At 43.6% G+C, this 144,179-nt stretch overlaps 4 protein-coding genes and 1 pseudogene across 9 annotated transcripts; 3 read left to right on the top strand and 2 right to left on the bottom strand.

Moving 5' to 3' along the window:
- The first annotated feature begins 6,581 nt into the window (after nucleotides 1–6,581).
- Nucleotides 6,582–15,357, top strand: LOC115135981 (nuclear envelope pore membrane protein POM 121-like). Its single transcript, XM_029671264.2, has 13 exons — nucleotides 6,582–7,502; nucleotides 8,253–8,468; nucleotides 8,670–8,837; nucleotides 8,969–9,049; nucleotides 9,246–9,417; nucleotides 9,680–9,771; nucleotides 9,877–9,956; nucleotides 10,091–10,203; nucleotides 10,298–10,397; nucleotides 10,484–10,759; nucleotides 10,869–12,308; nucleotides 12,525–12,632; nucleotides 12,795–15,357. The coding sequence occupies exons 1-13, from the start codon at nucleotides 6,937–6,939 to the stop codon at nucleotides 12,893–12,895; spliced, it is 3,513 nt and encodes a 1,170-aa protein (XP_029527124.2). The 5' UTR covers nucleotides 6,582–6,936; the 3' UTR covers nucleotides 12,896–15,357.
- A 4,676-nt stretch (nucleotides 15,358–20,033) lies between these two features.
- On the bottom strand, nucleotides 20,034–22,714 carry LOC115135983 (28S rRNA (cytosine-C(5))-methyltransferase-like; annotated as a pseudogene).
- A 173-nt stretch (nucleotides 22,715–22,887) lies between these two features.
- LOC115135982 (transducin beta-like protein 2) lies at nucleotides 22,888–28,514 on the top strand. Its single transcript, XM_029671265.2, has 7 exons — nucleotides 22,888–23,326; nucleotides 24,405–24,520; nucleotides 26,487–26,671; nucleotides 27,063–27,214; nucleotides 27,377–27,503; nucleotides 27,594–27,746; nucleotides 27,876–28,514. The coding sequence occupies exons 1-7, from the start codon at nucleotides 23,197–23,199 to the stop codon at nucleotides 28,333–28,335; spliced, it is 1,323 nt and encodes a 440-aa protein (XP_029527125.2). The 5' UTR covers nucleotides 22,888–23,196; the 3' UTR covers nucleotides 28,336–28,514.
- A 2,054-nt stretch (nucleotides 28,515–30,568) lies between these two features.
- On the top strand, nucleotides 30,569–42,924 carry LOC115135979 (B-cell CLL/lymphoma 7 protein family member B-like). Of its 4 annotated transcripts, none has more exons than XM_065023734.1 (6): nucleotides 30,569–30,758; nucleotides 31,283–31,358; nucleotides 31,426–31,528; nucleotides 33,402–33,566; nucleotides 33,737–33,819; nucleotides 37,032–40,902. In XM_065023734.1, exons 1-6 carry the CDS (start codon nucleotides 30,667–30,669, stop codon nucleotides 37,119–37,121), a joined length of 609 nt encoding a protein of 202 aa, XP_064879806.1. In that variant the 5' UTR covers nucleotides 30,569–30,666; the 3' UTR covers nucleotides 37,122–40,902. The 4 variants fall into 4 exon arrangements, with proteins under 4 accessions (XP_064879806.1, XP_029527122.2, XP_029527121.2 ...); XM_029671262.2 differs by lacking the exon at nucleotides 37,032–40,902 and adding an exon at nucleotides 42,840–42,924 and having other exon boundaries at nucleotides 30,570–30,758; nucleotides 33,737–33,814; XM_029671261.2 differs by having other exon boundaries at nucleotides 30,571–30,758; nucleotides 33,737–33,814.
- On the bottom strand, nucleotides 41,372–140,059 carry LOC115135978 (uncharacterized). 3 transcript variants are annotated; one of them, XM_029671260.2, is made up of 22 exons: nucleotides 139,761–140,057; nucleotides 131,324–131,414; nucleotides 119,814–120,355; nucleotides 69,895–73,270; nucleotides 69,732–69,776; nucleotides 65,860–65,975; nucleotides 61,327–61,486; nucleotides 60,810–60,949; nucleotides 59,288–59,414; nucleotides 59,014–59,049; nucleotides 58,633–58,754; nucleotides 57,764–57,893; nucleotides 56,763–56,908; nucleotides 54,231–54,357; nucleotides 54,001–54,033; nucleotides 53,769–53,878; nucleotides 53,428–53,554; nucleotides 52,118–52,245; nucleotides 51,732–51,855; nucleotides 42,852–43,010; nucleotides 42,469–42,628; nucleotides 41,372–42,107 (listed from the first exon to the last, which is right to left on the bottom strand). In XM_029671260.2, exons 1-22 carry the CDS (start codon nucleotides 139,874–139,876, stop codon nucleotides 42,007–42,009), a joined length of 6,216 nt encoding a protein of 2,071 aa, XP_029527120.2. In that variant the 5' UTR covers nucleotides 139,877–140,057; the 3' UTR covers nucleotides 41,372–42,006. The 3 variants fall into 3 exon arrangements, with proteins under 3 accessions (XP_029527120.2, XP_029527119.2, XP_064879805.1); XM_029671259.2 differs by having other exon boundaries at nucleotides 54,001–54,036; nucleotides 139,761–140,056; XM_065023733.1 differs by lacking the exons at nucleotides 41,372–42,107; nucleotides 42,469–42,628; nucleotides 42,852–43,010; nucleotides 52,118–52,245 and having other exon boundaries at nucleotides 51,753–51,855; nucleotides 54,001–54,036; nucleotides 139,761–140,059.
- Nucleotides 140,060–144,179: the final 4,120 nt, after the last annotated feature.

The following is a 144,179-nucleotide window of genomic DNA, read 5'->3' as shown; positions in this document are numbered from 1 at the left end:
CCCGTGACTAAATGGAGATGAGCTTTGGGGAGAGGAAAGTGATGGGGAAGGGGGGGGGGCGTTACACACCTGCCCCTAAAAACCTGTATTAGGACAGCTGGTACTCCATTAACCCCTAAATCAACCCTCTTCCACACACACACACACACACTAAAATGAACAGAGAGAAAGAAAGATTAAAACATTTACTTCTTTGAAAATAATAGGCATGTCATGAACACTGCATACCGAGAGCTTGTTGAAATTCACCAAACTCTCCATATTTTCGACAAATTGTACCGGTGGTATTTTAAGATCCAACAACATTGGGAACGGGAAAGAGAGGGGATTTCAAAAGTACATTTTACACAAAGATGAGATTTTCAGTGAAGAATAAAATAAAAGGGTTGAGACTGACATCTGCTGGACATATGTGGAAGTGCAGCTTTAAGAACAAAGCCCCCACTATCCATGGAAGTTGGTCTGAATGACACATGCACTAAAGGCAACCATACATGGAACAAATAGCTTGACATGTTTTTAGGGTTGAATGGAAGACCATAAACAGTTGCATCACCCTGACTAGGAATCGTAGGAAATTCCTTTCCTTACGGAATGACTGGCGACTCTGGCATTGGCTTATTAAATAAAAGCACATTTTATTGGTCACATACAGATGTTATTCTGAGAAATGTGTCACATTGTCGAAGGCCAAACATGCTCTGTTTATAGCTTTGGGAGACAAACTGTGTCAACCGTATATATATTTTTTATTTAACCAGGAAGAGCTCATTGAGATTTTAAATCTTTTTCAAGAGCGTCCTGGCCAAGATAGGCAGCACCAAGTCATTGCACAATTACAGAAAGACAACATGAAAAACTACAGGCAATTTAGTAAAAGAAATGCAGAATTCACAGGAGTATAACAAAATCATAAAAGAGCAAATTAAAAACATTGACAGGTCAGGGAATCATCCTCAAAATCCTTCATCAATGATTTAAAAACACCAATCGGGTCAAGTTCTTCCAGTTTAAAAGCATGTTGTAAGGCGTTCCAAATTCAGTTTGGACATTTGGAACCTTGAGATCAGATTAAGATTGCCTAGTTAAATTAAGGTTACATTTTCTTTTACATTTAAAAGCTACATTGCCGTACCAAAATCTGTACAAAATGTTGAATTCCAGAAGGATTGTGTCATCTGACTTGGGCTGTAGCCTTAGCTAAAATAAGGCCAAATAAAGCTGAATCACTGAAATAATAGCCTTTGGCGAAGACGTGAAAGGAAATTCCTGTGCAGCTCTGATGTCCTTCCTGGCTGGCATCGCCGTTTCCTCTGAATACATTCCACAATCTGCCTGGCAGAAAGAGAAACACCATAACAGGGTTAATTGGCTTTGTCTGGTTGGCAAAACTCAGCACTTTTCAAACTTCTTTGCATTGTAAAGACTTCTGGATTTTTATGTGACCTCCAAAACAAAAACAATCCAGCATTTTTTACCCACTATCTGGAGCTATAAGTCAACTGTATTTTTGGGGATAAATAAATCATCATGGCAATATTTCTCTTCTCTCAGAACTGAGGTTAGCTTTAGTTAGATCAAATCAAATCAAATGTATTTATATAGCCCTTCGTACATCAGCTGATATCTCAAAGTACTGTACAGAAACCCAGCCTAAAACCCCAAACAGCAAGCAATGCAGGTGTAGAAGCACGGTGGCTAGGAAAAACTCCCTAGAAAGGCCAAAACCTAGGGAGAAACCTAGAGAGGAACCAGGCTATGTGGGGTGGCCAGTCCTCTTCTGGCTGTGCCGGGTGGAGATTATAACAGAACATGGCCAAGATGTTCAAATGTTCATAAATGACCAGCATGGTCAAATAATAATAATCACAGGCAGAACAGTTGAAACTGGAGCAGCAGCATGGCCAGGTGGACTGGGGACAGCAAGGAGTCATCATGTCAGGTAGTCCCGAGGCATGGTCCTAGGGCTCAGGTCCTCTAAGAGTGAGAAAGAAGGAGAGAAAGAGAGAATTAGAGAGAGCATACTTAAATTCACACAGGACACCGGATAGGACAGGAGAACTACTCCAGATATAAAAAACTGACCCTAGCCCCCCGACACATAAACTACTGCAGGATAAATACTGGAAGCTAAGACAGGAGGGGTCAGGAGACACTGTGGCCCCAGACACTTGAGTGTCTCTCTTGATCCTAGGTCCTGGCAGAGTTGTGCATACTCAGGACAACTGAGCTTTGAAGGAATCCCTGTCCTTAGGCTCATGTTAGATATGCTCATGAGGTTAGAGATTGCTTGGCTAAACTGAGGTGTACTGTTACACTGGCAAAATGCATATGTGCACATTGCAAGAAATAGGTTAGACCCGATGAGAGATATTTGAGAAAATTGCGTTTGTCTATGTATATTGCCCTCCACTGTCATGAACCTGTGAGAATGTGCATATTGATGTAGGTTGAAGTCAGTGGCTCTCATCATATACTTCAATTGTTTCTCATATACAGGTAAGGGACAGATTGACATTTACTGTGGAGGGTCATTAAAACAAATCACCCCTCTCCCCAATGTTACAAATATTTTCACATGACCCTCCCCATGTACTGTAAAATAAATTGAACACCCTCACCCCTCATAGAAATAACTCATAATAATGTTTACGACCACAAAGTACAATAACTGTAGTGACCCTGTGTTGATAAATGTGGATATCTACTTCACTTTTGTGGCACAGTAAATACCACGCAGGGCTATGGGCCAGAAGGTTGAGAGTTCATCGACCAACATAGAGGAGCTTACTCTCCCTGCTTGTTTCATTACTTCAGGATCAGAGCCGGTTGCAGACAATGATCAGCTAAGGGGAAACAGATTTTCAACATTTTAATGCTATATTTAAAATTATATGAAATATGTGCAACGAATTATCCACCAACAGATTTCTGTGCACCACACAACCAAAAAACAAAACATACTGAAGTTGGGCACTTCAATATCATGGTTTGTGATTTCAACACCAGAAAAAGAGACTACAGCATGCCAATCTTGACAAATCTTGCTTATCCAGTATCAAAGGCTTGATTTGACAATCTCTGAATGTCATTAAAGTTGTTGGTGTTTTGTAACATTCAAATTGCCCGCAGCACAGTTTAGATTGATTGATTTGATTTGTCCCCAAAAAATACATATATACAGACACAAATCATTTAAAAAGTGATCAGGATTGCACAATAAAGTCGTGGACTTAATTCCAATGTGGTCCCTACATTTGTTGCAGCATATGCTACGGTAATATAAGGTTTGAATGAGTGTCCAATTTACACATCTCCATCTGGCCTTCGGGGTCAGCTTATTTTTTTACATAGCTACATCTATAGGCTTTTATGTTTTTCTGTCATGCGTAATGTGTGGTAGCCTATATCATATTGTATTGGATAATGTCTCAATCAAATCAGCTTTTTTGGGCTTGGGCTCATAACATTTATTTAATGTAGGGCTCATTAAATTGACTTAATGTACTGTATGGCTCATCAGGCTCAGATAGCATCAGACTTGAATTTGCATGCCAATCAAAGCTAATAAAATCCAGACATAGGCTATTAATATGCTTTTTATGCTTTAGAATGACACTTCCGGTTTTGGGCAGGAAATACCGGATTACCTGGGAGAAAAGTTATTATTTTTGGGATGGAACATTTGTGAAATAGCGGGAAAATATTCAACCCTAGTCTGTAGCTTATTCATTAGATGTTTGTGGCTGCTGGTGAACCATGACGTGCTGACACTGAACTAGTGCACTTGCCAAGGTCTTTAGGGTGTATAGGTTTCCATCCAATTGGCGATGGATTTCCATGCGAATATTCTAAAATCTGCATAAAAACTACGTGACCGGGAATATTTTAATTTACTGGACATCCATATGCTTTCAGAGCCAACTTGGCACAGGCCAGCGACATCAATAAACGATCGATATTGGCCAAATGAACCACATTTACATGTCCTTAAAAACAGATCAGAACAAATTACAAAAGCACTATTCCTTGTGTTTGATGTGTAGCATATGCAAAACTTTATAGTCTATTTTTTTATTGTTTTTTTATGCTACTTTCCTAAAACAATAATTGTCCACTTCATGGTTCAGCTGTCGGAGATTTGAGCACTAAATGAATCAGGGCATTGCATTCATAGGCCTATAGGCTTAGGTATCCACTATATAAATTGCAAATGATAAATTAATATAAAAAAATAAAGCCTATACAAAGGCCAAGCATTATATTGTTATATTACAGGAGTAATTCTGGTAGGCCTGAAATATCCTTCCTCACCTCAAATTCAACTGTCAGAGTCAGTTGGAGCTCTGGTGCACACTGCCTTTATATCATAGGCTTGCAGTAGCTAAAGCTTATCAATACCCACACCTTCACAAATTAAACACTGGGATGATAGATGTGCAGAAGATGAGTGTGCAAGTAGTACTGGGGTGCAAAGGAGCAAAAATAATAATAATAATAACAATATGGTGATGAGGTAGTTGGATGGGCTGTGTACAGGTGCAGTGATATGTGAGCTGCTCTGACAGCTGGTGCTTAAAGCTAGTGAGGGAGATATGAGTCTCCAGCTTCAGTGATTTTTACAGTTCGTTCCAGTCATTGGCAGCAGAGAACTGGAAGGAAAGGCGGCCGAAGGAGGAATTGGCTTTGGGGGTGAACAGTGAAATATACCTGCTGGAGCGCATGCTGCGGGTGGGTGCTGCTATGGTGACCAGTGAGCTGAGATAAGGCGGGGCAGGTGTGAGTGCATCTGCATGCACAGTGAGGTGAAGCCTTTTGGAGGATGGCCTGGTGTCAAGAAGGGCAGCAAAGGAGCCACTTCTCTCCAGGAAAAACATCAGGGACAGACTGATATTCTGCAAAAGGTACAGGGATTGGACTTCTGAGGACTGGGGTAAAGTCATTTCTCTGATGAATCCCCTTTCCGATTATTTGGGGCATCCGGAAAAAAGCTTGTCCAGACGAGACAAGGTGAGCGCTACCATCAGTCCTGTGTCATGCCAACAGTAAAGCATCCTGAGACCATTCATGTGTGGGGTTGCTTCTCAGCCAAGGGAGTGGGCTCACTCACAATTTTGCCTAAGAACACAGCCATGAATAAAGAATGGTACCAACACATCCTCCGAGAGGTACTTCTCCCAACCATCCAGGAAGTTTGGTGACGAACAATGCCTTTTCCAGCATGACGGAGCACCTTGCCATAAGGCAAAAGTTATAACTAACTGGCTCGGGGAACAAAACATGAATATTTTGGGTCCATGGCCAGGAAACTCCCAGACCTTAATCCCATTGAGAACTTGTGGTCAATCCTCAAGAGGCAGGTGGACAAACAAAACCCCACAAATTCTGACAAACTCCAAGCATTGATTATGCAAGAATGGGCTAACATCAATCAGGATGTGGCCCAGAAGTTAATTGACAGCATGCCAGGGCAGATTGCAGAGGTCTTGAAAAAGAAAGGTCAACACTGCAAATATTGACTCTTTGCATCAACTACATTTAATTGTCAATAAAAGCCTTTGGCACTTATGAAATGCTTGTAATTATAATTCAGTATTCCATAGTAACATCTGACAAAAATACCTAAAGACACTGAAGAAGCAAACTTTGTGAAAATTAATATTTGTGTCATTCTCAAAACTTTTGGCCACGACTGTACAGGTGTCATTGTTCACATGGCGGGCTGTCTAGCTCCAACCTATCCTTTCTTTTGATTGGTGTTTACATCTCATTATTGTAATCCTTTTTTGAATATTCGATGAGGGTTGTTGACGTCAACTGCCTGTAGTCAATGAAGAGAGATGCTATGCTAACTAGCCTAATTTTCCCACCATTTATTTTTCCCCATAGGAAATTTTAGAAACACAAAATAAGGGCTGTGTTTTGTGTAGGTTTACCCTGGCATGATGTTTTGATAACCATGTAAATCTCTCTCGGACAAGGTGACTTTTATCAATATATTCAGCTCTATTTAGTCAGATTCGAAAATGCTAATTAGCGTCAAAGTAGACAACATGCAAGACTACACATCTCTGCAAGCTCTTGAATGTCATCTCTAACTGACCTTTGCTAACAGGTATTTTGTTAATTTAAAAGTTGCACAGGACAGTTCACAGAATTGTCCATTTAAATAAATGTAGCCAATTTATTCATTACTACATTTAGTTAACATTAGATCATTAATTCTTACATTTTCCTCGATTCGGGAGTCTTGTCTAGATCATCATTGCATTTGTAGTTCTTTATGATAGCCACATTAGCAGCTATTTAGAATTTCATTTTTAGGGGTAAATACAGTCGAATATATTGCCAAGTCAGCTTGTCGTAGAGAGATTTACATGGTTATCAAAACGTCACGCCAGGGTAAGCGTACAAGAAACACAGTCCTTATTTGAAGTGTTGTTGTTTTTACTATGGGAAAAATGAATGGTGGAAAAACGATTGGAACCATTTCATTGTTTGACCGCTAGGTTTTGTGGGTATTATGACTCATACTGTGGTACTCCATAAGCCATTCATTTTTTGTCCACACTCTCTCATTACCTCCAAAAACTCCTTGCTTGGTGGGAGAAACAACGTCACTTGCTGGAGGGAGACATATTTTCCGCCGAGTTCAGCCTCTCTCTTCCTCTCTGAGTTTATTCAGTAATCATCTGTATGATTGGCTAAGTAATCATGATTTTTAAATTCCGGCCGGTGAAAAACCCAAGTTAGAGCAATTTAATTCGTCTGATTCTTTTAGGATTCGTTTATTTATTTTCCCAATAAAGTAATGTCAACAGTAAAACATTGTTTTTGCACAGAATATGCACTGATTGGGGTTTGCGAATAAATTATGGAAAATGTTGACGCGCGGCATTATGGGATATCAAAGTCCTCCGGCGGCGCGGTGCCGCCATGTCTCCAAGAGAGAAGCGGTTCATAGCGTTTAGCTCTCTCGTGTTTTGTTCTATCGTAATATTCTGTCTAGTTGTGTATTATATTCCAACCTTCTTTTATATAGTTTTCATTCTTGGAGTTTGTTGCGTTGCCTGTATTTATTACAGCGGAGAATCACTCAACGCTAGGTTAGGCCCTCATCCACGCCATGGTCTGACTATTCCACCCGTGCTGCGACGCTGGTTGCCAGAGATTGCGAACGGATTACCCACAGCGGGGAGAGTCAGAAGTCGCACGGTCAAGGGTGATGTTAGGGAACCGCTAGTATTTACCGACCAAAGACGTTCCGAGAGCGCTATTTATCGGAAAGTCGCGGGACAAAGCGACTCATTTCTGTTCAGTCCTCGGGATATACTAATGGGAAGTTACATTGGGAAGGCAGAAAGTCCTCCCTCAGTTGTTGGGAGGCCGCGAGCCGGTGCGAATTCGCGTGTTAACCCAAACGCACGAGAACAACTGCGCGAAATATTGGCGCGACCCAACCACGCTGTTTATACTCCGAACAAAAGACTGTCATTTGGGAGGTGAGTACTGAAATAATGTTTAACTAGCTAACTGTAGCATTAAAGTTCTTAGGCAAGCTAACAATGACTAGGTAGTTAGCCTAGCATTGTCAGCTAACGTAGCTAGCTGGTTTGCAGCTGTCAGTAGCCAATGTGTTAACCGTAGTTAAATAAAATTCCGAAACAATTGCGCCCACGGATCATGTTGCACACGTGGTGCAATTGTCACACGATTTTAAACTATTCCAATGTTGCTACGGTTCGTGTCCTAGGTAGTCATCATTAAATAGGAAAACACGGCTTGTTTTTAAATGTATTGAGAAGACGTGCTGCTTCGCCGCAACACATACTCTCATTCCCTCCAATATTTGAAAATGTGGGAGTTGCTATCAGCTCCATTCTCTACAAGGAAATGTTAAGTCCCACCTCAGTTCGTGCTCGAGATATATATCGTTCTTCTTTGGATGACAGTATGACACGAGACAAGCGATAACAATGTTTTGAACATGCATTATAGGAAGTTTTACAGTAAGAATCTTTTCCACTGTAATGATTTCTGCATTTACAATAGCTTTCACTATCATTTTCAAAACATTGATAGCTATTAAAGTAGCTATTTAAACAAATGGTTGGTCAGCTCAGGCTCCTGACAGATAAAATGTCCCCTATTTTGTTTAAATTCCTGTTTGTGGAATATAAAATCAGTTTATAAATGATCTACGTCAGACAGTTTCCTGCAATGACCTAATCTTGTGGTCACATTGTGTACAGGGAGCCCCTTGGCATGATGGGCAGGTTCACCATAACTCCCCAACGCCACTACCCCCTCCAGCAGACCGGCACATCCTCTGTGGGCATCCTGCCACCTGCCCAGTGGGACAGCTTCAAAAAGAAGAACATTCTCATCCCTCGAAACTCCCCAGCAGTCCACAGTCCAGTCACAGTGAAGATTGCTAGGCCAGATCGCAACACCTCTCAATCCCCTTTGTAAGTCATATTGGCCCTGTCTTGCCGCATCTTCATTTTTCTATCAACATTTTTGTAGGTCTGTTGGTGATAATGCAAGCAACTTGTACTTCTGTGATCATTCTGTGGCACATTATTTGAGTGTCCATATGCAGTTTGAAAACATCCTTAGTAGTTGGGTGGCCCTTCTGACATTTGTTCTGCAATTGATGTTGTCTGCAGCTTTGATCATTTGAACTCCCCGGGAATCCTTGGTTCTCCAGACCTGGGGGCCCCTGCAGACCCTTGCTCCAGGGAGACTGTTCTGAGCGTGCTCAAAGAGAGCCGCAAGAGAGAGGTGGACAATGAAGATGACATGAGCTTCACTGCAGGGCAAAAGAGCAAAAGGAGGTATGTGACTACCACAGGATGCAATCCCTTTGTATACAACATACTGTTCTTCTCACACTTCAGTGTCTCTCTTGGTATTGTGTGGCTCTTGAAGACTGTTTATAACGTACACCTGCTTTTTGTTCACTTAGGCGTCATGACAGCAGTGGGAGTGCTCACTCGGCATTTGAGCCACTGCTGCCCAATGGGGCTCCTACACAGCCGGTGCCCAAGTAAGTGTGAGCGATGCCTGTACAAAAAGTTTTTCTCTGTAATTAAAGTTCTGATATTACATTTGAATGCGACTTTGCTTTCATTCAGTGTGTTATATAGATATTTTTAGTTATATCTAAATAATTAATTATTCAAATACTGTATCTCCTCTTCCAATGTCTCCTGAAATCCTGTTTCCACTCCCAACTCCTATAGGCCTGGTACGCTGAAGCGAGGACTGAACGCTATGACTGAGGAGTCAATGATGAAGAAGTCGCGCACCTCCTCCATCAGTTCTGTGAGCTGTGGCCTGACCCCCAGCGGCACCCTGGGCTCGGTCCGCAACTCCATCCGCAGCTCCCTCAGCTCCTCACAGGGCTTTGCTCAGGTACTTTTTATAATTTGGATGGACAGTACTCCTCTGGTTGGGTATTCCTCTTGTTGGGATCGACAGCCAGGAGTTCAGTTGACAGAGCTGACCTACACAGAGCAGTATTGTCAGAAAACCGGGGGGTGGCAACTGAGTCAGTTGCTCAACTGAATGCATTGAACTGAAATGTGTATTCCACATTTAACCTAACCCCTCTGAATCAGAGAGCTGTGTGTGATGCACTTTAACCTAACCCTCACTTTCACGTTTGTTTTTCAAGCGGAAAAAGGCCTCCACCCGCAGCCTCTCCCCTCTCTCCAGCCCTGGGTCATCCCGCTCCCTGACCCCAGAGAGAGCCTCTAAAAAGCCCAGGTATTCACCCTTCTAGACATTTCCAGGTTCACACCATGTCCTGTGATGAAATGAGAACTGCCATTGTTGCATGCATTTTATGACCTTGTTTTTACTGTCTGCCAGGGAAGAGGATGCTCGCTCCCCCAGCTCTGCATCCTCGACAAGGTCTAACAAGACGTTGATGGACCCAGCACCCACCACTGGTTAGAGCATGTTTATGATGTTATTCCAGATCAGGCTCGGGGCTTTTGGTGTTGTCCCAAAATAGACTTATGTTTCGATTTTAAGTAATTGAGCCGCCACATTAATGTTCAATGCACTATATTTCCTGTTACAGAAAAACTGACTCTAGCCCCAGAGGTCCATGTGGCGTCAGACTCTGCCGGTAGTGGGAAACGGAAACGCAAGATTCCGCTGGTGTCCAGTCGTAGAGGAGACCAAATCTCTCTAGTGAGAAATTCTGCGTAATAGAACATGTACTCAAATGGGACATGTAGCTAATCATCTGACAGATGGAGTCTTAACATTGATGTTGCCTTTGCAGCCTCCACCTCCTGAGCTGGGCTACACCATCACTGTGAAAGACCTGGATCAGGAGAAAAAAGCTGCTCTCAGCCAGATCAACACAGTCCTCGAAGAGTGTGGTGCGTATTCCCAGATCACAACTTTTATAAAACAGTTTGTCAACAACAACAAAGTATGGGATATTGATGTTGTGGTCATTTTTTAGTACCAGAGAAATCTGTGCCAGCTCCAGTAGTGACCACATCTTCTCAACCTCCTGTGTCAATTGACCCCACACCCACCCTGGCCACCCTGCTGGCCAGCCCTCTTTCCATATCGACATCTGCCAGTGTGGTGGCTCCTATCTCTGTGATCAACCTGGATCCTGTCCCCTCAAGCACAGCTGCACCTGTCACCACCACCCCCGCGGCCAACTCCCTCCTGGAGTCTCTTAAAATGATGAGGAACAACTCCCTCGCCAGTGCTGCTGCCACCACTGCAGGTCTGTTAATCACATATCAATCATTTAAAGTTGGAAGACACTTTTTGGTGGTCTTTGAGTGAAGATGTTACTCAAAAGCCTGTTTTTCTCTTCTTTTTCTCCTCTCCAGCTCCGGCTGTCTCCTTGGTGAAAGTATTGATGACTCCTGCACCACTGGTGACTTCTGCTCTGGAGGCAGAGACCAGCTTGACTGCTCCTCAGCCCACACCAGCCTCCTCCTTCCAGCCTGCCTCAACCTCCCTCTCCCAGCCTGCCAGCACCATGTCCTCTGCTTTCATCCAGGTGCTGGGCCAAGTCACCAAGGCCCCCAGCAGTGTCCCCAGCCTGGGTGGAGCTAGCTTGTTTGGCCTGGCCAACACACTGACAGCCCCTTTCTCCTCACTGGCCCCCACCGCCACCACAGAAACAACCAGCAGTAATAATCCCCTCCTGGCCTCTGTGTTCAAGCCCATCTTCGGGCCTGCGACCCCAGCCTCCCCAGCCACAGAGAGCACACCTGCTGTCCCAACCTTTAAGCCCATATTTGGAAGTGCCACAGCCACCAGTGCTTTTGGACAGCCAGCCGCTACCTCAGCCCCCTCCACAGCCAGCGCATCTGCTTCATTGCTCAGCGGGCTCACCAACAGCAGTACAGTGGCCCCTGCTGCCTCCCTGTTCACTGGGGTGTCCAGCAGCACCGCTCCTGCCCCAGTCCCCTCCGCAGTCCCAGCCGCCCCGCCATCTGTCAAGTCTCTGTTTGGAAACTGGAGTGCGCCGCCTGCAATGACCTCTGCCACGACCATTGCCCCTGCCACAGGAAGTACTTTCCAGTTCGGCTCCACCACAGCTCCTGCACCCACCCTCAGCTCCACTGCAGCCGCCACCACTAGCAACAACAGCTTTTCGTTTGGTGCCATGACCACCACCTCTGCTGCCACTCAACTCGCCCCCCTAGCCACCGCCCAGGGGGGATTTACCTTTGGCCAGGCTGCAGCCACCCAAAACTCTACCACCGCATCCTTCAGTGGCTTTGGCATGGCCACTGCAGTCACTACTACTGCTGCAGCACCTGCAATCCAGTCCACGTTCACGTTTGGGAAGTCATCATTCGACGCCTCCACAGCATCAGCGTTCCCTAGTGCGACTCAGGCCCCGGCTGCTGGTTCCGCAGCAGCTAATCCTTTCACGTTTGGGTCAGCTGGGGCCACCCCTGCCCCCTTCGCTTTTGGTGCAGCTGCCACTACGGCAGCTTCTACATTTGGGACCGCCACTAAGCTGGCATTTGGAGCCAGCTCTACAGGTTTTGCATTTGGCAACACTGTGGCTGTCCCAGCAGCCCCTGCCTTTGGCTCTGCCACTCAGACTGCCGGCACACTCCCAGCCTCTGCCCCAACCTTTTCGTTTGGTGGTGTGTCTGCACAGCAGGCCCCCGCTACCCCTGTCCAGCCAACCACCGGAGGATTCAACTTCGGCGCAGCAATTTCAGGCACTCAGTTTGGAACACCCAACCTCACAACACAGACACCAGGCTTCAACTTCGGGGCTGCTGTTAGTGACAAGCCAGCCTTCGGTCAGTAGATTATAATATAACACACTGTTACTGATTTTTGTTTTCATCCACAACAGATTTTTATTATTTAAAATAAATCAGATGTTGGTCAATGTTGCATTTTGGTGGCAGTGAAATTTTACCGTATTGGCCAATTTTAAAAGTCCAGTTCAATCCAAAACCAAAGTTTAATAGATGTATTTTATTCTAGTCTCTAATTGTTCATTTATTGTACAGGGACGTCTACCCCTACTTTTGGCCAGAGCACAGCTGCAGGTCCTATCGCCTTTGGAAGCCCAGGAACTCCAGTCCAAGGATTCAGTGCTTTGGCACCCTCATCATTCGGTAAGAAAATAACTAGAGCTTGATTCTGATTCTCTAGCGTTCTGCCTGAAGCGTGCAGCAAAAAGCATAAGCTGTGTTTCTTCCTAAATCTGAGAAGCTGTAATGGTTATAGTCAACAGCCAGGTGCATCTTTATGTTGACATGTTTTTTGTTGTTGACCAGGCTCTCCATCAACTCCCTCGTTCTCCATTGGTGCTGGCTCCAAAACATCAGGGGCACGCCAGAGGCTACAGGCCCGAAGGCAGCACCCCAGGAAGAAATAGCCTAGCCAAGGCAGGTAGCGCATGGCTTGGAAGCCCTTACCCATTCAGCACTGCTATCGATGACACCCATTACACCCTCCAGAGGAGCTGAACTGCTGCTATGGCTAACACAGCTTTCCATTGTAAGCCCAGTCAGACCAACAGGCCTCCCCCGCCCTGTTGTTCCCCTGGCCGGCCTGGGCTGGCCTGCTTTGTGGTACAAGGCTAGCAGAGGCGCACACGGCCCTCCTAGGATGCCTACTGCTCTGACAGTGTAGCCACTCTCCCAGGGAGGATCAGAAAGGGGGATAGGAGGCAGAATGAAACAATGTATTATACTTGAAAGACAAAAGACTATTGAAATCCATTTGACTTTAAGTGTAGCATATCCAATTCAAACAACCCCCCCCCCCCCCCCTGCTTTTTGGGTTTCCCTTACCAGACCTGTTTATGACCCGTTTTTGATTTGCTAATAGAGCAGGATTTGTTCAGATCCGACGCGCTTCTCACTCACTTTGTTTTTGTATAAAATTCTAAGTAGGACTGTGTTAACGCCTATACAAGGGCTGAACTGTTTTTTGGACGTATGCCCACGGTCAAAATAGGGTTGACGTCAGTATGATCTGCATGGACATATCCAGTTGTACATGGCAACCATAATGTATAGGAGATGTTGACAGTTTTTAGATAATGAATTGTGTTTATTTTACATGTAAAGTTTCAATTTGGATTCCTAAAGGCTGTTTCACTCGGTTAATGAAGACTTGTATGTGGCATCTTGGCACTTAAAAGGGCAAACTAATTAGGCCTACCTGTGTTTTGAATGAGTGCTTAGTGTAGTTGTCTCAGATATGCCCTTGTATTATTGTACAGTGTCACAGGCACTGGGAAGCATTCCTACAATGGAATTTGTTCTACTTGTTTGATCCTTAATGACAGAATAAGGTGAACAATAAAATCCTTTTGATATACTTAATTTATGTTTAACTGATCTGGGGATGGCATTATGATCATGTGGAGTCCCAGGGTAGTAGTCATTCGTGTGTCGATATTGTGTTTGTGTAAATGGGCTACCCTGGACTTGCGCTAAAAACCAAAGGTCTGACCTACAAAATATTCTCTCTTCTACCACCGCTTAAGTCCTTTTCTCTACTCCTGCTATCGCCATAGTGAAGATGGGAGGTGGGGACATTCAAGACCGATCGGGGAACTGTTTGAGAATGTTAACAAAACCTTCCTCCTTCCCTTGAAGTACCGTCTGTGGATAGTATTCCGTTGGATGGAAAAAAGCAAGTTACTGCAGCTTCCACGTATCCTAACCTAGTGAATTACTTCAAGGCAGAGGACGTAAGGATGCGTTTTGAATGTGGTCAGAGCAGTTGTGCTATGGGAGGGATGGGTATGGTGGTCCTGGCGAATATAGGAGATGCAGGGTTTTCGCCCAGCACTGGAACACCAGATTCAACTAGTCACAGTCTTGATTAAAGACCCTGTTTGATCAATTAAATACAGCGTTGTAAGTGTTCCCCACCAACATTGCACAGAACAATGTATGTCTTGAAAGCCAGCCCCCACCTTCACACATAAGATCTATCATAGAGTTCTGACTGGCCATGATAGAAACATCTGGGGACTGTACCACAATACCCCTGCATTTGTATACTACCAAGACAAAGCTGAGTGCATTTGTCAAATTAACTGAGCTTGGTGCTCACATGCTCCCCTCTTATGCATTGAAGATGGACATACTTGCGCCTTCAGCAGTCAAACCGCTTTCCCCTCCCTTGTAGGATTCCCTTCAAGTCTTTTCTGGTGTTTTTTTTTTGCTTGTTACTGTTTTTGCCTCTGTGAGCCTGGCTTGGAGGAAATAATGTGAATGGCGGCATATTGGTAGTGCCGGACATGGGTTTTATCTGCACATTCAATGGATGAGGTTAAGAGTTTTGTTTACTTTTTAACAATTTAATGATGAATGTGTTTGGGTGTGACTACAACTAGATTCACAAATGTGCACAGCAGGAGAGGTGTTCTTGTCATTAATGCTGGATTGAAACTCAGGACTAAAGGAACTGGAGGGGAATTGTCTTTCATGTCAAACTTAACCTCTTTGATGTGCGTAAAACATTTTACTAACGATGTAGGTTACAAAAATTACCTCGGGTGTTGAATCGGTTATTAATTGGTCCACCCCTCTTGAGACAGAACTAGGATTTTGAATACTAATTTTTAATCAGAACTTCTCCTGTTCGAGCCAGTTAGTGTTTGGAAGAGGTGTGTGTGTGTGGCATGATTTGACTAAATAGTGGCAATGAATGAACATTTTTTTTTAAACGCACAAACTTTATTTTTGTATTAAAGCAGGTTGCCTTTTAGAATTCCTTCAAGCTTGGCTCACTGGCGCAATTGGTCTATAGTTATTGAATTTAATTTGTTAATCTTTCCTCAACCGTATTGCAATGGTGGAATAAAAGCGTCTAAAAGTTTCCATTTGGAAGAGCGCCACTTTTTTATACACGAGCGTACTGGGTCTGCTAGTGTATGTGAATGCTGTTTGTCTGATCATTGTGTACAGTACAAGCCTCTGACACATGTGAATTGTCACTTTAGAGAGCGAGACTGGCTTCGCGTGTGGCTGAGTGTATAGAAAAATACTGACGTTAATGTTTTTTGTGCTGGGACACTCAAGTACCCTGTTCATTTTTAAAAGCATAATCTATTTCAATATGCAGCATTATTCCAGTATGCCATTTATGTATGATACCCATGTTTTGTGTTATACCTAATCCCTTTAACAATTGATAGCACCCCACCTCAGTTATTTGGATGTGAAGTGAGAAATGAACAGTCTGCCCAGTGGTCATTTTGACTGACAGCTTTTGAAAGAAGACTGATGCATGCTTTGCTCATTTACCAGGCTTGTTTTTATATCTTGTGAGAAAATGTTATTGTATCTTGAAATATGCTTATGACATGGTTGGGAAATGTGGTGATGGCATTAACTCAAACCACAAATGGCCTGGCCACCTTTTTGTTGAAGTGTTTGTTCCCATAAATAGGGCTTAATTATTGTCTTATTTTATTTATTTTTCCCTTTTTCTCCCCAATTTCGTGGTATCCAAATTTTTTTTTTTTAGTAGCTACTATCTTGCCTCATCGCTACAACTCCCGTATGGGCTCGGGAGAGACTAAGGTTGAAAGTCATGCGTCCTCCGATACACAACCCAACCAAGCTGCGCTGCTTCTTAACACAGCGCGCATCCAACCCGGAAGCCAGCCGCACCAATGTGTCGGAGGAAACACTGTACACCTGGCAACCTTGGTTATCGCGCACTGCGCTGGCGCTGCAGTACAGCGCCCTTAACCACTGCGCCACCCGGGAAGGCTGTCTTGTGTTATTGTTAGTTGAGATTTCCGGTATGCACAATTGAAAAGCACAAACATTGAATGTAGTATAATATTTTGTACTATGATTTGTAATTTTCTGTTCATAATTTGACTTTTTGTGCTTTACCCATTTTAGTACAACATTGATGTCCTTCAGTAGATCACCAAATCCGCATACACTTAAGTCATTTGTAAATTGAACATGGTCATTCAGCCTTGTGCAGAGCTGTGTAAATAAGTATAGGTGTTTTAATTTGACTTATTGTGGCCATACTTAACCGTATGGATCTAACCAAGGGCTCAGGCTATTCCATGTGTTTTATTTTTGTTGTCGAGGAGGCACCAAATGACTTATCTGAAATGTAGGCTTTTGATAATATGACAGTGTTTTTAGAGGGTTAGATGTCTTAACGGTTGCTTCGGACCTTTTTATCTCAATATAATTTCAGGGCAGGCCAAAATTCCATCACACCCAAACAGACTGAAAGTCCAGGTGGTCCTTTTGAAGATTCTGTGTTTAACCCATAAGTCCAAGACCTGTAAATAGAATTATTGAAGCAATTATTTTTGGCCTTACTGCTATAAGCCCATACAAACGCATTGAATGAGATTCACTACATAGAGCATAGACCCCCCCCCCAAAAAAAAGTTTAGTTCTGAAGTCCTTTATCTGAGCGATAAAGATCAGGGGAAAAAAACAAGTCGCATGTATTACAGTCCTTATTTTTGGTACTATACAGTCCATTTATACTTCAATTAATTTCCCCAACTAGTGTAGAGGGGACCTACAGGTGAGGCCTGTGGGAGTCCTAAAGAAAAACATGTTCATGAGTTTCACCTTTTCATAGAAGGGGTCATAGTAGTTTGTATGCCAAACCGTTCCAACGCTAGACAATTTTGTGAGAACCGTTTTTTAATTAGATTGATGTGGGGGCGTGGACATCAACCTTTGGGGGTTTAGTCACATGTACAGGGTTGCAGGCGTGAATGTAGGGTATAGTGAATCTTTTCACTGTAAATGTATTTATTGAACCTTTAACTAGGCAAGTCCAACATGCAGGACTAAGTGAAATAAAATTATGAAAATGGTAATAAAAAACTATAGAAAAAGCACTATATACATAACTCTGCCAGTGATGAATCAATAATGCATTTTGGGGTGGAGGCAGAGTAAAGATTCTAGGGGTGGGGTGGAATGTCAACTGGGAGAGCAGCATGTAGGGTAAATGGTGGTGGGAGGGGTCCATAGGGGGATCAGCAGGGGAAGCAGGTAGCTGGTGGTTATTCAGCTGCCTACTCCCCCTATGGACATTCCCACCCTCTTATAGCTCTTGCACTAAATAGACATTTTCGCAGTATTATTCCCATCTCAGCCTGGAAATATAAAACACAGGAAAGTCACGTTTTTGACTGAGTTTAAGTTATGATTGATGTGGCTATATCATCTACTGTATGGAGGGATGTTTGTGTGACAGTAACCACATTTTTATCTGAGTAAAGTCACATAGGCATATATTAAAAACATGACTGCTGTGATGTAAACACACTTTCAGTACAATTTACATAAATACTTAAGAAATATTGTAGGTTAAATTATAGCCTTAAGTTATTTTGCGCATTTTGATATTGCCTATAACATGCAACATTTCTGGTATTTGTATTATATTATACATTTTGAAAATGTAATATATTGTATATTTTGCTAATTCTGAACAAATAATACAACTTGTAATTTAGTAAAATATCATAAATGGATGATGGACATCCACAAATTAATACATACCATATGAAATGTAACACTGAATGTTCAGAATGCTCTGAGACCATGTTAGAACATGGCACGGCACAGCCAAGCTTCGATGTTGACTTGCGATAAGGCGAAATATGGCTTGTCCAAATAACAGCCACAGTTGACTACCAAGGCACCCTAAACCAGTGTCCCTTTGAAGGGTCCTTCTCATTCCACTTTAGCAACATTGTTTTTCTTACTCCTCTTTCCTCCTGTTATCTGTCTGTTCCTTAGTGGTGTTAGGCTCCTCATCCATATCCTCAGTCCCATCTTTTTCTTCCTCCTCGCTCCTCCTGATGTTTGTCTTTTCCTCAGTAGGGTTGGCTTTCTCAGCCACATCCTGAACCTCATCCTTATCTTCTGTGATCTTAGCCTCCTCAGCCTCATACTTGTCCTCACTGGCAGAAGGACTACTTGGACTCATCTCAGCAGCAACTGGATTGCTACACTAGTTAAGACGAGCATTAACAATGTTGCATTTTTGTTGGTGATTAAAACTTCATGCAGCAAACAGTATAATCTAGATGTTTTTTCTATTAATATCCTCTTTTAATTAATGAGTTTCATTGAATGTGATGTAATTCAAATGGGCTCTCGAGTGGCGCAGCGGTTTAAGGCACTGCATCTTAGGGCAAGAGGTGTCACTACTCGAGGTCGACCGATTATGATTTTAACGCCGATACCGATTATTGGAGGACAAAAAATACAGATACCGATTAATCGGCCGATTTAAAAAATAAAAATAAAAAAAACATTTTGTTGTAATAATGACAATTACAACAATACTGAATGAACACTTATTTTAACTTAATATAATACATAAAAATCCATTTAGCCTCGTAAATAATGAAACATGTTCAATTTGGTTTAAATAATGCAAAAAAAAAGTGTTGGAGGAGAAAGTAAAAGTGCAATATGTTCCATGTAAGAAAGCTAACGTTTAAGTTCCTTGCTCAGAACATGAGAACATATCAAAGCTGGTGGTTCCTTTTAACATGAGTCTTCAATATTCCCAGGTAAGAAGTTTTAGGTTGTAGTTATTTTATGAATTATACGACTATTTCTCTCTATACCCTTTGTATTTCATTTGACTATTGGATGTTCTTATAGGCACTTTAGTATTGCCAGTGTAACAGTATAGCTTCCGTACCTCTCCTCGCTCCTACCTGGGCTCGAACCAGGAACACAACGACAACAGCCACCCTCGAAGCAGCGTTACCCATGCAGAGCAAGGGGAACAACTACTCCAAGTCTCAGAGCGAGTGACATTTGAAACGCTATTAGCGCGCAACCTGCTAACTAGCTAGCCATTTCACATCGTTACACCAGCCTAATCTCGGGAGTTGATAGGCTTGAAGTCATAAACAGCTCAATGCTTGAAGCATTGCGAAGAGCTGCTGACAAAACGCACGAAAGTGCTGTTTGAATGAATGCTTATGAGCCTGCTGGTGCCTACCATTCCTCAGTCAGACTGCTCTATCAAATCATAGACTTAATTATAACATAATAACACACAGAAATACGAGCCTTAGGTCATTAATATGGTAGAATCCGGGAAACAATCATCTCGAAAACAAGACTATTATTCTTTCAGTGAAATACAGAACCGTTCCGTATTTTATCTAACGGGTGGCATCCATTAGTCTAAATATTCCTGTTACATTGCACAACCTTCAATGTTATGTCATAATTACGTAAAATTCTGGAAAATTAGTTTGCAATGAGCCAGGCGGCCCAAACTGTTGCATATACCCTGACTCTGCGTGCAATGAACGCAAGAGAAGTGACACAATTTCACCTGGTTAATATTGCCTGCTAACCTGGATTTATTTGAACTAAATATGCAGGTTTAAAAATATATACAGTGCCTTGCGAAAGTATTCGGCCCCCTTGAACTTTGCGACCTTTTGCCACATTTCAGGCTTCAAACAAAGATATAAAACTTTATTTTTTTGTGAAGAATCAACAACAAGTGGGACACAATCATGAAGTGGAACGATATTTATTGGATATTTCAAACTTTTTAAACAAATCAAAAACTGAAAAATTGGGCGTGTTACTTTTGACCCCCCTTTTGTTCTGGGACACATTCAATTTCTGTTAGTCACATGTCTGTGGAACTTGTTCAGTTTATGTCTCAGTTGTTGAATCCTGTTATGTTCATACAAATATTTACACATGTTAAGTTTGCTGAAAATAAACGCAGTTGACAGTGAGAGGACAATTCTTTTTTTGCTGAGTTTACATCAGAAAATGTATGGTTATTTCTGGTTGTTTATCAAAGTTAGCTGGCTAACTCATTGAATCTGCTTTGTAGTATACCCCTCAGAAAGACAGGTCATGTTGTTACCTGATCCGCTGCACGATGGGTCAAGTAGAATGTACTCCACATCTATACTCCGGCCCATCCGGGTCCACCTTTAGGATGTCCTGATTGGCCAGCTGCTGACATGTGAGTCTGGTACAGAGCAGGCGAGTGGACATTGTGGAGAGATGCTTGGCATCCAGGTCAAAGGCAAACCGTTTCCTTCAACACAGGCCAGAAAGGAGGTTTTGTTCAAAGGTGTGAGGTGAGACAAGTAACCCTTACAATGTGCTATGAAATCTGATCAAAAGAGCTATCATTTTGTAACCTTAACTTTTTTCAGGATTAACATCACAGGACATAAGTTTCTCTAACCCAGAATAAGTCTATTTCTGGACTATTAAACATGGTATTTAGTCCAGGAGTATGCTTAGTCTGGGAAATTGACCCTCCATATTTCAATCAAGCTTTACCCTTTGTTATTCATGATGGCGGCGAGGTGGTTGGTTTTGTTCCCCGGCGCTGTACAGGAGCCAGGACATGGCTGCCTGTAAGAGGGTTTACGAAGTACGCAGGGAGACAGCTGGCCTGTTGGGATATAAGGGAGACAGTAGTAGACATGCAAGTCCATGGGCCTTGTTTGAAATGCATCTTAGCTTCTTTCTTTTATCAGAATAGATCTTACAAGGTAACCTCATCCAATCATGTACAGATCAGTGATGACCTCAAGGAAGGAAGGAAAGGATGGAAGGACGCATTTAGAATCGATACCTTGTACCTTGTCTTGTAGAATGATGTGGCCAACCTTGTAGAGATTGTGGTCATGGAAGTCTGTCTTCAGAGACAACCAGCAGGTCTGAAAGTTGCAGGTCACCCATAAAGGATTTCCCCTTCAGATTCAGGTCATTGAGCCTGGACATCAGAAACACACATTTTGGTTTTAATTTGCCTAATGTCAACCTCGATCACTAGAATGAGTCCATGCTCAGTCAATATAATTAACAGGGAATGAAGAAACATCCAAGGCTTGTCACTGACTGACTTTGTAGGCCTGTCCCAGGAAGGCGAAAGACCTCTCTCTTTAGGTAATCGATGGCATCCTCCACCGTGGTCTTTAATATGTTCACACGCACATACCTTGGGAGCTGATAGCCTGAGGAAGTAATATTTAACATATTTCCAGTGAAGTATCCCAGACAGTGTGAATAATACAAAAAAGTTGACCAGCTGTACAGACTTCAGAAGCATGTTACTAAGCCAGTAATATTAGTGTACATACATTTCCTATCTAAGACTACTATGCCACTCCATATTTTTGCAGCTAAAATGACTTATTTTCTAAAATTTCTAACAAGAGTAATAAGGATCAATCAATCCAACCTTCAGGCTGCTGGGGACTGGAGGAGAGTAGGTCCTGGTTGCAGCTGACTTTCTGCTTGATCTTCATGCCGGTCAGGGCAGCCTGCAGTCTGGAGCAGTGCTTCATCATCAGAGCCTTCCAGGCCCCGCCACACTGCAGCCCCTTACCAACAACTAGGTCATACACCAGAACCTGTGTAATGGAGAGGACCAAACAAGAGGTAAGTGACCAGCCATGGTGTTGGGGCAGTGTTCTTCAATCTTTGTCCATGGGGATCTGATCCACAGGGTGTGCAGCTTTTGTTCTATCCATGTTCTAGCACGCCTGAATCAATTACAGTACATAATCAAGTGTGTTCGTCTGGGTCGAAACAAATGCCTGCATATTAAATATCAGGCTTGAAGAACTATATGTTGGAGGGACTGTGATTGGTAGTCCCATAGGGCAGCGCTCAATTGGTCACTGTAAAAAATAATTTGTTCTTAACTGACTTGCCTAGTTTTGAAAAAAGAAGCTTTTGTTCAAAAAGGCAGGATGGGGGTGAGAATTGTCCAATGTGTTTCACATTACCTGGTCCTTGGCAAGATTCCTTTTTTAAAAATCTTAGTTTGTTTGAGGAGCTTTGTGGACTCAATGATCTCTTGGAGGATAGATGAAAACTTCTGTGTCTCACATCAGGGCAAACAGATGCTTGATATTCTGGTGAGGTGAGAGCATTATTGTTAACAATATTAACACTGACAGTACTGCTGTAAAATTCATCTCTGCTGAAAATATCTTTAGCTTCTAGGCATGAACAGCAAGGTGTTGCCTGTGTTATTTGATATTTACTGGTTAGCTACGTGGTAAATGTTGACAGAGCAAGGCGTTAGCTAGCTAGCTACTGTACTCAGTACACTGTAGCAAATTACCTGAAATGTACTGTCGTAAACCAGTCTATAAAGCAGCCTGCTTCCTCTCCACTTTCTCGATAATCTCGGCAGCTTTCACGTACAAAGCCATTGTCAGAAAAATGGTTTAGAGTAATTTTTTTATATATTTACAGAGAATGTGTTATTATGTACAACTACATGAATATATCTCCACGACACCCACGTTTGTGCAAGTGGGCAATATGCTTTGCAGCCCAAAAAAAAATGGATGAAAAATGTAGGTATCGATTTACGTTAGAACTCAAAGTGCCTACGACCGTGCGACAGTTACATACTGTACTGTCTTTGACCGTGCTCTGCTACTGACTTCAGAAACTGAATGAAGACGAATGTTTATGCATTTGTAAAGCAAGTTAGAGTAGTCGTTTTTGCATGTCATACAGTTAATAACTACAACATTATTTATATTTAAATACACCGATATTGCTAGCTGAGCAAAGCTGCATGCACAGCAAGTAGCTAACGTTACCTAGGCTAGCTTCTCAGAGTTTGCTAGCTAGCTTTAGTTAGCTATAATTTTAGCCAGTGCTAACGTGGCACAACTGTGCAAAGATGGAGTTTGCTGCTCTTATTGCCTTGACCGTATTAATAGGAATGCTGATCATTTTGGTCGCAATCGCTGTGGGAAAGCAGAAAGGAGAAATAAGTGATCAACTAGAGCAGAAAGAAGAGGACTCGGTTGGTAAGTTGCCCCTCTTGCTTGTTTGCATGTCTTGTTGCTATGGATTGCTATTGTACTAACGTTAGCTAGCTGTCTCAAACAGGTGCAAGTTACACAATGTAATATAAGCCAGTGGCCCTTGATGACCGTTAGAATAGATATATTAATTTATAAGTATTGGCACCAGGTCAACATTTTCTACATGTCCCGAAGCCAGCCATAAACTTGTTGCTGGAAGAAAGATTGAATTAAATGGTGACCAATGCCATACAATTAGAATACTAGAAGGGACTTTAATCTTCTTATGATGGTATAAAGGGCAGTCCTTAGAGATCCTATTAAATTACTTTATTAAATTAATTAGAATTCTAATTCATACTTCTGTGGGTCAGGGAGTTGGTCAACCATGGTTTGCCAGTTCTGTGATAAGATATTGTGTAAAATAATGAATTTAAAGAATGTATCTGCACTGTTTGTTAGCTAACTAGGCAGCCAGTTTTAGAATTTTTCTCATTAACTGCCAATATGCCAACATTCCATTCAAACAATGCAGTCAATCATGCACCATAGACTGGCTGAAATCAGTTGATGATAAGACTTAGACAAGTTGTAAATGCAACAAATACCAATATTGTATCATATCACCCAAAGCTTTCCAAGGAAACAAAAATTTAGACATTTATGGTCTGTTTACATATATTTTAGAGGCTATTTGTACAGCACATTGGTATAAAACCCTTATAAACTGTATTTATAATTATTTGACTATTTTAGGTTGACAATCATTATATTACACAATTTATAATATCAAACACCTTTTATTTTCCTGCATTAGTAATATAAGGATTATGCCTCTACTACCATTAATTCCAATTACACCGGATTTCTCTTAGACCAACATGGCTGCTGTTTTTGCCCATCTAGCAATTTAATAGACCTAATCATTGTTTTGTTACAGAATTGTAAGATGTTGATTCAAAACATTTACCGCTTCCAGAGGAGAAAGCAACCAGAAGTTTGAACATTTTGATAATGGAAGTTACTAGAAAGTGTCATATTGAACGTCTTGTGTAACGAGATGCCAATTCATCCACTGCAGCAGAGGAAAGTGCAGTGAAGGCTTCCACTGCCAAGAAACAGAAACAACAGCGTCCTCGCAAGGAGAAAGCCCAGCAGCAAACCTTCAGCCATCCTCTCCTGGCATCCTCCTTGAAGGTGGGCCATGCTTCACATACTGTGAAACCCATATTACGCCTTATCAAAGATGATCTATTATATAGACAAGATAGTTGAGTGACCGCTCTAACAATGGAAATGCATGTTCTCGAAGATGGGAGGTGAGATCAGGTGGGACCATTCTAGCCAATGAGGGCAGATACATGTGTGAACAACAGTTTTATTTTTTTTAAGTTGCCAGAATGCCACATGTATCCACTTATATCAGTACATTTTGTAAAAGCCTAAACATTACAAAACCTCTCTTCGGTCAAATAAGCCTCACGTAATTCAACACTCTCTCATAGTCCTCCATACAAAATATCCCAACTTGGTCTGCTTATCTCACGCTTTCAGATTTTGGGCAGAGTAATCCTCTCGTTTCACCTTTTCCTCTCTGGACATATTTAGGCCTTTACTAGAGTGAATGATGTCATTGCCAAGGGTTGCTAAGAACCAACCCACAAGCCAGTTGTTTAATGCATGATAAGCTGCACCAACCAGGCACAAGTACTTGGGAGTATGGCTAGATGGTACACTGTCCTTCTCTCAGCACACAAAGCTTCAGGCTCTCTCAGCACACAAAGCTGCAGGCTGAAGTTAAATCTAGACTTGGTTTCCTCTATCGTAATCACTCCTCTTTCACCCCAGCTGCTAAACTAACCCTGATTCAGATGACCATCCTACCCATGCTAGATTATAAAGACTTAATTTATAGATCGGCAAGTAAGGGTGCTCTTGAGCGGCTAGATGTTCTTTACCATTCGGGCATCAGATTTACCACCAATGCTCCTTATAAGACATGTCACTGCACTCTATACTCTTCTGTAAACTGGTAATCTCTGTATACCCGTCGCAAGACCCACAGGTTGATGCTTAAAACCCTCTTAGCCCCCACCTATCTGAGATATCTACTGCAGCCCTCATCCTCCACATACAACACCCATTCTGCCAGTCACATTCTGTTAAAGGTCCCCAAAGCACACACATCCCTGGGTCACTCGTCTTTTCAGTTCGCTGCAGCTAGCAACTGGAACGAGCTGCAACAAACACTCAAACTGGACAGTTTTATCTCAATTTCTTCATTCAAAGACTCAATCATGGACACTCTAACTGACAGTTGTGGCTGCTTTTTTGTGATGTATTTTTGTCTCTACCTTCTTACCCTTTTGTGCTGTTGTCTGCGCCCAATAATGTTTGTACCATGTTTTGTGCAGCTGCCATGTTGTGTTGCTACCATGTTGTTGTTGTGTTGCTACCATGCTATGTTGTCATGTTGCTGCCATGCTATGTTGTCTTAGGTCTCTCTTTATGTAGTTTTTGTTTTTGTTCTATATTTTTTTATCCCAGCGCCCGTCCCCACAGAAGGCCTTTTGCCTTTTTATAGGCCGTCATAGTTAAGAACAAATTCTTATTTACAAACTTGCCAAGTTAAATAATGGTAAAATAAAAAAAATGATGTAATGACAGGGGTGTGTGACGAGGTTACAGAATTATCTGATGCTTGATCATCGATTGTGTTAAAACTGATCAGAGTTTAGGTTGCTGGTTTGAGTTGGGGCAATCATGGTGGTATCTATTAAAGCACAGAGATGGAGGTTGCAGTTTAAAAGGATGATGCCCACTCATTCACAATGGTTGGAGATGATTAACTGGAAAAACAAGGAAGGGGAATAATAACAGTAAATGTTCTCCAATCAAATGATAATATAAATCAAGAAATAAGAACACACTTATCATAAACGCATCCAAAAACACGAAAGGTATTGCAAAAGACACTTCTGCAAACTGTAAAGTCTGGTCTGCACATTGATTAGTGACAGGTGAGTGTTTAACCTGGTGGATTGGCTGAAGTCCTTCCTTTGCTGGAGGGGGATTGGACAGGTGGTTGGAGGAGAGGACTGGCAGTCAGTGTAGGGGAAATTCAACAACAGCTTGGCTGACTCGTCTCTGTCTTTCTCCCCAGAGTCACAGTGGCAATGTGACGTCCCTGGACTTCAGCAGCAACGGGAAGTACCTAGCTACTTGTGCTGATGACCGCACTGTCAGGATATGGAGTACCAAGGACTTCCTGGACAGAGACCATAAATGTCTGAGGGCCAACGTAGAGCTGGACCACGCCACGCTGGTCCGCTTCAGCCCTGACTCAAAGTACACACACACCCACGCATGTCCAGAACAAAGGGTATAGATACAGTACATTCGGAAAGTATTCAGACCCCTTGACTTTTTCCACATTTTGTTACGTTACAGCCTTATTATAAAAGGGATTAAATGTTTTTTTTCCCACATCAATATACACACAATACCCCATAATGACAAAGCAAAAATGGTTTTTTAGAAACGTTAGCGAATGTATTCAATAAAAAAATATTTACACAAGTATTCAGACCTTTTGCTATGAGACACCAAATTGAGCTCAGGTGCAACGTAACAAAATGTGGGAAAAGTCAAAGGGTCTGAATACTTTCCGAATGCACTGTAGATGGATAGAGAGCCTCTTGTCTTTCTATACCTATTTTCACTCTGTCTTGCTTTGCAGGGCCTTCATTACTTGGCTGGCTAACGGAGATACTATTCGCATCTTCAAGATGACCAAGAAGGATGATGGTAGCTTCACTTTCAAAGCTGCCCCTGAAGACTTCCCTCAGAAACACAAGACCAATGTCATCAACATCGGCATCGCAGAGACGGGTATGACTGCTAAATGTATTCAGACTGAATGACTAAAAGGCAGGAAGATGTGAATGTGTGATATGCTCATTTTTATGATTATTGACTGTTAGAAGTTATGAAAGAGACCCTTGTTCCAGTCTAAAATCTAATCCGTCTCCCTTTTGGTTTTCTGTGTTCCAGGCAAGTTCATCATGAGTGCCTCCACTGACACCAACATCCTCATCTGGGACCTGAAAGGAGAGGTACTGGCCTCTGTCATCACCAACCAGATGACCAACTCCTACGCTGCCATCTCACCATGTGGCAGGTCAGTACCCTAAACGAGTCTGTGCTGGTTTTATAGCTAATGTAATAGCACTCTCAGGTAGATCATTTCTGGATGGTTTTCTGTCTTGAGGTTTGTTGCCTCCTGTGGCTTCACTCCTGACGTGAAGGTGTGGGAGGTGTGCTTCGGGAAGGGTGGCGAGTTCAAAGAGGTGGCCCGCGCCTTCGACCTAAAGGGCCATTCAGCTGGAGTCCACTCCTTTGCGTTCTCTAACGACTCACGCAGGTAAGGCACGCAATGTGTGGTATCCTTTCAAAACATTGATGCTTGATTTGCATGGAGGACATTATGATAACATTCATAAGGAAGATTTCCCCCATTGAGGTATGTGGAACCGTCTTTCGTTTCCCCCAGAATGGCCACTGTGTCCAAGGATGGCACATGGCGACTGTGGGACACGGATGTGGAGTACAAGAAGCAACAGGACCCCTACCTACTGAAGTCAGTGCCTTGCCAGTCGTCGGAGGGAAGCCGTGTGGCCCTGTCGCCGGACGCTCGCGTGGTGGCCATCTCCAACAGCTGCAGCGTGGCCATGTACAGCACCTCCACGGGTCAGCTGGAGGAGGAGTTCCACGGAGTCCACAGCGAGGAGATCACTGATCTGAGGTTTGACATCAACAGCCGCTACCTGGTGTGCAGCGGGGACCGGGCGGTACGTGTGTTCCACAATGCGCCGGGCTACCGTGCGGCCATCCAGGACATGCAAGCCATGCTGAAGAAGGCCCAGAACGAGGGCATGAAACAAAGGCTAAAACAGCAGATACAGGAGGCGCAGAGCGCGCTGGACACTGTGCTCACAGCACCCAAGGATTAAAGAACTAAAGCCCCCCTCCCACCCTAGGCTTGGTGTGTAGACCCCTATTTCGATCTCTCTCTTCCTCCCCTTCTCTCACACACTGCCTCCACAGAATGGCATGCAATTTGACTCCTATCAGGGATGTGGCATTTGCATGCTGGTTTTAATAAATAAATCATGATCTGTTTCTATAGAAATATGGCTCTGTTTTGTTTTGTGAATGCTCTGCCTGCCTCGAAGTCAGGAATACTATGTTCTCTGTCTTCTTGGACCAGTAATCCTACTACTATAGAAGAGCTTGCTTTGCTTTGGCAACACAAACATTTGTTGTATAATAGGACCAGAATTCAGCTGGGGTGCCTCGTGTTTCTACAGTTCCTCTGTAGAAACATACTAAACTAACAATAATTTCCATGACATCCTATCCAGGTGAAAGCTATGATCCCAATGACATTGCATGTTAAATCCACTTCAATTAGTGTTGATGAAGGGGAGGAGATATGTTAAAGAAGGATCTTTAAGCCTTGAGACAATTGAGACATGGATTGTGTATGTGTGCCATTCAGAACGTGAATGGGCAAGACAAAAGATTGAAGTGCCTTTGAATGGGGTATGGTAGTAGGTACCAGGCGAACCAGTTTGAGTGTGTCAAGAACTGCAATCTTGCTGGGTTTTTCACGCTCAACAGTTTTTCATGTGTATAAAGAATGGTCCACCACCCAAAGTACATCCAGCCAGCTTGACAACTGTGGGAAGCATCCCTGTGGAATGCTTTCGACACCTTGTAGTCTATGCCCGATGAATTTAGGTTATTGAGGGCAAAAGGGGTGCAACTCAATATTAAGAAATTGTTCCTAATGTTTTGTACACTCGGTGTCTAGACTTGACAGTTCATGCAGCTTTTGTGTTCTGATGGAATACCGAACACATTGTAGCGGTCTAAGGCACTGCATCTCAAGGTTAGAGGTGTCACTACAGACCCTGGTTCGATTCCAGGCTGTATCACAACCTGCTGTGATTGGGAGTCCTAATAGGGCGGTGCACAATTGGCCCAGCGTCGTCCAGGTTAGGGTTTGGCCGGGGTAGGCAGTCATTGTAAATAAGAATTTGTTCTTAATTGACTTGCCTAGTTAAATTTAAAAAAATGTCTACTGTGCCCACATTGTGTCTGGATTCCCTTTTGCCTGCAACATATTCAAATGCCCGTATGCATTTGGCAAACGGTGGAAGCACCTAAATCTGATAACGCAACAACAACTTGATGGCAGTAACCAACTACTGGTGGTCAGGGTTTCTCTTCACTCTGGATGCAAGACGTCGCATACAGTGGACGACGTCTTCAGCAATTCGCCTACAGCTCTCCATAAAACGTATGTTTTGGGAGAGAGAGGCTAGGAAATATCACTGGTGAGGAAATACGTTCCTGGTTTTAATGATTTTAAAAAACGTTTTATTTTAATTTTTTATGGTTTTTATTTTTTTATTGCAGAAACACCAGTAATGTAAAATGGTATTAATGTACTGCTAGAATTCCTCATAGAAAACATGGAAGTATTTTTTTTATTAGTGAATGTACATTTATGAATATGAAAATGTTCCATTAGCACAATTAGATTCATGAGGTAAAATTGTTTTTCCTCTATCCTTATTATAGTTAAGGAAATCGAGCAGCAAATTCTCCCATAATAAACAAAGGTCATCAGGAATATAACAATTATAAAACTCATTTCTTTACATGTTGACAATGCCAAAATAAATGCAAAACTGTTTCTGGATGCTCAACACAAAAAGTACAGTTAATGTTAGTCTTTTTTGAGTTTCTTCAGGTAATGTTTCGCAGGGTAATACTTATGGATAATTTTGAAAGATACCTCTTTTGACCTTGTTAACTAGCAGGTATTTGTGTGGGGGAAAAAACTGACTTTTCAAACAGATATTATTGACAAATGTTTTCCTGTAAGTTGTGACAAGGAATAGACACAATATCCCTTTGAAATAAAATACTTCTGTTGTCCTGAGGGAGCAAGGAGAAACACATTTTTCCTATTGGAGAGACACTTAAATGTAGGTGTAGACGCATGACGAGATCGGAATTCCATGATAAGAACAAGAAAGCTGCATGAACTGTCAAGTCTAGGCACGGCCTTAGTGATGCCAGTGTAACTACAATGTAACAAGTGACCCCAGATGGTTTCTTCATGTAAACACATGCACATTTAGTGAGGGCGTTCTGTGAGAACAAGAAGTGAATGGGTCCCGAAAGCTCGCGAGATTCGGTGGGCAGGACGGAGAGCTAGCTAAAGCTAAACAGTCTGTCGGAGGCAAATAAAACTAAAACCAAGCACAAATATGTCTGGACGCTCGGTTCGCGCTGAGACACGAAGCCGCGCTAAAGATGACATGAAGAAGGTGATGGCGGCCATTGAGAGGGTCAGAAGATGGTAAGTACAACACTATTTATTTGTGTGAAAGATCATTAAAGATTGCCGATACAGAAAGTTCAGCGACATGGAGGCGTGGTTTGAGACAGAATGACAGTGAAAGACCGAGAGCACAGCCAATGATTATCACTGTGAAGCTTTCTCCCTCGAGACAAGTGGCTTTTCAACAAGAGGCGGGACCCAAAAGTACACTTGCGTAAAGCTAGTTAGCTAGCTTGCTTATAATTGGGGAATGGACAGACAGGCTAGCAAGCGAACTATGCAGTGACTGTCGTGTAGTAATCAGTAAGATACTAGCCAACCATAGCCAGTGAGGTATCCTCGCTTATTTGTAGCAGCTTCCACTAATAGCATTGCATTCATTGGTATAATTCCACCATATGGAAGGGATATGTAAACGGTTTGTGCAATCTGGGATCCTTGGGACGTCCCTACCCTTTACCATTTTCCATTTCAACCTCAATGGGTGCACTTGACCCTTGAACTATCTGAATGTGAAGGAGCACACTCATTGTTTTCTACAGGGAGAAGAAATGGGTCACTGTCGGAGACACATCTTTGAGGATATTCAAATGGGTACCAGTGGTGGATACAAAAGAAGTAAGTTATTTTCTTATTTATCAACCTAAGTAGCAATGTCAGTTTGTAATGCTTTCTCTTCTTGTAGGAGAAGAGTAAGGTGGTCCCGGCTGTAGCAGTCAGGGAGTTGAATAGCTTCTCCACAGATCTAGCCTCAGAAAACACACATTCAAGTCATCTGGATTTTCATGGTGAGGATGGAGGACTGTTTTGAGTGACATACAGTGCATTTGGAAAGTATTCCATCCCCTTCCCTTTTTCCACATTTGGTACGTTACAGCCGTATTCTAAAATTAGTTCAATTCTTTTCCCCTCCTCATCAATCTACACACAATACCCCACAATGACAAAGCAAAAACAGGTTTTTGGACATTTTTGCAAATTTCTTACAAATAACAACAGATACCTTATTGACTTAGGTATTCAGACCCTTTGCTATGAGACTCAAAATTGAACTCAAGTGCATCCTGTTTCTACTCAGGTAACCTAGTGGTTAGAGCGTTGGGCCAGTAACTGAAAGGTTGCTGGATCGAATCCCTAAGCGGACAAGGTAAACATCTGTTGTTCTACCCCTGAACAAGTCAGTTAACCCACTGTTCCCCGGGCGCCGTGGATGTCGATTTAATGCAGCACCCCACAGCTCTCTTGATTCAGATGGGTTGGGTTAAATGCGGAAGACACATTTCAGTTGAATGCATTCAGTTGTACAACTGACTAGGTATTCCCCTTTCCTTTCCTTGATTGGAGTTCACCTGTGTTAATTCAATTGAATGGACATGATTTGGATAGGCACACACCTGTGTATATAAGGTCCCACAGTTGACAGTGCTTGTCAGAGCAAAAACCAAGCCATGAGGTTGAATGAATTGTCCGTAGAGACAGGATTCTGTCGAAGCACAGATCTGGGGAATGGTATCAAAAAATGTCTGCAGCATTGAAGGTCCCAAAGAACACAGTGGCCTCCATCATTCTAAAATGGAAGAAGTTTGTAACCACCAAGACTCTTCCTAGAGCTGGCTGCCAGGCCAAACTGAGCAATCTGGGGAGAAGGGCCTTGGTCAGGGAGGTGATCAAGAACCCAATGGTCACTCTGACAGCTCCAGAGTTCCTCTGGAGATGGGAGAACCTTCCAGAAGGACAACCATCTCTGCAGCACTCCACCAATCAGGACTTTATGGTAGTGTGGCCAGAGGGAAGCCACTCCTCAGTAAAAGACTCATGACAGGCCACTTGGAGTTTGCCAAAAGGCACAAGATTCTCTAGTGTGATGAAACCAAGATTCAATTCTTTGGCCTAAATGCCAAGTGTCACGTCTGGAGGAAACCTGGCACCATCCCTAGGGTGAAGCATGGTGGTAGCAGCATGCTATAGGGATGTTTTTCAGTGGCAGGGACTGGGAGACTAGTCAGGGTTGAGCAGAAGATGAATGGAGCAAAGTACACAGAGATCCTTGATGATAACCTGCTACAGAGCGCTACCCTTCCAACTGGTTCACCTTCCAATAGGACAACGACCCTAAGCACACAGCCAAGACAATCCAGGAGTGGCTTTGGGACATGTCCTTGAGTGGCCCATCCAGAGCCCGGACTTGTACCCGATTGAAGATATCTGGAGAGACCTGAAAATAGCTGTGCAGTGACGCTCCACATCCAACCTGACAGAGCTTGAGAGGATCTGCAGAGAAGAATGGGAGAAACGCCCCAAATACAGGTGTGTTAAGCTTGTAGCATCAAACCCAAGAAGAATCGTGGCTGTAATCGCTGCCAAAGGAGTAACAGGTCTGAATACTTATGTAAATGTGATTATTATTATTATTTAAAAAATAAAAATGTAATCGATTTTTAATACATTTGCAAACATGTTTTTGCTTTGTCATTATGGGATATTGTGTGTAGATTCATGAGTATTTTTAAAATAATTAAAAAAAAATTTTTTTAGAATAAGGCTGTAATGTAACAAAATGTGAAAAAGTCAAGGGGTCTGAATACTTTCCGAATGCACTGTATGACCTCACCATAAGCTCTTTCCATTTCCTCATATTCCCTGTACTCTCTTCCTCCCCAGATGAGAACAGTAACCAGAGCTCTCTGTCTGATGCGTACCAGCCCAAAGTGGACAGCAGCAGTAACTCTAGCCCCCAGCCTAGTGAACCTCTGAGCCCCAAGAACCTGTGTGACTTCCGCACAGATGACTCACAGCCCCCGACTCTGGGCCAGGAGATCATGGAGGGTAAGACGGACAGACAGATGTACACACACACACTTACCTCTACACGGGAACATTAACTGAAGATCTTTTTCAATGATTCTGATGTCAACTAATAAGGTCAAATATATCTTCAGATTCTTTAAGAGGTTTTAAGTAAATGTTTATTTATTTGACTCTTCCTTTTTTTTCAGAGCCGTCATTGCCAAGTGAACTGGCTGACGAACCTCCGTTGCTAATTAAAGAGGACTTGTTGCCCCCTCACTACTCAGGTAAAGTGCATCTAACATCTCAATGATCATTCCACTTCGACACCACAGCTTTGTCACTCAACCGATTTACACTGAACAAAATTATAAATACAATTTCAAAGATTTTACTGCGTTACAGTTCATATAAGAAAATCAGTCATTTGAAATGAACTCTGCCCTAATCTATGGATTTCACATGACTGGGAATACATATATGCGTTTGTTGGTCACATATACCTTAACGATAGGGGCATTGATCAGAAAACCAGTCCGTATTTGTGGTGACCACCATTTGCCTCATGCAGCACAACACATCTCCTTCCCATAGAGTTGATCAGGCTGTTGATTGTGACCTGTGGAATGTTATCCCACTCTTCTTCAATGGCTGTGTAAAGTTGTTAGATATTGGTGGGAACTGGAACACGTCGATCCAGAGCATCCCAAACATGCTCAATGGGAGACATGTCTGGTGAGTATGCAGGCCATAGAAGAATTGGGACATTTTCAGCTTCCAGGAATTGTGTACAGATCCTTGCGACATGGGGCCGTGAATTATCGTGCTGAAACTTGAGGTGATGGCGGCGGATGATTGGCACGACAATGGGCCTCAGGATCGCGTCACGATATCTCTGTGCATTCAAATTGCCATTGATAAAATGCAGTTGTGTTTGTTGTCCGTAGCTTATGCCTGCTCATACCATAGCCCCATAGTGGCAGTGGGGTTATCTGTTCAATGTTGGCATCAGCAAACCGCTCGCCCACACAAAGCCATACACAGTGTCTGCCATCTGCCCGGTACAGTTGAAACAGGGATTAATCTGTGAAGAGCACACTTCTCCAGCATGCCAGTGGCCATCGAAGGTGAACATTTGCCCACTGAAGTCGGTTACGACGCCGAACCTCAGTCAAGTCAAGACCCTGGTGAGGAAAATGAGCACGCAGATGCTCTTCCCTGAGGTGGTTTCTGACAGTTTGTGCAGAATTTCTTTGGGTGTGCAAACACCGTTTCATCAGCTGTCCGGGTGGCTGGTCTCAGACCATCCAACAGGTGAAGAAGACTGATGTGGAGGTCCTGGGCTGGCATGGTTACATGTGGTCTGCGGTTGTAGGGCCTGTTGGATTTACTGACAAATTCTCTAAAATTACATTTGAGGCGGCTTATGGTAGAGAAATGAACATTAAATTCTTTGGTAACAGCTCTGGTGGACAGTCCTGCAGGCAGCATGCCAATTGCACGCTCCATCAAAACTTGAGACATCTGTGGCACATTTTAGAGGGGCCTTTTAAGGTGCACCTGTGCAATGATGATGCTGTTTAATCAGCTTCTTGATGTGCCCCACTTGTCAGGTGGATGGATTATCTCGGCAAATGAGAAATGCCCTCTAACAGGGGTGTAAATACATTTGTGCACATTTTGAGAGGAACAAGCTTATTGTGTGGATGGAACAGTTCTGGGATCTTTTATTTCAGCTCATGGGACCAACATTTTACATGTTGCGCTTTATATTTTTGTTCAATATACACTACCATTCAACAGTTTGGGGTCACTTAGAAATGTCCTTGTTTTTGAAAGAAAAGCAACTTTTTTTGTCCATTTAAAGTAACATCAAATTGATCAGAAATACAGTGTAGACATTGTTAATGTTGTAAATGACTTTTGGAGCCCGAAACGACTGATTTAAAAAAAAATGCAGATCCACAGGTCTACAGAGGCCCACTATCAGCAACCATCACTCCTGTCTTCCAATGGAACATTGTTTAGCTAATCCAAGTTTATCATTTTACAAGGCTAATTGATCGTTAGAAAACCATTTTGCAATTATGTTAGCACAGCTGAAAACTGTGCTTCTGATTAAAGAAGCAATAAAACGGGCCTTCTTTAGTTGAATATCTAGAGCATCAGCATTTGTGGGTTCAATTACAGGCTCAAAATGGCCAGAAACAAAGCACTTTCTTCTGAAACTCGTCAGTCTATTCTTGTTCTGAGAAATGAAGGCTATTCCAAGCGAGAAATTGCCAAGAAAAATTGCCATGAAGATCTCGTACAGCGATGTGTACTACTCAAATCAAATTTATTTATACAGCCCTTCGTACATCAGCTGATATCTCAAAGTGCTGTACAGAAACCCAGCCTAAAACCCCAAACAGCAAGCAATGCAGGTGTAGAAGCACGGTGGCTAGGAAAAACTCCCTAGAAAGGCCAAAACCTAGGAAGAAACCTAGAGAGGAACCAGGCAATGTGGGGTGGCCAGTCCTCTTCTGGCTGTGCCGGTTGGAGATTATAACAGAACATGGCCAAGATGTTCAAATGTTCATAAATGACCAGCATGGTCGAATAATAATAAGGCAGAACAGTTGAAACTGGAGCAGCAGCACGGCCAGGTGGACTGGGGACAGCAAGGAGTCATCATGTCAGGTAGTCCTGGGGCATGGTCCTAGGGCTCAGGTCCTCCGAGAGAGAGAAAGAAAGAGAGAAGGAGAGAATGTACTTGTCCTCTTGCTCAGTTGTGCACTGGGGCCTCCTACTCCTTTCTATTCTGGTTAGAGACAGTTTGTGCTGTTCTGTGATGGGAGTTGTACACAGTGTTGTATGAGATCTTCAGTTTCTTGGCAATTTTTAGCATGGAATAGCCTTCATTTCTCAGAACAATAATAGACTGACGAGTTTCAGAAGAAAGGTCTTTGTTTCTGGCCATTTTGAACCTGTAATCGAACCCACAAATGCTGATGCTCCAGATATTCAACTAGTCTAAAGAAGGTCAGTTTTATTGTTTCTTTAATCAGAACAATAGTTTTTAGCTTTGCTAACATAATTGCAAAAGAGTTTTCTAATGATCAATTAGCCTTTTAAAATGATAAACTTGGATTTGCTAACACAACGTGCCATTGGAAGACAGGAGTGATGGTTGCTGATAATGGGCCTATGTAGATATTCCATAAAAATAAATGAAATAAATCTGCCGTTTCCAGCTACAATAGTCATTTACAACATTAACAATGTCTACACTGTATTTCTAATCAATTTGATGTTATTTTTAATGGACAAAAAAGTTGCTTTTATTTCAAAAACAAGGACATCTCTAAGTGACCCCAAACCTTTGAACGGTAGTGCACTTACAAGACTATTTAAAACAGCACATCAAACTCCTAGTTTGTCCAACAATCTACTCATTATACATTATGCATAAAATTGATAAAACATGGATTCAAACAAACCTGGCTGTATTTCCCCACACAGGAGGAAGAGGAGTGTTCTGGAGCTCCACCACTGAAGAGGGTGTGTTCTGAGCAGAACTCTGTCCTGCAGAGCTCCTCAATGATGAGCTAACACACTGCACATAGCATCAGACTCAGACCCAATTCACTTCAGGCACTTTATTGAATCTCATTTTTTGATTTGGAAAAATTGTCTATCATTTTCAATGACAGACATTTCTGGTTCATAAATTGAACAAAACATTTCAAACAAATTGAACTCTCAACTAATTTGCAGATTTTAAAATAAAAAATGCTTTGAACCAGGCCCTGCTTAGCTTTTAGTCAGCGAGTTGCACGACTGCAAGTCTATCCTCCGATGACTGCAATGGATACATTTTAAGGACCAGACATATAGAAGGACCACCATACTTGTTATGATTTTATATTGAATCTCTTTCAAAGTGATTTCATTTTCCCCTTAAAGGACCCATGAATATGTAGTTTAGTTGACACTATTTAGTTTCAATGGATTAACAGCGGAATACAAAACCAAAGCACTCTACCACCACTCTCCCGAGGTAGTGCAGTCCGGTAGGTTACATGTATGCCCTTTTTGAAATGTTCTTTGATTTGGGAGATAACGTTTTCTGTCTACAAAATATAACTTTTCATGTAAACTATTTATTGCAAGGCAATGACAGAAATTGTATGAAGTAATAGTTGAATTAAGCTATGGTCAGTGTTGTAGGTTTTAAGTCTGATTGGCTCTATTTTGAATGCAGCTTCATATTGTGCCATTGACACTTGTTTACTCAATGCTAGCTGTCAGGATCTTTTGTCAGTTTTGACGATTTCTAAGTCGAGTGTTATATCCGTCCATCCAGGACACGCTGGTGTGCAAATCAAACGCACTAAGTTTAACATTGTAGAATGTTTCAAAAGTACAAGTACTGTATGTGATGTTTTTCAAGTTACTTAAATGATGCTACTAGGTCCTTATTTTTTTGTTATTTATCTCTTTAAGATGTTGTCTCAGTTATTTAAGAGTTCATTTGTAAAATGAACACAGATTGTTTGTCTAAAATCTGTCTTGAGTTATCGTTCTTAGTAACCCAAGGAAGCACTTGTCTTTCTCAGAGATGTTTTATGTCATATTTTAATTGAGTGAAATTAGGAAATTTAATTTATCAGGTTAGCATGTACACTGACTATTTTATGTTATTTTGGAATGATTGTAATACTTAATAGTAACCATTTATTTATAGTACCAGTCAAAAGTTTGGACACCTACCCATTCAAGGGTTTTTCTTAATTTGTACTATTTTCTACATTGTAGAATAATAGTGAAGACATCAAAATTATGAAATAACACATATGGAATCATGTAGTAACCAAAAAAAAAGTGTTAAACAAGTTTAAATATATTTTAGATTCTTCAAAGTAGCCACCCTTTGCCTTGATGACAGCCTTGCTCACTCATTGCATTCTCTCAACCAGCTTCATGAGGTAGTCACCTGGAATGCTTTTCCAACAGTCTTGAAGGAGTTCCTACAAATGCTGAGCACTTGTTGGTTGCTTTTCCTTCACTCTGCGGTCCAACTCATCCCAAACCTTCTCAATTGGGTTGAGGTCGGGTGATTGTGGAGGCCAGGTCATCTGATGCAGCACTCAATCACTCTCCTTCTTGGTAAAATAGACCTTACACAGCCTGGAGGTGTGTTTTGGGTCATTGTCCTGTTGAAAAACAAATGATAGTCCCACTAAGCGCAAACGAGATGGAATGGCGTATCACTACAGAATGCTATGGTAGCCATGCTGGTTAAGCGTGCTTTGAATTCTAAATAAATCGCAGTGTCCCCAACAAAGCAACCCCACACCATCACACCACCTCCGTGCTTCACGTTGGGAACCAGATTTCCACCGGTTTAATGTCCATTGCTCGTGTTTCTTGGCCCAAGCAAGTCTCTTATTCTTATTGGTGTCCTTTAGTAGTGGTTTCTTTGCAGCAGTTTGACCATGAAGGCCTGATTCACACAGTCTCCTCTGAACAGTTGAGATGTCTGTTACTTGAACTCTGTGAAGCATTTATTTGGGCTGCAATCTGAGGTGTAGTTAATTGCCAATTTCTGAGGCTGGTAACTAATGAACTTATCCTCTGCAGCAGAGGTAACTCTGGGTCTTCCTTTCCTGTTGCGGTCCTCATGAGAGCCAATTTCATCATAGCGGTTGATGGTTTTTGCGACTGCTTTGAACTTTGGAAGTTCTTGAAATTTTAGGAATTGGCTGACCTTTATTGCTTAAATTAATGATGGACTGTCATTTCTCTTTTGCTTATTTGAGCTGTTCTTTCCATTTAATATGGACTTAGCCTGATTTGGTAAAATACTATCTTCTGTATACCAACCCAACCTTGTCACAACACAACTGATTGGCTCAAATGCATTAAGAAGGAAAGAGATTCCACAAATGTACTTTTAAGAAGGCACACTTGTTAATTGAAAGGCATTCCAGGTGACTACCTCATGAAGCTGGTTGAGAGAATGCCAAGAGTGTGCAAAGCTGTCAAAGGCAAAGGGTGGCTACTTTAAAGAATCTAAAATAGAAAATGTTTTGATTTGTTTAACACTTTTTTTGGTTACTAAATGATTCCATATGTGTTATTTCATAGTTTGTCTTAACTATTATTCTACAATGTAGAAAACAGTAAAAAAATAAAGAAAAGGCCTGGAATGAGTAGGTGTGTCCAAACGTTTGACTGGTACTGTATATATGTGTGTATATATATATATATATATATATACACACACACACAACAAAAATATATTTATTTTTTTCTCTGACAATTGACAGCATTTACACTCAAGTTTGGCAAATAGATCAGTGTGTTGCGTTGTGGTTCGCCATTTATGAAAGAAATGCTGTAATATTTGGGACTAGGCGACAAAAGTTAACTCCCACAATATCGCTAGTTCTTACCAATTTGTAACAGTTATAATTTTCAGTCTTATTACTTCATTGTACTGTTAGTCTCTTGATAAGACATGATTATTTCAAGTGATGCCAGTATGTTGAATGGGCCACTAAAATTAAGGCATTTACAATCTGATGACTTCTGTATGCACATTTAAATGACCACCTTGCAGATTCATTTTGGATTTGAGGCCTATTCTGCTAATGGATTATTTTATTTTTTAAGAAGGATGTTTTGAGATGTTTGTAAGGAGTACTTTGTATTTTATTGTAATTTTCCAAGTACAAATTATTTTATAAAGGAGTATGGATTTGGAAATCTGCAGATTCTATTGTTTGAATATATTTTTGAATACACATATACCATGTGTTTTAGTGAAGTGTTTATATTTCTTAAGAAAAGTGTTGTACATCAGTTCTACATCGGGTGAACTAGGCCTTAAAGGGATCTTTCCAATAGATGGAGCTAGAGTGCACACAACCAATTCCATCAGTTGACAGTCTACCTTGCTCTGGTGTGCTTACATTTTTAAAATTTAAATATTACACACACAAGCATGTACGGGTAAATAAGTAATCGTGGCAAACCAGAACCAAATATTGCGTGAGCGCTATGTTTTCGTCCGTCACAAGAGATGTGTGACAAATGACAATTGAATCTATGTTTACAGATCGGATAGTACTGTAAGGACTCTATTAAATCTGTATCGTGGAAGTTTAGCGTTACATTTAAAGGTAATGTTCCCAGCGTTAGTGGAGACTGCATATGTCGGCTCAATCGGAAATTACCGTTACATTTCTAATGCTTCAGCGATACAGATTTAATAGAGCCCTAGATCTAATCATGTCATATATTTCATCAACTGGTGGCATTTCTCAAAATGGATTATGATACATGTGCCTGGCTGTACACAATTGATTAAATAAACACACTTAAGTTAGATGGCACATGGTTGGTCTGTGATACAGTATTCTTCCAGGACAGGACCTGCTATTGTTTCCCATGTGACGAGGACAATGAGGTGCACAGTAAGATCAGCCTAGCCAAATGTCTGTACTGTATTGTGACTACTGTGGAAGTTACTGTAGTCATCCAGGCCTATGGGAAAACCGCCTGACTACTGACTCACACTGGCAAATGATGAATCTCCATCAGAAACATAAAAAGCCTATGCGTGTGCACCATGAACTGAACTGGACATTTTTTAATCATTGACAGGTACAGCGTTCATTATATTTTCAGAAGATGAATTCCAAAGTAATGCATGAAGAATTAAAGCCATTAAATTATCTTAATCTTGCATTACTTTGGAGTAATCTGAAAATGTACTGAATGCTGTACCTGTCAATCCTTTTCTCCCAATCAGCTCAATTTCTCAGAACCTTTTGAATAACAACCCACAGCAAGTGAACAGATATGACATTGACCTTTAATATTAATCACAGATTTAAAAAGAAACATCTTTATTAATATACCATCAGCTTGCCTGAACTGTACACTGTCATCTTATCTTTATGGACATCCATTTTTGTATTTGAATACAGCTATTCCTGAATATCATACATATATATTAAGGTTCTGTGTTTACTTCAGTGAAATAACCAGATGCTCATTTAAAACACTCCCACTGAACACATTTGTAGCGGGCCAGTGACTAACCTTGGGCTAGCGGCAGTTAGTGGTGACATGACATCATGATGTTTTAAGGACGAGGGTAGCTTACAGCAACATTTCTTGACATCAGCAAAAAGAAAACGTTCCTCTAATTTGACATTTAATTCTTCCTCTGTGAGTTCTCAACTGTCTACAAATGAAGCGCCACACTGACATGTTCAAGTAGATAAAGACAATTGGATTCTGTATCAGCACTCCTGCAATGGTTTCTGGATCCTGAGATCAAACAGAAAAAGACAGGAAATGAACACGATGCTTCTTGCTCTGTCGTCATGGACAGGTGGGCCAGATGGCTGGGAGAAGTGCTCTGCCAGGATAGAAACAAACACTACATCTCTCATACTGTGCTGAGACACTTTGGCCGGACTTTTTATGAGTCTTTGAAATATTCTTCTATGTCCCAGAACTGTGTGGCCTGATCAGTGGCAAATTCATTGACGACCAGGTGGTCCCTCTTGAAACCCGTTCCACCTGAAAGACATTTCACAAATGGTTCCTTTTAGGCAATAATCTTTCTTCTACTGTGTCTTGGAGACAACTGTAAATAGGTTACAACCATGCTTTTTTCCCCTAATGTATTTGTATAACTGGAAATACAGCATTTCATGGTTCTGGGAATAACCAATTATATACCAATACAATTTCTAGCTCTTTTCTGAGATGGCTCTGTGAATATGGTTGTTATGATCTCAAAATAGATCCTCCACTAAGTATAGCATACGGTAGTTGAGTTCAGCAGCAGTACACAACAGAAACCTGCTCTCCACTATTACAGTAGGCTCCTCTGTGTTTATCAAAGACCATACATTATAGTGGATCTCTATGGTCTCACCTCTGAAGTCCAGTACTAGTTTGTGGTTGAGATGGGAAGAGATGGTTCCGTTGTGGTTCAGGCTCCATCTCTGGTGTGTGCGTCCATGCTCCGCCCACAGGGCCACTCTGGCCCCAACTGTTGCCTTCCCCCCGATCACTGAAAGACACGCCTTACTGGCCTACAGGCAACACACACCGTGTCAATATTACACACAGATACTGCATATCACACACACATACACACATTCTACAGTACACACACACACATGCACAGATACTTACCATAGCATAACATAGGGAAGAGGATTGCATATTTCCCAGAATATTCCCATTCTAGTTTTGCTTAAATGTTGAGACTTTACCTTTTTCTCTCCCCTAATGCACGCACAGGCACACACACACCTTGCAGCGGAGCAGCCCTCCAGTGAAGAGCCAGCGCTGGGTGTCCAGAGAGCAGGCCGGGGACAGGATCACTCCGGCTGGGGAGGAGTCGTCCTTGACACTCTCAGAGGTCAGCAGTGAGCCCAGAGCACGGCTCTTCACCTGTACATACAGCCTGGGCTGGAGGGAGACCACACAAAAAGCACACCGTACAGACTGAATGAGGATCAACAACTTTCACAGTATTTTATATAAACCCTAGGCAATGCTGCAGGGAAACTACATTGTTCACAAAAGGGAAAAACTAACTTATACCTTAAAATAACTGAAGTGGTTACCTAGCATTGGTTGTGTAGGTTTCGCCATTTGTATTGTACTCAAACTACACTGAACAAAAATATAAAAGTTTGTATAAGGAAATCAGTCATTTGAAAAATTCATTAGGCCCTAATCTATGGATTTCACATGACTGGGAATACAGATATGCATCTGCACGATATCTCTGTGCATTCAAATTGCCATTGATAAAATGCAATTATGTTTGTTGTCCGTATCTTATGCCTGCTCATACCATAACCCCTCCGCCACCATGCGGCACTCTGTTCACAACCTTGACATCAGCAAACCGCTCACCCACACAACGCCATACACGGTGTCTGTCATCTGCCCTGTACAGTTGAAACAGGGATTCATCTGTGAAGAGCACACTTCTCCAGCGAGCCAGTGGCCATCGAAGGTGAACATTTGCCCACTGATGTCGGTTGCGACGCCGAACTGCAGTCAGGTCAAGACCCTGGTGAGGACAATGAGCATGCAGATGCTCTTCCCTGAGACGGTTTCTAACAGTTTGTGTAGAAATTCTTCAGTTGTGCAAACCCACAAACTCATCAGCTGTCAGGGTGGCTGGTCTCAAATGATCCCGCAGGTGAAGCTAGATGTGGGGGTCCTGGGCTGGCATGGTTACACGTGGTCTGCGGTTGTGAGGCCGGAGAGGTGAGGACGTAATGCCAAATTCTCGAAAACAACATTGGAGGCAGCTTATGGTAGAGAAATTAACATTCAATTCTGGCAACACGTCTGGTGGACATTCCTGCATTCAGCATGCCTACTGCACGTGGCATTGTGTTGTGTGACAATACTGGTCTTTTATTGTCCCCAGCACAAGGTGCACCTGTGGAATGATCATGCTGTTGAATCAGCTTCTTGATATGCCACAGCTGTCAGGTGGATGGATTATCTTGGCAAAGGTGAAATGCTCACTAACAGGGATGTGAACAAATTTGTGTACAACATTTGATAGAAATAAGCTTTTTGTCCGCATGGAACATTTCTGGGATCTTTTATCTTTTATTTCACTTCATGAAAAATGGGACCAACACTTACACGTTGCGTTTATATTTTTGTTCAGTGTACTTACTTTTGCAACAAAGTAATAATAACAGGTGCTATCCTACTGGTAGTTCCTCTAAGGACTGTGTAATGTGAAAACCACCATGTAACACAAGAGAGACAGTCCAGTCTAGAACTCTACATACTGTAGAGCTAAACATCAGTAATATAGCACTGCCATCCATGTTACACCGCATAGATGCATGCATGCACACACACAGCTTCAATAATAATACTGTGCCAGTCACACAACCCACTAACACAGTTACACTACAACAGTGTTTCCCAACTCTAGTCCTCAAGTACCCCCAACAGTACAAAAACACACACAAATCGGAGGTTGTTTTATTTGGCCCCCAACTTGCTAGAATCAATATTGTAAATAACCTTGGTCATTTGTCCACCAATGTAAAGCTTATGGCCAGAAACCTTGGTGTCTTCTTTGACCCTGACCTAAACCTTTGTGTCTTCTTTGACCCTGACCTAAACCTTGGTGTCTTCTTTAACCCTGACCTAAACCTTGAGCTGCATGTAAAGAAGGTTGTCCAGTCCTGCTTTTATCATCTTAGAAATATAGCTAAAGCCAAGCATTTTATTTCATTCACTGATCTGGAGAAAGTTATACATGCTTTTATTTCCTCACATCTAGATTTCTGTAACTCTTTCTATACATGACTCAGTCAGAAATCACTCCATCATCTACAGTAAGATCAAAATGGCATGGGCTACTAGTCACTTTTAGAATAGATTTTAAAATTGTATTAATCACGTTTAAGGCAAGGCATGGTTTAGCCCATCCTATATTTCAGATTTTTTTATCTCCCTACGAGCCAGAACATAACCTGAGATCCTCTGGCAGGGCACTGTTGACCATTCCTAAGTCTAGGTATTTTATTAGGATCCCCATTAGCTGTTGCGAAAGCAGCAGCTACTCTTCCTGGGGTCCACACAAAACATGAAGCATGACGTAATACAGAACATTAGCAGACAAGAACAGCTCAAGGACAAAACTACATCAATTTTAAAATGGAACACGTGGCCTAGGTTGAAAACGTGGCCTAGGCCTAGGTTGAAAACTAAAGGAGACCGTGCATTTACCATTCGGTCCCTAGACTTTGGAATGGTCTGCCAGAGGAGATCAGGCTTGCAGATTCAGTGCCTCTTTTTAAATTCCTGCAGAAGATACAGCTTTATAAAGATGTTTTCAATGTATGATTTTAATTAGCTATCTTTTTTCATTCTCCTTCCTCCTGTCATTGTTTTTCTGTTAGTACTTTATTATTTTATGATGTGAAGTACTTTCTTAATTGTATTGAATAGCACTATACAAATAAAGTTATTATTATTATTACTTTTTTTTTTGTAGCCCCGGACAAGATCAACTGATTCAACTCACCAAGGGTTTGATGATTAGTTGACAAGTTGAATCAGGTGTGTTTGTCCCGGACTACAATCAGAATGTGTACTGTTGGAGGTACTCGAGGACTGGAGTTGGGAAACACTGCACCACCACCTCCCACATGCACAAACCCCAATGGAATGTGAACATATAGATCTAGGGGAGTGTTACTCACTATTTTTGTAAGGGGGCCACTTTAGGTTGAGCCAATCATTCAGAGGGCTGCATAGATCTGTAATTTGTTGTACTTTTTCTTCCAATATTATCAATTGAGAGCAAAATCAGAGCAATAGAGCACATGCAATTGATCTTATGTATAGCACATCACAAATATATACTGAATATACACTACCGGTCAAAAGATTAGCACAACTACTCATTCAAGGGTTTTTCTTTATTTTGAGTATTTTCTACATTGTAGAATAATAGTGAAGACATCAAAACTATGAAATAACACATATGGAATCATGTAGTAACCAAAAAAAGTGTTAAACAACTCAAAATATATTTTATATTTGAGATTCTTCAAATAGCCACCATTTGCCTTGATGACAGCTTTGCACATTCTTGGCATTCTCTCAACCAGCTTCATGAGGTAGTCACCTGGAATGCATTTCAATTAACGGGTGTGCCTTCTTAAAATACAATTTGTAGGGGGGTAAACAGAAGATAGCCCTATTTGGTAAAATACCAAGTCCATATTATGGACCAAGCTCAAATAAGCAAAGAGAAATGTCAGTCCATCATTACTTTAAGACATGAAGGTCAGTCAATACGGAAAATTTCAAGAAATTTGAAAGTTTCTTCAAGTGCAGTCACAAAAACCATCAAGTGTTGTGATGAAAGCACGTACCACTGCATTTAATCATGGCAACTGGGAATATGGCCGAATACAAACAGTCTAGATATTCCCTCCATAAGGCAATCAAATAAGCAAAGTGTCAGTATAAAGAATGTGGAGTCACAATTCAACGGCTCAAACACGAGACTTATGTGGCAGGGTCTACAGACAATCACGGATTTAAAAAAGAAAACCAACTCCATTGCAGACATCGAAGTCTTGCTTCCAGACAAATTAAACAACTTCTTTGCGAGCTTTGGGGACAATACAGTGCCACCAACGCGGCCGGCTACCAAAGACTGTGGGCTCTTCTTCTCCATGGCCGACGTGAGTAAAAGATGTAAACATGTTAACCCTAGCAAGAATGCCGGCCCAGACGGCATCCCTAGCCGCGTCCTCAGAGCATGCGCAGATCTGCTGGTTGGTGTGTTTACAGACATATTCAATCAATCCCTATCCCAGTCCTCTGTCCCCACATGCTTCAAGATGGCCACCACTGTTCCTGTTCCCAAGAAAGCCAAGGTAACTGAACTAAATGACTACGCCCCATAGCACTCACTTCTGTCATCATGAAGTGCTTTGAGAGACGAGTCAAGGATTATATCACCTCCACCCTACCTGTCACCCTAGACCCACTTCAATTTGCTTACCGCCCCAATAGGTCCACAGACGATGCAATCGCCATCACACTGCCCTATCCCATCTGGACAAGAGGAATACCTATGTAAGAATGCTGTTCATTGACTACAGCTCAGCATTTTTTAAATATTTGTTTTATTTCACCTTTATTAAACCAGGTAGGCTAGTTGAGAACAAGTTCTCATTTACAACTGCAGCCTAGCCAAGATAAAGCAAAGCAGTGCGACACATACAACAACACAGAGTTACACATGGAATAAACACACATACAGTCAATAATACAATAGAAAAAGTCTACATAGAGGCAATAAATAGGCCATAGTGGCAAAATAATTACAATATAGCAATTAAACACTGGACTGATAGATCACGCTCAGCAGAAGATAAGTGTGCAAGTAGAGTTACTGGGGTGCAAAGGAGCAAAATAAATAAAACAAATAACAGTATGGGGATGAGGTAGTTAGATGGGGTATTTACAGATGGGCTAAGTACAGGTGCAGTGATCTGTGAGCTGCTCTGACAGCTGGTGCTTAAAGTTAGTGAGGGAGATATGAGTCTCCAGCTTCAGTGATTTTTTTCAGTTTGTTCCAGTCATTGGCAGCAGAGAACTGGAAGGAAAGTAAGAATTGGTTTTGGGGGTGACCTGTGAAATATACCTGCTGGAGCGCGTGCTACGAGTGGGTGCTGCTATGGTGACCAGTGAGCTGAGATAAGGCGGTGCTTTACCTAGCAAAGACTTAGAGATGACCTGGACCCAGTGGGTTTGGCGACGAATATGTAATGAGGGCCAGCTGATGAGAGCATACAGGTCACGGTGGTGGGTGGTATATGGGGCTTTGGTGACAAAACGGATGGCACTGTGATAGACTGCATCCAATTTGCTGAGTAGAGTGTCGGAGGCTATTTTGGAAATGATATCGCCGAAGTCTAGGATCGGTAGGATAGTCAGTTTTTGGCAGCATGAGTGAAGGATGCTTTGTTGAGAAATAGGAAGCCGATTCTAGATTTAATTCTGGATTGGAGATGCTTAATGTGCATCTGTAAGGAGAGTTTACAGTATAACCAGACCTAGGTATTTGTAGTTGTCCACATATTCTAAGTCAGAACCGTCCAGAGTAGTGATGCTGGACGGGCGGGCAGGTGTGGGCAGCGATCGCTTGAAGAGCATGCATTTAGTTTTACTTGCATTTAAGAGCAGTTGGAGGCCACGGAAGGAGAGGTATATGGCATTGAAGCTTGCCTGGAGGGTTGTTAACACAGTGTCCAAGGAGGGGCCAGAAGTATACAGAATGGTGTCGTCTGCGTAGAGGTGGATCAGAGAATCACCAGCAGCAAGAGCGACATCATTGATGTATACAGAGAAAAGAGTCGGCCCGAGAATTGAACCCTGTGGCACCCCCATAGAGACTGCCAGAGGTCAGGACAACAGGCCCTCCGATTTGACACACTGAACTCTGTTTGAGAAGTAGTTGGTGAACCAGGCGAGGGAGTCATTTGAGAAACCAAGGCTGTTGAGTCTGCGGATAAGAATGTGGTGATTGACAGAGTCAAAAGCCTTGGCCAGGTCGATGAATACAGCTGCACAGTGTTGTTTCTTATCGATGGCAGTTATGATATCGTTTAGGACCTTGAGCGTGGCTGAGATGCACCCATGACCAGCTAGGAAACCAGACTGCATAGCGGAGAAGGTACGGTGGGATTCTAAATGTTCGGTGATCTGTTTGTTAACTTGGCTTTCGAAGACCTTAGAAAGGCAGGGTAGATATAGGTCTGTAGCAGTTTGGGTCTAGAGTGTCTCCTGAAGAGGGGGATGACCGCTGCAGCTTTTCAATCTTTGGGGATCTCAGACGATACGAAAGAGAGGTTGAATAGGCTAGTAATAGGGGTTGCAACAATTTCGGCAGATAATTTTAGAAAGAGAGGGTCCAGATTGTCTAGCCCGGCTGATTTATAGGGGTACAGATTTTGCAGCATTCAACACCAGAGTACCCTCAACTCATCATTAAGCTTGAGGCTCTGGGTCTTGACCCCGCCCTGTGCAACTGGGTCCTGGACTTCCTGACGGCCACCCCCAGGTGGTGAAGGTAGGAAACAACATCTCCACTCCGCTGATCCTCAACACTGGGGCAAGAGTGCGTTCTCAGCCCCCTCATGTGCTCCCTGTTCACCCATGACTGCGTGGCCATGCACGCCTCCAACTCAATCATCAACTTTGCAGACGACACAACAGTGGTAAGCTTCATTACCAACAAAGGCCAGACAGCCTACAGGGTGGAGGTGAGGGCCTTCGGAGTGTGGTGTCAGGAAAATAGCTTCTCACTCAATGTCAGCAAAACAAAAGAGATGATTGTGGACTTCAGGAAACAGCAAAGGGAGAAAATATGTTTTGATTTGTTGAACACATTTTTGGTTACTACATGATTCCATATGTGTTATTTCAAAGTTTTGATGTCTTCACTATAAATAGTAAAAAAGAAAAACCTTGAATGAGGAATCAGCAAAAAAACTTCGGAATGAGGAATCAGCAAAACAATATACGTCCTCTCACTGTCAACTGCGTTTATTTTCAGCAAACTTAACATGTGTAAATAATTGTATGAACATAACAAGATTCAACAACTGAGACATAAACTGAACAAGTTCCATAGACATGTGACTAACAGAAATTGAATAATGTGTCCCTGAACAAAGGGGGGGGGGTCAAAGTCAAAAGTAACAGTCAGTATCTGGTGTGGCCACCAGCTGTATTAAGTACTGCAGTGCATCTCCTCCTCATGGACTGCACCAGATTTGCCAGTTCTTGGCGTGAGATGTTACCCCACTCTTCCATCAAGGCACCTGCAAGTTCCCAGACATTTCCGGGGGGAATGGCCCTAGCCCTCATCCTCCGATCGCAGACGTGTTCAATGGGATTGAGATCCGGGCTCTTCGCTGGCCATAGCAGAACACTGACAGTCCTGTCTTGCAAGAAAACACGCACAGAACGAGCAGTATGGCTGGTGGGATTGTCATGTCAGGATGAGCCTGCAGGAAGGGTACCACATGAGGGAGGATGTCTTCCCTGTATTGCATAGCATTGAGATTGCCTGCAGTGACAACAAGCTCAGTCAGATGATGCTGTGACACTCCGACCCAGACCATGATGGACCCTCCACCTCCAAATCGATCCCAGTACAGAGTACAGGCCTCAGTGTAACGCTCATTCCTTCAATGATAAACACAAATCCGACCATCACCCCTGGTGAGACAAAACCGTGACTCGTCAGTGAAGAGCACTTTTTGCCAGTCCTGTCTGGTCCAGCGACGGTGGGTTTGTGCCCATAGGCGACGTTGTTGCCGGTGATGTCTGGTGAGGACCTGCCTTACAACAGGCCTACAAGCCCCCAGTCCAGCCTCGCTCAGCCTATTGCAGACAGTCTGAGCACTGATGGAGGGATTGTGCGTTCCTGGTGTAATTCGGGCAGTTGTTGTTGCCATCATGTACCTGACCTGCAGGTGTGATGTTCGGATGTACCGATTCTGTGCAGGTGTTGTTAAACGTGGTTTGCCACTGCGAGCACGATCAGCTGTCTGTCCTGTCTCCCTGTAGCACTGTCTTTGGCGACTCACAGTCCGGACATTGCAATTTATTTCCCTGGCCACATCTGCAATCCTCATGCCTCCTTGCAGCATGCCTAAGGCACATTCACGCATATGAGCAGGGACCCTGGGCATCTTTCTTTTGATGTTTTTCAGAGTCAGTAGAACGGTCTCTTTAGTGTCCTAAGTTTTCATAACTGTGACCTTTATTGCCTACCGTCTGTAAGCTGTTAGTGTCTTAACTACCGTTCCACAGGTGCATGTTCATTAATTGTTTATGGTTCATTGAACAAGCATGGGAAACAGTGTTTAAACCCTTTACAATGAAGATCTGTGAAGTTATTTGGATTTTTACGAATTACCTTGAAAGACAGGGTCCTGAAAAAGGGACGTTTCTTTTTTTGCTGAGTTTATATATATATATATATATATTTTTTTTTTTTTTTACAAATGTTAGCATTATTCTTCCACTTTGACATTAGGGTATTTTGTGTAGATCATTGACAAAAAAACACAATTAAATCAATTTTAATCCCACTTTGTAACAATAAAATGTGGGAAAATTAAAGGCGTTCAAATCTCATTGATGCCGTGCCACAGTAAAAAATACATCTGTTTGCATGATTAATGCCTAGGCAAATACATTTTCCTGTGTCCTATCTGGGTTTGGATTTCAAAACAGTTAACTCAAACTAAGTTAGCAGTGTTATTAAAAGTCTTATTGAAACATTCACTGAAGGTTTTAAGGAAGTTATGTTAATGGTTAATAAAACTTCCCAGGAAAACTTTCAGGGAACTACAGTAAAATGTTCTCAGAAAATCCCTGCAGCATAAAAATGCATGTTCCCAGAACAGGCAACATTTTCACTTCCATTCTCAGAACGTTTAAAAAACCTTCAGTTTTACAGGTCAGGAAACATATATCTTTATTCCCAGAACCAATGGGAAATGAAAAACATACGTTCCCACAACTTCCAAGGAACCAAATGTGCTAGATGGGAAATGACACTTAAGAGTGATTAGAGTGATTGTCAATTTTGTGTGTGTGTTTTACCTGTTTGAGGGGCTGTAAGGAGCCAATGGTGTCCCAGCCACTGTGCTCTCCCCACACAGGAAGCTCCCCTGGCTGCAGCAGCATCTGACAGCCCTTATAGTTACTGTATTCATACACCACCCACCTGCCAAAGACACACACATTCAGCTGAAACAGGGCCATATTCATTAGGGCGCAATGCAGAGAAACATCTTAAAATGGGAAACAAAAATTTGCTTTCTTATTGGACAAGTTCAGGTCGTACCTCCCTGTTTCACTTGTTTTCTTACTGAACATGACACATGTCTAAGGCCAAAGAAACCTAAGTTCCTTCTCTATGTAGAGTGTCTGGCAGTAATGTTAGCTGTTCAGTGACATAAGAGATGACAGGCTATCTCTCTACTCACAGTCCACTGTGGACCTGCAGAGACTGGGTGAAGAAGTCCTTCATGTGCTCTGTGGGTGTCACAACAACCATCTTGAGGCCCTCATAGGAACCCAGAGAAAACAGGCTGATGGACGGGTCGGAGAAACTCTACAGAGGTAACAGGAAGGGAAGGGAGCCATCTTAGATGAGAATGCCATTGGATTTACTTTATTTATATGTTCTGTCCTTTTTCAATAAGTGCCTGCATTGAACTTTATTAGGGCAAAATACACAATACATCCTTTATACCTATATTTGTAAAGCAGTCCACACCCTTTGGCTGGAGTCATACTAAGACTAGGACAAAAGTAGGACATTATGGGGAAAAGGTTGTCATTTGTGACACTCCAATGGTGGCTGAACGGAAACTACATTATTCTACACTACATTACCAAAAGTATATGGACACTGGCTTGTCGTACATCTCATTCCAAAATCATGGGAATTAATATGGAGTTACCCCCCCCCCCCTTTTTGCTGCTAGAACAGCCTCCAGTCTTCTGGGAATGCTTTCCACTAGATGTTGGAACATTGCTGCGGGGACTTGCTTCCATTTAGCCACAAGAGCATTAGTGAGGTCAAGCACTGATCCTGGGTGAGTAGGCCTGGCTCGCAGTCTGCTTTCCAATTCATCCCAAAGGTGTTCGATGGGGTTGAGGTCAGGGCTCTGTGCAGCCCAGTAAAGTTCTTCCACACTGATCTCAACAAACCATTTCTGTATGGACCTCGCTTTGTGCATGGGGCATTGTCATGCTGAAATAGGAAATAGCCTTCCCCAAACTGTTGCCTCAGAGTTGGAAGCACAGAATCATGTATGTCATTGTGTGCTGTTCTGTTAAGATTTCCCTTCACTGTAACTAAGGGGCCTAGCTCGAACCATGAAAAACAGCCCCAGACCATTATTTCTCCTCCACCTAACTTTACAGTGGGCACTATGTATTTGGGCAGGTAGCGTTCTCCTGGAAATGTGGCATCCTTTGACGGTGCTACTTTGAAAGTCACTGAGCTCTTCAGTAAGGCCATTCCACTGACAATGTTTGTCTATGGAGATTGCATGGCTATGTGCTCGATTTTATATACCTGTCAGCAATGGGTGTGGCTGAAATAGCAGAATCCACTAATTTGAAGGAGTGTTCACATACTTTTGTATATATAGTGTATTTATCACCATCTATTTACCATGGCATATAATACTGTTAAAACTGAATGTGTGCTCACATGTCTCATCTAGCTTGTTGTGCTACCTAAAGATAGCAGTAAATGGGCTGAGGTCAAGCCAGGTACACTCACATAGGGAATGGGCCTCAGTGATTTGACAGAAGTGGCCACACAGCCACAGGAAATGAGGTCGGGATAAAGGCCCTCTCCCAGGATGTACTGGTTTCCACAGCAACCCTCCTCATCAAAAAGCAGCCAGCTGGACGGGGCAAGAAGACCAGTGAGCGTGAGTAAGACAATAAGCATCATAGACATTGTTCAATGCCTCCCGTGACAACTACAATTAAAGATACATTGTGGCATACCTACAGTAGAATACTGACAATCCATAATTAGCAACCTGTAAGTAAAAAGGGGACATAACTCCACCTCTAGGATCAATACAGATCAAATAGTAGTCCTCCAGTACTCACCTTCCCCTGATGACTCTGAAGGACATGGGGGAGGCAGAGCCACAGTGCCCTGCCTCCCCCATGTACCCCTCACTCACTCCCCTGTAGTGGGGCTGGCTGTAGGCCCACAGCTGGAGACACAAAAGCACAACTTAGTACAAACTTCACGGCTGGGTATCAATTCTCAGATTGCCCCTTTCCCTAGTCTATTTTTAACAGGTGAAAATAATGTTGTGTAATGATATATACATACCATGAACTTTGGTTCTCTGAGGCCATAAAGGTCCTGCTGTAATAATAAAAGTGTTTTGACATATTTTCCCAAGTCATATTTTCCAACATCTACACCATATATTTTCAGAGAGCCACATAGAACTACAAAGAAGAGACATAGGAGGGATTTCATCTGCATGTCACGCCTTTTGTCACTCTTATGCCAGTCTTATGGTCTATTCCTCTAATAGGCTATGATATGGAGCTCACCAATCGTATGGGTCGGATAGACTTGGCTGCTCCATGGTTGCCACCCCAGTGCAGAGTGGCAGGATGTTTGCCTTTCTCCAGTATGCACTGCTCTCCACCGAAGCATTTCTCGCTGTACGCCACCCATCTGAAACAGACCAGCCCAGAGACCATCAGCACCAGAGAGGCACAGTGAATAGTGAATGACAAAGTCATGTGAAACTTTGTGAACTTTAGTTTGTTGGGATTAGGGTTTCAAAGGGAGGGTATATTATGGGAAACTACCAGAAGGTTGGTAACTTTCAAGTTTCTTTGGAATTTGAACTGATGACATCTAGTGGCCTCTTTGGGTACTTAAACCATCATTTTAGTGAATATCATTGGGATTAATATGAGGGTTTCTGCATGAAATATCCTTTATATATTTGTTTTAACTCTTATTTGACTATATCTTTGTTGTAAATGTTTTGGTGCCAAACTGGTGGCAGTGGTGAAAAAAAGTAAATAGTTGGAAGAGATGCAGAGTTAATTTCAAATTACACCTTTGTTGATTAGATACTTTTAAAATTCATTATCTTTAACCATATGGTCTATCCACTAGAAACTAATGGACAATATGGACAAATATTTTTAAAAATGAATACAAGTTATTCAAGATAAAATTACCAAAGTTTCCATAGATTACCTCTTAATTACTAAAATTACAGAAGTTTCTGGTAACTTAGGTAAATTAATGGTAGCTTTGCAATAATAGTTGGGATGCACCTCTATTAAGATGTTATTATGACTGGTCTTCTGCAAAGTTGTGATTTCCATTTAACCCGTTACACTCGTGGGAATTGTCCTATATGGAATTGGCCTATATTTCTTACAGAAGAAATATGAAAAGCATATGCATAAACATTGTAGCAATTGAAAGTGAACAGTTTGGAGATGATGGGAAAAATATTAGACCAAAGTTGAGGACACAACAGTTCACCTGACAAGACTAAATGCAAACATTACACTGCTGATTTATGTGCATTTTAGATTTACTGTAATTTTTGCAGCATTTGTTGATAACAAAATCTGAAAACACGCTGTATACATTCAGTAACATCACAAGAATATTTGTGGGAAATTTGGGGTAGGTGTAACATAAGACAAAAACAATACAAGGGTTTGAGTGAGAGGACTAACTGGTGTCTCCAAGTGAATACACACCTCTCCAAAGTGCGCACAGTTCCTACGAAACGTCAATGCACTTTTATGACAAAGAAGTCTTCAGCTATAAGGTGTTTTTGTGAGCTCTCCTAGCTGTGCTGTTGAGAAACTAAAACAAGCACACTTATAGTTGTTTTGTTTGGAACACAATCCTGCATCCCCGCCATCACACAATTACTATTGCTGTTAACGCAATCCAAAACGTCCCATTTTAAATCTCAATCTGGGTCAGGTGGGCATCATTTGAATTATTGTTCTATTGCCAACATGACTAGCTAAGTTATAAAATACGATCTTACAGTGTTAGGTTTCACAAGGCAAATCAGAGAAACAGATCATAATTTTGGTGTGCATAGAAAGGAGCCATGAATGCATTCAGGTGCATGTTCCGCTGCTAATTTTCCACACAATAAACAAACATAGGCTCATTCAGTTCAGAACAACCCAGGGTATGACGCTATGTCATCTTGTAGCTGTACATCAAACATAGGCTCATTCAGTTCAGAACAACCCAGGGTATGACGCTATGTCATCTTGTAGCTGTACATCAAACATAGTGATCATAAACTTTGACACTGTACACTGAGTGTACAAAAATTAAATAGACCGATCAGATGAATCCAGGCTATTACTATGATCCTGTATTGATGTCACTTGTTTAATCCACTTCAATCAGTGTAGATGAAGGATATTTAAGCCTTGAGACAATTGAGACATGGATTGTGTATGTGTGCCATTCAGTGGACGAATTTGAAAGACAAAATATTTAAGTGCCATTGAATGGGGTATGGTAGTAGGTGCCAGGTGCATCATTTTGAGTGTGTCAAGAATAGCAACGCTGCTGGGTTTTTCACGCTCAACAGTTTCCTTTGTGTATCAAGAATGGTCCACAACCCAAAGGACATCCAGCCAAATTGACACAACGGTGAGAAGCATTGGAGTCAACATGGGCCAGCATCCCTGTGGAACGCTTTCGAAGCCTTGTAGAGTCCATGCCCTGACAATATTAGGAAGGTGTTCCTAATGTTTTGTACACTCAGTTTTCTGATTTGGAAAAGTGAAGTACACATTTGGACTCACGGGTGTTGGGCTTCCTTTTATAACATCCAAGCTGTATTTATTATAATCCTCAACATCTCATCTTTCAAAATACATAGAGTCCTCTTCATTTACAGCATTTCGCTAACTCAGAAATGTGCAAAAGTTTCCCAATTAGCAGGAGGGTAGGGGGCAACTTCTTGTCGCATGCGGTGCTCAAGTTCAGAACGGCTGTCAGTCAAACCCCATACAGAACTGTGAAGCGCAGAGTTCCTGAATTGACCCCAACCTGGTCCTCTAATTGATACTCACACTCCACTCTTCACACAGAAGGTGGTGGTCTTTTCAGTGGCTCCATCCTTCTCCAGATCAGGGACGTCCAGATCCAAAATGTCCCTTCTCCCGGCTCCAGGAGACCCAGTTTCTTCCTGCAGTGAGACTGAAGGCTCTATGAAGTCCTAACAATGGAACCATGCAGAAGAGCTCACTGAGTAAGACTGCTTTATAAAATAGCTACAACAACTCTTACACTAATGTAGCCTAGTACAAAAACAGAGCTTACATGAAGAAATGTGGGCTGGTTAACTGTATAGAAACTAGCACCACTGTACAAACCACTTTTATCCAAATCCTATGAAGTTTCCCTTTCTCTTGTTCTTTCATGTTCAAGTAGCCTCAAACTGAAAAACTCTACAAGCTGCATTTACATAGCTGCTGCATTTAGCTCAGGTAGTTCATTCCGTAAGCACTATCTGTAGTGGGAGCTTTACAGAATGGCTGCTGGTGGCTGGTGATTACACAACAGTGTATAGTTGATCAAAAGAGTGGTGCTGCTAACAGCCAGAGGGCACTAGGGGTGGAGGAAACTGGAATGCTAATGAACCTGCGGTATGGTAGACAGTTAGCAATTAACTCTACCTGTTTAATCCTATTAGAAGCGTAGCCTATCCTAGCCAGGAGTTCGCTGTTAGAGCGTTTCTACTAGCTAATGCTTCTGACTGATATCGGGAGGCTAAAATAGACACTTAGACAGTGGTGAGGTGATGGAAAGGGAGTGGAATGGAGGTCTGCTGGGTGTCAACTGGGTCATACCGATGGTTAATATAAAACATTTGGCCTGGTTTCAAACAAAATGACTCTGCCATGCACACACACACACACACACACACAGACCCCAACACATTTCATTGACTTCCCTCATTCTTTCAAATCAAGAGTACGCTTTCAGGATTTGCACAGGTACACATACCCACATATGCCACATATACTGAATACATTGTAAATAACCATATTATTAAAATCCCGTTACTTACTGCTTGTAAGAAACGGAAAGAAAGCAGCAGAGGGTGATCGGCTCCACCCAGATCTGCACAGTCACTGTATTCTCCCTCCTCCAGTAAATACTGCCGTCCTGTGAAGTCCTCTCCAGTGTAGCCCACCCATCTGTCAAACACAGAGGTCACAGGTCAAACCACAGCTAAATACTCCTACCAACACAGCTTGAATAGGAGCCTGGGTGTCAATGATACGTTGGTGCTGATAACAGTGTCTGAGCGGTGGATATGCCACTTGAGTTAGTGCTAAGGAATGTTTGATTGATTTATTGTTTGGGTATTTTGTGGTGTTACAATTGAAATGTTATCAGATGTCATGCGTACCAACCCTCTCTGTAACCAAACACCACACCAAAGCATGCGTACACACACACACACACACACACACACACACACACACACACACACACACACACACACACACACTTTCCTGTTCTACTTGGCATATGTTTGCACAGGGAGGTGAGCTACATTTGCTCCATATGGCAATAGAGGGAGCATTCCTGAGGAATTACATGACCAGTAGATTGTGAAACTGTTTGCAGCAGAATGACAAACCTTGTAAAAAGCTCAGTACAGGCATTCCAGAGTAAGTATGCAGCTTGGCATGAATGCACTTCCTTTCTCCCTACCTCACTTTGTCCCTCACTCACTCACAAAAAACAAATGCATGTGAATTCCAAAACAAACCAAACCTTATTTTCTCCATACAAATTGGAATGGCATTTAACTAAGAGGGTCTAGAGATGTTCATTAATCTGAGTCTATGAGTGAGTCCTCATCTGTCTCCATCAGCTGTGGATGACAGGCAGGCGCAGACAGGAGGGAGGGCATTGACATGGACTCACACTCCACCAATGACCCGTAGCGACGACGCCCCCTTCAGCCCAGCCACAGCTCCCAGACTGTGGGTGTGGCCTCCCAGCTCTCTGCCCCGCCCCTGGAAGAGGGGCTGCTCAAACACCAACATCTAAAAAAAAACACACAAACAAAAAACTATATCTCATGCACTTTCTAAATTAATTTACTTTCATTATCATTAATCATCATTGTGCAAATTGAAGGGATTATTTAACTGTATGAGATCGGCTGTTTACATTTACATTACATTTAAGTCATTTAGCAGACGCTCTTATCCAGAGCGACTTACAAATTGGTGCGTTCACCTTATCCGTTTACTGCAGGGGATAGTGGTTTATGCTGTACTTTCAATATTGATAATGTCTTACCTTAGGATCCAGAGGTCTCCTCACTCTGAGCCCACTCTGTCAGAAAGATACAGAACATAAGAAACCAAACCTTGATGAAAATGAGGCCCAGACGTATATATTTCTGAGACTTTGAGACATAGGATTTCTTAAATGTAATGGGCTATGGGCCAATTTGGAAATCAATATAAACTCCTTTCCTGAGTGTACAGCATTGAAATGTAATTGGGCCCAAAACCGACCACAACCAAGCAGTGTCAGCCACCTCAGTGATGCCACCGTGGTGAACCCTTACCATTCTGAGGGGTCTCAGTGACCTCACAGTGGTGACCTGGGGATGACCAACGCCAGGTGTTGTGGAGCCGCCTGCTTCCATAACCGCATAGTTCCCATGGAAACCAGGGCTACAGTAGGCAAGCCAACTAAGGTGTAAAAACAAGACGAAGGCATTATCAATGAGAGGCCCAGGTAATCTAATCTCAATTGTTTGCTAAGCAGACTTTTGTGTTACAAGCATCGGGCGTCGCTGATATTGTTTTTAATTTACAGGTAAACATTGTCTATTCATGTGGCACCACATTTATGGAGGCTGCTCAGTTCATTGCTTTATGCATGAAATATATGCATGGTTGAATGCCTGATCAAACATAAATACTTCGTCCACAGTCATACTGTCAGTGTCACTAATCTCCACTACAATAGAAACCACTCATCTTCTCTGTGAGAAGAAAAATATTGTATTGAAAACCTGTAACTATGGAACAACAAAGGAAAATCCCTAACGGAAAAACATTGTTTTTCCACACAAAATTTAAGTCACAGTATAGATGGCCTGCTTGCTCTTTCTCTTTGCCAATGACACGAGTGTGTGTTCAGTCTGTTGCGTGTAGAATATCCTAGTTTATTCTTTGATGATAGGCAAGACAATGCAAGTCAATAAATTGTGAGATACAGCTTTTGATTGCAGACAGATGGGCCTAATGCACGGTTCTGACTGTCTGTGGCCCTCCCCTCGCTCTCCTTCCCTCACTAGCTCGCTATGAAAGACGCAAGTGTTTGTGTTTTCGAAAGTACAGAAACGAATCAGTCTCCTCCGTTCCAAAAATTCTGAATCTTATATGACTGTGGTAGAAAGAAATTCCTTGCCCGGCCCTAGTGGTCATACACATGTAATAGGTCCATTATTCTGCATTGTGAATTGAGGTGGAATTTTGTGATTTTTTTAATCGTTTTAACGGAAAACCGATTAAAAAAATGGCTGTTTAAATGTTAAGCAAAACTGTACATTTGTCGCTTCCCTAATTGCATCATACTTTGGCAGTGAAATTCCAATCCTAACTGTGGCTTTCTTCAACTATCAATATGGGTGTGTTAGTAAATAGATTTTACAGAGTCTGGTGACAAGGTCTTTATTGAAGAGTTACCACATTAACTACCTCACTACCTCCACCCTGAAGTGAGACATTATGAAACTTAATTTTAAGTGTTAATTATGTCACTTCTATTACCACCCATAAACATTCCTGTACCGAATGTGTGTGCTTTATAAACACACCTGAAAATAACAGTTTAAGCAGGAAACTAGAGAGCTGGAGCTCAATGACTTAGCTGAGAACAATCCACCCAAATTCTGTTGAAACAATATGGACGTTGGTTGGCAAGGACACATCTCCTCAATGAGCCCCCCCGTTGTTTTAGCATTGTAAGTGCTTCCTATTTCAGTCTATATAGCCTGTAGCTACTGAAGCGCCCCCTCAGACAATGGCATTGAGATCCTCTACAGTAACAGTTACCACTAACAGGATAGGCCTCCTCACCAGCCAGACTTGACAGTCAGGTTTGAGAGGTGGATAGGTCCACCATGTGTTCCCAAGCTGTCTGCTTCTGAGTTGAGACGGTCCGTGGCTCCTCCTGGCGCTCCAGCTGGAAGCAGATGGATTTCAGGAGTGCAGTCATCCTGAACGGTGAAAGAGACACAACAACATTCCCTCAATATGTGGAGAGATTCCACTACACACAGCTCTATCAATCCTTCTCTATCAGGCCCCATTATAATGACTAAGGCTGAGAAATGGGAAGATAGAGGGGCAAATTGAGAGAAAAGGGGGAGCAGAGAGAGGATAACAGAGAGACTGACAAAGTCAGAGAAGAATAGGGGAGAATGAGAGAGAGAGAGAGAGACACCCTGGCCCTCTGCCAAAGCTTCTCAGAGAGGGAGTGATAGTCAGCCCCGGTAGGTCTAAATAAATGAACCATAGTCTCCCAATAGAAATGTTGGAGGGAAATCACTAATGGCGCATGGCACTGTAATGTCATGGTGATAAATATGCCAACCTTCACTAGTCTTCTGATGGAGCCGATGGTGATTGTGGTGGGCTTGTCCTCTGTCCCCTGGCTGGCCTGCTGCTGACCTGGTTGGTGGCTCAGTACTGTCTCCCCTTCTTCCAGCAGCATCCCGGGGCCCAGGAACCCCGGCTCCAGGTATAACAGCCAGCTACGACACAAACACACTGTGTGAGCACCCACTTCCATCTCTCCATCGCTCTCATACACAGACTCTTTCTCTGTCTTTTTTTCTCTCCCACCCACTCAGCACAATAAGAGACGCCAGCCACCAACTGACTGCATAGAGTACACACAAACAGAGCAAGGGCATTGCCATGGAAACCAGGCCCCACCTTCCCTACTCCTTGGTGACAAAAAAATAAATAAATACAAATGTATAAAATTACCCCATACCAGTACACACACACACCCAACACATGAACTATAACAGTTGATGATTAAAGTTACACGTTGAAGAGAAGATTACAGCACTGTGCTGACAGTAATGTAAATCAATCTGGCTCTCACCAATGTTTTTTTATGTTTAAATATTAAACGCTGCTTTACTAATGCCCCTGACCTACAGGCCCACAGCACACAGTTGGGGGCTTCAATAATTCAATATCCCTGCTGAGACCTGGCCAGAATACTGCCTTTTATCTGAGGATAAACATGGCAACAGTCGACAAATATTGTAGATCCTGAAAATAACACAGCAGTGTGATATGTGCAGTGTAAACAACACTATTGTGTGTGTGTGTGTGTGTGTATGTGTGTGTGTGTGTGTGTGTGTGTGTGTGCCAATATTCCATAAATAATCTATGTGGATGGTCAGGAACTGCATCGAAGGGGCAAGAGTCTGTCTATGTTCACTCAGACAAACAGCCAGGGCTCTCCTAAATGGTTTAGTGCCTGGTTTTACCGATTATACATCCACCATGAGAGACACAGATCAATATCTCCTAATAGGATAGGCTGCTCGGGATGACGCCCAAGGAGGGAGGAAGCATCTCACGAGAAAGTCAAATCCCTCATAATTAGCATGTAAGAGAGTCTTTTTGTGGCTCACGGCATCAATGATGAGTTTGAACTGAATTTTTTTGAATGACCATCACTCTGGGTGTCCAGAATAGAGGTCGACCGATTAATCAGAATGGCCGATTAATTAGGGCTCATTTCAAGTTTTCATAACAATCGGAAATCTGTATTTTGGGCGCCGATTTTTCGTTTATTTAAAAAGAAAAAATTCATACCTTTATTTAACTAGGCAAGTCAGTTAAGAACACATTCTTATTTTCAATGACTGCCTAGGAACTGTGGGTTAACTGCCTTGTTCAGGGGCAGAACGACAGATTTTCACCTTGTCAGCTCAGGGGATCCAATCTTGCAACCGTACAGTTAACTAGTCCAACGCTCTAACCATTGCACTCCACGAGTAGCCTGCCTGTTACGCGAATGCAGTAGAAGCCAAGGTCAATTGCTAACTAGCATTAAACTTATCTTATAAAAATCAATTATAATCACTAGTTATAACTACAAATCCAGTTTAGCAGGCAATATTAACCAGGTGGAATTGTGTAATTTCTCTTGCGTTCATTGCACACAGAGTCAGGCAGGGTATATGCAACAGTTTGGGCCGCCTGGCTCATTGCGAACTAATTTACCAGAATTTTACGTAATTATGACATAACATTGAAGGTTGTGCAATGTAACAAGAATATTTAGACTTAGGGATGCCACCCGTTAGATAAAATACCGAACGGTTCCGTATTTCACTGAAATAATAAACGTTTTGTTTTCGAAATGATAGTTTCTGGATTCGACCATATTAATGACCAAAGGCTCGTATTTCTGTGTGTTATTATGTTATAATTAAGTCTGATTTGATAGAGCAGTCTGACTGAGCAGCAGCAGGCCCGTAATCATTCATTCAAACAGCACCTTCGTGCGTTTTGCCAGCAGCTCTTCGCAAGCACAGCGCTGTTTATGACTTCAAGCCTATCAGCCTAATGGCTGGTGTAACCAATGTGAAATGGCTAGCTAGTTAGCTGGGTGTGCGCTAATACTGTTTCAAACGTCACTCGCTTTTAGATTTGGAATAGTTATTCCCCTTGCGCTGCAAGGGCCGCGGCTTTTGTGGAGCGATGGGTAACGATGCTTCAAGTGTGGCTGTTGTCGATGTGTTCCTGGTTCGAGCCCAGGTAGGGGCAAGGAGGGGGACGGAAGCTATACTGTTACAATGGCAATACTATAGTGCCTATAAGAACATCCAATAGTCAAAGGTATATGAAATACAAATGGTATAGAGAGAAATAGTCCTATAAATACTATATCAACTATTACTTTCTTCTCCAACACTTTGTTTTTGCATTATTTCAACCAAATTGAACATGTTTCATTATTTATTTGAGGCTAAATTGATTTTATTGATGTATTATATTAAGATAAAATAAGTGTTCATTCATTATTGTTGTAATTGTCATTATTACAAATAAATAAATAGAAATCGGCCGATTCATTTGTATCGGCTTTTTTGGTCCTCCAATAATCGGTATCGGCGTTGAAAAATCATAATCGGTCGACCTCTAGTCCAGAAGTGGTTCTGTCAGACCACTGCCTAGGAGTTTGTCGAGTCATGTACTAGAAAATCTGTCAAACTTAAAAAGTAAACCTGTAAAGTAGCCCTTGTACTGCAAATCAAAACTAGCTTGGGGAACAATAGAGTTGCTAGAGTTATATTTGTTCCTCTGTGGACCGTAGAGGGAACAATAGGACCCAAGTCGGTCGGTTAACCTGAGAATTGGACGGAGGAGAATGCACACAAATACAACAATGCAGCTACAACGTGACTCACTTCCTTTCTCTTCTCCCATCTGGTCGACAGGGAGAGAGCTCCTACACAAATTGTTGGAAAGCTGCTTTGCTTTTCCCATTTTTTCCTTTGAAAGGCTGGTTTGGTGTAAATAATACAACAGGTCTAGGGCTCTGAACGGGGGGCTGAGCCAACGCACTAGTACACAAATGGAAGGTGGGTCCATCCATAAAGCATGAGATATTGCGTAAGGCACCAAACCTTCGCTAGCATTTCCGCGCAGAGTTGAGCAAGCCTGCCCTTGCTTAAGTCATTTGACAAAAAGCACACAGCGCCAGAACATGTTCGCAAGACTGAACGTTTCTCGTTCTGCATCCATTCAATATGAGAGCAGTGTTACAGCATAGCCACACAGCTACCAAGCTCTTCTGTACGTGAACCTGCTTTGCTCCTGGAAGAGAGGCACAAAGACTTACTGTCATGTGCATTAGTTAAACCCAGTGCAGCATTATATGAATATGAACAACTAAAATTATGTATAGTATATATTAAACCTTTTTTGTTTATCATGAAATATAGATAAAATAACCATATTTTTCGAACTGCAGTAGAAATATGATATGAAGCTGATAGTACATTGATGTATGAGAGATTCTTTAGGAATAGTATTGACTTCCATCTATCCATAGTTAGGCCCTCCAAACATGTAAGTATCTGCAATGCCCACTGCTCGTTCTCATGGTGCCAATGTAAGAACCGTAACAATGTTTTCAAATGCAGCTGTTAGTGTAAGATCTCTTGCTATGAGGAGTTCAATCAAAAGGGTCACTCAGATGGGAGCTGTGTGATGGGGTGGGTTTTATTTGGGGTTCATTTTCTAATTCATCTGTTTTTTGTTTTACTTGTAATGGTGGAATCAATTAGCGTAGCATCAATTGTTGCTTCATAGGTCTGTGCATATACTATGAATGTACCGTATGTTATTGATAAGGATGTAAAGATGATCATGTGATATGGACTTGCGCTGACAAAGTATTTGTCATTTGTCCAATGTTGTTTATTCTGCTGATTGATTGAATACATGATCATACTTATTTTGAGAATTTAAAATGCTCATAACAACCCCATTCACCTTTAAACCAACAACTACTGATGACGCCAAACTCAAATTTGGACAAGGCCTTGATTCCCAGTGATGACAGTGTTTGTGTGGTTTAGCTGACAGGCCTTTTTAATGGGAGCAACCAGCGATGAGTTACCCAATTACTGTCTGTCACTGCCAGCCCAGTAGATTAACCCCCCCAACACAGTTGGAAGGAACATTATGGGGTCTCAGAGGAATCAATTCCGATTCAAACAAGATGTTCTGTTCTGACATAAGTTAAAAGTCCTAAGCCTTATGTTCAGTGATAATAAGGCCCTTCTTCCATGAGAGTGCATGAGTAAGGCAGGAAGGCAAAGAGACATGGGTATAAATCCAAAGCATAGGATGACACTACAGAAAGGATGGCTCATTCTGACCCAAGTGGGCTATTTTACAGTTGACTTAATATAAGTTTGACAGATTTTCAACTACCTGCTTCAACAAACTCTAGGCCTTGGTCCGACAGAACCACTTCTGGAAGCCCAGAGTGTTGGTCATTCAAAAACTGATATACAACCTCATAAAGAGCATGTTTAAGGAGTAAGCAACCTTCAAATAAATTCATTAGCTCTAAAGATCCTCTTACCATCCTCCCAGGACTCGCACTGAGGCACCCTGCGGAAACACCATCCCAGAATCCTCCTGGTCTCTGTGGATCTCCCACATCTCCCCAGAGAACGTCACACCATCGTAGATGTTCATCTGGAGAAACAGAGTAAGTCATTAGAAAACATAGAGCAACATCTGGGCTAAATATATTGTCAAATGGATACAGTCTGACAGTCAACCTCAGCAAATTGTCTTTAAACTGAATTTGATTTATTGACTCAAAACAGGGGAACCATACAATAATTAAATATCAAGGTTTTTCAAAGTTAGATCATATTTGTGTGACAACTGAACTGTGGTGGTTGGGTGTTGTTTTCATAATGATATTATTACAGAACGCTGGGTGTAAATGAACACAGTCAAGTTTTAAAAGCCTGAGGGGAAGGGTTTCCAGCATGGAGCCGGGTGCTGAGCTACGTTGCAGCTGTGCAAAGAAGCACAAGATTGAACTTCACTCAGCTTAGAGGCTTCCCTGTTAGTTAACACTATCAATTTTTCCCTCTACTTTGGGAATTGGGATTGAATCAATGTAATATTAGCCACTTTCAATGCAACATACCGAAACAAAAACTATGCAAGACTTTGGGCCTCTTTACACTACACTACTTTGACGACAAAAACTAGTTCCAGGAGAGATACTTGTGTCGTGTAAAGATACGGATATAGATTCAAATCTCTCTTGAATAGATGTCTTCCACAATCAGGGGTTGGAACCAAAATGATTTTCCAATTGTTTAGTTCTGAACAGAAAAATAACTTTTTTTCTTCTGTTCCGTTGTTCCGATCAGCAAAATAATGTTCTGAACTGAAAAAGTTATGGTTTATATAGTTCCTTTCTGTTCCTTTTTACATTTAGTTTGACATTAAATGACTTCACCAATCAGTGTAGGATATAGCTGCTTGCTTTGGAGGCGGTCAAGCTATAGTTGTTTACATGCATTGGACAGACAAGTGTAGGGCGCGAGATGCAATTTAAATTTTGTCAGGTGGGGAAAGAGCGAGAGAAGGTGGAGGAGGCAGCTTGGCTCGAAGCGCTTGTTATGACATGCATTATCTGAATTAGGCTCACAGAATTATACCTACAGAGGAGCGGCTTCTATGATGGAACTTTGAATGTTTTTGAACTTGGCTTAACGTTGGACCAGAGCTTGCTAGATAGCTAACAAGTTTTTATGTGCAAAGCGGCACCAGAATATATATTTCATCATTGATTAATTAATACAACGTGATAACTCCAGTATCCTTAACTTGCACTGAAAAAGTTTATCCATTCCTCTCTAATAAAAAATCTCACTCCCTAATTTTTGAATCATGCTTGTAATGTTAGTAGGCTACAATATGGTAGCCTACACACACTGGCAAAGATTTTCAGCTGTCAGGCAGACACTGGAATAAGTTTCTAAGTGACAGAGTGAAGGCTTTGCATAGGCGCTTTGTTGCAATTTTTGTGGGACTGGGAAAAAATGCTGAAACTTAAAATAACATTATTAACCGGTTTCCATGCTTTTATGGATAATGGTTCTGTTCCCGAACTGTTCCAGGTTCTAATTCTGTTCCTCGAAAATGTTTGTTATTTTCTGGTTTTCGGTTCTGTTCCCTGAACCGGTTCCTACCCCTGGTTTGAATTGCTACAGTATATTTATTTTGTTTGTCTATATACTATGGTATTTACCGTATGATAATAGCTGCACTCATACATGAAGCAGGAATGTGGCTTTGGCCACATCACATCCATGGTCAGTGTGAACAGAAAAGTTGCTAATCTGATGGTGAAAAGTGATAGATCTCACTAGACATATTTTACTAATATCAATCAAACCTTAGTATTTAACCTTTATTCAACCAGGAAGGGCTCATTGAGATTTAAAATCTCATTTTCAAGAGCGTTCTAGCCAAGATAGGCAGCACCAAGTCATTACACAATTACAGACAGACAGCATGAAAAACTACAAGTAATCTAGTAAAAACCATAGAATTCACAAAAGTATTTAAAAAAAAATGTAAATAGCAAATTAAAAACATTGACAGGTCAGGGAATCAAAACTAACTATGCAAGAGATTTTGCAGAGCGCATCGGAGTCGGATTCTATTGCATTAAAGGCACAAATGGTCGCGAGTAGATGTGCTTGTTTTGAGATCAAAGCGAGAGCTGCATGTAGCCCTGTGTGCATATGTGTGCATATTTGTTCATATTTTTTGCTAGTTAGTTATTAGCGCAATCATAGCTAATTTCTGGTCAGCAATGGGGGAGTGGTTGCTTCCTACATGAGCACAAATGTGCACATTTCTAGCCATCTTTGAAAAATGTGTGAAGTAAAGAGCTTTTTTTTATGTATTTAAAAGGGGCAGTGCTGTATTTTGAGACAGCAGAGGGTAGCATACATTTTTGTCTTGATTCTCTGTTATAATAATAATGATATGAGAATAATAATGCATTTTATTTTGTAAAGTGGTTTCTTTCATCAAACACAATTACAACAACATTTTCAGTCACCTCATTGTCTTAAGGACAAGTGGAAAAAAAGACCAATTGAATGTAGGCCTACATTGAACACCACACATTGGTTGCTACTGTAGGCTGAATAATATAACTGCTATTTCCATGTTCAAATTTTATGGGATGTTTTTTAGACATAGTTTTTTAATGGTAGCCCACATAGGTAGGCTTAGATTATGATCAAATAGCCACAGTTGCCTACTTTGCCACTGTTAAAACTGGAATTTCAAGTGTGTACAGCCTCAGTGTTCACAGTAAACGGCCGCCGGAATTTGCACAGAATTTTCACAACGTCCAAGTTTGCGCTCAGAAAACCTGAACTTTGCTACAGTACCCCAAGAAATGTGTGGGAACATTGGTGTTGAGTGACTACGCCTGAGGCCCCGAGCACATTTCTGATGACAGAAAGGGAGAGAGGAAGGGGGGCCAAGGAGGAAGGAAAGAGTGTCGTTAGTCCCCTAACCAGCCCAAAAGATGCCCCAAGCAGTCATTATAGAACAAAGTCTCTTCTATAATTAACACTGTATTTTCATTTTTTTCACTCCTACCAGGCTACGAGTGTCTGCCTGCTTTCATACTGCTTTAATTCCCAGTCTTGATAGTTTTGCTGCTTTGCTCCCCTTGTTTCCTCCTCGATAACAAATACTTTTCCAACGCGGCTAACAGAACAGAAAACCGTGGTTGTGCGCGGCTGCAAAGCAATTCCATTAGTGATTGTGTGAAACAACAATGTAGACAAAACCTCGGGCACTCAGTGCTTTGTTCACTGCCTGTGTTGTGAGCCTATAAACTTCATCATATACTGTATGTAAAACCGTATACAAGTTGTTTGTTGGACAAAACCCATTCCTGATTTACATATACAGTGCTGACCACAGGAATATTAATATGATTGTGATCCATGTTCCTGACTCACTGTTGCATTCAGCTCTTAAGGCTACAGACTAGCACTGTAGGTGGTTTCCACTCGTCATTAGAGTGCTATAGAAGAGACCCGCACTCCTCTGCACAGATTCTGACAAACTACAGCCCTTGATAGCAGATGATAGCTTTCAACAACAATGAATAGCCCGTTGCATAATCACAATCTCATCTTCCTTTATGACAGGCTTTAGGAAGAGATTAAACGGAAAAGATGAGTTGCTGCACTACTTTCTGCAGCCTGAGGTATCATTAACTAATGAAAGAGAAATGTTCTGTCCAGCTCAAAGGCGGTCTGGCATCTCCAATCTATTCAGCAGCACAGCGATTAGGAGGCAGACTGCCTAAAACGTTGACAGTCATTAAGATGAGATCAGAAATTAGCACGACAGTGAGAAAGTAGAGGGCACATGTAATACATGTGATCTCACCAGTGTAGGCCTTGGGATGACCTTCCCATAACTCCAATTTCCCCCCTGAAATGACATCAACAGGGATCAAATATTAACATATATTAGTTCTAAATGTCAAGGTGCATAACCATTTCTTTATATAATATTATTGAATACAAATGTCAGATGCTGTTGAATTTACCATGTCAGTTGCTGTTGATGGACAGTTGTTATCACTGAGGCGCGGAATGAGTTTGGCATGATGTTTACTGTTGTCATCATCAGGCTCTAGCAACACTGGATGCACTGATTTCAAATACTGATACATTGGTGAATCTGCAGGTTTTTGGATTGTAATCCAAGGGGTGGAAATATTCTTCACGTCCTTCATTGGATCCCCATCTCGAGATCCCATAGTGAATAAATCAGCAGGAAGTGGGCCCTCCTGCTTGCTGCTTTGGTCTCCATCCATTCCCTGGCCATCCCCCTCCTTATCCTTCCCCTGACCCCTGTTGAAGAACTCCCATAGGGGGCGCCGTAGAGGAGGGGTGGAGGGCTCCTCTGAGTCTGTGTCTGTGTCGGAGTAACCGCTGGACTGCAGGCGCTCGCTGACCGACTGCAGCAGGGACAGGATGGACAAAGAGGAGGATGAGGCTAGCTGCTCCATCCCTACACCTCCGCTCAGACTCCTCAGCTCCTCTGTGGCCGGGGGCACCATGAGGCCCCTGTCCTCCTGCGACAGGCCCCCCTCTGCCTCGCTGCGAAGACTGTCCTCCTCCACGATGGGAGACAGGGAGAAGGGGTAGGCCTTGGCCCGCCGTACCGTGGGGCTCAGCATGGGGCCTGTGTCATTGACGAACACCGCATCCGTCTCCTCCTCCTCATCAATGATGGAGAAACCACTTGCCTCCATGTCATGGAAGGCAAGATGGGGGACAGGGAGGAGGGGGAGGAGAGGTTCCAGGCCTGGGGCTCTCCGGCTTCCTGTAGCATGGAGCCCAGCTAGCCTGCTGCCCAGGTCCTGGTGAAACCCTGCCATAACTGCTGCGGCTGAACCTGCACCACTGTGTCCCGGTGTTTCGTAGTCCTGACTCTGCTGCTGCAGAGAGATGTTGCATCGATACGCGCTCACTGAACTCAACTGTGGCCTGTCCTCATTACTGGAGTCAGTAGCTGAATTAGACACAAGGCCCTCTGAGGTGCTCAGGTCCTTGGGGAGTCTCCTTGAGAAAGAGGGGTCCATGCTGATGGTGCCTGTTGTTCTGCAGTGGGCCTCATCTTCTTCACCCCCAGAGTCAGAGCCCTCTGAGAACACAGAGGCTAAGTAAGTCTCAACCAGTACAAAGTTTTGATCCCCACTGACCGGGATGTCATTCAGCCCATTCAGCCCAACTTTCAATGATATTTCAGGGCCGCTCTCTTGGCCGTCATCACAAAGCATTATACAGGAATCAGGCTTCTGACTTATAGCATGTCTGACTTGAGAGGGTTCTAGTGAGTTTGGGGTGTGTTTTGGTCTGGCTGACATGAGGTTTGCCTCAGAATTGCCCTTAGCTTCATATTTGGAACTTTTCCTAAGCAGATCAGGCTCAGGAAATGCTGTTTGGGTTCTCAGGTAAGTATTGTCATTCAGAGTGCTTCTGAGCTTATTGGCACTTTCCGAGTTATTGGACACAGAAGCATGACCATATTGAGCATTACCGTCTTGTTTAGGACTATGTCTATTGCTTTCGATATCATCTTTGGCTACGTGGACTGCGACGTCTCCTACCTGTGTTTCTTTAACGCCTAGCACCTCGTTACAACCATTGTCCCCTGAAGTGCAGATCACTTGATCTTTGTTTTCATTAGTTATCCCTGAGACAGACTCATACTCAAGACCCGCTCTCATTATTTGAATAATATCTCCGTTATCACCATAGAGACCTGGTTTCTCGAAGGACACTCCACCGCCCAAGAGAGGAAACACATCTTTCTGGTGCTTATTACCACTGTATTCAGATTCAATAGGATCATTTGGCTGGGAATCCTCTTCCCCTCGCGGTTTCTCATTAGCATTAGCATCCATTAGCCGTTGACCTTTGACCAGTAGGTGAAGACCAGTGCCTTTGGTCCCCTCGGCACAGTGTTCTCCCTGCCTGTGGTCTGAGACACCGATGGTGGGGGCACTGCTCTCACAGGCCGGCCCAGGGCTGCTCCTGATGTCAGTGTCCGAGCCTGCGATAGACTCGTACCCTGAGGAGGGGGTGGACCTGGGGCCCTCCGATAGAGGGTTGGGGTTTAATGAGAGAGTCTGTTCTGCCGGGATGGCATCCCCCCTCTCTGAAGGCTCTACCTCCACCAGCTTATCCGTCTCGAAGGACCGATCCACGTCCTCCTCCTCCACTCTGCCTACGGGTAGGACCAGGTAATTCTCCTCACTGGCCTTCTGGAGCACTTCACCCTCCTCCAACTCAGAGGATTCGACTCTCTCCAGGGCCGCTAGAGCATTCTTCAAAATGTTATCCACCATCATTTTAGACTCCAAATGAAGGGCCTCCTCAAACAGATTGTCTGGAGGACCAACGTCCCCCTCCTCCTTCTCTGACTCAAAGCAGTGCAGTCCAGCACCAGGGCCTGTAGCCAGAGCATCCCCAGAATCTGAGTGCCTAGTTGCTGGAATGGGTCCCTGGCTTTCGGTTGTTGATAAAAGCGAGGCAGACGGTGAAATGGGATGCGGAGCCAGCTGGCCTCCATCACCATCGGAAACAGCGGCAGGCAGATGTGTGTGCTGTGCAGTCCCCACGGCGCCTGGCCACGCAGCAGCAAATGAAGGTGACCCAGTCTGAAAACAGTGTGCAGATACGGTTTCTATCTGCTCACTTAGCCCTGTGTCTCTGTCCCCATCTGTGTCCCTGTTCGTATCCTCGCTGGCCATCTCTGCATGAGTAATTTTATCCCGTGGGCTCAGCTCTCCACTGTGGGTCTCACTGACTGCTGTACTAGTCCTGGCATCAGCAGAGTCCTCTGTGGGTGCGGGAGGGAAGCATGTGACGGAACCAATCCCAGAGAGAGAATCCTTGGCCTGGCCTCCTACAGTAGCCAGGGTTGCCTCTCCAGATGAAGGGAAGGCACTTTGACTCACAGCCCTTTCTGCTGTCTGTGTTGTTAGTGGAATGTGACTAGACTCAGGTCCAGTTGGACACAAAACAGAGTCTGTTTCCGAAGTCCAAGCTCCTCTCTGATTGGTTTCTGAGGTTGTAGCTCCAATCTGATTTGTCGATACAGTCTGAATGTCACTTTGTTTTGAAATGGCGAGTTCTAAAGTGGAGTGTGTCACCGCACCCAAGATGCTGCCCTCTACACCTGAATTGGGGGATTCCACCTGCACCTGGTGCCTCCGCCTTATTCTGCGTTTGTCCCTCTGGCCACGGTATGTCCCGTATGTCACCACAGGCGGACAGGCCAGGGCCAGGCGCCGCTGATGCTCATCCACCGCCTCTTCAACTTCACTCAATGGCCTGCTGTCTGCCACTGCTTTACCCTCTCGGCATCCTCCCCTGTGGCCTTCCGCCTGAGTCTCCTCCAAGGCTCTGTTCCTAATACACAGAGAGACAAGGTGAATTAGAATACAGACAAGGACACACATATTCCCTCAGTGCTGCTTTGGGTGAGGAGAAGGGGGTTAGGTGATTCATACATACCCAACCGTTCAAAAGTTAGGGATCACTTAGAAATGTCCTTGTTTTTGAAACAAAAGCACATTTTAGTGTAGACATTGTTAATGTTGTAAATGACTATTTTAGCTGGAAACGGCTGATTATTTATGGAATATCTACATAGGCGTACAGAGGCCCATTATCAGCAACCATCACTCACTCAAGCTCAAAATGGCCAGAAACAAAGCACTTTCTTCTGAAACTCGTCAGTCTATTCTTGTTCTGAGAAATTAAGGCTATTCCATGCGAGAATTTGCCAAGAAACTGAAGGTCTCGTACAAGGCTGTGTACTACTCCCTCCACAGAACAGCGCAAACTGGCTCTAACCAGAATAGAAAGAGGAGTGGGAGGCCCCAGTGCACAACTGGGCAAGAGGACAAGTACATTAGAGTGTCTAGTTTGAGAAACAGACGCCTCACAAGTCCTCAACTGGCAGCTTCATTAAATAGTACCCGCAAAACACCAGTCTCAACGTCAACAGTGAAGAGGCGACTCCGGGATGCTGGCCTTCTAGGCAGAGTTGCAAAGAAAAAGACATACCTCAGACTGGCCAATAAAAAGAAAACATTAAGATGGGCAAAATAACACAGACACTGGACAGAGGAACTCTGCCTAGAAGGCCAGCATCCCGGTGTTATTCTTTAAAAAATCAGTTATTCTTAAAAAAAATATATCTCCAGCTTGACTGCTAAAAAAGCCTTTCGTATAACAACGACAATGTCTAAATGGATTCTCCAAGAGGACTATAAATACAGTACATCAGTGGAGGCTCCTCAGAGGAGTAAGGGGAGGACCATCCTCCTCAGTGAACTTCATAAAAAATAAAAGTTATCCTTTTTAGATAAAACTATACTAAATATATACACATTTGACCAAATAATTGATTAAAACACACTGTTTTGCAATGAAGGTGTCACAATCATCGTGGTAATCATACTCGGACCAAGGCGCAGCGTGCGTAGAGTTCCACATGTTTAATTTATGAAACTCACCAAAACAATACAGAAACAAACTAAACGTGAAGCTAATGGCGTGCTCACTGGCAACTAACCAGAAAACAAGATCCCACAAAACCCCAGTGGGAAAAGGCTGCCTAAATATGATCCCCAATCAGAGACAACGATAGACAGCTGCCTCTGATTGGGAACCATACCAGGCCAACATAGAAATACAAAAACTAGAGTACCCACCCTAGTCACACCCCGACCTAACCAAATTAGAGAATAAAAGGCTCTCTAAGATCAAAGCGTGACAGAAGGTCTCCAGTAGCCTCAACGGCACTCTGTAGGGTAGCACCATGGTGTAGCCGGAGGACAGCTAGCTTCCGTCCTCCTCTGGGTACATTGACTTCAATACAAAACCTAGTAGGCTCTTGGTTCTCACCCCCTTCCATATACTTTCACAGTAATTCTGACAACTTCCGGAGGACGTCCTCCAACCTATTAGAGCTCTTGCAGCATGACCCCACATGTTGTCCACCCAATCAAAGGATCAGAGAATGAATGTAGTACTGAAAGCATAAGCTACAGCTAGCTAGCACTGCAGTGGCATAACATGTGGTGATTAGTTGACTCAAAGAGAGAGAAAGACAATAGTTTATTTGTAAGTCGCTCTGGATAAGAGCGTCTGCTAAATGACTTAAATGTAAATGTAAATGTAGTTTAACAGTTTTCAACAAATTAATTTCTTTAAAAAATGAAGGAGAAGCAAGAGAGAGCGAGAGATTGTCATTTTCTTTTTTTTCTGGTTTCACTTACTTAGCTAGCAAATGCAGCTGGCTAGTTTAGCTACTCAAACACCTGGCTCAAACAGAGGGATTCTATGCTAGCTAGCTGGCTATGACTATCCAACACAACACTAGAACTGTTCCAAGTTTTTTTTTTTTTTTTTTTTCACCTTTATTTAACCAGGTAGGCTAGTTGAGAACAAGTTCTCATTTGCAACTGCGACCAGGCCAAGATAAAGCATAGCAGTGTGAACAGACAACACAGAGTTACACATGGAGTAAACAATTAACAAGTCAATAACACCGTAGAAAAAAATGGGCAGTCTATATACAATGTGTGCAAAAGGCATGAGGAGGTAGGCGAATAATACAATTTTGCAGATTAACACTGGAGTGATAAATGATCAGATGGTCATGTACAGGTAGAGATATTGGTGTGCAAAAGAGCAGAAAAGTAAATAAATAAAAAACAGTATAAAAACAATATGGGAATGAGGTAGGTGAAAATGGGTGGGCTATTTACCAATAGACTATGTACAGCTGCAGCGATCGGTTAGCTGCTCGGATAGCTGATGTTTGAAGTTGGTGAGGGAGATAAAAGTCTCCAACTTCAGCGATTTTTGCAGTTCGTTCCAGTCACAGGCAGCAGAGTACTGGAACGAAAGGCGGCCAAATGAGGTGTTGGCTTTAGGGATGATCAGTGAGATACACCTGCTGGAGCGAGTGCTACGGATGGGTGTTGCCATCGTGAACAGTGAACTGAGATAAGGCGGAGCTTTACCTAGCATGGACTTGTAGATGACCTGGAGCCAGTGGGTCTGGCGACGAATATGTAGCGAGGGCCAGCCGACTAGAGCATACAAGTCGCAGTGGTGGGTGGTATAAGGTGCTTTAGTGACAAAACGGATGGCACTGTGATAGACTGCATCCAGTTTGCTGAGTAGAGTGTTGGAAGCCATTTTGTAGATGACATCGCCGAAGTCGAGGATCGGTAGGATAGTCAGTTTTACTAGGGTAAGCTTGGTGGCGTGAGTGAAGGAGGCTTTGTTGCGGAATAGAAAGCCGACTCTTGATTTGATTTTCGATTGGAGATGTTTGATGTGAGTCTGGAAGGAGAGTTTGCAGTCTAGCCAGACACCTAGGTACTTATAGATGTCCACATATTCAAGGTCGGAACCATCCAGGGTGGTGATGCTAGTCGGGCATGCGGGTGCAGGCAGCGATCGGTTGAAAAGCATGCATTTGGTTTTACTCGCGTTTAAGAGCAGTTGGAGGCCACGGAAGGAGTGCTGTATGGCATTGAAGCTCGTTTGGAGGTTAGATAGCACAGTGTCCAATGACGGGCCGAAAGTATATAGAATGGTGTCGTCTGCGTAGAGGTGGATCAGGGAATCGCCCGCAGCAAGAGCAACATCATTGATATATACAGAGAAAAGAGTCGGCCCGAGAATTGAACCCTGTGGCACCCCTATAGAGACTGCCAGAGGACCGGACAGCATGCCCTCCGATTTGACACACTGAACTCTGTCTGCAAAGTAATTGGTGAACCAGGCAAGGCAGTCATCCGAAAAACCGAGGCTATTGAGTCTGCCGATAAGAATATGGTGATTGACAGAGTCGAAAGCCTTGGCGAGGTCGATGAAGACGGCTGCACAGTACTGTCTTTTATCGATGGCAGTTATGATATCGTTTAGTACCTTGAGTGTGGCTGAGGTGCACCCGTGACCGGCTCGGAAACCAGATTGCACAGCGGAGAAGGTACGGTGGGATTCGAGATGGTCAGTGACCTGTTTGTTGACTTGGCTTTCGAAGACCTTAGATAGGCAGGGCAGGATGGATATAGGTCTATAACAGTTTGGGTCCAGGGTGTCTCCCCTTTGAAGAGGGGGATGACTGCGGCAGCTTTCCAATCCTTGGGGATCTCAGACGATATGAAAGAGAAGTTGAACAGGCTGGTAATAGGGGTTGCGACAATGGCGGCAGATAGTTTCAGAAATAGAGGGTCCAGATTGTCAAGCCCAGCTGATTTGTACAGGTCCAGGTTTTGCAGCTCTTTCAGAACATCTGCTATCTGGATTTGGGTAAAGGAGAACCTGGAGAGGCTTGGGCGAGGAGCTGCGGGGGGGGGGGGTGGAGCTGTTGGCCGAGGTTGGAGTAGCCAGGCGGAAGGCATGGCCAGCCGTTGAGAAGTGCTTATTGAAGTTTTCGATAATCATGGATTTATCGGTGGAGACCGTGTTACCTAGCCTCAGTGCAGTGGGCAGCTGGGAGGAGGTGCTCTTGTTCTCCATGGACTTCACAGTGTCCCAGAACTTTTTGGAGTTGGAGCTACAGGATGCAAACTTCTGCCTGAAGTCAAGGTAAGCTTTTGGTTTTATTAATTTATTGCCACCGTGGCCCACCGGTGTAACTGCTTACTGACTAAACACTAACATTACTGTGTGATTGTAGCAGGTTTACTTACACATTAGTTATATTAGCTATGTTGACTAGGATGTTACTTTAGCTAATATGGGGACAACGATGTATGCTGTGTGTAGCGGTTATGACATGGTTTGGCTTGGAAAGTTTTTTTCACCTGGTCACATACAGCTGATGTGTTGTGCATTGAAGTCTACAAAGGAAGGGAAAAGGTGAGAGGAGGAGGGTGCATAGAGGCGAGAAGGAATACAACATGGTGTTTACGCGTGATCATGGGTGTATTCATTCCGCCGATTCTGTTGAAAAATGTTTCTTAACCAGTTGCTCCTACCCTCTACTTTTTTGAACATTTTGTTAAAAATCGCGCAACATTTCAGCGCCCTGCTACTCATGCCAGGAATATAGTACGTTCATATGGTTAGAATGTGTGGATAGGAAACCCTCGGACGTTTTTAAAACTGGTTAAATCACGACTGTGGCTATAACATAACGTGCGTTACATCGGAAAGCGCAGGAAAACCTGATCACAGAAAATGGAAATAAATATCCTTGCGCCACTTCCAGCAATTGTTCACAGTGAGCCGAATTAGATAAGACCGAGCATTCAACTCCCACAGCATCCCCATGTTGTCTAGAGTCTTGTGAATTGAATCATCTTTGATTCTTGGTTGAACCGAAACAGGGGCACCACTTACCTCCAGTCTCCGCCCAGATCATTCTGGAAGAGCTCTCTCGTGAAATTTTTTCCAAGACGACAGCTAATGATTTTTACATCGCCTACGGATGATTTTTATCGCTTATTAACGTTTACTAATACCTAAAGTAGCATTACAAACGTATTTCGAAGTGTTTTGTGAAAGTTTATCGTCTACTTTTTGAATTTAAAAAAATGACGTTACGTTGTGAAATCGCTGTTTTTTTTGTTTATCACACAGTCTACATATAACGATATCTTGGCTTTATATGGCCCGATTTAATCGAAATAAAGACCCAATAGTGTTTATGGGACATCTAGGAGTGCCAACAAAGAAGATGGTGAAAGGTAATGACTGTTTTCTATTTTATTGTGCGGTTTGTGTAACGCCGAAATGCTAATTATTTTGTTTACGTCCCCTGCTGTGCTTTTGTGTTGTAGTGTATTGGTGCATGCTATCAGATAATAGCTTCTCATGCTGTCGCCGAAAAGCATTTTAAAAATCTGACTTGTTGCCTGGATTCACAACGAGTGTAGCTTTAATTCGATACCCTGCATGTGTATTTTAATGAACTTTTGAGTTTTAACTAATACTATTAGCATTTAGCGTAGTGCATTTGCATTTCCAGAGCTCTAGTTGGGACGCAAGCGTCCCAAGTAGAAGCACGAGGTTAAACGGAAGCAAACGAAACCGGGATAAACATACCTGAATTTGTCCAATAGAAACTCTCGTTTGCAACTGTTGGACTAATGATTACACCCTAGATAAGCTAGATGCAGGCAAGAGTGTGGAAAGCGGTATTGAATGTGTCACTGTCTGTCACCTCAAATATTTCTCTCGACCAGTATGAACCTACGTTGTAAACTTTAATTCGTAGGCTAGGTTGTAACAACATTTACATTTACATTTAAGTCATTTAGCAGACGCTCTTATCCAGAGCGACATACAAATTGGTGCGTTCACCTTATGACATCCAGTGGAACAGCCACTTTACAATAGTGCATCTAAATCTTTTAAGGGGGGGTGAGAAGGATTACTTTATCCTATCCTAGGTATTCCTTAAAGAGGTGGGGTTTCAGGTGTCTCCGGAAGGTGGTGATTGACTCCGCTGTCCTGGCGTCGTGAGGGAGTTTGTTCCACCATTGGGGGGCCAGAGCAGCGAACAGTTTTGACTGGGCTGAGCGGGAACTGTACTTCCTCAGTGGTAGGGAGGCGAGCAGGCCAGAGGTGGATGAACGCAGTGCCCTTGTTTGGGTGTAGGGCCTGATCAGAGCCTGGAGGTACTGAGGTGCCGTTCCCCTCACAGCTCCGTAGGCAAGCACCATGGTCTTGTAGCGGATGCGAGCTTCAACTGGAAGCCAGTGGAGGGAGCGGAGGAGCGGGGTGACGTGAGAGAACTTGGGAAGGTTGAACACCAGACGGGCTGCGGCGTTCTGGATGAGTTGTAGGGGTTTAATGGCACAAGCAGGGAGCCCAGCCAACAGCGAGTTGCAGTAGTCCAGACGGGAGATGACAAGTGCCTGGATTAGGACCTGCGCCGCTTCCTGTGTGAGGCAGGGTTGTACTCTGCGGATGTTGTAGAGCATGAACCTACAGGAACGGGCCACCGCCTTGATGTTAGTTGAGAACGACAGGGTGTTGTCCAGGATCACGCCAAGGTTCTTAGCGCTCTGGGAGGAGGACACAATGGAGTTGTCAACCGTGATGGCGAGATCATGGAACGGGCAGTCCTTCCCCGGGAGGAAGAGCAGCTCCGTCTTGCCGAGGTTCAGCTTGAGGTGGTGATCCGTCATCCACACTGATATGTCTGCCAGACATGCAGAGATGCGATTCGCCACCTGGTCATCAGAAGGGGAAAGGAGAAGATTAATTGTGTGTCGTCTGCATAGCAATGATAGGAGAGACCATGTGAGGTTATGACAGAGCCAAGTGACTTGGTGTATAGCGAGAATAGGAGAGGGCCTAGAACAGAGCCCTGGGGACGCCAGTGGTGAGAGCGCGTGGTGAGGAGACAGATTCTCGCCACGCCACCTGGTAGGAGCGACCTGTCAGGTAGGACGCAGTCCAAGCGTGGGCCGCGCCGGAGATGCCCAACTCGGAGAGGGTGGAGAGGAGGATCTGATGGTTCACAGTATCGAAGGCAGCCGATAGGTCTAGAAGGATGAGAGCAGAGGAGAGAGAGTTAGCTTTAGCAGTGCGGAGCGCCTCCGTGATACAGAGAAGAGCAGTCTCAGTTGAATGACTAGTCTTGAAACCTGACTGATTTGGATCAAGAAGGTCATTCTGAGAGAGATAGCGGGAGAGCTGGCCAAGGACGGCACGTTCAAGAGTTTTGGAGAGAAAAGAAAGAAGGGATACTGGTCTGTAGTTGTTGACATCGGAGGGATCGAGTGTAGGTTTTTTCAGAAGGGGTGCAACTCTCGCTCTCTTGAAGACGGAAGGGACGTAGCCAGCGGTCAGGGATGAGTTGATGAGCGAGGAGAGGTAAGGGAGAAGGTCTCCGGAAATGGTCTGGAGAAGAGAGGAGGGGATAGGGTCAAGCGGGCAGGTAACAACATCATGGTGGGTACATGGAAAACTTGAGTATCATGTAGTAGCCTAAACCTATTGCGGACAAGGAACGAGACAGGAACAGCGTCAGAATACAAGAAAACAAAGAGAAAAAACAATCCATGCAGCAGTCGGGAACAGAGCAGGGAACTGACAAATATAGGGGAGGAAATAAACAAGTGATGAGTGAGTCCAGGTGAGTCCAATAACGCTGATGTGCGTGACGAGGGAAGGCAGGTGTGCGTAATGGATGATAGGAGTGCGTGATGCAAGGCAGCCTGGCACCCTCAAGTGCCAGGGGGGGAAGAGCGGGAGCAGATGTGACACAAATTGATGTCAAAGCACTAATCAGGGTCGAGAAGGGAAACCAGGCTGGCTCATTCCTGCAACTTAGCCATGCTCCCACGTCCTGCTCACCAGCCAAATGGCTGAAACCATTCCAACCAGTGATGCTGTTCCAGCCCTGCCAGCATCTCGGACGCACAGGGACAAATCATTACAAACATTTCCCCTACATGCTGTGCTGTGCTGTGCTGTGCTGTGTGTGTGTGTGTGTGTGTGTGTGTGTGTGTGTGTGTGTGTGTGTGTGTGTGTGTGTGTGTGTGTGTGTGTGAGAGAGAGAGAGAGAGACAGAGATAGAGAGACAGAGAGAGAGAGAGAGCTCTAAAATAAGTTACTAGTAAATGTCCTATGGTAAGGCTTTCAAAGACATTCTGAACCTTCACAAGTCAATTGCTCTTGTGTTTTTAGTTTTGAGGTAACAAAATCATTTACAGTGCCTTCAGAAATTATTCAAACCTCTTGACTTATTCCGCATTATGTTGTGTTACAGCCTGAATTTAAAATGAATTAAATAGATGTTCTTTCCTCAAACGTCAGCATCCACAACAGTTAAATGATAAAGTAGTTGGCAGAATAAGTGTGAAACCATCAGCCCTATCCAGCCCTATCCACCTGCCTGCATCCTCCCTCCCCACTCGGAAACGATGCCTCCCATTCTCGCTGACGATAATTATAATGCTATAACTTCTAATAGTAACTGTATCCACTGGTTAAATGGGAGAGAGTGAGCTTGTTGCCATCTTAGAGCTAAAAAATATTTTTCCGCAGTGCTGCCTGCCAGCAGTAATCTTCTCTGATTGATTAAGAGATTTAAGGGGCTATCATCGCTAAGTAACATAATTAGGGCTGTCCCTGACTAAAAAACATTTTGGTCAACCAAGAATCTTCCTTTCTTTGACCAATCAAAATGTTTAAATGTGTATTTTTTCATTTATTGACGCATCCTATTTATTTGAATCAAATCAACTATATGCAATGAGCTTGTCTGATGCTTTAAGCAAACTTTGTTATTAAATAATTAAGACACAAATGACTAGAGGGAGTCTGACCGCAATTGATCTGATTGTGCCGGGCCTGCCTCAGACTTCCTGCGCTGTGTTAAAAAAAAGACAGCGAGTGACTGTGTGACTAGCATCCATTGTTTCTCTCTCCTTACTGCTGCAACGAACACCACAGGACAACCACAGAACAACAGTGTGTATCAAGCTGTCCGTGTTGCTGAAGCTGCAACATAATTACAGTAATTTCTGACTGAAAAGTTATGTAACCGAAATCCCTAATTTGTTTACGAAAAACATCCCGTATTCTCTCAACCCTTGCTTTCTTTACGTGACACATGTATGCATGGCATGCACGTGACCAATAGGGCCTGACCTTTAGCATATCATAATAACATCAATAAACTGGATATAACAAACTCTGAACACAGTAACACATGTGACAGTAAAACAGATGCAGAGGACGTGACAAATAAACTTGAAACGGGGGAATGTTTACTGGTTGCTCAGGAGGTAAAGGGGAAGTCAGACGTGTGGAATACATTTGACTAGTGGAAAATACTGGAGATCAAGAAAAAGGTAAGGAGGAAGCACTGCATGCATATTATGTGTGCCAAACAGGTGATGTTAAATTACAATAGGTTATAATTTTTCTGACTGGTTGGAACAATGTAAAAACACAAAATAAATTCTATGCGCACAAGATTTTTTTCTAACGTTTTAAGCTTTTATTACAGCAAAGACTAAAAACAGTCGCATTCAATCGTGAAGGAATGAACGGTTTAGGCCTATTTATTGTTTATGCTAATTAGGCCTATTCAATGGTCGCTTTAAAAAAAAAAATGTATGTGATAACATGAACAAATAAATTATTGATTGATACAGTAGCCTATATAAGTATTGAAATACTGGCCTAAGTAAGTTACGGTATTAAGACTAAACAGGATGCGCTCTTAGGGCTACAGCTTGGTGGTGGTTATACAAGGGTGCTATACTATGCCTACTAATGATAATGACATTACTTTTTATTATAATGATGATCATAATAGTAATAGTAATAATAACAATAAGCAGGAGATCAAGGAAAACTGAGGTTTATTATGATTATTATTATTATAAACATAATTTTCCGGACAATTTGGAACAGTGTAAACACTAAATTAATTATAAATAATACCAGAGAGGCTGTTCTAACAAAAAAAGTGTAAAGCCTTTATAAGAGCATAGCAAAGATTAAAAACAGTCACATTTGTGAAATTGTTTATCTGACATGTGGTTGCGTGAGGCTTGGTGCTCACAGAATCAGTAGGCTATAAAACAAACTCAAACAGGCAACAGAAGCAGAATCTGTCTTATTTCTGCAGATATATACATTTTTTGTGATTTATAAAGCCAGGCACATTTAACAGTTAGGCTATTGATTATTGACCTAATTAATTTGGAGTTTCCGCTCTCCTCACTTTTCTAAAACAATTAATAAGGCAAGGGCTGTTTTCTCGTCTCTTAACTCTTCTGCTGCCTCCGCCGCATTGTTCTCAACACCAATATGCTGGTTAACCTTGCTATTATGCACATAGCAACATGGTCTAGGAAAAGGCGCCAATTCAACAGCGCACTGACGTGTTTCAGAACCGCCAAAAGCAACCACTATCCAACGCGGGAGAAAGCGCATTTGTTATAAAATAATATTATTTTTATTTGTGTTCCTACATAGTATAACCATATACAATTTCAGTAGCACGTCTTAGACTGATGGACTGTACCATCCCCACAGCCTCCACAATGGATCAGTCCACTCAGACAGGCGCAAATCAGACAGGTACGCCATGACTTTATTTTATTTGATAAAAAATGTTGCGTTTGCTCAACTAAAGAAATCTTGGTTGACCAACAGCCTATCGAGCAAACAATCAAGCAGTTTACTTCATTGGGTCACCCCTAAATATAACAGATGCAAAGCATTGAATATTTAAATGAATGCATTTCTAAATAAATGTTGGAACATTGCCCCAGAAGCATTTAACTGCAGAGCACTCCCACATCATATGAAGGAATGTGCCTACTGTACCTGATGTAGGGGACACAGTGAACAGTTTTGGCCAATTTCATCATAAAATGTTTCCTTGGTGTTAAATACAGTCTGTGAACAAACTTAAAATGTATAAATTGATGGTTCAGATTACGGGATGCCAAGGTCATATTTTTCCATATTCTGATCCAGTTAAAGGGTTGTTCAGATTCAATTAGATCTGTGGACCATACTTTTTTATTGGCTAGCTCAGAATATGATCTTTCCAAAACTTGTTTATATATTATAGAGATCAGTTATTCAGGAGCCCAGATCATTTATTTATAAGTCCATCATTGGATGGTTTGGTAGTTGGGTTTCCCAAGGGAATCCATAGGCCAGGATAGCTGATCTAAATTGTAAATATTATTGTGAAATATTGATTATGGGCATGCCATTTTGATTCCAAGTTACATTGTTTTAAAATTCTGTGCCATATAGAAATTGTGTGAACAATAATAGGACCAAAGCATAGTTTACAGTTTAAGGGATATATCAGTGAAGGCCACCTCTTCCTGGGCAATAGGAGATCATAGGAGATCATCATATTTCTCTCTATACTCAGCCAGGGTCAGAAGAACCATGTCTAAACCAATTTAGGATGGGGCGAAATGCTAGTGCCTGGAAATACAATTAATTAATTATTTAATTAATTTGGTATGGATAGTCCTCCTACGTATTTCCCTCTTTGTAAATTTGATAATTTTATCCGTGATCGTTTACCTTGCCATATACATTTAGAAACAGCACTATGAATTTGATCCCAATAGCCAGAAGGGGGCACCATGGAAAGCACTGAACTACAGAAACTTAGCTGTGGCAATATATTCATTTTGACAAATATTCTGCAGATTAAAGCAACTAGGACATTATTCCATCTACTGAAGTTGGATTGAATTGATTTGAGCGTTCTGTTAAAGTTTCTGGCAATGGTTTTATGTAAGTGTGTCTTCCATCACATGTACACTAATGAGATGCTATTGAGTCCACACTACTACACTGTCTGAGCCAAGGACTACATGCTTTCTGGTAAGTTTTGACTACAATACTGGGTGGGGTGAATATACAGTATTTTATATGACATACAGTACATGATTTTTAGTAGTAAATAGTATCCTACAGCATTTCTAACTTGTTAACAATTTAATTTTAAAACATGTATCTTACAAAATAGTTGTTTAATCTAACGGCTTAATTATTTATCTGCACATGGAATTGTATTTATTTTTGTATTTTTTTCTTCTAATCTTTACAGGAAAATGCCTCGGGCACTATCTGATGTGTGGAGACATTTCACTGCAGCTAATGTAGAAGGAAAAGCTGTGTACATTTGCAAATACTGTGCCAAATCATATGTGAAGAATGCAACAAAGATGCAGAATCATCTGGCCAAGTTCATACAGTTCCCTCAGTGCTCACAACAAGCAACCTCTGACAAAAGTCACTCTACTTATACTTCACAATGGGAAGTATAACTTGCGACAGTTTCTTTATTCCTGATAAAATAAAGTGCTATCCAATCTCGTAACTTAATGTGATGTATACGGTAATAGAGTAGACTTTTTTTTAATGTTCTAATTCAAGAATGATTGACAATAAATCATTCTAATCAAATTAAAATGTTGATGTAAAATAATGAGTTCATTACCTGAATGCATCTCTATAGCCTGTAGGTGTTAACAAAATATTCATACAAATATGATTAGGCCTCTCATAGACTAGGCCTTGTAGAAAGAGGGTCAATCAAGTTAGGTCTGTGTCACGCCCTGACCTTAGAGAGCCGTTTTATTTCTCTATTTGGTTAGGTCAGGGTGTAATGTGGGGTGGGCATTCTATGTTCTGTTTTTCTATGATTTTGTATTTCTATGTTGTGGCCGGGTATGGTTCTCAATCAGGGACAGCTGTCTATCGTTGTCTCTGATTGGGAACCATACTTAGGTAGCCCTTTCCTCCTTTCTTTGTGGGAAGATGTCTTTGTTTGTGGCACTATATCGTTAAGCATCATGGTTGTTTTTGTATTGTTTATTGTTTTTGTCGACATCATCCTAAATAAAAAGGAATATGTACGCTCACCATGCTGCACTTTGGTCCGCTTCTTACGACGCCGTGAAAGAACGTCCCACCACCAAAAAACCAAGCAGCGTGGGAAGGAGAACTGGACATGGGAGGAGATCCTTGCCGGAAGGGATCGCCTGCCGTGGAAGCAGGGGGAAGCATTGAGGAAGGCGGAGGCAGCGAGTAAAGGGGCCCAGCGTTACGAGGGAACACGGTTAGCAAGGAAGCCAGAGAGGCAGCCCCCCCAAAAAATGGGGGGGGGCACACGAGGAGATTGGCTGAGTCAGGTTGGAGACCTGAGCCAACTCCTTGTGCTTACCGTGGCGAGCGTCGTACTGGTCAGGCACCGTGTTATGTGGTGGAGCGCACGGTGTCTCCAGTGCACGTTCACAGCCCGGTGCGCTACATCCCAGCTACCCACATCTGCCGGGCTAGGGTGAGCATCCAGCCAGAAAGGGTTGTGCCAGCTCTAAGCTCGAGACCTCCAGTGCACCTCCACGGCCCAGTGTATCCGGTGCCTCTGCTAAGGACAATGCCTCCTGGTGAGTCCTGTGCCTGCGCCCAGAACTAAGCCTCCTGTATGCCTCCCCAGCCTGGTAAGTCCTGTGCCTGCTGCCAGAACCAGGCCTCCTGTATGTCTCCCCAGCCTGGTGAGCCCTGTGGCAGCTCCACGTACCAGACTGCCCATATGTCTTCTCACTCCAGTGATGATCCATGGCAAGAAGCCTCCAATGATGATCCATGGCAAGAAGCCTCCAGTGATGAGCCATGGCACGAAGCCTCCAGTGATGAGCCATGGCACGAAGCCTCCAGTGATGATCCATGGCACGAAGCCTCCAGTGATGATCCATGGCACGAAGCCTCCAGTGATGATCCATGGCACGAGGCCTCCAGTGATGAGCCATGGCATGAGGCCTCCAGTGATGATCCATGGCACGAAGCCTCCAGTGATGATCCATGGCACGAAGCCTCCAGTGAGGAGTCATGGCACGAAGCCTCCAACGACAGTCCCCAGTCCGGAGCCTCCAGCGACGGCCTCCAGTCCGGAGCCTCCAGTGACGATCCCCAGTCCGGGGCCCGCAACAAGGGTGCCCAGTCCTGGGTCGGCGGCGAGGGTCACCACACCAGAGGCGCCACCAAAGCGGGGTGAGCCAGAGGTGGAGCGGGGTCTACGTCCCGCACCAGAGCCACCACCGCGGATAGATGCCCACCCGGACCCTCCCCTATAGGTTCAGGTTTTGCGGCCGGAGTCCCTCCTTTCTTTGTGGGAAGTTGTCTTTGTTTGTGGCACTATAGCCTTAAGCTTCACGGTTGTTTTTGTATTGTTTATTGTTTTTGTCGACGTCATCCTAAATAAAAAGGAATATGTACGCTGACCACGCTGTGCTTTGGTCCGCTTCTTACGACGGCCGTGACAATCTGCCAAATTAATGTAGCATTGTAAAAAATACATAAATCCAGCCATAGAGTATAGCCTATCTTCACCAAAATAATTTTTAAAATTTATAACATGCATAATTAGAAGCACCAAGCAAGCGTGACTAAATTCGAGCCCAGTAACTTTGCTCACCGCATCCTCCTTCGATTGTCTCCTCTGGTTGTCACGAAAAGCCCCCACCTTGGGGTCAGTTGATCACATCATTGTTGAGCTGCTGATCTGCACGAAGTGAGTGTGTGCCACTGGCGATGTACATTGCTGGACATGCTAGCTGTTCTCGGCGGCGCATCATCATTTCAAACACATTCCATCTTGGTGTTATCGGTTGGCCTACTACTTCTGGTAGTACCAGTAAAATGTAAGTTATGAATCGCAAATCACCATAGAGCTGACACACTTTGATTTCATCAATCATTTTGACTTCAATTTGGTTGTCCAAAATACTATCAGCTTGCAATGCATCTTCGCTGATGAATGCCCTGATCTCTGACCAGTCAATTGGTTCAATGACATTGTTTCGTCTATTAAATCGCTTCTAATAGACCTGAAAATGATCCATTAACCATTAATTTAACTGACTGTTTGTTTATAAGGAGGGACGTCCCACGTTTAACCTGGACACATAAATAGTAGGAATTTGTGCTTGCTTCAGCCATGACGGCATGAGAGAGAAATGAAACATCTGCACATCACCTGCAGGTGCAAGCGTGTGTGTTTCACTGTCCAATCAGAGGCTCGAACATGATCTGAGCGTCTGATCTGAGGCTCTTTTGTCTCTTGCGCATCAACTTGGGACAGCCTCAAGGGAGAGTGGACAGTGCATTATAAACAAAGCGCTGCATATATTGCCCCAAAAAATAACACATCTTCAACAGTGAAGAGGCGACTCCGGGATGCTGGCCATCTAGGCAGAGTTGCAAAGAAAAATACATATCTCAGACTGGCCAATAAAAAGAAAAGATTAAGATGGGCAAAAGAACACAGACACTGGACAGAGGAACTCTGCCTAGAAGACCAGCATCCCGGAGTCGCCTCTTCACTGTTGATGTTGAGACTGGTGTTTTTCACATACTATTTAATGAAGCTGCCAGTTGAGGACTTGAGAGGTGTCTGTTTCTGGTAATGAGCCTCTGGAAGCCTATGTAGTTCATTCGCAAAAAATATGCCGTTTCCAGCTACAATAGTCAATTACAACATTAACAATGTCTACACTGTATTACTGATCAATTTGATGTTATTTCAATGGACAAAAAATTTGCATTTCTTAAATAAAAAAAAAGACATTTCTAAGTGACCTCAAAGTTTTGAACATTAGTGTATGTTTTCTCAGGTTATGGTCAATAATATCAAAGGCTGCACTGAAATAGCATTGTATTTGGTCAAACACAACAATTTGCGAAGAGCAGTTTGCCAACAACTTGGCAGAGGTTGAAGAATTTGAAAAATACTCATGTGCAAATATTGTACAATCCAGGTGTGCAAAGTCCTTCGAGACTTACCCAGATCGCTGCCAAAGGTGATTCTAACATGTATTGACTCAGGGGTGTGAATACTTACGTAAATTAGATATTACTGCATTTCATTGTCAATAAATTTCCACGTTCCTCACACACTAAGAACGTTCTAATGAAAAGGTTCCTATTCAGGCCCCAAAAGACAAGTTTTTTTAGAACGTTGTTTGATGCTTCTACTATGAAGCGGGGCTAAATGAGAAGGTCATGAATGAGTCACAGGTCTGCCAGCAGTCACGAGCTCAGTCACGCGCATTCACATGAGAGGTAGATCCCGTTCAATTGCTTTGCTACAGACAATGGAATTCTCTGGTTGGAACACTATTGAACATTTATGATAAAAACATCCTAAAGATTGATTCTATACATCGTTTGATAGGTTTCTACGACCAGTTATATAACTTTTTGGAATTTTCGTCCGACCTTTCCGCTGGAAGTTGCACGCGCGTTTCGATTTGTTTACCAAACTCCCAAACAAAAGGAGGTATATGGACATAAATTATGAACTGTAACGAACAAATCAAACATTTATTGTGGAACTGGGATTCCTGGGAGTACATTCTGATGAAGATCATCAATGGTATGTGAATATTTATAATGCTATTTCTGACTAATGTTGACTGCGCAACAGGTCGGATATTTATTTTGTCTGGTTCGGGCTCTGAGCTCCGTACTCAGATTATTGCATGGTATGCTTTTTCCGTAAAGTTTTTTTTATAAATCTGACACAGCGGTTGCATTAAGGAGAAGTTTATCTAAAGTTCCATGCATAACAGTTGTATTTTCATCAACATTTATAATGATTATTTCTGTAAATTGATGTGGCTCTCTGCAAAATCACTGCATGTTTTGGAACTACTGAACATAACACACCAATGTAAAATTACATTTTTGGATATAAATATGCACTTTATCGAACAAAACATACATCTATTGTGTAAAATGAAGTCCTATGAGTGTCATCTGTTGAAGATCACCAAAGGTTAGTGATTAATTTTATCTCTATTTGTGCTTTTCGTGACTCCTCTCTTTGGCTGGAAAAATGGCTGGGTTTTTCTGTGACTTGGTGGTGACCTAACATAATCGTGTGTGCAGCTTTCGCTGTAAAGCATTTTTGAAATCAGACACTGTGGCTGGATTAACCCTTTCATGCGTGAGTTCCAAATATCTCTAACGGTCGCCCCAGCGTGAGTTTTTTTATGCACGTGATGTTAGAATGTTCTCTCCATTCCAGAATGTGATTGATACGTAACAGTACATTTTATCCGCGCTGCCCTCAAACTAAAGCACGCAGCCTGTTTATATTTATAGGTTGTTTTAACTTCAATTTCAAATGATTTTCAAACAAGTTTTATTTTCTAAAAACAGTTTGAATTTAGGTGTGTTCCGCCTCCTCATACTTTCACATAAAAATAGTCATTTTTACTTTTGCGGATAATTACATTTTTGGGACATTTCTGACACGGACAAAATTCCCCAAGCACTTCCCAATTGTTTGTGCATTTGCTCATCTCCCATCAGAACAGGATCTGCACACGTGTTCACATTTTCTATTCCACATTTCTATTGTAGCGTACTGTATGTATGGAGCATAATATATTTGTGTATATTCTTTATCACCGCGGACGCGTGAGGTAACGTTACTCATTTTATAACCTTTATGGTGTTATAGTCAATCGTGCTTATGTAGCCACATTCTTCTATTAGCTCTGTAAAACAATGCTAAATGCGTCAGAGAAGTATTATCTTGTGTTGCATTTTGAAGCTACCATGGCCTTATGACTCTCAAGTGGTGCAGCGGTCAAAGGCACAGCACATCAGTACTAGAGGTGTCACTACAGACTCCCTGGTTCAAATCCAGGCTGCGTTTCCATCAAAGAAAGTGCCTTATTACGTTATAATAGTTATAATAATAGTTTCCGTATGCCGTTTCTGCTGTAGCTGTAGATCATAATATATTCCTTATAACTGCGGACACGTGAGGTAACGTTACACATTTTATAACCTTTATGGTGTTATTGTCAATCATGCTTACCTAGCTACATTATTCTATTAGCTCTGTAAAACAATGCTAGTTGCGTCAGAAAACTTTTAGCTTGTGTTGTATTTTGAAGCTACCCTGGCCTTATGACTCCCAAGTGGCGCAGCGGTCTATGGCACTACAGACACCCTGGTTCAAATCCAGGCTGTATCACAACTGGCTGTGATAGGGAGTCCCATAGTGCAGCGCACAATTGGCCCAGCGTTGTCCGAGTTTGGCCGGTGTAGGCCATCATTGTAAATAATAATTTGTTCTTAAATTACTTGCCTAGTTAAATAAATAAAAAATATGACCATGGTTTTGTTTATTTGGTCTATTCAGCATAGCTCTGTTCTGCCCTGCCTTGCCCCCTGTGGAGCTCAAAAGTTAGTTTCTTACTGTTATAACTCAAATCTGTGATTTTGTCAATGCAATAAACAATTTTTTTATAGCAGTGTTTATTATGTTACTTCTTTGTAGTATTGTTTTATTGCTATATCCTTATATTGTATTCTAATGAATAATTCCTCTTTATTCTGTACTTTCAGAAACCATAAACATTATTTGCCAATATCATAACTGGAGCTGGACATCTTTGGAGCTGAAGAATGAGGACAGCTTTTGTATGCTAACGTACACTCCTTAACAGTTGTACTGGATGAAAACACAGCAAGAAAACACATATGCCAATATGTAATATTCATCTATTTTATTGCAGTACTGGTAGTTGGTTCAACAACTTGTTTTACTAGAGGACAAAAAACTGAATATGCATAACCCAATGCATAGGTCCTTGTATGGCACAAAGACCCGACCAAATGCTGATGTCAGGCTGATAAGAACATTTCTTATTTTGTATAACGGGTCACTTAGGATGGCAGTAGCATTGTTGACAAAATGCAGGCATCGCAGCAGAACTAGGAAGCGATCTTGGGAAAAGAGGGAGGCAAAGAAGGGAGTTGCAAACATATGATCTGTGCTCCAGTATTCTCTTAGGGAGTTCTTCTTTACTATCCCCATGAGAAGGACTGTCACCAGGAAGGTATACATTTCACTAATTGTGGTTGTCACCCATTTAGCGAGTTTCCCCCTCACTCCTGGCTCTCTCTTCTCCTGTAGCTCTAAGGCATAGCGATTGGTCTTCTCAACTATCTCTCCCACCAGCTCCTCTGTCAGAAACAACTTGAAGCACTCTGCCTCAGTTGGAAATGGCAAGGGGCGTTGCACTCCAGACTGGGACTCATCAAAGCAAACAGCAGGGCCAGGTGGGGTGAAATGACTGGTGGCCTTCCAGCTACCACAGAACTCCTGTACTTCATCCACTGTCGGTCTGCCTCCATCACCACCAGCATCTTCAAAGGGACCTGGTACTTCCTCAGTTGACAAGGGAAATTCAGATTCAGGGTTCTCAATGGTAACAAGGTTGAGGGGCAGCTCCTCACTGTCACTGTCAGAATCTGATTCCTGACTTTCATATTCAGACTCATTGTCAGAATTTTTTTAAATCTCCAGAATTTCCACATTTGTGAGTTGTCTCCTTTTGAAAGACATTGTTAATGCTACAGCTTAGCTCACTAGCTACATACATAAACAACAACACTGAATGGCGCAGAGTGGGAGGTTACGTGGTTGACTGCCGGCACGCGCCACTTGTATCAATAAATCACTATCAGAAAATGTTTTGTGTGGTAATTATTTGTGTATTTACGATTTTATTCACATGTTTTCAATTCTAGGTGACAACTCATGCATTCTGATTCTTGCACAGATTGTAATGGGCACATATTATGTGTGTAAAATACTTTTTTGAAGGTTGTACTGATTATGATGAGCTAAGCTAATTCCAGCTGTGTAGCCATGTTTGTTGACATACAATGCACTCTGGGATTCACGTCTGTTTGACCAAAGATGTTATAACAAAATGAGGTGAGTAAGAGTTCACTAATTTTTTGAGGACTTCCGGAAATTAATGGTGGGATGTGAATGACGGTAGATGACACACCCCTTCAACACTACAAACAGACTAAACTCATCTCGTCTTCTCTTATTATCTTCGGTTTCTGTGAGGAAAAAATGCATGGCTGTGCTCTGAAACTAATCGTCGGATTACTTTCGATTTCTATAAAGTGTTTTACCTAGTTATTTCGATCAATGGTGAGCTCACCCGTGACGTGATTAATTATATATAGTAATTGCTATTAGCTAATTCATATTGTAGTTTACGTCAGCCGAGAGTTAGAAAATATGACTGCTTGTGTTGGGTCAATCTTTCCTCAGCGCTAGGACAAATGTAGCCTACATTTTTCCGGTTAGGATGATTGTGTTATGCTATATTTACTTCTGTGAATATCTGAACAATGCATCCAAAAATAAACTGCTGACATTCTGGACATAACTTTGTAAGGACTGTGTTTGTGTAAATAGTTTCTGAAAAAAGTGTGGCCAGCTTAAACGCTGATTGTTGCGTCATTCGAAACTGCCGTTCTAAACGAGCATTCTAAATGAATGTTCTATCACACCCGTGTGATGGTACGTGTGAAAGGGTTAACGAGAATTTTATCTTTACAATGGTGCCTAATACTTGTATGTTTGAGAAATTTTATTTATGAGATTTCTGTTGATTTGTATTTGGCTCCCTGCAATTTCATTGGCTGTTGGCAAGGGGTTCTGCTAGCGGAACCCCGTTCCCAGACAGATTAATGTCTGGTATGCTGTCTGCGGGCATGGTGTTGCATTTCCTTTGGCATTTGTGTGTGTGTGTTAGGCTTGGGCAGTATACCGTATATACAGTGGCGACCCGTCATTCAGGGCGGGGGGGGGGGGGGGGGGGGGCTTGCCTGTTTTGTATGTTATTTTGGCATTAATATGTGTTACATATCAGTTTGCAAACAATGTAAAAAAATATATATATATCATTGAATTAATAAAGCCGCATACAAACATGGTCTCTTTTTTTAATTCTTGTGTAAGGCAGCTCCAAAATGCAGGTGTTTCAGCCTAGCTCAGTGCTTTCTGTGGTGGGGCGAGCCAGCAAAAAATAGGAGCGTTGTGCCGTGACTGGCTGCTGACATTAGAAGTGCCCATCCAAAAAGGCTCAAGGTCATTGGCCACAGATAAAATGACATCAAATCACGTTATATAGTAGCTTGGATTTGACTGATCATGTCATATATAGTAGCTTTGATTTGACTGATCATGTCAACATCATACTTTCAAAATCTTAGCCTGCAGTCATCATCATGAATAAAGTCGACAATCTACTGGCAAATCCTTTTCAATCCTTGTCATATGAATAAATAAATAAATATATATATATATAAAAATAAATAATGAAGAGAAATTATATATAAAACATATCTCATCAGCCATTGGACATAAATATTACACAACAAGTTGGAAATCGCAAATTCAACAATGAGTTAGTCCAAAAATGTATTGTATGCTGCTGCATAAATTATGTAATATGCCAGGGAGATATGTATACTGTAGCTAAGAAAGTAATAACGTTACTAAGTGTGTTGTGTAGTAAGCTCTTAGTAGCCCATGTGCCTCATGCAAAAAATGTGGTCCTTTTTCCCCTCTTAATTTTAGAGAAATGTAATCATCGAATATTGTAAGAGCTTTCATTGTCAGCTTATATGCCCCTGTCATTTATCCTACGGTTCTGACTTGGTGTACAGGGAGAATACTCTAAGAACGGCCCATGTTCTAAATTCTGTCGCTGCACATTTAAAAAGTGCTGAACAAATAGTTCTATTGACAACGTCAGTCCCATTTCGCTCATTAATGCTAAAACCGCCACTGTGTATATACAGCATACTGGGGTATTTGGAAATAGCCGAGGGGTGGTTTTTCAATACCGTCAATACTTCTGAAATTATTTATTTGAAGTTTTTCAATAGATTTTAATATTTGTACTTATTTTTTAAGTACATACATTCAGTCAATGCAATGCGTTAGGAGATAAAGCAGATCACTTTCTTATTTCACCGGTCACATTGTTTTACATTATAAAGCTTACTTAGTTCCTCAGCACAGTTGAGCCAGTCATGTGTTTGTTTGTAAATAGCACAACAGGAGAAAGCGGGAGAAAGTGAGTGGAGCTGTGTATTGACAGGGGTCACATTTTATTTTGAAAGTCAACAGTGTAGTTTTGCTTCAATAGAGTGATCAGGGACATGCAAATATAGTTTTCCTTCACAGAAAATACATAAGTGCAACACATTCGTCATAAAATAGCTACATTTTCATCAGATGACAACAGAAGTGCAACGCTATTTGGCTGGCAGCCACGCAAGTAAATGAGTTTACAATGAAAAAGCAATTTTCCAAATGTCGACAAAATAAAATAATCTAGAATAATCTAGGGAAAGATTATTAGGTAAACCACCCCGTTGACAAAGATGTTTTGCTCCCACAGACAGTGAGTCACATGGCCATGACTTGCTATATAAAGCAGGCAGACAGGCATTGAGGCTGTTGGATTGAACATTAGAATGGGCAAAACGAGTGACCTAAGCAACTTCAAGCATGGTATGAACATCGGTGCCAGGTGCGCCAATTCCAGTATCTCAGAAACGTCTGGCCTCCTGGGCTTTTGATGCATGACAGTGTCTAGCTTTTACTGAGAATGGAGTGACGAACAAAAAAACTTCCAGTCAGCAACAGCAGTCTTGTGGGTAAAAACAGCCTGTTGATGAGAGGTCCAAGGAGAATGGCAAGAATCGTGCAAGCCTACAGGCGGACCACAAACAGGCAAATAACGGCACAGTACAACAGTGGTGTGCAGAACGGCATCTCGGAACATACAACTCATCTGTCCTTGTCACGGATGGGCTATTGCAGCAGACGACCATACTGGGTTCCACTCCTATCAGCTAAAAGGGCAGCAGGTAGCCTAGTGGTTAGAGTGTTGGGCCAGTAACCGAAAGCTCGCTGGTTTGAATACCAGTCTACAAGGTGAAACATTTGTCGATGTGCCCTTGTGCCCATAAATCAAATGGCCACTCATTTGTTTTTACATTGCTGCTACCCTGTTGATTATAGTCACTTCATGCACATTGACTCGGTACCGGTACCCCTTGTATTTAGCCTCATTATTGTTATTTTATTGTGTTACTTTTTATTATTTTTACTTTAGTTTATTTGGTAAATATTTTCTTAACTCTTTCTTGAACTGCACTGTTGGTTAAGGGCTTGTAAAGTAAGCATTTCACGGTAAGGTCTACACGTGTTGTATTCGGCGCATGTGACAAATAAAGTTTGATTTGATTTGAGCAAGGCACTTTACCCTAATTTGCTCTAGGGGCACTGTACTTCTATGGCTGACCCTGTTAAACAACACATTTCACTGCACCTAAACTCAGCAAAAAAAGAAACGACCTCTCACTGTCAGCTGCATTTATTTTCAGCAAACTTAACATGAAGATTTTATCTTCAACAAGAAAGACGCACAGGACATTCTCCAAACACCCGACAGGGCCAACATCTCCGTTATTTGCAAGAGGAAGAAACGCAGGTACAGGGGACACAGAGCGGGATGCCTCGTGAGGACCCGCAGAAGGCGAGTGGGAAAGCTGCCGTTACTGTCAATATTACTTGCCAACGTGCAATCATTGGACAATAAATTAGACGAGGTACGATCACGAATATCCTACCAACGGGACATCAAAAACTGTGATATCCTATGTTTCACGGAATCGTGGCTGAATGACGACATGGATATTCAGCTAGCGGGAAATACGCTGCACCGGCAAGATAGAACAGCACTCCGGTTAAATGAGGGGGCGGGGTGCAGTCTGTGCATATTTGTAAACAACAGCTGGTGCACGAAATCTGAGGAAGTCTCTAGATTTTGCTCGCCTGAAGTAGAGTATATTGTGATAAATTGCAGGCAACACTACTTGCCTAGAGAGTTTTCAGCTATACATTTTGTGGCTGTTTATTTACAACCACAGACAGATGCTGGCACTAAGACCACACTCAGTCAGCTGTATAAGGAAATCACTCACCCAGAGGCGGTGCTCCTAGTGGCCGGAGGCTTTAATGCAGGGAAACTTAAATCAGATCTACCAAATTTCTATCAACATGTTAAATGTGCAACCAGAGGGGAAAAAATTCTAGATCACCTCTACTCCACACACAGAGACCCGTACAAAGCTCTTCCTCGCCCTCCATTTGGTAAATCTGATCACAACTCTATCCTCCTGATTCCTGCTTACAAGCAAAAATTAAAGCAGGAAGCACCAGTGACTCGGTCTATAAAAAAGGGGACAGATAAAGCAGATGCTAAACTACAGGACTGTTTTGCTATCACAGACTGGAACATGTTCCGGGATTCTTCCGATAGCATTGAGGAGTACACCACATCAGTCACTGGCTTTATCAATAAGTGCATCGAGGAAGTCCCCCTCACAGTGACTGTACGTACATACTAGAGGTCGACCGATTATGATTTTTCAACGCCGATACCGATACCAATTATTGGAGGACCAAAAAAGCCGATACCGATTAATCGGCCGAGTTTTTTTATTTGTAATACTGACAATTACAACAATACTGAATTAACACTTATTTTAACTTAATATAAAACATTAATAAAATCAATTTAGCCTCAAATAAATAATGAAACATGTTCAATTTGGTTTAAATAATGCAAAAACAAAGTTTTGGAGAAGAAAGTAATATGTGCCATGTAAAAATGTGTGCCATGTAAAATATGTGCCATAAAAAAGCTAAGGTTTAAGTTCCTTGCTCAGAACATGAGAACATATGAGACTTCAATATTCCAAGGTAAGAGGTTTTAGGTTGTAGTTAATATAGTATTTATAGGACTATTTCTCTCTATACCATTTGTATTTCATATACCTTTGACTATTGGATGTTCTTATAGGCACTATAGTATTGCCAGTGTAACAGTTTAGCTTCCGTCCCCCTCCTCGCCCCTACCTGGGCTCGAACCAGGAACACATAGACAACAGCCACACTTGAAGCATCATTACCCATCGCTCCACAAAAGCTGCGGCCCTTGCAGCGCAAGGGGAATACCTACTCCAAATCTAAAAGCGAGTGACGTTTGAAACAGTATTAGCGCACACCCAGCTAACTAGCTAGCCATTTCACATTGGTTACACCAGCCATTAGGCTGATAGGCTTGAAGTCATAAACAGCGCTGTGCTTGCGAAGAGCTGCTGGCAAAACGCACGAAAGTGCTGTTTGAATGAATGATTACGGGTCTGCTGCTGCTCAGTCAGACTGCTCTATCAAATCAGACTTAATTATAACATAATAACACACAGAAATACGAGCCTTTGGTCATTAATATGGTCGAATCCGGAAACTATCATTTCGAAAACAAAACGTTTATTATTTCAGTGAAATACGGAACCGTTCGGTATTTTATCTAACGGGTGGCATCCCTAAGTCTAAATATGCTTGTTACATTGCACAACCTTCAATGTATGTCATAATTCCGTAAAATTCTGGCAAATTAGTTCGCAATGAGCCAGGCGGCCCAAACTGTTGCATATACTCTGACTCTGCGTGCAATGAACGCAAGAGAAAAAACACAATTTCATGCGTGCTCAGTCCCCTCCTGTACTCCCTGTTCACCCACGACTGCATGGCCAGGCACGACTCCAACACCATCATTAAGTTTGCAGACACAACAGTGGTAGGCCTGATCACAGAGAACGACGAGACAGCCTATAGGAGGAGGTCAGAGACCTGGCTGGGTGCTGCCAGAATAACAACCTATCCCTCAACGTAACCAAGACTAAGGAGATGATTGTGGACTACAGGAAAAGGAGGACTGAGTACGCCCCCATTCTGATCGACTGAGCTGTAGTGGAGCAGGTTGAGAGCTTCCTCTGTGTCCACATCAACAATAAACTAGAATGGTCCAAACACACCAAGACAATTGTGAAGAAGGCACGACAAAGCCTAATCCCCCTCAGGAAACTGAAAAGATTTGGCATGGGTCCTCAGATCCTCAAAAGGTTCTACAGCTGCACTGCCTGGTATGGCAATTGCTCGGCCCCCGACCGCAAGGCACTACAGAGGGTAGTGCGTACGGCCCAGTACATCACTGGGGCTAAGCTGCCTGCCATCCAGGACCTTTACACCAGGCAGTGTCAGAGGAAGGCCCTAAAAATTGTCAAAGATCCCAGTCATAGACTGTTCTCTCTACTACCGCATGGCAAGCGGTACCAGGGTTCCAAGTCTAGGACAAAAAGGCTTCTCAACAGCTTTTACCCCCAAGTCATAAGACTCCTGAACAGGTAATCAAATGGCTACCCGGACTATTTGCATTGTGTGCCCCACCAACCCCTCTTTTACGCTGCTGCTACTCTCTGTTTATCACATATGCAGTCACTTTAACTATACATTCATACCTTTTTGAAATATTGGTTAGAGCCTGTAAGTAAGCATTTCACTGTAAGGTCTACACCTGTTGTATTCGGCGCACGTGACAAATAAACTTTGATTTGATGTGTAAATATTTGTATGGACATAAGATTCAACAACTGAGACATAAACTGAACAAGTTCCACAGACGTGACTAACAGAAATTGAATAATGTGTCCCTGAACAAAGGGGGGGTTAAAATCAAAAGTAACAGTCAATGCAGTTGGTGTGGTACTAAGTACTGCAGTGGATTTCCTCCTCATGGACTCCACCAGATTTGCCAGTTCTTGCTGTGAGATGTTACCCCACTCTTCCATCAAGGCACCTGCAAGGTCCCAGACATTTTTTGGGGGAATGGCCCTAGCCCTCACCCTCTGATCCAACAGGTCCCAGACGTGCTCAATGGGATTGAGATCTGGGCTCTTCGCTGGCCATGGCAGAACACTGACATTGCTGTCTTTCAGGAAATCACGCACAGAACGAGCAGTATGGCTGGTGGTGTAACGCTCATTCCTTTGATGAAAAACGCAAATCCGACCATCACCCTTGGTGAAACAAAACCGCGACTCATCAGTGAAGAGCACTTTTTGCCAGTCCTGTCTGGTCCAGAGACGGTGGGTTTGTGCTCATAGGTGATGTTGCTGCCAGTGATGTCTGGTGAGGACCTGCCTTACAACAGGCCTACAAGCCCTCAGTCCAGCATCTCTCAGCCTATTATGGACAGTCTGAGTCCTGGTGTTATCACACGTGGTCTGCCACTGCGAGGACAATCAGCTGTCCGTTCTGTCTCCCTGTAGCGCTGTCTTATGCGTCTCACAGTACGGACATTGCAATTTATTGCCCTGGCCACATCTGCAGTCCTCATGCCTCCTTGCAGCATGCCTAAGGCACGTTCACGCAGCTGAGCAGGGACCCTGGCATCTTTCTTTTGGTGTTTTTCAGAGTCAGTAGAAAGGTCTCTTTAGTGTCCTAAGTTTTCATTACTCTAACCTTAATTGCCTTCCGTCTGTAAGTTGCTTGTGTCTTAACGACGGTTCCACAGGTGCATGTTCATTAATGAAGACCTGTGAAGTTATTTGGATTTTTACGAATTATCTTTGAAAGACAGTGTCCTGGAAAAGGGCTGTTTCATTTTCTGCTGAGTTTAAATGTGACAAAAAATGTATTGGCTGGTCCGACGAATCCCAGTTCCTTTTGCGTCAAGACTTGGCGTATGCAGCATGAGTCCCTGGCCCCATTCTAACTGGTATCAACGGTACAGACTGGTGGCGATGGGGTAATGATGTAGGGAATGTTTTCCTGGCACACATTAGGTCCCTTGATATCACTTGAGCAACGTTTCCATTCCCCAAAGAATGCAGGCTGTTCTGGAGGCAAAGGGGGATCCGACCCGGTAATATATGGGTGTACCCAATAAACTAACGCAAAAATGTTGTGACAAAGCCATCAGTAAAGTTGAAACTTCTATTTATTATATGGTACATAGCAATTTAATTGAAAAAAGTTATTTTTATGTGCACTACGTCATCACGCACAGCCTTATCCGCAACAAGTCAATTTGATGGAAACACATATTTGGTGGGAAAATGCACATATTGTTTTATGCAGATTTTTAAAACTATTCGCATGAAAATCTGTCACCAACTGGATGAAAACCTAGATAATCTGTCCCTCTCATATCTCATTCTATTTATAGCTCATTGTCATTGCATATGTGTGATGAGGAGAATCCACTGGTGTTTTATAACTACTGACCCAGACAGTGCTTGCAAATCCCTTATTTAAATCAGCCATTACCTTGTTGCAATCAGATGCTTCCCTCCCCTCCAATCCCTCTGTTACATTTCCAGTCCTACATCCCTGCAGGAGAAAAACTCTACATCAGCCATGTCATTTATTTTGATTTAATTTGGTTACCCAGCGTCAGCCACAGCTGTCTGAGTGGCTACTCCATTGTCCTGTAGTTAATTGCTGTGCTATGAATATAATTGTTGCTTGGCCTACTTCTTCACCCAGTGTGTGAAAAGCAGTTTCCCCTTCAATGACAATCCCACTGCTTTATCTCATCCCTCTCTCTCTCACTCACTCCTGTCCCCTACACATTTAACCAGGTAGGCTAGTTGAGAACAAGTTCTCATTTACAACTGCGACCTGGCCAAGATAAAGCAAAGCAGTGACACAAACAACAACACAGAGTAACACATGGAATAAACAAACATACAGTCAATAATACAATAGAAAAAGTCTATATACAGTGTGTGCAAATGAGGAAGGATAAGGGAGGTGAGGCAATAAATAGGCCATAGTGGCAAAATATTTACAATATAGCAATTAAACACTGGAGTGATAGATATGCAGAAGATGAGTGTGCAAGTAGAGATACTGGGGTGCAAAGGAGCAAAATAAATCAAATAAATAAAAGTATGAGGATGAGGTAGTTGGATGGGCTATGTACAGATGGAGGGATCTGTGAGCTGCTCTGACAGCTGGTGCTTAAAGTTAGTGAGGGAGATATGAGTCTCCAGTTTCAGTGATTTTTGCAGTTCGTTCCAGTCATTGGCAGCAGAGAACTGGAAGGAAAGGCGACCAAAGCAGGAATTGGCTTTGGGGGTGACCAGTGAAATATACCTGCTGGAGCGCATGCTACGAGTGGGTGCTGCTATGGTGACCAGTGAGCTGAGATAAGGCAGGGTTTTACCTAGCAAAGACTTATAGATGACCTGGAGCCAGTGGGTCTGGCGACGAATATGAAGCGAGGGCCAGCCAACGAGTGCATACAGGTGCAGTGGTGGGTAGTATATGGGGCTTTGGTGACAAAACAGATGGCACTGTGATAGACTGCATCCAGTTTGGGTCTAGCCAAATCGGCGCCGACTGAGATGGCCGCCTCGCTTCGCGTTCCTAGGAAACTATGCAGTTTTTTGTTTTTTTACGTGTTATTTCTTACATTAGTACCCCAGGTCATCTTAGGTTTCATTACATACAGTCGAGAAGAACTACTGAATATAAGATCAGCGTCAACTCACCATCAGTACGACCAAGAATATGTTTTCCGCGACGCGGATCCTGTGTTCTGCCTTACAAACAGGACAACGGAATGGATCGCATGCAGCGACCCAAGGAAACGACTCCGAAAAAGAGGGAAACGAGGCGGTGTTCTGGTCAGACTCCGAAAAAGGGCACATCGCGCACCACTCCCCAGCATTCTTCTTGCCAATGTCCAGTCTCTTGACAACAAGGTTGACGAAATCCGAGCAAGGGTAGCATTCCAGAGGGACATCAGAGACTGCAACGTTCTCTGCTTCACGGAAACATGGCTTACTGGGAAGACGCTATCCGATGAGGTGCAGCCAACGGGTTTCTCCACGCATCGCGCCGACAGAAACAAACATCTTTCTGGTAAGAAGAGTGGCGGGGGCGTATGCCTCATGACTAACGAGACATGGTGTGATGAAGGAAACATACAGGAACTCAAATCCTTCTGTTCACCTGATTTAGAATTCCTCACAATCAAATGTAGACCGCATTATCTTCCAAGAGAATTCTCTTCGATTATAATCACAGCCGTATATATCCCCCCCCAAGCAGACACATCGATGGCTCTGAACAAACTTTATTTAACTCTTTGCAAACTGGAAACCATTTATCCGGAGGCTGCATTCATTGTAGCTGGGGATTTTAACAAAGCTAATCTGAAAACAAGACTCCCTAAATTTTATCAGCATATCGATTGCGCAACCAGGGGTGGTAAAACCTTGGATCATTGTTACTCTAACTTCCGCGACGCATATAAGGCCCTGCCCCGCCCCCTTTCGGAAAAGCTGACCACGACTCCATTTTGCTGATCCCTGCCTACAGGCAGAAACTAAAACAAGAGGCTCCCACGCTGAGGTCTGTCCAACGCTGGTCAGACCAAGCTGACTCCACACTCCAAGACTGCTTCCATCACGTGGACTGGGACATGTTTCGTATTGCGTCAGATGAAAATATTGACGAATACGCTGATTCGGTGTGCGAGTTCATTAGAACGTGCGTCGAAGATGTCGTTCCCATAGCAACGATAAAAACATTCCCAAACCAGAAACCGTGGATTGATGGCAGCATTCGCGTGAAACTGAAAGCGCGAACCACTGCTTTTAATCAGGGCAAGGTGTCTGGTAACATGTCCGAATATAAACAATGCAGCTATTCCCTCCGCAAGGCTATTAAACAAGCTAAGCGTCAGTACAGAGACAAAGTGGAATCTCAATTCAATGGCTCAGACACAAGAGGCATGTGGCAGGGTCTACAGTCAATCACGGACTACAAGAAGAAACCCAGCCCAGTCACGGACCAGGATGTCTTGCTCCCAGGCAGACTAAATAACTTTTTTGCCCGCTTTGAGGACAACACAGTGCCACTGACACGGCCTGCAACGAAAACATGCGGTCTCTCCTTCACTGCAGCCGAGGTGAGTAAGACGTTTAAACGTGTTAACCCTCGCAAGGCTGCAGGCCCAGACGGCATCCCCAGCCGCGCCCTCAGAGAATGCGCAGACCAGCTGGCCGGTGTGTTTACGGACATATTCAATCAATCCCTATACCAGTCTGCTGTTCCCACATGCTTCAAGAGGGCCACCATTGTTCCTGTTCCCAAGAAAGCTAAGGTAACTGAGCTAAACGACTACCGCCCGTAGCACTCACTTCCGTCATCATGAAGTGCTTTGAGAGACTAGTCAAGGACCATATCACCTCCACCCTACCTGACACCCTAGACCCACCCCAATTTGCTTACCGCCCAAATAGGTCCACAGACGATGCAATCTCAACCACACTGCACACTGCCCTAACCCACCTGGACAAGAGGAATACCTATGTGAGAATGCTGTTCATCGACTACAGCTCGGCATTCAACACCATAGTACCCTCCAAGCTCGTCATCAAGCTCGAGACCCTGGGTCTCGACCCCGCCCTGTGCAACTGGGTACTGGACTTCCTGACAGGCCGCCCCCAGGTGGTGAGGGTAGGCAACAACATCTCCTCCCGCTGATCCTCAACACGGGGCCCCACAAGGGTGCGTTCTGAGCCCTCTCCTGTACTCCCTGTTCACCCACGACTGCGTGGCCACGCACGCCTCCAACTCAATCATCAAGTTTGCGGACGACACAACAGTGGTAGGCTTGATTACCAACAACGGCGAGACGGCCTACAGGGAGGAGGTGAGGGCCCTCGGAGTGTGGTGTCAGGAAAATAACCTCACACTCAACGTCAACAAAACTAAGGAGATGATTGTGGACTTCAGGAAACAGCAGAGGGAACACCCCTATCCACATCGATGGAACAGTAGTGGAGAGGGTAGCAAGTTTTAAGTTCCTCGGCATACACATCACAGACAAACTGAATTGGTCCACTCACACTGACAGCGTCGTGAAGAAGCGCAGCAGCGCCTCTTCAACCTCAGGAGGCTGAAGAAATTCGTCTTGTCACCAAAAGCACTCACAAACTTCTACAGATGCACAATCGAGAGCATCCTGGCGGGCTGTATCACCGCCTGGTACGGCAACTGCTCCGCCCTCAACCGTAAGGCTCTCCAGAGGGTAGTGAGGTCTGCACAACGCATCACCGGGGGCAAACTACCTGCCCTCCAGGACACCTACACCACCCGATGTTACAGGAAGGCCATAAAGATCATCAAGGACATCAACCACCCGAACCACTGCCTGTTCACCCCGCTATCATCCAGAAGGCGAGGTCAGTACAGGTGCATCAAAGCTGGGACCGAGAGACTGAAAAACAGCTTCTATCTCAAGGCCATCAGACTGTTAAACAGCCACCACTAACATTGAGTGGCTGCTGCCAACACACTGTCATTGACACTGACCCAACTCCAGCCACTTTAATAATGGGAATTTATGGGAAATGATGTAAATATATCACTAGCCACTTTAAACAATGCTACTTTATATAATGTTACTTACCCTACATTATTCATCTCATATGCATACGTATATACTGTACTCTACATCATCGACTGCATCCTTATGTAATACATGTATCACTAGCCACTTTAACTATGCCACTTTGTTTACTTTGTCTACATACTCATCTCATATGTATATACTGTACTCGATACCATCTACTGTATGCTGCTCTGTACCATCACTCATTCATATATCCTTATGTACATATTCCTTATCCCCTTACACTGGGTATAAGACAGTAGTTTTGGAATTGTTAGTTAGATTACTTGTTGGTTATCACTGCATTGTCGGAACTAGAAGCACAAGCATTTCGCTACACTCGCATTAACATCTGCTAACCATGTGTATGTGACAAATAAAATTTGATTTGATTTGATTTGTGTCTCCACCTTTGAAGAGGGGGATGATCGCGGCAGCTTTCCAATCTTTGGGGATCGCAGACGATATGAAAGAGAGGTTGAACAGGCTAGTAATAAGGGTTGCAACAATTTCGGCGGATAATTTTAGAAAGAGAGGTTCCAGATTTTGAAAGTCTTTCAGAACATCAGCTATCTGGATTTGGCTGAAGGAGAAATGGGGAGGCTTGGGCAAGTTGCTGTGGGATAGCCAGGTGAAAAGCATGGCCAGCCATAGAAAAATGCTTATCAAAATTCTCAATTATCGTGGATTTATCTGTGGTGACAGTGGGCAGCTGGGAGGAGGTGCTCTTATTCTCCATGGACTTTACAGTGTCCCAGAACTTTTTGAGTTTGTGCTACAGGATGCACATTTGTGTTTGAAAAAGCTAGCCTCTGCTTTCCTAACTGCCTGTGTATATTGGTTCCTAACTTCCCTGAAAAGTTGCATATTGTGGGGGCTATTTGATGCTAATGCAGTACGCCACAGGGTGTTTTTGTGCTGGTCAAGGGCAGTCAAGTCTGGGGTGAACCAAGGGCTATATCTGTTTCTGGTTCTACATTTTTTGAATGGGGCATGCTTATTTAAGATGGTGAGGAAAGCACTTTTAAAGAATAACCAGGCATCCTCTACTGACGGAATGAGGTCAATATCCTTACAGGATACCCGGGCCAGGACGATTAGGAAGGCCTGCTCGCTGAAGTGTTTTAGGGAGCGTTTGACAGTGATGAGGGGTGGTCGTTTGACCGCAGACCCATTACGGACGCAGGCAATAAGGCAGTGATCGCTGAGATCCTGGTTGAAGACAGCAGAGGTGTATTTGGAGGGCAGGTTGGTTAGGATGATATCTATGAGGTTGCCTGTGTTTACGGATTTGGGGTTGTACCTGGTAGGTTCATTAATCATTTGTGTGAGATTGAGGGCATCAAGCTTAGACTATAGGATGGCCGGGGTGTTAAGCATGTCCCAGTTAAGGGCACCTAACAGCACAAGCTCTGACGATAGATGGGGGGCAATCTGTCATGTTATGTCTTGTCCCTGTGCTTTCTCTTCTCTTCGTTTCCCCCTGCTGGTCGTATTAGGTTACTATCTCTCTCTCTCTCTATCGTTCCGTTCCTGCTCCCAGCTGTTCCCCATTCTCCTAACGACCTCGTTTACTCTCTCACACCTGTCTCCTCTTTTGCCCTCTGATTAAGTCTCTATTTCTCTCTCTGTTTCTGCTTCTGTCCTTGTCGGATTCTTGTTTGCTTTGCCCTTGTCCCGTCCTGTCGTAATCTGCCTCTTCATCAGATGCTGCGTGTGAGCAGGTGTCTCTGTCCTCTACGGCCCGCGCCTACCCAGAGGGACCTGCAGTCTGTTGCCGCTAGCCCTGCAATTCTCCTCTACTACTTGAAGGAGGACTCTCCTGCAAAGATAGAGGATTTATGTTTTCCCTGTTTGGACATCTCCTGTAAAGATTGAGGATTTATGTTTTCCCTGTTTGGACATTAAAAGACTGTTTCTGTTGAATCGCTGTTGGGTCCTCACTCACCTGCCATAACAGAAGAATCCGACCAAGAATGGACCCAGCGACTTCGGATCCTCTCTACTCAGCCGTCGAGATCCAGGGAGCGATGCTAGGCAGACACGAGCAGGAATTGTCTGCTGCTCGACATGCCGTTGAGACCCTGGCCGCCCAAGTCTCCGACCTCTCGAAACATATTCACAATCTCCGCCTCGATCCACCGGCTACTTCCAGGGCTACCGAGTCTCCGGAGCCCAGAATTAATAACCCACCGTGTTACTCTGGGGAGCCCACTGAATGCCGCTCGTTCCTCACCCAGTGTGATATTGTGTTCTCTCTCCAGCCCAACACGTACTCCAGGGGTACAGCTCGTATCGCCTACGTCATATCTCTCCTTACTGGACGGGCTCGTGAGTGGGGCACGGCAATCTGGGAGGCAAGGGCTGAGTGTACTAACCAGTATCAGAACTTTAAGGAGGAGATGATACGGGTTTTTGATCGTTCAGTTTTTGGGAAAGAAGCTTCCAGGGCCCTGTCTTCCCTATGTCAAGGGAATCGATCCATAACGGACTACTCTATAGAGTTTTGCACTCTTGCTGCCTCCAGTGACTGGAACGAGCCGGCGTTGCTCGCTCGTTTTCTGGAGGGTCTCCACACGGAGGTAAAGGATGAGATTCTCTCCCGGGAGGTTCCTTCCAGCGTGGATTCTTTGATTGAACTCGCTATTCGTATAGAACGACGGGTAGATCTTCGTCACCGAGCTCGTGGAAGAGAGCTCGCGTTATCCGTTTCCCCCCTCTCCGCATCACTACCATCTTCCTCCACTGGCTCAGGTGCTGAGCCCATGCAGCTGGGGGTATTCGCATCTCGACTAAGGAGAGGGAACGGAGAATCACCAACCGCCTCTGTCTCTATTGCGGTTCCGCTGGTCATTTTGTCATTTCATGTCCAGTAAAAGCCAGAGCTCATCAGTAAGCGGAGGGCTACTGGTGAGCGCTACTACTCAGGTCTCTCCTTCAAGATCCTGTACTACCTTGTCGGTCCATCTACGCTGGACCGGTTCGGCAGCTTCCTGCAGTGCCTTGATAGACTCTGGGGTGGAGGGCTGTTTTATGGATCGAAGCCTGGGCTCGGGAACATGACATTCCTCTCAAACAGTTAGGGAGCCCACGGCCATGTTCGCCTTGGATGGTAGTCCTCTCCCCAGGATTCAGCGTGAAACGCTTTACCTTTAACTCTCACTGTCTCTGGTAATCATAGCGAAACCATTTCTTTTTTAATTTTTTCGTTCACCTTTTACACCTGTTGTTTTGGGCCATCCCTGGCTAGTGTGTCATAATCCTTCTATTAATTGGTCAAGTAATTCTATCCTCTCCTGGAACGTCTCTTGTCATGTGAAATGTTTAATGTCTGCTATCCCTCCTGTTTCTTCTGCCCCCTCTTCACAGGAGGAGCCTGGTGATTTGACAGGGGTGCCGGAGGAATATCATGATCTGCGCACGGTCTTCAGTCGGTCCAGGGCCACCTCCCTTCCTCCTCACCGGTCGTATGATTGTAGTATAGATCTCCTTCCGGGTACCACTCCCCCGGGTAGATTATACTCTCTGTCGGCTCCCGAACGTAAGGCTCTCGAAGATTATTTGTCTGTAGCTCTCGACGCCGGTACCGTAGTCCCTTCCTCCTCTCCCGCCGGAGCGGGGGGTTTTTTTGTTAAGAAAAAGGACGGGACCCTGCGCCCCTGCGTGGATTATCGAGGGCTGAATGACATAACGGTTAAGAATCGTTATCCGCTTCCCCTTATGTCTTCAGCCTTCGAGATCCTGCAGGGAGCCAGGTTTTTCACTAAGTTGGACCTTCGTAACGCTTACCATCTCGTGCGCATCAGGGAGGGGGACGAGTGGAAAACGGCGTTTAACACTCCGTTAGGGCACTTTGAATACCGGGTTCTGCCGTTCGGTCTCGCTAACGCTCCAGCTGTCTTTCAGGCATTAGTGAATGATGTACTGAGAGACATGCTGAACATCTTTGTTTTCGTTTACCTTGACGATATCCTGATTTTTTTCACCGTCACTCCAGATTCATGTTCAGCACGTTCGACGTGTCCTCCAGCGCCTTTTAGAGAATTGTCTTTATGTGAAGGCTGAGAAGTGCGCTTTTCATGTCTCCTCCGTCACATTTCTCGGTTCTGTTATTTCCGCTGAAGGCATTCAGATGGATTCCGCTAAGGTCCAAGCTGTCAGTGATTGGCCCGTCCCTAAGTCACGTGTCGAGCTGCAGCGCTTTCTCGGTTTCGCGAATTTCTATCGTCGTTTCATTCGTAATTTCGGTCAGGTGGCAGCTCCTCTCACAGCCCTTACTTCTGTCAAGACGTGCTTTAAGTGGTCCGTTTCCGCCCAGGAGCTTTTGATCTCCTCAAGAAGCGTTTTACATCCGCTCCTATCCTTGTTACACCTGACGTCTCTAGACAGTTCATTGTCGAGGTTGACGCGCGTCAGAGGTGGGCGTAGGAGCCATTCTGTCCCAGCGCTCCCATTCTGACGATAAGGTCCATCCTTGCGCGTATTTTCTCATCGCCTGTCGCCGTCGGAACGTAACTATGATGTGGGAAACCGCGAACTGCTCGCCATCCGATTAGCCCTAGGCGAATGGCGACAGTGGTTGGAGGGGGCGACCGTTCCTTTGTCGTTTGGACTGACCATAAGAACCTTGAGTACATCCGTTCTGCCAAACGACTTAATGCGCGTCAGGCTCGTTGGGCGCTGTTTTTCGCTCGTTTCGAGTTCGTTATTTCTTATCGTCCGGGCTCAAAGAACACCAAGCCTGATGCTTTGTCCCGTCTCTTCAGTTCTTCAGTAGCCTCCACCGACCCCGAGGGATTCTCCCTGAGGGCGTGTTGTCGGGTTGACTGTCTGGGGAATTGAGAGGCAGGTAAAGCAAGCACTCACTCACACTCCGTCGCCGCGCGCTTGTCCTAGGAACCTTCTTTTCGTTCCCGTTCCTACTCGTCTGGCCGTTCTTCAGTGGGCTCACTCTGCCAAGTTAGCCGGCCATCCCGGCGTTCGGGGTACGTTTGCTTCTATTCGCCAGCGTTTCTGGTGGCCCACTCAGGAGCGTGACACGCGTCGTTTCGTGGCTGCTTGTTCGGACTGCGCGCAGACTAAGTCCGGTAACTCTCCTCCTGCCGGCCGTCTCAGACCACTTTCCATTCCCTCTCGACCGTGGTCTCACATCGCCTTAGACTTTATTACCGGTCTTCCTTCGTCAGCGGGGAGGACTGTTATTCTAACGGTTGTCGATAGGTTCTCTAAGGCGGCTCATTTTATTCCCCTCGCTAAGCTCCCTTCTGCTAAAGAGACGGCACAAATCATCATTGAGAATGTTTTCAGAATTCATGGCCTTCCGTCAGACGCCGTTTCGGACAGGGGTCCGCAATTCACGTCTCAATTTTGGAGGGAGTTTTGCCGTTTGATTGGGGCTTCCGTCAGTCTCTCTTCCGGTTTTCACCCCCAGTCTAACGGTCAAGCAGAACGGGCCAATCAGACGATTGGTCGCATCTTACGCAGTCTTTCCTTTCGAAACCCTGCGTCTTGGGCAGAACAGCTCCCCTGGGCAGAATACGCTCACAACTCGCTTCCTTCGTCTGCGACCGGGCTATCTCCTTTTCAGAGTAGCCTCGGGTACCAGACTCCTCTGTTCTCGTCCCAGCTCGCCGAGTCCAGCGTCCCCTCCGCTCAGGCTTTTGTCCAACGTTGTGAGCGCACCTGGAAGAGGGTCAGGTCTGCACTTTGCCGTTATAGGGCGCAGACTGTGAGAGCGCTAATAAACGTAGGACTAAGAGTCCTAGGTATTGTCGCGGTCAGAGAGTATGGCTCTCCACTCGTAACCTTCCCCTTATGACAGCTTCTCGCAAGTTGACCCCGCGGTTCATTGGTCCGTTCCGTATTTCTCAGGTCGTTAATCCTGTCGCAGTGCGACTTCTTCTTCCGCGACATCTTCGTCGCGTCCACCCGGTCTTCCATGTCTCCTGTGTCAAGCCTTTTCTTTGCGCCCCGTTCGTCCCCCCGTCCTTGTCGAGGGCGCACCTATCTACAGGGTCCGGAAGATTATGGACATGCGTCCTCGGGGCCGTGGTCATCAGTACCTAGTGGATTGGGAGGGTTACGGTCCTGAGGAAAGGAGTTGGGTTCCATCTCGGGACGTGCTGGACCGTTCGCTGATCGATGATTTCCTCCGTTGCCGCCAGGTTTCCTCCTCGAGTGCGCCAGGAGGCGCTCGGTGAGTGGGGGGGTACGGTCATGTTATGTCTTGTCCCTGTGCTTTCTCTTCTCTTCGTTTCCCCCTGCTGGTCGTATTAGGTTACTATCTCTCTCTCTCTCTCTCTATCGTTCCGTTCCTGCTCCCAGCTGTTCCCCATTCTCCTAACAACCTTGTTTACTCTCTCACACCTGTCTCCTCTTTTGCTCTCTGATTAAGTCTCTATTTCTCTCTCTGTTTCTGCTTCTGTCCTTGTCGGATTCTTGTTTGCTTTGCCCTTGTCCCGTCCTGTCGTAATCTGCCTCTTCATCAGATGCTGCGTGTGAGCAGGTGTCTCTGTCCTCTACGGACTACCCAGAGGGACCTGCAGTCTGTTGCCGCTAGCCCTGCAATTCTCCTCTACTACTAGAAGGAGGACTCTCCTGCAAAGATAGAGGATTTATGTTTTCCCTGTTTGGACATCTCCTGTAAAGATTGAGGATTTATGTTTTCCCTGTTTGGACATTAAAAGACTCTGTTTACATTTACATTTAAGTCATTTAGCAGACGCTCTTATCCAGAGCGACTTACAAATTGGTGCATTCACCTTATGACATCCAGTGGAACAGTAGCGCATCTAAATCTTTTAAGGGGGGGGGGGTGAGAGGGATTACTTTATCCTATCCTAGGTATTCCTTAAAGAGGTGGGGTTTCAGGTGTCTCCGGAAGGTGGTGATTGACTCCGCTGTCCTGGCGTCGTGAGGGAGTTTGTTCCACCATTGGGGGGCCAGAGCAGCGAACAGTTTTGACTGGGCTGGGCGGGAACTGTACTTCCTCAGTGGTAGGGAGGCGAGCAGGCCAGAGGTGGATGAACGCAGTGCCCTTGTTTGGGTGTTTCTGTTGAATCGCTGTTGGGTCCTCACTCACCTGCCATAACACAATCAATTCACATATGGTCCATGGCACAGCTGGGGGCAGAAGGTGGTCTATAGCAAGCGGCAACGGTGAGAGACTTGTTTCTGGAAAGGTGGATTTTTAAAAGTAGAAGATCAAATTGTTTGGGCACAGACCTGGATAGTAAGACAGAACTCTGCAGGCAATCTCTGCAGTAGATTGCAACTCCGCCCCCTTGGCAGTTCTATCTTGTCGGAAAATGTTTATAGTTAGGGATCGAAATTTCAGGGTTTTTGGTGGTCTTCCAAAGCCAGGATTAAGACACGGCTAGGACATCCGGGATGGCAGAGTTGAGGCGGCGGGTAGCCTAGTGGTTAGAGCGTTGGACTAGTAACCGAAAGGTTGCAAGATCAAATCCCTGAGCTGACAAGTTAAAAATCTGTCTTTCTGCCCCTAGGCTGTCCTTGAAAAGAAGAATTTGTTCTTAACTGACTTGCCTAGTTAAAAAAGAGTTGTGCTAATGCAGTGAGTAAAACGAACTTAGGGAGGAGGCTTCTAATGTTAACATGTATGAAACCAAGGCTTTTACGGTTACAGAAGTCAACAAATGAGAGCGCCTGGGGAATGGGAGTGGAGCTAGGTACTCACCAGAGGAACAGAGGAGGAGTAGGATAAGGGTACGGCTAAAGGCTATAAGAACTGGTCATCTAGTACATTCGGAACAGAGAGTAAAAGGAGCAGGTTTCTGGGCACGGTAGAATAGATTCAAGGCAGGATGTGAATACTGTGGAGGTAAACCTATGCATTGAGTGACGATAAGAGAGATATTGTCTCTAGAAACATAATTTAAACCAGGTGAGGTCACCGCATGTGTGGGAGGTAGAACTAAAGGGTGTATTGAGCAGGGCTAGAGGCTCTACAGTGAAATGATGCAATAATCACGAACCAAAACAGCAATGGACAAGGCATATTGACATTAAGGAGAGGCATGCATAGTCGAGTGATCATAGGGGTTCACTGAGTAGCTCGACAGGCTGGAGACACAGCGATTCAGACAGCTAGCGGGCCGGGGCTAGCAGAAGGGCCTTAAGAGGGACGTCGCGACGGAAGAAGTCTGTTGTAGCCCCCTCATGTTGTTACATTTAACATTTAACATTTAAGTCATTTAGCAGACGCTCTTATCCAGAGCGACTTACAAATTGGTTACGTCGGCAGACCAGTCGTGAAGGATCAGCAGGGCTCCGTGTGGTAAAAGGACCCAGGCCAATTGGCAAAATCGGCATAGTGGCCAAAGAACTTGTCCAATGGGCCTCTTCAGCTAACAGTCCAATATGCTCTAGACAGGTAGCAGGCTAGCAGATTGGCATTCAGGGAATGTTGCAAGAAGGACCCAGTTGAAAACCCCCCTCGGGCAGATTACGTCGGTAGTCCAGTCGTGATGGATCGGCGGGGCTCCATGTCGGCAGTAAAAGGGGTCCAGGCCAATTGGCAAAATAGGTATTGTAACCCAAGGAGTGACTGATGGACCTCTTCGGCTAGCTGGGAGATGGGCCTAGCAAAAGCTAGCTCCAGGCAAATTGGTTTTTGCTTCGGGACAGAGACGTTAGCCAGGAGTGGCAACTCGGACAGCGGCTAGCTAGCTGCGATGATCCAGGTGAGAAGGTTCAGAGCTTGCTGTAGGAATCCGGAGATATGGAGAAAAATAAGTCAGATTTGCTCTGGTTCGAATCGCGCTGTGCAGACTGCCAAGAGTTGTCCGGGATAAAGGTTAGCTGATGACCGCTAGCAGTGGCTGGCTGACTACTAGCTAGTAGCTAGTTAACTGGCTAGCTTCTGTTGGGGGTTCCGGTTCAAAAGTAAAGAAAATTGCAGATCCATACCACATTGGGTGAGGCGGATTGCAGGAGACTATGTTGAAGTTGAGGTAAATAAAAATATAACAAATATTTTTTTAAATATATGCGAAGAAAAATGATATAAAAATGATATAAAAAGATACACACGACAAGACGAGGACGAAGTCTGACTGCTACGCCATCTTGGAACAAAAAATCAAAGTCAGCTGTCTGACAACTGACCTTGAGAAATAAATTAATCTCCGAAATGAATGGTATTATTTTTATATTTTGCTTCTATTCACACATGCCTATCTCCATTACTCATGCTCACATAACTCCAGACAGAATTCAATTCAGTCAAAGTGTTGCAGTTAACTTGTCTGATGTTCTGCTACAGATGTCCTTCTGTGAAGGCCTTGTTGAGTCATGTGGGTGATTTCAGTTCACTCCTAACCATTGGTAACATGGTAATCGCAAAGCCTCAGTTTATCAGCTGCACATGCAGAAACTATAACTGCTGGGTAAGATAGTTAGCAGTGAATGTATTTACATCAACAGAGTTGCAAAGGAAACTGATAGTTTGTTGATAGTGAGTAGTACACAAATCAAATGGGTCTCAGCCAGGCAGCAAAATATCCTCACTCCACTTGTTTATTAGTTTGCATTTCAAACCTCTGTTTTCTCATCATGACTCTCACATTCTTCTGTGATTTTCCCTCATTCTCCCCCAGGTCCCCGTGCACACTGCTTCTGTTCTTCTCTCCACTTCCCACTCTCCCTCCCTTCTGCTGAGGTCATGGTGTCTTTTGGCCTATTCCTCCCTCTCAGAGTCTGACTATTGCTTTCCTCTCTTGTTCCATAACGGGGGCAGAACAGAACAGAACTGCCTGTGGACCGCAGGGCCTCTTTGTGTCACTGTCTTTCATTTCACATTATCTGCTGAGGATACACTATCTCAGACCATCCATCTGCCTTGCTGTCCATCCATATTGAAATCAACAGGCTTATGCATTTCAATGGGCACCTCTTGCCTGGATTTGCTTAATTCAGTTCACATACTGTGTGGAAAGTGTAATAGTGCAGTGGTTGATGGTATAGTTCACCTGGTTCACCAACTACTTCTCAGATAAGGTCAGCACAGGTGCATTAAAGCGGGGACCGAGAGACTGAAAAACAGCTTCTATCTCAAGGCCATCAGACTGTTAAACAGCCATCACTAACATTGCTGCCAACATACTGACTCATCTCTAGCCCCTTTAATAATGAAAAATGTATGTAATAAATGTATCACTAGCCACTTTAACTTCTTGATGACAGTGGGACAATATTGAGTAGCTTGGATGAATAAGGTGCCCAGAGTAAACTACCTGAGACAAATCCAACCAGGAAGAGGGAAATCTGAGGTTTGTAGTTTCATTTAAGTGATTGCCTATCCAATATGCTGTGTCTATGGGGCCAGATTGCACTTCCCAAGTCTTCCAGCAGATGTCAACAGTCTTTAGAAAATTGTTTGAGGCTTCTATTGTGGAAGGGTGTCGAATAAGAGCTGTTTCAACAAGTGGACTAGGCTGAGGCCAATCAGTTGTTTACTGCGCGGTCATGCGGGCGCGCCGTTCTCTCTTTTTCCTCTGTAATGAATACGCTATTGTCCGGTTGGAATATTATTGAAGATTTATTATAAAAAAGACCCTAAGGATTGATTGTAAACATCGTTTGACATGTTTATACAAATTGTAATGGAACGCTTTTGACTTTTCGTCTGGATTTTGCGCTTGCGCATTGTGCCTTTGGAATAGTGAACTAAACTCGCGAACAAAACTGAGTTATTTGGACATAAATATGGACGTAATCGAACAAAACTAACATTTCTTGGGGAAGTGGGAGTCCTGGGAAAGCATTCGGATGAGGATCAGCAAAGGTAAGTGAAGATTTATAAGGCTATTTATGACTTTTGCTGACTCCACAATTTGGCGGATAACTGTATGGCTTGCTTTTGTGGCTGAAAGCTGTTCTCAGATTATTGAATATTGTGCTTTTGCCGTAAAGCTTTTTTGAAATCTGACACAGCGGTTGCATTAAGAACAAGTTTATCTTTAATTCTATGTAAAACATGTATCTTTCATCAAAGTTTATGATGAGTATTTCTGTTATTTGATGTGGCTCTGCAATTTCTCTGGATGTTTTGTAGGCATTTCTGAACATGGCGCTAATGTAAACTGAGGTTTTGGATATAAATATGAACTTGATCGAACAAAACATACATCTATTGTGTAATATTGAGTCCTGGGAGTGTCATCTGATGAATATCGTCAAAGGTTAGTGATTAATTTGATCTATATTTCTATATTGCTTTTTGTGACATCTCTCTTTGGTTGGAAAATGGCTGAATGCTTTCTGTGACTAGTTGCTGACCTAACATAATGATATGTTCTGCTTTCGCCGAAAAGCCTTTTTGAAATCGGACACTGTGGTTGGATTAACGAGAAGTGTATCTTTAAATTGGTGTAAAATACTTGTATGGTTGAGGAACTTTAATTTTGAGATTTCTGTTGTTTTGAATTTGGCGCCCTGCAATTTTACTGGCTGTTGGCGAGGTGGGACCAGAGAGGTTAAACAATGCCACTTTATATAATGTTAACATACCCTACATTACTCATCTCATATGTATATACTGTACTCTATACCGTCTACTGCATCTTGCCTATGCCGTTCGGCCATCTCTCATTCATATATTTTTATGTACATATTCTTATTCATTCCTTTACACTTGTGTGTATAAAGTAGTTGTTGTGAAATTGTTAAGTTACTTGTTAGATATTACTGCAGGGTCGGAACTAGAAGCACAAGCATTTCGTTACACTCGCATTAACATCTGCTAACCATGTGTATGTGACAAATACAATTTGATTTGATTTGATTTTGGGTTCAGTGTGTCAAATCGGAGGGCCTGTTGTCCGGACCTCTGGCAGTCTCTATGGGGGTACCACAGGGGCCAACTCTTTTCTCTGTATATATCAATGATGTCGCTCTTGCTACGAGTGATTCCTTGATCCACCTCTACGCAGACGACACCATTCTGTATAAATCTGGCCCTTCTTTGGACACTGTGTTAACTAATCTCCAAATGAGCTTCAATGCCATACAACACTCCTTCCATGGCCTCCAACTGCTCCTAAACGCTGATTTTCAGGATTTTTTTTCTTCTCATTTTGTCTGTCATAGTTGAAGTGTACCTATGATGAAAATTACAGGCCTCTCCCAAGTGGGAGAACTTGCACAATTGGTGGCTGACTAAATACTTTTTTGCCCCACTGTATGTGTGTAGAAGAACATAGCATGTGTTTATGTGGTGCATAGTCATGGTTGGTCACCTCTCAGTGCTGACACACACAAACACATCAGCGTAATCTGATCTGATAGGCAGAGGGCAGAAATGTATTACCCATTGCTGGTCCAGGGACAACTCTGTCTACCTTTGTGCCAACCTAAATACCCACAGGCTAAAACCCGAACAGGCCCTGAAAACAGCATTTTAGAGGAAAATGTCAAGTCCAACATAGTCTATCCTCAGAGAGACTGAACCATCAATTTTTCAACGCCGATACCGATACCGATTATTGGAGGACCAAAAAAAGCAGATACCGATTAATCGTCCGCTTTTTTTATTTTGTTATTTGTAATAATGACAATTACAACAGGACTGAATTAACACTTATTTATTTTTATTTTTTATAATTTTACCCCTTTTTTCTCCCCAATTTTTCAGTTCTAACTGACTTGCCTAGTTAAATAAAAGGTGTAAAAAATAAAATATATATATATATTTTTTTAATAATCGGAAATCGGCGCCCAAAAATACCGATTTCCGATTGTTATGAAAACTTGAAATCGGCCCTAATTAATCGGCCATTCCGATTAATCGGTCGACCTCTAATTTGAAGACATCCCTCCTGGCTGACATTGGCATGGACAGGGTGTTAAAATATAGCCCAGGGACTAGGGAGAGAGAAAGAGAAAGTTGTCACAGCTGTTCATTTAAGACCCAGCTACCACTGTGGGCAAAACACACACAATAAAGAACTGCACATTTCAATCACTGACCAATAGTATTTAGGTTTGAGAGGAGTCTCCAGGAGACTTAAGAAGAATAGGTTGTCCCTTCTGAGTACTGACTTGATTTGTGACAGCTCGTCTGCTGCTAAATAGCACTTATCTATAAAGCACTACTATCCTGCTGTATATGCATTAGCCTCTCTTATCTTTACCACTCCCATCAGCTACTGTACCGTGGAGCACTTCCAACTGATGAATGCTGACCTTGGCAACCTATCCCTCTGGATGCATTGAGTCCAGTGTAAAGACAAACCAGTTTGGATAATGGTGAGCTACACAAATCAGTAGTTTTCTCCATGGGGTCAACCTGAGGTAACTGAGGAGGATTAGGGCTAAGTAAAAGGCTCCTTCCTCTTTAAACTGGCTGTGGGTTTACATAAAGATGTTAGCATTGTCCTGATATGATCCAAGAGCTCAGCTCCTCTCCTTCGGGTGGAGCAGCAACCATGAACCTAGATTGCCCAACATCTTCATAGGCACAGATCCAAGATCAGTTTACCATCCCCCTAAATACTAACTTTAACCATTAGAGAAGAAATGCTAAACTGATTATAGATCCGTGTCTAGTGGCACTTCATCCTACTTCTGGTTTGGCAGTCACATGAAAGGCAGCACTGTCAAACAGTACGGGTGCCGCAACACAGACCTGTTGTATCCCAAACATTCTGCGGCGCCTCAAGGGTTCATTCATCCCACCATGCGATGGTGTAAGGTTCCATATCGGGGCAGAGCCTGTCCGCACGCTCCTGCTCACATTGGTGATCGTCGCTGGTGCCAAGGAGTGCCAACACCCATGCCCAGGGGCACCTCCAACCTCTAGTATACATTCCAGGCCTGGCACCACTACTGCTAATTACCAGCAGGTCCACTAAGGCTGCCTTTGAAGTGTGTCCCCCGTTAAGGTCAGGCTACAATGGAAGGTCTGTCCAGGGTCTTTACACTTCCTGGATGTTGTTATTGTCCCAATTCTGCTTTAAGCCGTCCAAGATACTCGTATTACTACACTGGGTCTTAGGAAACTCAAAGTGCCGTTCCGGAAACAATCCAAGAAAGGGCGAGAAACTGAGGTTTAGGATTAACAAAAATATGTCTAGTTTGTTGTGCACATACATTGAGAGTTACATAGATAAACATCTAAGGGAGTTGTAAGTTATGACTGTCCTTCAACCATTATACACATTCACACGCACGCACGCACGCACGCACGCACGCACACACACACACACACACACACACGAAGGAAGTACAGTACTCACGGTTTCTCCAGGTCTGTGTGTGTTGGACTCCTTGTGGATGTCGATACACTGTGTAGGTCAGACTCTCCCTCTCTCCTGTCCTCTGTCTCTGTGTGTCGAGTGTCCTTTCCTCCCGTCAGACTCCCGGCGGAGTCACAGTGGTCCTGGTCCCCCTCTGCACCACATGTCATTCCTGAGAGGTCTGGCTCAATAGACACCACTGCTAATGCAGTTTCCTCCTCTTGTCCTTCTTCTCCCTCCTCTGCCTGCTGTTCCTCCTGCTGCTGGACTGCTGTGGCGGGTTCAGCCTTGAAGTGGAATAGACTCCCCAGTCTCCTGAAGAAGGCATCTAAAGGGGGAGGACGCGTGGGAGAGCCGGCTCCCGGGGGGCTCGCCGGAGAACAAGGCACAGAGTCCACTGAGGGGGGTGGGACGAGGGGCTGGTCCGATATGCTGCTGCTGCCCTCTCCTCCTTTCTCCTTTCCCTGGCACTCTCTGTCCTCCAATGCCTCTCCTAGCACTCCTTCCCTTACATCTCCCTCTTCTTCCGTGCCTTGGAATGCCTGGAACCCCAAGACAATGACACAAAAAAAGAGAGAGAGAGAAAGAGAGGGGTGTGTGTGAAAGCAAATCAGATGAACTTTCTCAGCCGCAGGCTTGCCACTGGCAAAGCAGTACACAGCAGCACCCTGGCAAAAGGGTAGAACGGGATGAGAGCAGAGTGAGATTCCCATGAAAAGCCGGTAAACTGTCTTTCTCCCTCTTCTCTTTCCATCGGCTGTGCCCTCTACAGCAACAGCAGCTAAGTGGCAGCAACTGCTCTCTAATGCAAATGTGTCTATGAAACACACAGCACTCCCCTCCCCCATAGCCCTGCCCACAATGCAGTTAACTCTCTCAGCACCGCAGCAATCCGCCAGGGTAGTAAAAGAGATGGGGCCGGTGTTTACAGCATGCTGCACATCCGTAAGTCTCCGCATGAGTAATGCAGAGGGAAAAGAGCACCACATACATCCTTCTGCTGCATTTATGTCATCGCCATTGTCAACCTAAACCATTCCTGCACCGAATACTAATCAAGGCTGTCTAATTGAACCATTCCCAGCAGGTAAAACTAGTGGAAATGACGTCATGACAAAATGATGTAATTATGATGACATTTTTATTTGTTTTTCCCACTAGGTTAATCTTCAATCGAAAAGTCCCCCAACGTTATTACCCTATTCAAATGTTGTCTGTTTTGGCCAAATGTTGTTTGTAACATGTAGGAGGAAACTCATGGGAAACACTCACCCCACCCACATGTATATAGACATCCTTCACTCTCTGGCCATTAGTAGTCAACAATTAAAACATACACTCATGTTGTGGTTTTGTTTACTTCCTCAGCTACTGTAAATCACTTCCTGCCTTGAGACTACAGTATCCACAAGGAGACACAAAGCAATGTGCTACTAGCTTTTAGCATGACAAATCTTAGGATGTGGGGGCTGGGGGGAAGGGGGCAGAATTAGGGTCACCAAATCAATCAGACAGCGGCTGTCAAGGTCCAGACACAATGGACCACAGAGTGAGGAGCGGATTCTCAATACTCCTCTCTTCGTTTGCTTGTAGGTGAAAGGATTGGAAAGGTTTTAACCATGTTGCTTTGTTCCTCCAGTCCTCTGAGAACATTATGAAGGAAAGGCATTCAAATGAATTCATATTAACATGTAATATTATAACCATTACATGGACATAAAGCCCATTGTCCTTCAGCATATGGGCACAATACCTCTTCTGGGACAGCTTCAACCAGTGAACTAGCTCTGGTATCACTGTGTGTGCTTCACCCTTCACAGAGAGGCCTTAAGTGAACATCTCATTCAATTATCCTTCAGCTCATCACAAAGGATGAGAACACACAGACAGACAGGGGATGTCTCCCATGGCTGGGATTGGATTTAGCACACCACCATGTCTCACAGACTTACATCAAATAAATATCAAATGGTTATTCAGCGCAAATCATATATTTTTAATACTCCCAAAAAGTAGTCTTCTATAGGTCTTGGTCCTGGTCTTCTATAGGTCAAAAACATCGCCAGCCATGTAAACTTTATAGAAATAAAACTTTTTGGGCAGGCATGATTCCATGACATTGTCATTAAAGGGCACTGAGGCCAGACAATCTCTCTGAACTGATCGAGAGAATAGGCATAAATAGTCCCCAAATGTCCTTCTAATCCAGATGTAAACTTACACTCTGCCCTGCGATCCCACCACCATTCTCCTGTCCTACTGGACTCACTGTCCTCCTGTCCTACTGGACTCACTGTCTCTCCTGTCCTACTGGACTCACTGTCTCTCCTGTCCTACTGGACTCACTGTCCTCCTGGACTCACTGTCCTCCTGTCCTACTGGACTCACTGTCCTCCTGTCCTACTGGACTCACTGTCCTCCTGTCCTACTGGACTCACTGTCCTCCTGTCCTACTGGACTCACTGTCTCTCCTGTCCTACTGGACTCACTGTCCTCCTGTCCTACTGGACTCACTGTCTCTCCTGTCCTACTGGACCCACTGTCTTACTGGACTCACTGTCTCTCCTGTCCTACTGGACTCACTGTCTCCCTGTCCTACTGGACTCACTTTCTCTCCTGTCCTAGGACCCAGACTGGACTCAGTCTCAGTCCTACTGGACTCAGGTCTGACAGTGAGTCCAGTAAGACAGTGAGTCCAGTAGGGCAGGAGAGACTGAGTCCAGTAAAACAATAGAGACAGTGAGTTCAGTAGGACAGGAGGACAGTGAGTCCAGTAGGACAGGAGAGACAGTGAGTCCAGTAGGACAGGAGGACAGTGAGTCCAGTAGGACAGGAGAGACAGTGAGTCCAGGAGAGACAGTGAGTCCAGTAAGACAGTGAGTCCAGTAGGGCAGGAGAGACAGTGCGTCCAGTAGGACAGGAGAGACAGTGAGTCTAGTGTTTTAATTGTCTCTCCTGCCCTACTGGACTCACTGTCCTCCTGTACTCACTGTCCTACTGGACTCACTGTCTCTCTTGTCCTACTGGACTCACTGTCTCTCCTGTCCTACTGGACTCACTGTCTCTCCTGCCCTACTGGACTCACTGTCTCTCCTGCCCTACTGGACTCACTGTCTCTCCTGCCCTACTGGACACACTGTCTCTCCTGCCCTACTGGACTCACTGTCTCTCCTGCCCTACTGGACTCACTGTCTTACTGGACTCACTGTCTCTCCTGTCCTACTGGACTCACTGTCTCTCCTGCCCTACTGGACTCACTGTCTCTCCGGTCCTACTGGACTCACTGTCTCTCCTGCCCTACTGGACTCACTGTCCTCCTGTCCTACTGGACTCACTGTCTCTCCTGTCCTACTGGACTCACTGTCCTCCTGTCCTACTGGACTCACTGTCTCTCCTGTCTTACTGGACTCACTGTCCTACTGGACTCACTGTCTCTCCTGTCCTACTGGACTCACTGTCTCCCCTGTCCTACTGGACTCACTGTCTCCCCTGTCCTACTGGACTCACTGTCTCCCCTGTCCTACTGGACTCACTGTCTCCCCTGTCCTACTGGACTCACTGTCTCCCTGTCTACTGGACTCACTGTCTCTCCTGTCCTACTGGACTCACTGTCTCTCCTGTCCTACTAGGACTCACTGTCTCTCCTGGGCAGGAGAGACTCACTGTGAGTTCTCTCCTGCCCTACTGGACTCACTGTCCAGGAAGACAGTGAGTCAGTCAGGAAGATGGACAGTGACAGTGAGGACCTCTCCTGTCTGGACTCAGGTCCTACTGTACTCACTGTCTCTCCTGTCCTACTGGACTCACCGTCTCTCACTGTCTGTCCTACTGGACTCACTGTCTCTCCTGTCCTACTGGACTCACTGTCTCTCCTGCCCTACTGGACTCACTGTCTCTCTGCCCTACTGGACACACTGTCTCTCCTGTCCTACTGGACTCACTGTCTCTCCTGCCCTACTGGACTCACTGTCTCTCCTGCCCTACTGGACTCACTGTCTCTCCTGCCCTACTGGACTCACTGTCTCTCCTGTCCTACTGGACTCACTGTCTCTCCTGCCCTACTGGACTCACTGTCTCTCCGTCCCTACTGGACTCACTGTCTCTCCTGTCCTACTGGACTCACTGTCTCTCCTGCCCTACTGGACTCACTGTCCTACTCGACTCACTGTCTCTCCGGTCCTACTGGACTCACCGTCTCTCCTGTCCTACTGGACTCACCGTCTCTCCTGTCCTACTGGACTCACCGTCTCTCCTGTCCTACTGGAATCACCGTCTCTCCTGTCCTACTGGAATCACTGTCTCTCCTGTCCTACTGGACTCACTGTCTCTCCTGCCCTACTGGACTCACTGTCTCTCCTGGACTCACTGTCTCTCCTGCCCTACTGGACTCGCTGTCCTACTCGACTCACTGTCTCTCCTGTCCTACTGGAATCACTGTCTCTCCTGTCCTACTGGACTCACTGTCTCTCCTGCCCTACTGGACTCACTGTCTCTCCTGGACTCACTGTCTCTCCTGCCCTACTGGACTCACTGTCCTACTCGACTCACTGTCTCTCCGGTCCTACTGGACTCACCGTCTCTCCTGTCCTACTGGACTCACCGTCTCTCCTGTCCTACTGGACTCACTGTCTCTCCTGTCCTACTGGAATCACTGTCTCTCCTGTCCTACTGGACTCACTGTCTCTCCTGTCCTACTGGACTCACTGTCTCTCCTGCCCTACTGGACTCACTGTCCTACTGGACTCACTGTCTCCCCTGTCCTACTGGACTCACTTTCTCTCCTGTCCTACTGGACCCACTGTCTTACTGGACTCACTGTCTCTCCTGTCCTACTGGACTCACTGTCTCTCCTGTCCTAGTGAGTCCAGTAGGACAGGAGAGACCGTGAGTTCAGTAGGACAGGAGAGACAGTGAGTCCAGTAAGACAGTGAGTCCAGTAGGGCAGGAGAGACTGAGTCCAGTAGAACAATAGAGACAGTGAGTCCAGTAGGACAGGAGAGACAGTGAGTCCAGTAGGACAGAGGACAGTGAGTCCAGTGAGGATAGGAGAGACAGTGAGTCCAGGAGAGACAGTGAGTCAGTGAGTCTAGTGTTTTAGTCTCTCCCTGCCCTACCGGACTCAGTGTCTCTCAGTAGGACTCAGTCTCTCCTGTCAGTGGTCTAGTGTTTTAATTGTCTCTCCTGCCCTACCGGACTCACTGTCTCTCCTGTCCTACTGGACTCACTGTCCTACTGGACTCACTGTCTCTCCTGTCCTACTGGACTCACTGTCTCTCCTCACTGTCCTCCGGTCTGGACTCACCGTCTCTCCTGTCCTACTGGAATCACTGTCTCTCCTGTCCTACTGAAATCACTGTCTCTCCTGTCCTACTGGACTCACTGTCTCTCCTGCCCTACTGGACTGGACTCACTGTCTCTCCTGGACTCACTGTCTCTCCTGCCCTACTGGACTCACTGTCCTACTGGACTCGACTCACTGTCTCTCCGGTCCTACTGGACTCACCGTCTCTCCTGTCCTACTGGACTGGACTCACTGTCTCTCCTGTCCTACTGGAATCACTGTCTCTCCTGCCCTACTGGACTCACTGTCCTACTCGACTCACTGTCTCTCCGGTCCTACTGGACTCACCGTCTCTCCCTACTGGACCCTCTCTGGCACTCACTGTCTCTCCTGTCCTACTGGACTCCCGTCTCTCCTGTCCTACTGGACTCACCGTCTTCCCCCATGGAATCACTGTCTCTCCTGTCCTACTGAAATCACTGTCTCTCCTTTCCTACTGGACTCACTGTCTCTCCTACTGGACTGGACTCACTGTCTCTGGACTCACTGTCTCTCCTGCCCTACTGGACTCACTGTCTCTCCTCACTGCCTCCGGTACTGGACTCACTGTCTCTCCGGTCCTGGACTCACTGTCTCTCCGGTCCTACTGGACTCACCGTCTCTCCTGTCCTACTGGACTCACCGTCTCTCCTGTCCTACTGGACTCACCGTCTCTCCTGTCCTACTGGACTCACCGTCTCTCCTGTCCTACTGGAATCACTGTCTCTCCTGCCCTACTGGACTCACTGTCCTACTGGACTCACTGTCTCCTGTCCTACTGGACTCCCATAATATTTTACTGTTCGACACGTCTTAACCCCATGTATTCTCTGTCTTGCCCCCCTCTCCCCCTCCTCCATTTATTTTTATTTTTTACCTTTATTTAACTAGGCAAGTCAGTTAAGAACATTCTTATTTACAATGACGGCCTAGGAACAGTGGGTTAACTGCCTGTTCAGGGGCAGAACGATAGATTTGTACCTTGTCAGCTCGGGGGTTTGAACTTGCAACCTTCCGGTTACTAGTGCAACGCTCTAACCACTAGGCTACCCTGCCGCCCCATGTACTGTCTGTCTTCTGTTTCTCAGTTTCTGTTTTTGATTTATTTGTTTGTTATTTTCTTTTGTTGTTTTTTTGTAGTGTTTTGAGACAATTTCAATAAATATAAATTCATATCTATAAATCCCTCTATTGCCCCCTCTATAACTTCCTCTATAACTCCCTCTATTCCCTCCTATATAACTCACTCTATTCCTCCCTCTATAACTCCCTCTATAACTCCCTTTATTCTTCCCTCTATAACTCCCTCTATTCCCCCTCCTTCATCCCCTCTATAACTCCCTCTATCCCCCTCTATTCCTCCCCTCTATAACTCCCTTTCCTTCTTCCCTCTATAACTCCCTCTATTCCCCCTATATAACTCATCCCCTCCCTCTATAACTCCTCTATAACTCCCTCTATCCCCCTATATAACTCACTATTCCTCCCTCTATAACTCCCTCTATAACTCCCTTTATTCCCCCTCTGTTCCCCTTCCCTCTATAACTCCCTCTATAACCCTCCCCCTCTATCCCCCCTCATCCCCATTCCCCCTATAACTCCCTATAACTCCCTCTATTCATCCCCTCTATAACTCCCCCTATAACTCCCTCTATAACTCCCTCTATTCCTTCCACTATAACTCCCTCTATTCCTTCCACTATTTCTGTGGCGAGACGCTCCGCAGGATGTTGATGAGGGCTGAAAGGGCGGCCGGCCGTGAGCTAGGGGAGTGTGTTTTGATGAGCTCATTCTCTGCTTGTTTGGCCAGCTGACAAAGCCAACAAACCGAAGGAGAAAAGCAACCTCCTATTTTCTGTTGCTGCCGCTGACCTAGTTAATATTTCCAAGAACAACCTTTACAGAGGAAGAGGGTGACAAGTCAGGAAAACTCAGCATGCTATAGCTAAGACCGAGCACAGAGCAAATTGAAAATGAGGGAAGATGCTAATGTTGCTTTGCTGTTTGACAGAGGGGATGGTAACACTTTATTTGAAGGATCCATACATAACACATATCTAAGAAAAACAGGCATTTCATAAATGCTTAGGTCAGCGACCCCAAGCTGGTCATTGCAGTACACCTACCGTAAGTGACAACGGAAATGTCAACTTGCTGGTCTTGACAGAAGCGTAAACATTTGTAAAATGCTTACCCACTGCTTATGAATGTGTATGACTGTTTTATGACCTCCTTAGAGTAGGTACCCTTTAAAGGGAGGTGTTTATTATTGGTTAGGTTCTAGTCACAATTAGGGATGCACGATATATCAGTGAACATATCGGAATCGGTCGATGTTAGCTAAAAATACCAACATTGACATCGGCGCGATGTCTAGTTTAACACAGATCTTTAAAACCGATGTCACAGCTACCGTGCATATGTAGCAGTGTGATGTTGTTCCCCTAGATTATGCACCAAGTTGCACACAAGGACCAATTCAAATAGGACAGGTCAAGAGGGGATGTTAATAATTTGCTAATAATAATAATAATTCAGTGTATTTATTTATTTAATTACAGCTGCATAGCTAATGTTTTTCTTTGGTGTACAAGCACTTTTTCATATCAATATTGTACATACATGTGATTGTAAAAGTTTTGTATATTTTGGTTTGTCCCATCGTGGGTTATCTGTATTTCCATACCCCCTTATTGCTCTCTTTTGCCTGACCTTCGGCTAGCAAGGTATGTTGTCCTTGGCTCCGAAATTGTTTAATATAAAACCGTCATAATGTTACACAATGTACTGTTATGCTACCATAAGTTTGTTACAATGTGGATAATATAAAGATTCATGTTAACAAGTTTCACAAAGCTCGCTAACTAGGGTATCTATTGTAACTTGTGAGTACTTGGGACAGTGTTTGAGTGAGTGTCCATGTGCTTGTGCAGGTGCCTGAGAGCTAGGACTGGGCCAAGGGTTAACATAATGTGTGTTGTCTCTTCGTGTGCAAGGCAAATAAAAATTATTTAACTTGCAGACCTCCAGTTGTGGCAGCGTCCTAATTAATAGTACACAACTCAGAACGAACCACGCTACACATACCTATATAAGTAGGTACGGGACATAATAACGACAAGTAAAATGTTGCGCTACACGTGCAACACAGCATTCCTAACCTAGTCCACAATGTCTGCTGTGTGGATCGAGCAGTCAACAAGTCAATCAGTCATTTGAGAGAGTAAGAACATTTCAGCGAGACAACTCAAAGGCGAAATCCATTAAAACCAAGATAATGGAATTCATTGCCGTTGACAATCAACCGTTCTCTGTCGTGGGTGATGTTGGCTTTCACCGACTGGTCGAGCACCGGTACACACTATTGCGCTATTTTTCAGATGTTGCCCTATCGGAGTTACACAGTAGTAGCGTCACTGCTATTAGCTTCCACACATACATACTATGGAACACCGTTTGGGTCTTTGCGTGTCAAAAAGGATACAGTAGCACTGTCAGAGCTGTACAAAAAAATATGTAAACAAGCAAACACCGGCCACGAACGCTGTGTTTACAATACCGCGTTGGTAATAAAGCATCATTTGTTCGACCGCAACTTCTGGTGTAGCTAGCTTTAGTTTGATACCTAGCTAGCGCCAATACAACCAGCCTGAAAACAATGACCAGTAGAAACTGCAGTCATTTACATGATTCTTAGCAATGTTTTAGGGATCCTTGTGAGTAAGTATTAGCTAGGTTGACACTTGTTGTTCGCCTATTGAAATTGAACTGCAGTTCATGAAAATAAATAGCTAGCCAGCTACTTAACCCTGTTGCCCAAAGCTAACATTATAAGCAGCCCGCTAGCTTCATCTGGCTAGTGAGGCTCGACCGGAACGGATTATGTGTTGTGAAGCTAGCCACAGGATAAGGTACAATAGTGGAATTTGCAGTTTGACTTCAAAATAAAAGTATTTCATTGACAGTGATGCAAATGAACACAAATAGTAAAATTATGCCATACTTTTATTTTTAAGGCTAACCGCAAAGTCCACTAGTGTGGCTAATCCTTATTGTGGCTAGCTTCACATAGATGGGTCCGACCACCATTAATCAATTAAGAACTGTCTTATAAATTATGGTTATTTTAGATGACACCTAGCTATATAGGTAGCTAGATAACTATAGCTACTGAAACAGATTATGTTGTGTTATTTGACATATCAAATAGTGTTATTGATGTGTATCTTTTTTGACACACTGTACACCCCGTAGAAAGGGTGCTGTATTTTCCATCCAAATAGGACACAATTTGTAGAGTTGATGCTTGTGCTAATTTTCAAGTTATCAAGTGTGGCCAACAGTGCTTGTTAGCAACACATTCACTCAACCCTATTGTAAGGTCAACATGTTCAAATGTTTTAAAAAATGACAAAACAAGCTATATTCATAGCCTTGAGAATTCTCTCTACCCCTTAATCTCTTCCGCCTCCTCTTGTCCCCCATTTCCTCTCTTCAACCCCTCCTCGTCTCTCACATGGTTCCTTATTAGCTGCTAGCCTCTCTGTGTGGTCTGAAAAGACCCCTTTATTAAATGTGCTAAGAACTGGAGGTCGACCAATGATTTTTCAACGCCGATACCGATTAATGGAGGACCAAAAAAGCCTATACCGATTAATCGGCCGATTTTTAAAAACCATTTATTTGTAATAATGACAATTACAACAATACACAAGCAACAACTCTGTGTCCTGTTTGGATGGAAAACACAGCACCCTTTCTACGGGGTGTACAGTGTGGGTGTACAGTTATTGAAATGTCTTCCAGCAGACCATTCAAACAAAGACCGTATGAAGATAGGCAGAAACTGCTTCTCCAACAGAAATCCCCGATAAACACAGAGAGAAGAGACGGAAAAACGTGTGATTGAGAGGGATAGAGAACAGTTGATTTGAGAGATATCCAGTGCTTGACTTGGAATGAAACTCATTTTGGATGCTGGGACTGTTTATATTTAGGTGCAGGAGCTCCAAATATATGGGGCGGCAGGGTAGCCTAGTGGTTAGAGCGTTGGACTAGTAACCGGAAGGTTGCAAGTTCAAACCCCCGAGCTGACAAGGTACAAGATACAAATCTGTCGTTCTGCCCCTGAACAGGCAGTTAACCCACTGTTCCTAGGTCGTCATTGAAAATAAGAATTTGTTCTTAACTGACTTGCCTGGTTAAATAAATAAACATGACTTTTGAGATAATATTCTATAGAGGTCTCAAGTAGAAGAGTGTTTGAGGTGCTGGTACTTAGCTCCAGCGAGCTCCTGCCCAAGCCAAGTACTGTATCTCCAACTGAAAATACATCATCTAAGTGATTGATAGTTTGTATTCAGCAGTCAAAAAAGTATGCCTTATTAACTTTGAAGAACTACTAAAATTGTGATTTTGTCAGATAGCATAGGCAGCAGCGCTATAGAGATGATGGCTTGGAATGAATAATAAGGGATGAGCAGTAATGGACAGTCACTACCATCATGGGACTTTTATTAAATTGTTGTATTCTGTGTTGTTACAGCATTCAACCCACATAATAAATAGTGCATTTAATTTAGAAGAACAAACAATCGAAACTGAAAACAGAGATTTTTTTTTTCATAATCTATCTGAAACGTATGCCTAACGAGCACAGTACAGGGGTATTTATTTTCCCAGAAACGTGTAAGTCCTTATTTGGCTTGAGGATGTCTGGTAGAAAGATTACACAGATGGCTACAGATCGGCATTCATTTCAGCCCTACTATAAAAAGGACCACTTGAGTCTAATTACATCCAGGAGCAAATCCTGTTTCAAAGCTGGCTTTAAAAACTATGTTAGAATTATTTCTGGTTATGTGTAAATAATATACTGCCAGGGTCAGCATAATAATTTCCCAGCAGTAGGCTATGTGGAAAATATGAGCCCTAAGCCCTGACTGCAAAACCAAACCACCCTGGTTGATGGTTAGATTCCTTACTTATTCACAACACACACCCCTTGGGCCACTTCTTATGCAATCATCATAATCCTCAGCACATGCCCTGCGCCTTCAACTGTCCTACTCAGCATCTGACAGCAGTACTGTTAGTGGTACAGGTTCTCTCTGTGTGAGCCTTGTTTATTTGTACACAGTCATGGGCACCAGGTATGGATTGACCAGTCAGCACTGCTTGACATCCATACCTTGGACAGCTCCAGGTCTTCTTGGTGCAGCGATGGTTCCCCTTCACTGGTCTCCCTGCGGAGGCTGCTGTTGACTCCATTCTGCTGGCCACTGGTGATTGGAGAGAAAATAATTCTTAGAAGAATAAACCAGAGGTGCACAACATTTGTTTTATACAGCGGAAGTCGGGTTCTCCCTGGCACTCATTTGGCATTGCAGCACACCGGTCATTGATGGAAAGGAAAGGATGAAAACAAACATACATTGCAGCAGAGCACTAAAGTTGTGTACAGTACTACTGGTATGTAGACATTACAGTACTGAGTACCACCATCTTCAACAGGACATTGTTTGACAACTGTTAGCCCCATGGTGGTCACTTTCCTCATGGAAATACTGTGCCTTCGGAAAGTATTCAGGCCCACATTTTGTTCGGTTACAGTCTTATTCTAAAACGTATTGAATAGTTTTTTCCCCTCATCAATCTACACACAGTACCCCATAACGACAAAACAAAAACTGTTTTTTTTAGAAAAAATTATATATCACATTAACAAAAGGTATTCAGACCCTTTACTCAGTACTTTGTTGAAGCACTTTTGGCAGCGATTACAGCATTGAGTCAAATAAAATAAAATGTTATTTTATTAGTCACATATGACAAGGACAACAGGTGTAGGTAGACCTTACAGTGAAATGCTTACTTACAAGCCCTTAACCAAAATGCAGGTTTTTTTTCTTTTTTTTCAGCAATGCAGTTTTAAGAAAATACCTAACATAAAGTAAGAGATAAAAGTAACAAGTAATTAAAGAGCATCAGTAAAATAACAATAGCGAGGCTATATACAGGGGTCACCGGTGCCGAGGTAATCGAGGTAATATGTACATGTAGGTAGTGATTAAAGTGACTATGCATAGATAATAACAGAGAGTAGCAGCAGCGTAGAAGAGGGTGGGGGGGGGCAGTGCCAATAGTCCGGGAAGCCATTTGATTAGATGTTCAGGAGTTTTATGGCTTGGGGGTAGAAGCTGTTTAGCAGACTCCTAGACTTGGCGCTCTGGTACCGCTTGCCGTGAGGTAGCAGAGAGAATAGTCTATGACTAGGGTGGCTGGAGTCTTGGACAATTTTTAGGGCCTTCCTCTGACACCACCAGGTGTAGAGATCCTGGATGGCAGGAAGCTTGGCCCCGGTGATGTACTGGGCTGTACACACTACCCTCTGTAGTGCCTTGCGGTCGGGGGCCAAGCAGTTGCCATACCAGGCAGTGATGCAAACAGTCAGGATGCTCTTGGTGCAGCTGTAAAACCTTTTGAGGATCTGAGGACCCATGCCAAATCTTTTTAGTTTCCTGAGGGGGAAAAGGCTTTGTCGTGCCCTCTTCATAACTGTCTTGGTGTGTTTGTACCATGTTAGTTTGTTGGTGATGTGGACGCCAAGGAACTTGAAGCTCTCAACCTGCTCCACTACAGCCCCATCGATGAGAATGGGGGCGTGCTCGGTCCTCCTCTTCCTGTACTCCACAATCATCTCATTTTGTCTTGATCATGTTGAGGGAGAGGTTGTTGTCCTTGCACCACACGGTCAGGTCTCTGACCTCCTCCCTATAGGCTGTCTCGTCGTTGATCAGGCCTACCTCTGTTGTGTCATCTGCAAACTTAATGATGGTGTTGGAGTCATGCCTGGCCATTCAGTCATGAGTGAACAAGAAGCACAGGAGAGGACTGAGCACGCACCCCCGAGGGGCCCCTGTGTTGATGATCAGCGTGGCGGATGTGTTGTTACTGACCCTTACCACCTGGGGGCAGCCCGTCAGGAAGTCCAGGATCCAGTTGCAGAGGGAGGTGTTTAGTCCCAGGGTCCTAAGCTTAGTGATGAGCTTTGAGGGCACTATGGTGTTGAACGCTGAGATGTAGTCCATGAACAGCATTCTCACATGGGTGTTCCTTTTGTCCAGGTGTGAAAGGGCAGTGTGGAGTGCAATAGAGATTGCATCATCTGTGGATCTGTTGGGGTGGTATGCCAATTGGAGTGGGTGTAGGGTTTCTGGGTTTCTGGGTGTTGATGTGAGCCATGACCAGCCTTTCAAAGCACTATGGCTATAGATGTAAGTGTTACGGGTCGGTAGTCATTTAGGCAGGTTACCTTAGTGTTCTTGGGGACAGGGACTATGGTGGTCTGCTTGAAACATGTTGAAGGGAGAGGTTGAAAATGTCAGTGAAGACACCTGCCAGTTGGTCAGCGCATGCTCGGAGTGCACGTCCTGGTAATCCGCCTGGCCCTGCGGCCTTGTGAATGTTGACCTGTTTAAAGGTCTTACTCACATCGGCTGTGGAGAGCGTGATCACACAGTCGTCCGGAACAGCTGATGCTCTCATGCATGTTTCAGTGTTGCTTGCCTCGAAGCGAGCATAGAAGTGATTTCGCTTATCTGGTAGGCTCGTATCACTGGGCAGCTCTCCGCTGTGCTTCCCTTTGTAGTCTGTAATAGTTTTCAAGCCCTGCCACATCCAACGAGTGTCGGAGCCAGTGAAGTACGATTAGACCTTTGTCCTATATTGACCCGTTGCCTGTTTGATGGTTCGTCGGAGGGCATAACGAGATTTCTTATAAGCCTCCGGGCTAGAGCTTTGAAAGTGGCACCTCAACCCTTTAGCTCAGTGCGAATGTTCCCTGTAATCCATGGCTTCTGGTTGGGGTATGTACGTACAGTCACTGTGGGAACATCAATGAACTTATTGATGAAGCCAGTGACTGATGTGGTGTATTCTTCAATGGCACTGGAAGAATCCCTGAACATGTTCCAGTCTGTGATAGCAAAGCAGTCCTGTAGTTTAGCATCTGCTTCATCTGACCACTTTTTTATAGACCGAGTCACTGGTGCTTCCTGCTTTAATTTTGCTTGTAAGCAGGAATCAGGAGGATAGAGTTATGCTCAGATTTGCCAAATGGGGGGCGAGGGAGAGCTTTGCACACGTCTCTGTGTGTGGAGTAAAGGTGGTCTAGAATGTTTTCTCTCTGGTTTCACATTTAACATACTGACAGAAATTAGGTAAAACTGATTTAAGCTTCACTGCATCAAAGTCCCCGGCCACTAGAAGCGCTGCCTCTGGATGAACGTTTTCCTGTTTTCTCATGGAAGTATACAGCTCATTGTGCAGTCTTAGTGCCAGCATCGGTCTGTGGTTGTATGTAGACAGCTACGAAAAATACAGATAAAAACTCTCTAGGTAGATAGTGTGGTCTACAGCTTATCATGAGACATTCTACCTCAGGCGAGCAACACCTTGACTTCTTAGATATTGTGCACCAGCTGTTGTTTACAAATATACATACGCCACCACCCCGTGTCTTACCAGAGGTTGCTGTTCTATCCTGCCGATAGAGTGTATAACCCACCAGCCGTATGTTATTAATATCATCGTTCAGCCACGACTTGGTGAAACATAACATATCACTGTTTTAAAGTCCCGTTGGTAGGATATATACGCGCTCTTGGTTCATCCCATTTATTTTCCAGCGATTGAACGTTAGCTAACAGTAAGGATGGCAAAGGCAGATTAGCCACTAGGAAATCGGTTAATGATTTCAGTTTCTTTCTCCGGGGATGAGGGCCTGTTCGTGTGTTTGGACTATATCCTTCCCGTCCAACTCATTGCAGAAACGTTTTTTTTCCAATTCGAGGTGAGTAATCACTGTTCTGATGTCCAGATGCTCTTTTCGGTCATAAGACACGATAGCAGCAACATTATGTACAAAATAAGTTACAAACAATGTGAAAAAACAAACAATAGCATGATTGGTTAAGAGCCAATAAAATGGCAGCCATCCTCTTCGGCACCATCAAACAGTCCAGTCTTCTTGGGTATGACGCTACAATTTTGGCACACCTGTATTTTGGGACTTTCTCCCATTCTTCTCTGCAGAACCTCTCAAGCTCTGTCTGGTTGAATGGGGAGAGTTGCTGCACAGCCATGTTCAGGTCTCTCCAGAGATATTCGGGTTCAAGTCTCGGCTCTGGCTGGGACATTCAAGTACATTCAGAGACTTGTCCCGAAGCCACTCCTGTGTTGTCTTGGCTGTGTGCTTAGGGTTGTTATCCTGTTGGAAGGTGAGCAAGTTTTCATCAAGGATCTCTCTGTACCTCCCTACATTCATCTTTGAATCGATCCTGACTAGTCTTCCAGTCCCTGCTGCTGAAAAAACATCACCACAGCATAATGCTGCCATCACCATGCTTCACCGTAGGGATGGTGCCAGGTTTCCTCCAAAGGTGACGCTTAGCATTCAGACCAAAGAGTTCAACTTGGTTTCATCAGATCAGAGAATCTTGTTTCTCATGGTCTAAGAGTCTTTAAGTGCCATTTGGCAAATTCCAGTTGGGCTGTCATGTGCCTTTTACTGAGGTGTGGCTTCTGTCTGGCCACTCCACCATAAAGGCCTAATTGGTGGAGTGCTGCTGAGATGGTTGTCCTTCTGAGGTATTCTCCCATCTCCACAGAGGAACTCTAGAGCTATGTCAGAGTGACCATCGGGTTCTTGGTCACCTCCCTGACCAAGGCCCTTCTCCCCCGATTGCTCAGTTTGGCCGGGCGGCCAGCTCTAGGAAGAGTCTTGGTTGTTCCAAACTTCTTCCATTTAAGAATGATGGCAGCCACTGTGCTATTGGGGACTTTCAATGCTGCAGAAATGTTTTGGTACCCTTTCCCAGATCTGTGCCTCAACACAATCCAGTCTCTGAGCTCTATGGACAATTCCTTTGACCTCATGGCTTGGTTTTTTTCTCTGACATAGACTGTCAACTGTGGGACCTTATATAGACAGGCATGTGCCTTTCCAAATCATGTACAATCAATTGAATTTACCACAGGTGGACTCCAATCAAGTTGTAGAAACATCTCAAGGATGATCAATGGAAACAGGATGCACCTGAGGTCAATTTAGAGTCTCATAGCAACGGGTCTGAATACTTATGTAAATAAGGTATCTGTTTTTTTTGTTTCTAATAAATGCGCAAACATTTATAAAAACCTGTTTTCGCTTTCTCATTATGGGCTATTGTGTGTAGATTGCCGAGGAAATGGTTTTATTTAATTCATTTTAGAATAAGGCTGTAATGTAAGAAAATGTGGAAAAAGTCAAGGGGTCGTAATACACTGCTCAAAAAAATAAAGGGAACACTTAAACAACACAATGTAACTCCAAGTCAATCACACTTCTGTGAAATCAAACTGTCCACTTAGGAAGCAACACTGATTGACAATACATTTCACATGCTGTTGTGCAAATGGAATAGACAACAGGTTTAAATTATAGGCAATTAGCATGACACCCCCAATAAAGGAATGGTTTTGCAGGTGGTGACCACAGACCACTTCTCAGTTCCTATGCTTCCTGGCTGATGTTTTGGTCACTTTTGAATGCTGGCGGTGCTTTCACTCTAGTGGTAGCATGAGACGGAGTCTACCCACACAAGTGGCTCAGGTAGTGCAGCTCATCCAGGATGGCACATCAATGCGAGCTGTGGCAAGAAGGTTTGCTGTGTCTGTCAGCGTAGTGTCCAGAGCATGGCGGCGCTACCAGGAGACAGGCCAGTACATCAGGAAACGTGGAGGAGGCCGTAGGAGGGCAACAACCCAGCAGCAGGACCGCTACCTCCGCCTTTGTGCAAGGAAGAGCAGGAGGAGCACTGCCAGAGCCCTGCAAACTGAAACAGACTCCATGAGGGTGGTATGAGGGCCCGACGTCCACAGGTGGGGGTTGTGCTTACAGCCCAACACCGTGCAGGACGTTTGGCATTTGCCAGAGAACACCAAGATTGGCAAATTCGCCACTGGCGCCCTGTGCTCTTCACAGATGAAAGCAGGTTCACACTGAGCACGTGACAGACGTGACAGAGTCTGGAGACGCAGTGGATAACGTTCTGCTGCCTGCAACATCCTCCAGCATGACCGGTTTGGCGGTGGGTCAGTCATGGTGTGGGGTGGCATTTCTTTGGGGGGCCGCACAGCCCTCCATGTACTCGCCAGAGGTAGCCTGACTGCCATTAGGTACCGAGATGAGATCCTCAGACCCCTTGTGAGACCATATGCTGGTGCGGTTGGCCCTGGGTTCCTCCTAATGCAAGACAATGCTAGACCTCGTGTGGCTGGAGTGTGTCAGCAGTTCCTGCAAGAGGAAGGCATTGATGCTATGGACTGGCCCGCCCGTTCCCCAGATCTGAATCCAATTGAGCACATCTGGGACATCATGTCTCGCTCCATCCACAGACTGTCCAGGAGTTGGCGGATGCTTTAGTCCAGGTCTGGGAGGAGATCCCTCAGGAGACTGCCACCTCATCAGGAGCATGCCCAGGCGTTGTAGGGAGGTCATACAGGCACGTGGAGGCCACACACATTACTGAGCCTCATTTTGACTTGTTTTAAGGACATTACATCAAAGTTGGATCAGCCTGTAGTGTGGTTTTCCACTTTCATTTTGAGTGTGACTCCAAATCCAGACCTCCATGGGTTGATAAATTTGATTTCCATTGATAATTTGTGTGTGATTCTGTTGTCAGCACATTCAACTATGTAAAGAAAAAAGTATTTAATAAGAATATTTCGTTGTTATTTTAGTGTTCCCTTTCTTTTTTTGAGCAGTGTACTTTCCGAAGGCACTGTATAGCTAATCTGCATCTGTGCATCTTCAGCTCAGAGAACATGAGGGATGTTATACTACACATCGGCAGAAGAATGAGGGCTAACAGGTGGGTTTATTGCCATACACCAAATACTACTATGTTGTTGAAAATGATGTACTCGTTGGGCCTCCCAACCAAACACACTTCTGCCGTGTCATTTGTTAACACAGCAATATTGACGGCACACTCTTTACAGAGACATACAGTGCCTTCACACCCCTTGAATGTTTCCATATTTTGTTGCGTTACAGCCTGAATTTAAAATGGAATTTAAAATTAATTGAATTGAATTGAGATTTTTTTGTCACTGGCATACACACAAAACCACATAATGTCAAATTTGAATTGTTTTTCTACATTTTTACAAATGAAAAGCTGAAATGTCTTGAGTCAGTAAGTATTCAACCCTTTGGTTACGGCAAGCATAAATTAAAAAAATTGGTTAACAACTCACATAATAGGTTGCATGGACTCAATGTGTGTGCAATAAGTGTTTAACATGATTTTTGAATGACTACCACATCTCTGTACCCCATACAAACAATTTATCTGTAAGGTCCCTGAGCCGAGCAGTACATTTTAAACATTAATTCAACTACAAAGACCAGGAAGGATTTCCAATGCCTCACAAAGAAGGGCACCTATTGGTAGATGGGTAAAACATTTAAAAGCAGACATTGAATATCACTTTGAGCACTTTAGGTGGTGTATCAATACAACGCCGCCACTACAAAGATACAGGCGTCCTTCTTATCTCAGTTTCCTGAGAGGATGGAAACCGCTCAGGGATTTCACCATGAGGAGAAAACTCAGTTAAGAGTTTAATGGCTGTGAGGACGGATCAACAAAATTGTAGTTACTCCACATAACTAACCTAAATGACAGAGTGAAAATAAGGAAGCCTGTACAGAATAAAAAAGATAATAATCTTACACTAGAGTATTTTGTGTAAAAAAATTGTACAATGAAATCAATTTTAATCCCACTTTGTAACACAACAAAATGTGGAAAAAGTGAAGCGGTGTGAATGCTTTCTGAAGGCTCTATAAGTATGAATCCTTCCCTGACTCAACCAGTTTGATATGTATCAAGTTCCCACAAGTCTCAAGAGGGCAGTGATTCTCAAAACATGGCACCTGAGGCAGGTGCAGCAATACGGTAGAGTATAGACACACCCTCTGACAACTGAACTGTTTCGTACAGCGTTTTGCCATGTAAAGAACGTTATCATTCCATAACACAAAAGTAGCCTACGCGTTTAAAATACAATGCTTATTATTCAAGTTTATTACGGCCCTACTATATCAGAGCAGGCAAAAACGATCATGTTTGTTCTAAGGCGACCATTGTAGCTGTGTGAAGAGGGTTACTATAAACCACTCAATTGTTTTCTCCACTGTGACAGATGGTCAGATTTGTGCCAGTTCTCGCACTCGCCACTGCCTGGCACGTTACGTTAACGATCATAATGCTGTTTACTTTGCCATTAATAGCAAATGAATATGGTTACATTGTAGAGATATGTATCTACTTCGCTGCTGATAGAAAACAGAATGATAATGTTAGTTAATCGAGAGAACGGTTAACTAAGCCTACAATATAGATGGAAAATATAACAGATTGCGACCACTGTCTCTGCTGCTCCGGTCAAATCTCTGGCCCTCGTGCTTCACATCATATTCAAGCGCGGTTTTGATACAATCTTGCAATAACTACAATTAAAACCATGACACTGATGTATTGTTATTGTTACAATGTTAACCGCGTGGTTCATACCTGATTTCGCTTTCCTCTGTTTTCTCAGGGTCCTGCGATGTACTTATTTGAAAAAGTCTGGAAAAGTTTCGGGCGATATCCTCCTGCCATGAACTTTGTCGTTTCATGTTTGACATAACGGTCCTGGAAAAAGTCACATCTGGACAAGGAGTTGAATAGCTTCGAGTCCCTGAGGTGACTTCGATAAAAATGTGTGAAACTATAGTTTCGTCAATTCCTTCATGTCTCGTCTCCTTATGGCCATAATTCTGCGCTCTGCTCCAGTCCAACCCCTACAGCGCTGTAGCATAGGACATGGGGGAGGAGCTAGAGTACTTAGCATATTCAAATGATGTGTAATTTTTCGTCATACAGGAGAGGTAGCATGGTCCAAGCTATGTCCCACTTTGCGTATTCCCTAATTGCCATATGTCCATATTCCCACGGTACTCAAATCCTCTATGGTGATTATTAGTGACTGACTAGGCCTATATGTGGTAGACTATTTTGCATTTTAACATATTTCATCTATTACTTTATCAAATGTAATATTTGATTTTTTACATTTGAAATGATTTATGATATGTTTATTGTCAGTTTCAGCATAAAAGCACAGAGGAAATGTATGATAAGATACTACATTTAGTCCTACAGTTAATTAAAATTAAAACCATACTTGAGCACCATACTGTACAGTATTCTCATATCAAGTCACAACCTGTGGTAGGTTACACTGTAGCTGAAGTGTGTCCTATGGATGTATTGTAGATTATGCCTTTGCATTCTGAAGGATATGAAACGACCAAATAAACTGAACAAAAATACAAACATAACATGTACAGTGTTGGTCCCATGTTTCATGAGCTGAAATAAAAGATCCCAGAAATGTTCCATACGCTCAAAAATCGGATTTCTTTCAAATGTTTTGCACATTTGTTTACATTCCTGTTACTGAGCATTTCTCCTTTGCCAAAATAATCCATACAACTGACAGGTGTGGTGTATCAAGAAGCCGATTAAACGGCATGATCATTACACGGGTGCATCTTGTGCTGGAGACAATAAAAGGCCACTCTCAAATGTGCAGTTTTGTCACAACACAATGTCATAGATGTCTCAAGTTTTGAAGGAGCGTGCAATTGGCATGCAGGATCGTCTGAGACCAACCACCCGGACATCTGATGAAACTGTGGGTTTGCACAACCAAATCATTTTTGCACTATCTGTCAGAAACTATCTCAGGGAAGCTCATCTATGTGCTTGTCGTCCTCACCAGGGTCTTGCCCTGCTTGCAGTTTGGCGCCGTAGCCAACTTCAGTTGGCAAATGCTCACCTTCGATGGCCGCTGGCACGCTGGAGAAATGTGCTCTTCACGGATGAATCCTGGTTTCAACTGTACCGCACAGATGGCAGACAGATGCCGTGATGAGATCCTGAAACCCATTGCTGTGCCATTCATCCGCCGCTATCACTTCATGTTTCAGCACGATAATGCACAGCCCCATGTCACAAGAATCTGTACACAATTCCAGGAGGCTGAAAATGTTTCAGTTCTTCCATGGCCTGTATACTCACCAGACATGTCACCCATGTTTGGGATGCTCTGGATAGACATATACGACAGCTTGTTCCAGTTCCCACCAATATCCAGCAACTTCGCACAGCCATTAAAGAGGAGTGGGACAACATTCCCCAGGCCACAATCAACAGCCTGATCAACTCTATGCGAAGGAGATGTGTTGCTCTGAATGAATCAAATGGTGGTCACACCAGATAATCACTTGTTTTCTGATCCAGGCGCCTACTTTTTTTAAAGGTATCTGTGACCAACAGATGCATATCTGTATTCCCAGGCCTAATGAATTTATATAAATTAACTGATTTCCTTATATAAACCGTAACTCTTTGAAATTGTTGCATGTTTTGTTTATATTTTTCTTTGGTGTATTTACTTATTAGTAACATAAAAGACTGCGTGAAAAGAAGGAAGCATGTACAGAATAAAAATATTTGAATGTTTGCAATAAGACATTAAAGTAATGATGAAAAAAATAGCAAAGAAATGTACTTTTTGTCCTAAATACAAAGCATTATGTTTGGGGCAAATCAAACACAACACATTGTAGGATTTCGCCACAACATCACTGAGTACCACTCTTCATATTTTTATCATGGTGGTGGCTGCATCATGTTATGGGTATGCTTGTTATCGGCAAGGACTAGGAAAAAATTTTAGGATAAAAAGAACAGGCAAAATCCTATAGGAAAACTTGGTTCCACACTGGAAGACAGGAAGACAAATTCACCTTTCAGCAGGACAATTACCTCAAACACAAGGCCAATATACACTGGAGCTGCTGACCAAGATAACTTTGAATGTTCCTGGGTGGCCTAGTTACAGTTTTTACTTTAATCAGCTTGAAACTCTATGGAAAGACTTAAAAACGTCTGTCTAAAAAAAATTATCAACAACCAAAAGAATTGAGAATTCTTTAAAGAATAATGGGCAAGTATTGTACAATCCAGATTTACCCAGAACAACTCACAGCTGTAATCGCTACCAAAAGGGTTCTAACATTGTCTCTAGAGGTTGAATACCTATCTAATCAAGATTTATTAGTGTTTTATTTTCCATATATATATATATATATATATATATATATATATATATATATTTTTTTTTACAATGTTAGAATTTTTCTTCTACTTTGGCGTTAGAGTATTTTGGGTAGATCGTTGACAAAAAAATGAAAATGTAATCCATTTTAATCCCACTTTGTAACATCACAAAATGTGGAAAAAGTCAATGAATACTTTCTGAAGGCACTGTATGTGGCCACATTATTATAGGATGACTTGGGAGAATGAATCTCAGCATCAGAAGTAAAAATACAGACTGGTTACTGTGCCTTTCTAGACCTTATAAACTGTCGAGTAGGACCACAACTGATCCAAATGGAATGCCTGCAGCAATACAATTTGCAGCAATACATTCTCTCCTTAGCACTGACACTGGCCCTACATAGCGCAAACTGTCAAACCACTGCTGTTGGGTAAGATTAGGTTGTACCTACTACACATTGATTTAAAAGACATGCACACACCGCACTTCCCGCTATGGTTAACATTAGAAGCTGGGGAGGGTAAACTCATCCTAGTTTTGAAGGGAATTGCTAACTATTGCTCCCCATGCTGTGTTGTTGAATAGAGACATATTTTAGAGAAGAGCTCCCCCTTCTGCCTTCCATGCAGACTTACAATTGATGTATGTGTGTGTGTGTGTGTGTGTGTGTGTGTGTGTGTGTGTGTGTGTGTGTGTGTGTGTGTGTGTGTGTGTGTGTGTGTGTGTGTGTGTGTGTGTGTGTGTGTGTGTGTGTGTGTGTGTGTGTGTGAGAGAGAGGGAGAGAGAGAGAGAGTGGGGGAGTAAACTGTGATTTTGTTATGTTATTAAATTAGCAGTGGACGTTATACGAGTATTAATCGCCCGTGGACAAATGAAACAGCGAGAATCTGTAGTTCCTGGTTTGGGTTTTTCATCAATGGTTATGCTTTATCTGAAAATGTGGTCCGAGGAGCCGTATGATGTGATGGTGATGGTGTGACGCCAATTCGTTGCCTTGGGAGGCACAGAGGCCAAATTGAGCTCTGTACTGCATCGCTGTACGCCTCTCAAATGTTGTAAGAACGTGGAGAGCTCTGTATATCTCAGCATTGACATGATTGGTTGACGGCAGGTGAGGGTGTGAGGTCCTGTATAAACAAACTCACTTCCTTGACAACTTCCTTCACAGCAGCTCATGGACAGGTAGCGACTGGAATGAGCTGTAAAAAACATTCAAACTGGACTGTTTCTATCTCCATCTCTCCATTTAAAGACTCAATCATGGACACTCTTATTAACAGTTGTGGCCTCTTTGCGTGATGTATTGTTGTCTCTATCTGTCCTTTTGTGCTGTTGTCTTTGCCCAGTAATCTTTGTACCATGCTTTGTTTTCATATGTTGCTGCCATGCTATGTTGTTGTCTTAGGTCTCTCTTTATGTAGTGTTGTGGTTTCTTGTTGTGGTCTTGTTGTGATGTGTGTTTTGTACTATATTTTTAATCCCAGCTTCCGTCCCCGCAGGAAGCCTTTTGGTAGCCCGTCATTGTATATAATAATTTGTTCTTAATTAACTGACTTGCCTAGTTAAATAAATAAAAACAGCTCTGCGCTGCTCGGCGAAGCACAACAAGTATAAATGCCCTGATTTATGCAGAGGCCAAGGAAATAAAACATGGATTATTTTTGCCCGTGCTACAGATGGCTATATCAGTCTGCTAATACAGAACCAGTAAAGGCCCAGTGCACTACTTTTGTGGAAAAATCAACTGTAAACATTTTTTTTTATATATATATTTTTTTATTTCACCTTTATTTAACCAGGTAAGCAAGTTGAGAACA

The sequence above is a fragment of the Oncorhynchus nerka genome, linkage group LG10, assembly GCF_034236695.1.
Source record: "Oncorhynchus nerka isolate Pitt River linkage group LG10, Oner_Uvic_2.0, whole genome shotgun sequence".
Classification (NCBI taxonomy): domain Eukaryota; kingdom Metazoa; phylum Chordata; class Actinopteri; order Salmoniformes; family Salmonidae; genus Oncorhynchus; species Oncorhynchus nerka.
This window is presented reverse-complemented; position numbering and strand designations above follow the sequence as displayed.

Excerpts from the sequence above, each read along its gene's own strand:
- LOC115135981 (XM_029671264.2), top strand. The coding sequence starts at position 6,937 with ATGTCTCCAAGAGAGAAGCGGTTCATAGCGTTTAGCTCTCTCGTGTTT. Across the intron at positions 9,050-9,245 it reads CCTACACAGCCGGTGCCCAA|GCCTGGTACGCTGAAGCGAG; the intron begins GTAAGTGTGAGC and ends CAACTCCTATAG. Across the intron at positions 10,760-10,868 it reads TGCTGCTGCCACCACTGCAG|CTCCGGCTGTCTCCTTGGTG; the intron begins GTCTGTTAATCA and ends TCTCCTCTCCAG.
- LOC115135982 (XM_029671265.2), top strand. The coding sequence starts at position 23,197 with ATGGAGTTTGCTGCTCTTATTGCCTTGACCGTATTAATAGGAATGCTG. Across the intron at positions 26,672-27,062 it reads CGCTTCAGCCCTGACTCAAA|GGCCTTCATTACTTGGCTGG; the intron begins GTACACACACAC and ends CTTGCTTTGCAG. Across the intron at positions 27,504-27,593 it reads GCCATCTCACCATGTGGCAG|GTTTGTTGCCTCCTGTGGCT; the intron begins GTCAGTACCCTA and ends TTCTGTCTTGAG.
- LOC115135979 (XM_065023734.1), top strand. The coding sequence starts at position 30,667 with ATGTCTGGACGCTCGGTTCGCGCTGAGACACGAAGCCGCGCTAAAGAT. Across the intron at positions 31,529-33,401 it reads AAGTCATCTGGATTTTCATG|ATGAGAACAGTAACCAGAGC; the intron begins GTGAGGATGGAG and ends CTTCCTCCCCAG. Across the intron at positions 33,820-37,031 it reads CCCCTCACTACTCAGGTAAA|GAGGAAGAGGAGTGTTCTGG; the intron begins GTGCATCTAACA and ends TTCCCCACACAG.
- LOC115135978 (XM_029671259.2), bottom strand. The coding sequence starts at position 139,876 with ATGTCAAACATGAAACGACAAAGTTCATGGCAGGAGGATATCGCCCGA. Across the intron at positions 120,356-131,323 it reads AAGACCTGGAGCTGTCCAAG|GCATTCCAAGGCACGGAAGA; the intron begins GTATGGATGTCA and ends TTGGGGTTCCAG. Across the intron at positions 69,777-69,894 it reads CATCAACAGCAACTGACATG|GGGGGAAATTGGAGTTATGG; the intron begins GTAAATTCAACA and ends ATGTCATTTCAG.